The 121,896-nt window shown below is 41.5% G+C and overlaps 3 protein-coding genes across 4 annotated transcripts; 1 reads left to right on the top strand and 2 right to left on the bottom strand.

Moving 5' to 3' along the window:
* Positions 1–3,997: 3,997 nt before the first annotated feature.
* tbc1d2 (TBC1 domain family, member 2) lies at positions 3,998–45,417 on the bottom strand. Its single transcript, XM_078396894.1, has 13 exons — positions 45,016–45,417; positions 40,530–40,677; positions 28,816–28,951; positions 26,990–27,129; positions 24,424–24,617; positions 23,120–23,503; positions 21,085–21,195; positions 17,413–17,594; positions 14,936–15,439; positions 11,899–12,019; positions 10,597–10,782; positions 8,286–8,407; positions 3,998–4,661 (listed from the first exon to the last, which is right to left on the bottom strand). The coding sequence occupies exons 1-13, from the start codon at positions 45,415–45,417 to the stop codon at positions 4,466–4,468; spliced, it is 2,826 nt and encodes a 941-aa protein (XP_078253020.1). The 3' UTR covers positions 3,998–4,465.
* Positions 45,418–54,999: 9,582 nt separating this feature from the next.
* Positions 55,000–116,847, top strand: elp1 (elongator acetyltransferase complex subunit 1). 2 transcript variants are annotated; one of them, XM_078395203.1, is made up of 37 exons: positions 55,000–55,072; positions 57,102–57,268; positions 59,519–59,671; positions 61,963–62,044; positions 63,924–64,004; positions 64,928–65,013; positions 67,713–67,812; positions 71,553–71,643; positions 73,504–73,627; positions 74,262–74,367; positions 75,084–75,305; positions 75,565–75,735; positions 76,575–76,674; positions 77,885–78,061; positions 78,962–79,068; positions 80,305–80,414; positions 81,254–81,307; positions 81,405–81,510; positions 82,542–82,657; positions 82,844–82,917; positions 83,474–83,552; positions 85,218–85,297; positions 86,048–86,179; positions 86,814–86,899; positions 87,966–88,114; positions 88,521–88,644; positions 91,513–91,610; positions 92,731–92,932; positions 93,505–93,566; positions 95,875–95,937; positions 97,233–97,293; positions 99,310–99,417; positions 99,527–99,635; positions 103,955–104,082; positions 105,947–106,101; positions 112,575–112,653; positions 113,568–116,847. In XM_078395203.1, exons 2-37 carry the CDS (start codon positions 57,119–57,121, stop codon positions 113,630–113,632), a joined length of 3,990 nt encoding a protein of 1,329 aa, XP_078251329.1. In that variant the 5' UTR covers positions 55,000–55,072; positions 57,102–57,118; the 3' UTR covers positions 113,633–116,847. The 2 variants fall into 2 exon arrangements, with proteins under 2 accessions (XP_078251329.1, XP_078251339.1); XM_078395213.1 differs by lacking the exon at positions 55,000–55,072 and adding an exon at positions 55,532–55,947.
* Positions 116,848–119,760: 2,913 nt separating this feature from the next.
* On the bottom strand, positions 119,761–121,068 carry LOC144590771 (actin-like protein 7A). Its single transcript, XM_078395191.1, has one exon. The coding sequence runs from the start codon at positions 121,000–121,002 to the stop codon at positions 119,761–119,763; it is 1,242 nt and encodes a 413-aa protein (XP_078251317.1). The 5' UTR covers positions 121,003–121,068.
* Positions 121,069–121,896: the final 828 nt, after the last annotated feature.

Genomic DNA, 121,896 nt, shown 5'->3' with positions numbered 1-121,896 from the left:
CAGTGTAAATTGCAACACTTTAACAGAATAATTTATGTTCATAATTACATAAATCTGATTTTGTTTTAAACCTAGTGATAATAAAGGAGACATTGAAACTACTGTGTTCACTCAAAACTTATCCATCCTCTAGGTAAATATGACATCTTTGCACACTCTGGGCCAATGTGACCTGAGACATAGTAATGTCTTCAACTCTTAATTAAACTCTGAAATGCCCTCAAAACAACACACATTTGGAGGGCAATTCCAAAAACGGCAATAAATACCACCCTGTTGTTAATATTCAAAAACTGTTTAAATAAATAACACTATCAACTCAACTTTGCAGTCTACTTTTTATTTTCTATAAACTTTTATAAACAAGTTAAAGAAAATACACTTTAGAAAAAAGTCTCCAACATTCCACAGCATTTTAATACTTTTATCAAAAATATACACCGTTTTAAGTGAACACATAACATTTAGAAATAAAGCAAGATTTGATTTGATTTATTATTGCCTGTTTATAGCCAAGTATATAAGGCAAGTGGTCCTTTAAATAACAAAATAAGTGCTGTCAAAGGATGTCACACAATGAAAGTGTGAGACACAACTCTTTAGAAATTGGTGGGTTGAACAATCATGAATGCACCTTTTACTCAAAATATAAACATTTAATAAAAAGCAATTGACATATGGAATCATTTTCTATTTGGGTTAGGCTGAATATTTATTAACTTTAGATTTGTCAACCATAAAAAAAACTCAGAACTAAATCAGGAAGCTTTGGAAGCTAAGAGATTTGTGCGTTTATCGATCTCAGGCCGAGGAATGGGGTGAAATTAAAATACAAAGCAGAATTCTCCAGTTTTGATCACTGGATTCTAATGGGAAGGTATGTCTTTGGCAGGTGACAGTAAGAATCAGACAAGGTGGACCACATGTGTTTCCTCCGACATCTCAAAGATGTTTGAGTTGGTAGGTTAATTGGACACTGCAGATTGCCACCCAGAGCGTGGGTGAAATCTATGGGGGAGTTGGTAAGAATAAAAAAATAGATTTGTGTAGGATTAATGTAAATGAGTGAATGATAGTTGACATGGACACTGGGTATAAGGGCCTGTACCCATGCTGTAACTCTCTACAACTCTAAGGTTGTGCTTGTACCCTCAGTTAAACAGCCTACTAACACGTGCAACATGAAGAAGTAGCCACATGCAGGAATGGAACTTCACTGCACCTTGCAGGGTAATAGGACACGAGAGATAAATGGGAGGGAAGAATGCATGGACACTGAACATTATATGCTTGGACTTTGAGAACAAAGAGATGGTAAAATAGCATCTCAGTGCAGTTGAGGCTGGCTCTGACTAATAAAGTGCATGTTTACTAATGAGGCTTTTAAGCATATGAGCAGAATATCACCTCAGTTGGCAAATTCACAAAGAAGTAGAGATTTAATTTGCAGAAGATTAAATTAAGCTTCTCAAGTATTGCTTTGAGTAGATTATGTCTGACAGCCACATAATTAATCTAAAAAACGAGAGTACAGGCAGTTCAGTTTCCACTAAACACTTTATAGAGATTATTATGACAAAACCCAGCATAACTAAAGGTGCATATTTGGAAGACTTTTCTCGCTAGATTTGGCTTTCCAGACTTAAAGTATGAACCAGAGTGCAAAATGAAATACTGTTATTTCCTTCAACTCTGATGGCAATCACAAGTAGGTTATCTGACACAAGAGGACACCTGTGTTATTGTTCACCTTTGCCATGCATGCCTATTTTCAATATGTTTCCAATAAAAACCATCATTTGCATGTTAGCAGTTACAAATATAGTTACTACATGCTGTAAAATAATCTAATGTGATAATTTTAAAGATAATTGTGAAATAATCTATAATTTTTGTTAACAGAAAATTTGGGCATTTAACATTGCATCTGTGGTTTTAGATTCCGATGGCTTTTTTAGAAAGATATGGACTTAATTACAATGCTCACTGTCACCAAATGCTGGAGGATTTGAATGACTCCGTTAACCAGAGAAAAATGTGCAGACACAAGAATGAACCCCCAAAAAGTGATGCATGCTGGAAATATAGGAAAAATCAAATTGCTGGAACCATTTTACAGGTCAGACAGAATTTGTGGAGAGAAACAGAGTTAATACTTCAAATTGAAGATCCCTTGCCATAACCAAGAACCGTACAGTCAAAGGCAGTATCTGTGAGGTCTTTATGTTTGAGCCAAGTCCCTTAACAACACATGTTAATGTCTGTTTAAAAGACAACACAACATACCTGGGATCAGATGAGACATATTTTTGGAATATGTTTTTTTAATCAGTTTCTCAAATTCCTGGAAAGACTGGGGAGATGAAATTGGTTTTGCAGCCTAGCCCTGATCTCCGTGTTGGGAAAACAGGGTCCATGGTGCCGGTGTTCTCATCAGCCAGTGAATGGACATTGTGGCACGAGTAACTTTGTAAGAGCAGTGTTTGTCTCCTGAAAGGGACCATGGTGACAAGTGAGGAGAAGGTTAGTTAACTTTATGCCCAACTTCTGTGACTCCTAAAAGCAAAACGTAAAACTGCAGATGCTGGAAATTTGAAATGTAAACAGAAAATGCTGGAAATACCCCGCAAGGCAGATAGTACACGTGGAGAAAGAAACAGTTAACATTTAAAGTTGATTACCTTTCTGGCATTGCCAGCACTTTGTTCTTATAGTCTGATTTCTTGATCACCGAATTAGTTTCCTCCTAGAACAATTAATATTTTCTAGCTCATACTTAAAGGAAAACAAAAGAGATAAATTGTCCCAATAATTTATAATTAAGATCATCTAAATTATAATGGCAAACAATTAGTTTATTCATTATAATTTGATGATTTTGTTTACTAATTTGCTAGAAGATCAGAAGATGAAGCTTGCATGAAATTAAATAAAATCCTTTTGATGGAGTACAATGGATTCTTTTCCCCCCAAAAAATCAATTTCAAAATTGTTGGGGGCATTAAACGTCTCATTAAGGTGATAAAGGTGGAATTATTTTTCCAAACAACAAATTAATGGCAGGTCAATTGTCAATATTACATCAGAAATGGATAGTTTTTATTCTGAGCCCAGCACTTTCCTGGAAAGACTAGGTAGATGAAATTGGTTTTACAGCCTAGCCCTGATCTCAGTGTTGGGAAAACAGTCCATGGCGCCAGCATTCTCATCAGCCAGTGAATGACCACAACAATACAGTTTTGTTGAAGATGACACTTTACAGTGAAAGTTGATGACAAAAATGGTCTTTAGGCATATTTTGGAAATATATACTTTTGACTCGGTTCTTATTCCAAAGTTTTCACTGGCTGTCTTCTAGTTTAGTTTAGTTTAGAGATACAACGTGGAAACAGGCCCTTTAGCCCACTGAGTCCGCACCGACCGGCCATCCCTGCACACTAACACTATCCTACACCGGAGACAATTTTTACATTTATACAAAGCCAATTAACCTGCAAACCTGTATGTCTTTGGAGTGTCTTAACATCACAAGATCATCTCCTGCCTCTCAATCATTAGAAAGCCAGTTTCCAGGACGAGAGTACGTTTGGATACCTTTTATTTCCGAGCAGATGGCTTCAATAATCCCGTTCATTAGACAAGGTCAGAGTTAGGGTGAATTTAGGTTGGAGTTAGAGTGCACCCCAAAACCTAGCTTAACAAATATCCAACAAGATGAAACTCCAGACCCAACACGAATATTTTTCACATAAACCTCTGGGCAGCACATACAAAATCAACAGTCAAAGTTAACAGTACATAAAAAAAGATTGTTTCTTGCTCATTCAGGGGCACTGCCATCCTCTCAAGAATACTTTTAAGATTAAACATTTTCTGAACTGGAGATCAAAGAGAGAGGTCTACACACAAATCTATTTATGGAGCTAATATCTAAAACATGCCAACCCAGTCGGTCAATGTGTGCAAACCTTTCTGCTGAATTATCAGTCACCAAATTTATTCCTGTGCAATCAGTCATCAGGCCTAATGTCCTGTCATTGTTAGGATCTCCCATATTTGGAGCTCAGATGAATAAAAATCAGGAAGGATCCCAAACAAAATAAACAGCACAAAACTACCTGGAATACGTTGAGATAGATTAACCCGTCTCATTCATAGGAAGCTTTGGCGTGTGAGGAGCAAAACTATTCCCAGTCTTCCAAGGGACAATCTTTGGCAAGGCCACATTTGTTTTCCCAATCGGTTTGAGTCTGCGTCTACACCGCTTTTTTCTGGCCAGCAATACGTGGCCACGATAAGCATGAAATTGGTAAACATAATTAAAAATCTGGCAACTTTACTCAAGTGCATTCTCCTGCAAACGTATCTTGCAGGAATCTTGGGTACAGCAGCTTCTGGAAGACAGTCAGGTTTTCAAAACCTCCCCTGCAGAAATGTCCAAGTTTGAGGTTGCAGGACAAGTCCTCTATGTTTCTTCCTCATCCTCGCTGAGAACGGCAATTAGCTCCTTGTGTTCTTCTCTATCTTTCACGTATTCCACCCGTATCTTCTCCAGCTCCCTCAGCTCAGCTTTGAGTTTCTCCAGATGCACAGTTCGTCGGTTCCGAAGCAGCCTCATGGGGAATGGGTTCATTTCAAAAAACGCAATGTTCATCAATTTCCTGTGGGATGTCAAAAAGACAATGAATGTTTGTAACAGATGAGAGAGAACACATGTTTATAGAGTACCTCTCATAACCTCAAGATATTCCAAAGTGTTATGTAGTCAATAAAGTGCTTTTTAAGTTGTAGTCAACGAACTCTATAGCCAATTTGTAGGCAGAAAACTCCCACAAGTAGCACGTGGTGATGACTGTCAGTACGGCTTGAATAATAAATATTGATTCAAGACACAAAGGAGAAGTTCTTCTTTTAAACAATGCTGTGGAATCTTAAAAGGTTTCTGAAGGGAAAAGACAGGGTCTCAGTTTAATCACTCATTCAAAAGGCAGTGCAGCACACCTTCAGTACTGTACTAAAGCACCAGCCTAGATTTGTGTGTCCACTTTGCTGAACTTGAACCCATAATGTTGTTAATTGGAGGTGGGTGTTCAACTCACTGAGACGTGACCGTTGTACAAAATTGATTTTGTACATAGTATGCATGGAAGGATGAGGAATTTATAAATGCCCTCACCATCTTTATGGGCGTGACGATAATTTTCAGATATTGCACCATTTCACTCTTGGATTAGAATCAGAAAACTGAGCAGTGAGGTGTCAATCAGCACATACCCCAAGGGGAAATACAAAGTGCTGGAGTAACTCAGCAGGTCATGTTTTCTGTCCCAGGCCTCCTCCATTGCCATCTTATCTCAATAACAAATGTCTGTAGTCTCTTTTTTGCTCTGGTTTATTTTCACCCACATGTTTAGACCGTAATGTTGTATCCTTATTGTTTTGATGTGTTTATGTTTTATTCTTAATTGTTAACTGTATGTTTGTGTTGTCATTTGTGAGCGGTGCACCAAGGCACATTCCTTGTATATGCACATACTGGGCCAATAAACTTATTCATTCATTCATTCTTATCTAATCACATCTTTCCAGAATAGCTATCGTACTAATGGTATGTTCAATACTCTCTTGAACGGGTGTGCAAAAGGTAAGTTTTCAAAGCTCAAGGACAATGTCAATGGGGGAAACAACAGATCCCCCACTGATGCTGCTCCACCCACTGAAGTGCTCCATCAGTTTGCTTTATGAAAATTGGTTGTTTCATGGTCAGCACTAATGATACTCAGTTTTTATTCTGGATTAACTTCAATCTAAGAATTTAAATTCTAAAATGCCATAGAATGATTTGATCTTGTCTCTAGAGTCCTGGATGACTGGCCAGGAACCTTATTACCAGACTACCTTGCATGCGAGCCTAGAGAGCAGAAGGTAGTCATAAAGACACCGAAGCCCGTTCCATCTTTCAGTAAATTCATGGTTGGTCTGATCTCGGCCTCCAACTTCATTAATCTCAATTCATCTGATCTAAAATCTACTACATTTCAACCTCGAGTATACGTGATGTATCAGCTTTGCATGTATGTAATGACTCAGCCTTGAATACACATGTCGCATATTATCACCAATGCATCTGCGATTTCTAGGGCCACCTGCTCGAGTACTCTGGGATGCAGACCATCAGGCCCTCGGAATGTATCTGCCTTCAGTCCCAACAGTTTACCCAACACCATTTTCTGACTAATGTGGATTCCCTTCAGTTCCTCCCAATAGATCCTGTCCCCTAGTATTTCCGGGAGATTCAATGTGTCTTCCTTAGTGAAGACAGAACCAAAGTACTCGTTCAACCATTCTGCCATTTCCTTATTTCCCATTATAAATTCACCCGTCTCTGACTAAGGGATCTACATTCATCTTCACTAATCTTTTCCTTTTTACATACCTAAAGAAACTTTTACAGTCAGTTTTCATATTCCCCAGAAGCTTTCTTTCATGCTCTTTTTTCCCCCTCTTAATTAACCCCTTTGTCTTCCTCTGTTGAGTTCTAAATTTCTCCCAGTCCTCTGGTTTGCCATTTCTTCTGGCCAATTTATATGCTTCTTCCTTGGATTTAACGCTATCCTTGACTTCCCTTGTCAGCCACGGTTGAGCCGCCTTCCCAGTTTTACTTTTTCACCAGACAGGGATGAACAATTTCTGGAGTTCATCCATGCAGTCTTTAAATCTTTGCCATTGCATCTCCACTGTCAACCCTTTAAGTATAATTTGCCAGTCTATCCTAGCCAATTCCCATCTCCATCCTAATGCAGAATTCCACCATATTATGGTCAATGTTGCCCAAAGGGCCTTGCACAAAAAGATCGCTATCTAATCCTTCCTCATTACACAATACCCAGTCTAGGATGGCCTGCCATCTCGTCGTTTCCTCTACATATTGGTTTAAAAACCCATTCCGTATACATTCCAAGAAATCCTCCTCCCCAGCACTGTTACCAATTTGGTTGGCCCAATCTTTATGTACATTAAAGTTACCCATAATAACCGCTGTACCTTTGATACATGCATCCCTAATTTCCTGCTTGATGCTAGCCCCAACCTCCCTACTGCTGTTTGGTGGTCTGTATACCACTCCAACATGCGTTTTCTGCCCTTGGCTATTTTGCCGTTCTGCCCATACCGATTCTATAGCATCCAAGCTAATGTCTCTCCTTGCTATTGCATTAAACTCCTCTTTAACCAGCAATGCCACCCTACCTCCTCTTCCTTTCTGTCTATCCTTCCCAAATATCGAATACCCCTGCAATGTTTAGCTCCCAGCCTTGGTCACCCTGGAGCCATGTGTCCGTAATTCCAACTGTATCATATCCCTTAACTACTAACTGCGCATTCAATTCATCCACCTTATTTTGAATGCTCCTCACATTAAGGCACAAAGCTTTCAGGTTAGTTTTTCTTATCTCCCTTTAACCTTTTGCTTCTGACCTCCTTTTATAGCCCTCTGTCTCCTTGCATTGGGTCCCATTCCCCTGCCCTGTTAGTTTAAACGTGACCTTTCCTACAATCTGTTTTCTGTTAACTGCACAGATACGCTTCCACATTGTTGACTCCACCCCCCCTCCCCTCCCCTCCCCTCCCCCCCCCCCCCCCCCCCCCCCACTCTTTAGTTTAAACCCACCCGTGCAGCACTAGCAATCCTGACTGCCAGAATGTCCGTCCCCTTCCAATGACTCAGCCTCCATAGCCATCTGATACAGAGGATTCAGAAGATTTGAGAATTCCTCATTGTGGGACTCCCCTCATCCTGAGATTATGCTCTTTAATTGTAGAGTCCCCAACCAGGGGAAATAAACTCACTGCACTACCCTCTCAAGCTCTTTTGGTAGCTTGCAGGTCTCCGCAACATTGCCTCTCATGAGTCTGCTCAATATTTCTTCATACCAAAAATCAATTGAGAGAAACTTCCCTACACTACCTCAGAGGGAATTGAAACCCACAACCAGGAAGTGGGAGTGGTACAGTGAGGAAAACCCTTCCACTTTGGTTTGGTTGGTGATAGGGACTGGAGAAGGAGGTCGAAAGCAATGATGTCTAGCCTGTGGAACCAAGACCTTCATCATAACCAAACAACGTGATTAAACACATCAATAAGAATACTTTCCAATCGACACCAGCAACATCAGATTACATGTACTTCATCGGGCCAATAATGATGTTGTTATCATTGACAGGAACTCTTTTCTAAATTATCTACATTTTTTGTTAATATCTTTTTAATGAAACTTGGTTCTTACTTTCCCTCAGAAATGTTCTTGGTCAGGCATTGCAGATGATCATAAATTGCCAGGTTGTCGTGAAGTTTGAGAATTTCTTCCTCGTTGCACCTGAAGATTGCCAGTGCATACCGAAATATAACCTGCAACAAAAGAGATAGTGTGCAATGGCCTCAGTTAATGCACTTGCAAGATTGACAGGAATATCAGCATTATAACCTTCCCAAGGCAAAATCTCACCGAGCCACTACCAAAACAAACACAAAACATTTATTATGGAGGGAGATCAGTGAATGTGTTTTTACAAATGCAACTATTTTCAGAAGTCCTAGCTTTGCTGCATAAAGATATTCCATTTGAATTGATCCATGTAAAGAAAGGTCACCGTCAACCTTTCCCATCTCTGCACCACTGGTGCCTAAAATGTTAATCTTATAGCTGAGGCAACATACAGTCAATAAAATATCTTCAAAGAGGACAAAAATAAATGTGCTTTGCTGTTTAAAATCAGTTTACCAGACATCAACAAATTTGTGCATATTTCTGGTTATTTTAGCATTGGTCTATAATTTTGACTCTTAACATTTTTTTAATAGCAAACTCCCCTAAATGATGATAACAGTAGTGGCCCAAAATTTGTTTCCAATGTAATTTAGAATCTCACTGGCTTGAAAAATGACACCCTCCAATTATTTTTAGAACAAAGAAGCTTGGCAAATCCACGAAAATGTTTCTTCAAGGGATCATTCCACTAACTGCATTCGATCACCTCTTCCAACTTCAAATACACCCTCACATATACCTTGACTGTTTTCCAAATGGAGATTAAAATGCTGATCTCCCTTGGCTTCTTGCTCTGAGAGCTGCTGCTGCTCTCTGCTACATCCAAGTTTGTCATGCACTGCTGCATTAAAGAGGTCACGCAAGCTTCCTACTCAAGAAAATGAGTAGGTCTACTTTCCACTGATCTACATTCCCATCACGCCATAGGAGCAGAGAGTTAGCACAGGAATTTGTCACCACACGTTCGTTCGAAGTCCAGCCATTCACAGACAGAATTACTCTTCAAAGAAACCTTACATGGCAGAAGTGGCTGGATGTAGCTCTGTGGCCATGTCACATCCAAAGAACAAGCCTCCTGAAGGCTCTGTTCTTCATCAGGCTGTCCATGTCCCTCTGACCACCACCCTTCTGGTTATTCAAGCAAATTCCTCACATGCCTTAATGACATTCCCTCCCTGGTACCTACTGGGTCCTTCCCTTTACATCTAATTGATCTTGACCAAGTAATTTGATCTTTATCTTTACGTGTGTCTGTTCAGTATTTATTAGATTTATTTTTGGAAGATGGCAAGAGTGGATACCGTGGTAGAGACACAGAACCAGAAATCCACAAGTCGGGACTAATGAACTTAAGGTGAGAGTTGATTCTTATATAAAGCACTGGCATGGTAAACATGCTGCCTTGCTTCTTCTTATCGAGTTCACATCACAAGATTAGAAATTGTTCAGCCAGAGCGGAACACACTTCCCGGCATCTGCAGACAATGGCGTCTTGCGTTTCTTGTGCGTAGTGATGGAAAGATTGGTGGAAACAGGGCCGCGACGTGAACGCTATTTCCTTGACCCCTGCTGCCTTGCTAACTTCGCCATACTAACTGCAATCTCTCAGATGAGGGCCTGCCAGCACCTCGATTAGATAACGGCAATAAATGCTGTGTTTGCCAGTAATGCACACATCTGTGACAAAACTCCAGACCATACCTGGAGTACTGTGTGCAGTTTTGGTCTCCTAATTTGAGGAAGGACATTATTGCTATTGAGGGAGCGCAACGTAGGTTCACCAGGTTAATTCCCGGGATGGTGGGACTGACATATAATGAAAGAATGGATCGACTAGGCTTACTTTCACTGGAATTTAGAAGGATTAGAGGGGATCTTAGAGAAACATACAAAATTATTAAGGGGTTGCCGGAAAAATGTTCCAGATGTTGGGGGAGTCCAGAATCAGGGGTCACAGTTTAAGAATAAGGGGTAGGCCATTTAGGACTGAGGTGAGGAAAAACTTCTTCACCCAGCGAGTTGTGAATCTGTGGAATTCTCTGCCACAGAAGGCAGTGGAGGCCAATTCACTGGATGTATTCATGAGAGAGTTGGATATAGCTCTTAGGGCTAATGAAATCAAGGGATATGGGGAGAAAGCAGGAACGGGGTACTGATTTTGGACGATCTGCCATGATCATATTGAATGGCGGTGCTGGCTCGAAGGGCCGAATAACCTACTCCTGCACCTATTTCCTAAAATCAAAAAAGGCCTTGATCTTCTGAGTACCTTTGTTCCCTCGTAGAGGAATGCATCCCAGACCCGGAGGAGGATGTCACTCAGCAGGCTGTCCACAAAAACCACCAGGAACCAGTTGAATGTGATATAAGAAAGATCTATATTGTACTGGTCTAAGTGAGACACCAACCGAGGCATCTTCTCTGACAATAGATCCTTAAACACCCTCTGGTCAACCTGTAACAAAATAAAAAAAGAATTTAAATGGCACAAGTACCACTAACCTATGTTTTTATTCACAATCTTCTACAAGATGAATTAATAGTCAGGTATAATACCAATGCTTTATCTTCTTTGCATAACAAAAATAGTGACCTATGCTGACCCCAAACACAATCACAATGCTCAAGTCTTATCCAAGTCACCTCCCTTGCGGCCTACAAAAAAAAGTAACAAATAGCAGGTTGTGACTGTTTTCTCCAGAGAGGTGTAGCTGAGATGTGACTGAAAGGGTTTCCTTGAAATGACGAGGGAAGCTTGATTGGTAGATCCTGGGCCACCAATTATTAAATGTGGAGCAGAAGATGATATCACAAAGGTGACAATTAAACAACTGGATTGTTGCAAAAATCCATCTGGTTCCATGTCTTTCACAGAAGAATATCTACCATCTTTACAAAAATACCTCATAAGCAATTCCAAATCTACATTTATGCAGTTCATAAGTTCTAGGAGCAGGTTTAGGCCATTCGGCTCATCAAGTCTAATCTGCCATTCAATCATGGCGAATCAATCAACCCCCATTCATCTGCCTGATCCCCATAACCCTTACTAACGAAGAATCTGCAAATCTCCGCCTTAAAAATATCTATTGACTTGGCGTCCACAATGAATTCCACAGATTCACCCCCTCTGACTAAGGAAATTCCCCTTCATCTCCCTTCTAACAGTACATCTGTGTACCCCTATGGCCTCTGATCCTAGACTTTCCTACTGGTGGAAACATCCTCTCCACATTCACTCTCTCCAGGCCTTTCACTATTCGTTAAGTTTCAATGAGGTCCTCCCCTCATCCGTCTAACCCCAGCGAGTACAGGCCCAGTGCTGTCAAACAAGCATCATTTGTTGATTTTACAGCACCTCGTGAAAGAGTCGGGAAACCACTCCGATCGAGGGGCAATAAAGGATGGGCAATTAATACTGTCCACATAGTGCTACCCACATTCCTTGAAAAATTAAGAGAAAACAACTCTACTTCAATCCCAAAAGATGGCTTCTCAAAACTCTTGCAGCACCCTCCCCAAATAAGTTTTAAGCCTTGTGTTAATTGAGTGATGCAAGTCAGTTTCGCACCTGGGAACCCGTGAGAGTTTTGCTGTAGTAATCTTCCGGCATGATGCAGTCAGCAATGGCGACCAGGCACCAAAAGGCATCTTCTTCTTCCTGAAGCACCAACAACGCAATACCTGCCAGTCTGGAAAACAATTTATTTTGATATTCAATAATTAAAACAAATGTTTCCTTCCTTTCTATCAGTAACACCTTCCCGACTCCAGAATTTCATTCAAGGTACAGGCAGAGAGTAAATAAATTGAATTAAAAAAAAAAAAATTTGCATTTCTGTGGTGTGTTTCAACCCTTGTAACATCCCAAAGTGCAAGTCCTTTGTTAGGTGGTAATGTGCAGCAGCTATTTGTACACAGGGAGCTCCCTCAACCAGCAAACAAAGTGACATGATATTCCATTAATCACGATGTTAGTTGAAGACTAAATATTGCCCAGGAGTAACTTTGATATACTGTTCGATATCGCACAACAGGATCTTTTACGTTCATCAGAGTGAGCAGTGTCTCACATTCATGTCATCATTGACATTCTTCCATGTAGTACATCTCCTCAACTTTTCCGTCACCCCTTCTCTCCCAACTGAATAGCAATCAATTAGTCTGATTTGCATCGCTGGGACACCCCTGTTCATCTGGCCACGTTCCTTCCTCTATGATCTTGAGTTCAATCAAAATTGCTGTCCAAACTGCCACCATCTCATTCACCTGTTACCCTGTTCAATGAATTCCTTAAATTTCAGATTTCCAACCCTACACCTTACCCTTCCTCCAATCCCCTTGCACATTGGACCTCTCAGTGATATATGTCCCCCTAAATCTTGCCTCTTGCACATCAATGACTTCTTTACCACTGGTCATGATGTCAACAGACCAGGTTCCAGTCCCTGAAATTTCCTCCCAAAGACTCTCTTCCTTTAAAACACAAAGTGTCGAGTTCCTCCAGCATTGCAAGGTTTGCAAGATTTCAGCATCTGCGATTTCCTATGTCTCCCTCTTTCTTTAAGTTGCTTCTTAAAATCTACATCTTTGACCACACCAATGAACCTTTCTTGTCGGCTTTCTTGTTCCAGGCACGAGCACTTGTTATTGTTTTTGATCCCACCCATTAAGCTTCACTCCTGAGTAACATTGGCTGGATTGGACTGCAAACTTGCTTCCGTACAGATGACCCTTTCCTTACTGCTCAACGCAGTTATTCAACAGGGAATGAAATCCTACCATTTGTGGCCAATGCGTACATTAGCTGGAGTCAGTTCAACTGAAAGTTGAAAAGTTTAATATAGATCAACTGAGTAAGTTTGTAAGGGAATTTAACTCAGACAAATGCAAGGTGCTGCACTTTGGAACGTTACACCAGGCCAGGACATACACAGTGAATGGCAGGGCCCTGGGGCACGTTGCTGAACAGACAAACCAAGGGGTGCTAGTATATAGTTTGCTGAAAGTGGAAACATAGGTAGACAGGGTAGTGATGATGTACAGCATGGTTGCCTTCATTGGCTGAGACACTGAGGGTAAGAGTTGGAATATCATGCAACAGTTGTACAAGGCATTAAATAAGCTGCACTAAGAGTATTGTGTGGGGTTCCGTTGCCATGTCATAGGCAAGATGGGATTAAGTTAAAGAGGGCACAGAAATTATTCACAAGGAGGTTGCCTCGATTAGGGGGCTTGAGTTATCACGAGAGATTGGATAGGGTGGGTCTGTTTTCCCAGGAGTGAAGAAGCCCGAGAGGTGACATAATAGAGGTGTATAAAATTATATGAAGCGTAGAAAAGTAGATATCCCATCTTTTTCCCATTGTAGAGGGGACAAAGAGGGCATAGGTTTAAAGTGAAGAAGTTTAAAGAAGATCCGAGGGGTAAATTATTCACAAAAAGAGTAGTGGATTTCTCGAATGAGCTGTAAGAGGAGGTGACGGAGGCAGGAACAGTAACAGCGTTATGAGACATCCCGACAGGTAATTGAATTAGCAAGGTGATATGAAAGTAATGCAGGCACACGGGATTGATATAGACATGGTTGGCAGTGATGTGGTGGGCCATAGGACCTGTTCTATGATGTACATCTCAGTGACAATTTAGCTACTGTATATCTTACAGCAGTAATTATAGCTTTAAAATGTATGAAACAGATTTTGGGAAGACCTTTAAGTGATGTGAAAGGCGCTATAAAAAGATCAAGTCCATCATTCCATTTTACACAATATACATCCTCAGTCAACAAACTGTCCTCAACTCCAAAGCCTTCCTTACAAGTAGAGCGAAGACTCAGGATTGGTTTAAAGCAACTTGGGATTATCACAATGCTGAGCCCAGCTAGTGATGGAAATAATACATATGATTGAATATATATTTAATGCACGCAAGTGAGATTAGTATGGACAGGCATGATGGTAGGCAGGGATGCAGAGGGCCGAAGGGCCTGTTTCCATGCTGTACGACTTATAACACTAAAATCTGGAGCATAAATTGCTCCAGGCCCACGTCCTGTTCTAAGCCAGCGCAAGAGGTAGGCAGCCAAAGTATAGAAACGTGAAAATAGTGGGTGTCGAAAAAGAGAGATTCCCGTCAATTATTTTTAAATGGAGAGGAGCCAAGTGGCGCAGAAAGCAATTCACAGCCAATTACGATCGGGCCAGAATTGGACACAGGACAGACTAAGGTTGGCAGATTTCCTTTCCTCAGTGGAGACATGGGTGGTCTGTCTACAAGAGCAGCACAGTGGTGCAGCTGGTAGAGCTGCTACTTCACAGCACCAGAGACCCAGGTTCAATCCTGCCCTCAGGTGCTGTCTGTGTGGAGATAGGACATTCTCCCTGTGACCGCATGGGTTTCCTTCAGGTGCTCCAGTTTCATCCCACATCCCAAAGACATGTGGGGTTTGCAGGCTTATTGCCCTCTCAATTGCCCCTAGTGTATTGGGAATGGATGCGAAAGGGGATAATATAGAACTGTGTGATTGAAGGTCGGCATGGAGTCAGTGGGCAGAGTATGTTTTAATCAATCAATGAATCTGTGTGCATGTGGCACAAGGTGGATACCTGTTCATTCCCTGACAGTACCCAATATCTGGGTTTTGCCATGAGTATGCCAGTAGCAGCCGGCGCAACATCTGAACCATCTTGGAAGAGGGTGAGCTGAAGTGTGTGTTATTGGTCAGCGTCCGTGGGAGGTCCAGCTCGATCTGCTTGGAGGCTGCTTGCTGTTTGTTCTTGCAAAGCTTCAGCAGCTCCTGGTAACGGTTGCTGCCGTATCGTTCCCTGATGTGTCGAACCCGTCTATTGGTGCACCATCGCCAAACGTGCCTTCGATGCTCCTTGGGGATGCCATTTCTGATCAGGTTCTTTAACTCTGGTGACGGCATGAGTTCTTCAAAGGTCTTACCCGAGAGGTGGTTTTCCCATCTCAACTGGATGTTTTTCTCCTGACCTTCCTGGCCGAGAATCAGGCGGTTGGATTTTTGTTCAAGAGCTTGGATTTTGGCAAGGATGTTTTGGTCCTGCACCGGGGAAGATACCAACTTGAAGCCATATTCATCATGCTCACTTGATATTGAGGATGGGAGAAAATGGGTGACAGAAGAGTTTATTATTGTCACATGTATCCACACAGGTCAGATATACCAAACATAGATACAATCAGTTCAAATTCAAGTACAATAGATTGAGCAAAGGGAGGCAACAGAGTGCAGAATATAGTTCTCAGATTGCAGTGCACCAGTTCCTTAGGTACCTGCAAATGACCAACTAGGGAGTTCAATAACATCAAATTGTGTATTTAATTATTTTAACTTGACAAAAAGTCCTTCACAGGAACTTTATCAACTAAAATTAACTGCAAGTCACTTAAGGAGATGTTAGACAGAAGCTTGGTCAGAGTGGTAGAATTTACAACATAATCTCGATCAATTGGAAAAGTGAGCAAAGGAATGGCAGATGGAATTTAAATCAGACAAATGCAAAGTGAACTATTTAGGGATGTTACAAAAGGGCAGGACATAAACAATCAATGACAAGGCCCTGGGGAGTGTTGTTGAACGGAGAGACCAAGTACAAGTGCAAAGTTCCTTGAAAGTGGCAACAGTTAGACAGGGTGGGGAGGAATGCGTATATCAGGCTTCCCTTCATTGGTCAGAACACTGAACACAAGAGTCATGTTACAGCTGTAGCAGACCTTGATAAGATCACACTTGGAATATTGTGTGCAGTTCCGGTTACCATCTTATTGGAAGGATGTGATTAAGCTAGAGTGGGTGCAGAAAAGATTTACATGCTTGTGGCTGGGACGAGAGCACTTGGGTTATAAGGAGAGGCTGGATAGGCGGGGTTCTTTGCCTTGGAACAATGGAAGCTGTAGAGTGACCTTACAGAGGTTGAAGACCCTTCGTTAGATCTGGAAAGAAGACGAAAGAAGTTCATTAAGCTTCAAAGACCAGAGGGGCAGGGGATGAGAGGTGCAAGGTAAAAGGAGATGTCCGGGGAAGGATTTTTGTTTTACATAGAGGGTAGTGGATATCTGGAATGTGGTGCCAGGAGTGGTGGCGGAAGCAGATACGATGGTATGAGAGGCTTTTAGTTAGGCAAATTAATATGGATCATGTGCAGGCAGATGACGTTAGTTAATCTTGACATATATTCAGACATTGTGGGCGGAAAGGCCTGTTCCTGCGATGTACTTTTATATGATCTACTTACAATTATTGGCTGGAAGACTGGTGTAGTGGGCAGAGGTTTGGGATCTCTGTTGAACTATTGCCTATGGAAACTTTTACGTTCATGAGAGGTAGAGGCAGCTTTGGGAGGAAGACATACTATTCAGCACACAGAACGGGAAGGGGAGCATAACGTCTAAAGACAATGATGGCTTAATGACGAGTGCCCTCCCTGAGAGAGAAGATTAAGTCAATTCTCCATCTAGAAACCAGTTCACAAAAACTTATAGTGCAAGAAAGTGACTTCATGCCACTGTCTTTTGGATGAGGTGTTCCACCTGTTCTTCACTCATATGTAAGAGAGCATGGAAGAGTAGGTTAGATCTCCCCTAATGCCCCATCCAATTCTTAAGCCTTAATCGGCATTATTAAAGCAAATTCTCTCTGCATAATTGCATTGTTGCTTGTGAGATTTGCAGAACACAAACTTTCTGTGTGTTTTCTATACTACAAAAGTGATCTACAATTCAAAAGAACCTCTCTGGCTGGAAAGCCCTTTGAGACCTTCATGGATTACAAATAGTCTAATCTTCCCTCCAAACACCTGTGGTAAGATTTTCTGTTCCCCACTGCCAATTTTAAGAGCTTTATTTCCTTAAATGATGCAAATTATAGCAGGTGCTGAGCAAATCTGTTTGGAAAATCCAATCCTGAGGCAAGGAGAGTAGATATAATATATTTCACATAATTATGTTTCTACTGGATGGAGCTGCCGATGTTCTCGCTTCACAGGCACAACCTGAGTAGACATTTATGCCTCTTCTTTAACGCTTCAGACTATAAAATATATCAGCTTGTTTTACTCACCTGCAAATCCTGCCAACTGCAAGATTGGATTCGTCCTTAATCTCCCATTTCAGCTGGTCAGCAATAAACTGCTTTACTATTTCTTGGCAGGTTTCATCTTGGCCACTTATGTCTTGGAGCTTGTGAAGCATGACCAGGTATTTACTCTCAATCTGACAGTATCTGGCCTCTAGATATGCACACTGGAACAAGAGGAAGGGAGATTCCAAAGGTAAAAAGAAATCTGCTCATTTAACTGTGCAATGAAGTAATCCAGAAAGTAAATGGAAATTTCAGACAAGAGTCTTCCAAAAGAGCAGAAAGGGAGAAATGGGTGTAATTCATGGGAGAATTAGTCATCATTAGAAATTGCATTTTAAGGAAAATGAAAATGTTTTACGTAAACAATGGGTTTTTTTGGTCTGCAGCTTGTGCTTTGCCTGGACACGCAATGGAAGCAGATTCTAATGGAATTTGCCAAAGGGGATTTAACAAATATTTTTTAAGGAAACATTTTGGCAGGTCTAGGGGAATAGGGTTAATCAGACAGCGTGTTCGCCGATTCAGAATAGGTTTCAGAATATCCTTTGAATACCTTCAGTGACAAATATCATGAGGAAGGAGAGACAGTAGAAAGATTCACAAAATACAATAAGGCGGCTTCTGGACATTGTCTGGCTCTACTGGCTGGCTTTATTGAATGCAACATGGGGAATTTTGATGTACTCAACCAGGTTCTGATGTACTCAACCAGTGACACTCCTGCGACTTCATGGGCCAAATTGGGTTGGCTGTGGAAGGCAGTTCTAAAGCCAGACACTCTGAAGTCTGCTTCCACCAATTAATGAAATGTTGTGCACATTGGAATTTGCTATCACTCCTTGTGGGATCTAATCCCCGTTTGTTTGATAGGGGATTCCTGACAAGATTAAGAGGGAAAAAAAGCAAGTCGTTTCTTTTAACATCTAGACTTGGCAATATATTGTCATTCCTCATTGTCACTGGGTCCGAATCCTGCCAAACTTCCTGTCAAATAGCACTGAGGGGTTCTGTCACTGGCAGGACTGCAATCGGCTCAAGGTAAAGTCTATCTTGAGAGGCTTAAACTAATGCTGGCAGCCATAACTTAGGAACAAAGAAAAAAAAAATTGTAAACCCAATTACATCCATTGCTTTAGCTCTCAGTTACTGACTCAGTGTCTGCAATTTATGTCATTTGGTACGTCAGACAAAGCAACTGCCAAAGTGCACTTTGTATCTCGGATGACAAATTAGAACTTGCATCAATCTCAAATAGTTGTCAACAGTTTGGCATCAAATCAATTGGAAGCAAAGTGAAAATTTGAAGAGGCCACTTATGATTATGGAGGATTGCGAATGCAAGCTGGCAAGACAGACAATAACCAAAGCACACGGAATTAAGAAAGTTGGCTAAGGAACCAGAGAAGGACACAGAGACATTTTTATTAAAGAATGTTAATCTCAGGTACTCTGCCTGAAAGCGCATGGACAGAGTGAAGTTTCATAAACTGAATCAAATTAGTTGAAAATCTTGGAAGCTTGAACAAAGAGGAGAGGAGGGAGGCAAACTTCCCTCGGTTTGAAGAGCAAGAAGGGCTCCTACTGTTTTGTATGAATTTATGTTTAGGATTCAGTGTCAGAAGTGAATGAAGGCGGAAGGAACTTCACTTCAGAAGTGGGTGAAACTAAATGTCGGTTTATTCACAAAATGCTGGAGTAACTCAGCAGGTCAGGCAGCATCTCGGGAGAGAAGGAATGGGTGACGTTTCGGGTCGAGACCCTTCTTCAGACTGAATGTCGGTATGTGTTGGAACTTGATGTGCGGGTTCAGACAGCATAAGTTACAGCACAGATGCAGTAAATAAGGGCCAACGTAATTTTTTGAAGTGTTTGAATAAGGAGGCCTGGATAAACTTGTACTGGGCATTAGTGAGACCTCATTCAGAGTATTGGTGTGCAGTTTTTGTTTCAACACTCAATAAAACATATACTTGCTTTGGAATCAATGCAGTATGGATTCACTTTACTTGATCCCTGGGATGGGAGGATTAGTTAGGGGAATAAATTGAAATAGTGTGATCTATTACCACTGCAGATCGAAACTAAAAAAAGATGATCTCACTGAAACACAGAACTTCAGGACAGGGTGGGAGTTAAAAGATAGTTTCCTCAAGCTGGAGAATCACAACCATCTTCTTGCGAAAGGTACAAATACAACCACTGGAGCTTTTTCTCTTTGATGTCCCATCTGACTTTAGTTTTATCAGTGCTCCTCCATACCGGTCAGTTTGCTGCTTTAATATCGCAACACTCCGCTGGAATTCAGCTATGTTTGGATCAAGACTGTGATGAGGTCTGAAGTTTGCCTGATGCAAAGTGACCCAACCAACCTGGGATCAGTAAACAGCTTGTTGGAGAGTTAATGCCATTTGACAGCATAGTTGATTTGCTAATTATTGAGAATAGTGAATGGGCGATAAATAGGCTGAATAGACTAGACCTCCTTTTATGAAGTGAATATATCTCGGCACTTTTTCACATATTCGGGTAAACAATTGAGGTAAACAATAGTGTTGACTGCAGGAGTCAAGCCTTCAAATGGTCCCACAACCTGTGCTGTATCTACTGGTCCCAGCCATTTCTTGTCATCTTGTAGAATGAATTGAACTGGCTGAAGACTGGCTTCAGTGACGGTGGAAATCTCAGAAGGAAGCCCGGATGTATAATTCATACAGCACAGCTGGCTGGAAATATGCAAATGTTTGAAGCTTGAATTTAGCACTGCCATCACCGAGTCGTGGGATATGCTTGGAGTCTCCTCCCACTATTGTTCGCTGTTTAATTGTCGAGCACAATTCAAGACCAAGTGTGCATGATTGCAGAGTTTTAATTTGATCCTTTAGTTGTGGAACTACTTAGTTTTGGCCTTTTAGGTTGATTATGGTGTTTAACAGATCCGTTTCATTCGGTTAGCATTGCCTTTTCAAGTTTGCCTGGTTCCGTTCCCAACCTGCCTTTCTGAACTCAATGAATTTAATCTGGATTAATCCATTGGCTTTGACAGTGATAATAGACTAAATAATATGCAGAGTCACAATGCCAGTTTGTGGTGGTGTATGTTTCAGATAATAGTCCATAATGCCTCAGCATACTGCATTTCAAAATGTCAGATCTGACTCTATCCCATTTCAGTGGAATTATAGTGCCAAAGAACAGAATGGAGGGCACCTGCAATGTGTCATGGTGTGAAGGTAAGGGGCACGCCACTTAGGATTTAGAGGAGCAGAAGATCAGTGGGTTGCAGACATTTGGAATCCTCTCTCTCTGCAGGTTGTGGATGCTCAGTTATTAAGTTTATTCAAGGCTGCGTTAATGGACTGTGGGACACTAAGGGAAGGGATCAGGTGAGAAAGTGAAGCTGAGGAGGAGCCTTAACCATGGTCTTTTGAATGGTGGGACAGACGGGAGGCCTGCTTCTTTTCATAATTATTGTGCTATTGTAAAGAGAGAATGGCAACTCCAGTTAACTGGAAACAAACAAATATTAATTGATATAAAAACCCACCATTGTATTTACAGCCAACTTTCTTGCAAACTGATACAATCTGTAGCATGACCCACACTACATAAGTAACCAGAAACAAGCTCCCTCCTCCACACCACCCCGAGTACCTTCATGGACAGGGCCTTCTCGTGATCCCTGGCGTTCCGCCACAGCTTGGTGATCTGATAGATCTCAGAATTCAAGAACTTGTTTTGCGTATTGTAGGCATCTTGAACATCCTATTCGAAGAAAAACCAAGTGATTGAATTGATAACCTCCAAGTATCTCAGGTTTGTCCATAGTTTACAACTACACTGCCTTAAAGGATATAGGAACTTCCAAAAAAGGAACTGGAAAAATATTTGAAGTGGTGTGGGCAACTGAAAAGAGCAGGGGAATGACTAAAGAAAAATGGAACAAAATGCCTCATCTATTCTATGATTCAGCAGGAAGTTGTTTGGGTTGAATACACCGTGGTTTGCTGAGACATGTTACCATGATGATCTTGCATTTACGTGTAACAAAATATGGCCTTGATTTTGTTTTTAAAAGGGGAAATGTTCTTACACCCCACCGTCCTCTGCCTCAGTAACACAATTTCCTCCAGGTATAGAAACCTCTTTGATCTCTGCACCCATCCAGAACTGGCACTTGTTATTTACAAATTCCATTGCCCCTTCTTTAGCAGTTGTATCTTCAACTGTACTGCGCCTAACTCCTGAATTCTCACTTCCACATTTCAACCATTCTCTAATCCGTGAAACCATCAAATACAGAAATGGCTTTACTGCATCTATTCTAGAACTTTCCTTATGGATCACCTGACCATGTTTTGCTCTGCAGCACACCTGTGAATCACCCAGAAATATTTACGAATTAGAGGCAGGTGTGAAGGTAGACAGCAATTTTGGTGGGAGAATGTGAAGACTTCCAAACTCTCTTCTTCAATCATCAATTGATGCAAGATTAACTGTTAATTATAAACCTATGATTGTTAATCAAGAGCACTAAGATAGGGTGAGGGCAGGAGGGGAGCATGCAGTCAGGAAACAATTCAACCACAAATTAAATGAAAAGTGGAACAGTTCGAGGGACTGTTCTATTTTTTTACATTTAGATTTTTTACAAGATTTAGATTTTTTTTTTCTATTTTAATGTAACCATACAAATCAAAAGAAATCAAGGTAGAAACTGCAATTTGTTTATCTCTCCATGAAATGCAAAGGAAAAGGAGTTACAAATTGATATGCTGGGTTATTAAGGCAGTTGACGGGTTCATTAGAGAGAAGCTATTGCCTCTGATAAGTAGTAAAGTGGAGATGGGTAAACATGATGGATAGATAAATAGAGGGGGTATGGAAAATGGTAGAGAAGAGTTGAGGCCAGAGTAGTATTAAATGGCAGGGCAAGAACAAGAAATGCCTCCTCCTGCTCCTATTTTTCCTTTGTTTTTGTGTTTCAATGGGCATGCTTAGACCAAGAGACGATTATTCAGGAGTAATGTCAGGAAGTGCCACCTCACACAAATGCAAGTGAAAATTTGGAATTTTTTCCTCATGAACACCTCTGGAGACTGAAAACAAATGAACCCTATTACATCTGAAAAATTATGCCAGGACACAGATCAGCCATGATGCTAATGAATGATGGAAATGACTTGAAGCAGTCCTAAGGGGGCTGAATGCCCTCCGCCTGATTTTAACGCCTTTTCTAATTCAGGCATCCAAAATTTCCTTATGACCCAAGAGGAAGCTGCCTGACCAATCACCACAATGCAAGTCCACAGAACAACACCGTTCCCCCGCTAATTTCTCCTGCAAACTCTTCTCCCCCAATTCCCATTAATCCACCTACACACATTGGCAACATAAGTAGCCAATTAGCTTATTGACCTGCTCATCTTTATGCAGAAGGAAAATTGAGGATTTGGGGGAGACCACCGTTATCACTGGGAGATTCCATGCAGAGAGCACCAGGACTGAACCCAGCTCACCGGCTCGGTGAGTTGGCAGCTCCAGTACCTTTGTCGCAGTGCTCTCGGTATGCATACGATAGAACTTTATTTATCCTATTGTCCATTCCTTACTGATTTAAGATGATGATGGCAAGCCACCTTTTGGTACAATCAGCTACCGTCATAAGTTGTCAGCTTTATCCCTTTACCTGCAGGTGTGAAACCTTTGTCCTTAACTCGTCCAGGGTTGTGGCGATAACCTTGTCAAATTCCTCTGGGTTTTCAGTGTCCATGGCCGCCATCTGCTCTGAGAGTTTTATGATGACCTCCTGCTTGGCGTGGTTCTTCTCCATCAGCAGCTGGGCATGCTGCTTCAGCTCCTCGATGTGGCTTTGCTGGATCTTCAGGTTCCGTTCCATCTCGTGCCTCTCCTTCTCCAGCGAGCACACGCGATTCTCCAGCTCCCTGATCTGCCGCACCTTGTGCCGCACCAGCTCCAGGCGGGTGGAGTCATCAGCCGCGAGGTACGAACCGCAAGCCCTCTTCTCCTGCTGCGCTGCTTCAAGAGCCCTGTGCAGGAGCTTCACCAGTTCCTGTTGTGGTGAATCAACAAACGATCACTGCACTGCAGGAAGGGTGCAACTGCGCCAGCGAAGCCGCGGGGTAAACTCACGAGGGCTGAAGGGAAGTTTGATTATGATGAGGAATTGGTTAAATTAGGGTATTTTTCTTCGCAATATTGGTACAGGAGGGGACATTTTATTGATGTGTACAAAATTAGTGGCCTGATTATCATGAATAGGAATTACTCATTTCACTTTGCGACATGTTGGCCGGTGTGGGCAAGTTGAGCCAAAGTGTATCACTTTATGATTCTATGACTTAGCAGGGATGTCAATTACCTGAGATTTCAGAAGAGAATAATTTGAGGTGAGCCAAGGAAAAAATATTCCATTCAATAATTTTGATTGGGGGTCTGAAACTCAAATGTCTGAAAGGAAAGTGGAGGCAGAAAGGCTCAAAAAATTGTTTAATGTTTTCTAGGATCCTGAATTCCCCACCAATTTATTGTGCTTTATTGAAGGCAGCTATAATACCTCCTCGGTATAAAAACCCAACATTGAACAGGTGTTTGATAAAATGCAGAGGAAATTGCCAGGGTGATAACAGGGCTGAGGGACTTTGATCATGTGGAGCGATTAGTGTTGTTCTCCCTTGGATATGAGCCACAGCTCAGTGGGCTATATTCCCAACCTCGTCAGGAAGCCAAAGGTCAGGGCTGTTGGGGTTGTCCCCTTTCAAGTCACTTCACAAAGCATATCAGCGACTGTAGAATGACACAAAAGTGCAAGTTTGTTCTCTCTCACAAACACCTGTTCAATAGGCCTGGGAAGCTAACTAGCAGCTACAAAATTTAAAGGAAGAAACACCCTCTAGAAATGGAAATTATATTTTAGGTACAGTTTCAATAAACACACCTGCTACAGTAGTTATTGCAAGTAAGTTGCCTTACCCTCTGTGCATTCAGCTCCCCCGTGAGTCTCGAGACATCCTTGTTTAATTCGGCTGAGGAAATCCCAATCTTCACTGCAAACCTCTCCTGACACATTGGACCAGTGTTGAGAAAATTGGCCAAGTTTCTCAAATTGCCGCCTGTTGAAGACTTTTGGGATGGAGGCTTCTGTACTTCCGGGTGAGACTCCTTAACTGAAGGGAACAAATGTGGAGAAGGGGTGGTGGGTGGGATGCGGGACAGGGTGTAGGCCTATTGCACACTCATCCAAACACAATTTCCTTCTAATAAAGCCAATTGTAAAGAAAACCAGGCAACACAATAGCTCCAATATTTGATTCATGCAGGTCCAAATGAAGAATTCTATTCCCAAGCCGAAGGCAACAAGTCACATTTAGAAAATGGTACTTGGAACCGAGTTTCACTTCAGGGAAAGATATTTCCCTCCAACGTTATTGCACCGAATCCTTTTGTGTTCATACATTGCCTTCAGACAATCGGCCAGTTGGCCTTGTGCCAGCCAATGGAAAGAGCTATTCTTTATTCTCGCCCTGATTGCAAATTTCCTGTAATCCTGCAAATTTAGCTCCTTCAAATATCTAGTCAATTCCTTTTTAAAAAGTTACGACTAAATTTGCTACCTCCACCCTTTCAAGCAGTACATTCCATTGGTTTTAGAACCCAATGTGTAAAATGTATTATCTGTGGGTAGTTCTGGATACTGTGCTATTAATCAAGGTGCCTGTATGTCCTGCAGATCAGCTTCAAGGACTGCAGCAAATGTTCTAACATGTGAGGCAGAAGGTATGGTTCTCCTCTCACCCAGAGTTGTAATCTGACTTCTGGTGCTGTTAGAGATCCCCTGCCCTGGATGAGACTATAAACCAAGGCCCCATTCATCCAGTCTTAAACAATCCTGCAATATGATTTAAATGACAAAAGATCTACTCGGCATCCTGGGCAACTTATATTATCTGAGAGAATATCTGGTCCCTTGTTTTAAGGGTGTTTGTGAGGGCTTGCCATGCATTGCACACAGTACAATAGCACCTAACTTCACAAGTACTATATTCACTTAAAAGCATTTTGGAAAGTCGTGTGACCATGAAAGATGGTACTTGAAAATTAGTATTTTTCTTATTGCTATAACATAATTACAAAGAGGATACCTTATTCAGGTCTTACTGCTACATAAAGTATATTATTAATCACTTGTAAAATGAGCCTAAGACTAAAAAAAATAATTGATGCTAATGCCAGAAATTTTATTTTACAGGTCGACCAAGTGGATTTCAAATGATCACTGATAAGGGCAAGATATTACTCAAGCCTGAATGACAGTCATGTTACAAAACCAACTTGTTAACATCTTGAGGGAGCGGAGTACAAAGTTCACTTTTATATCTTGCAAATTATTGATCAACCGAGCTAGCCCCACTTTCTTGCACCTGGCCAATATCCATCCAAACTTTCTCTATCCACCCTTCTCTATCCAGCAGAATCAAGGGATATGGGAGAAGGCAGGCACGGGTTACTGATTGTGGATGATCAGCCATGATCACAATGAATGGCGGTGCTGGCTCAAAGGGCCAAATGGCCTCCTCCTGCACCTATTTTCTATGTTTTCTACATCTGGGAAATGCAAGAGTGTCAAAGGCCTTCTTCCCATACTGTCTGCCTGTGTCATCACCTTCATGGAGCTATGTGCCCCTACCCCCAAGTCTCTGTTCCACAACACTCCCTCGGGCCCTACCAGATACTGTGGAAATCCTGCCCTGGTTTGTCTTACCAAAATGCACCACTTTGCATTTATCCAAATTAATCTCCATCTCCCAATCTTTGACTCATTGGCCCAGTTAATCACGAGCAGTTTAACAATGGAATTTTCACAATGGCCCAGAATTTTTTTTAACTATACACAGATATACACCCCTCCCTCCCTCCATTCCACCCCTATCACAATTCCAACTTTTTTTTTTTTACACCCTGCTTAAAATGACAACTGAGCATTTAAAGTGCATTTCCAGTGCTCGACAGATTGTAGAACTGCTTCCAGAGGAGGTCGACACAAAATGCTGGAGTAACACAGCGGGACAGGCAGCATCTCTGGAGAGAAGGAATGGGTGAGAAGGGTCTCAACTCGAAACGTCACCCATTCCTTCTCTCCAGAGATGCTGCCTGTCCTGCTGAGTTATTCCAGCATTTTGTGTCAACCTTCAAGTTCTTTCATACACATTGTTTTCAGAGGAAGCAGCTATTATTGATAAAACAATTTAAAATAAATCACAAGCCAGCAACGATAATGTGCAGTTGGTTCAACGTTCTGATACTTTTTTTTTTAGTTAAAAGCTCTCCAAAATACACATTGTAAGAAAGATTAACCAGGTTAATCAGGTTTAAAACACCCCAATAAATTATGACTAAAGATATATATCCCCAGATTAAACCACATTGTAGCATAGCTAAATCCAATAACAAAAACAGGCTTGATTTATTTTATTGCCTGGAATCACTCTCATTTTTTCAATCGCCATTTCCACCCACTGGTCCATCCACCCAGCTCTACCTGATGTATCCTCTCCTTTGGGCAGGCATGGACTTCCGCTCATTTCACTTGCTGCCTGGTTCACTTCTTCATAGCTTGTTCGATTTTCCCTCAAAGGCTTGCTCCCATAGAACTGAAACACAGTTTTTGAACCAAAATTTCTGCACGAGGAGAGGGGTCAGTAGTGGAGATTGGGGGTGAAGGAGGAAGGAATGTAGAGCAGAAACACAAGAATAAATCATAACTGAGCAGCGATCGGCATGAACAAAACCTTCAATGAGTGACTGCATGCAGAGTTATTAGAAACAACAATAAACCAAGACACAAGAGACTCCAGATGCTGGAATCTTGAGCAAAAAAAAAACTGCTGGAAGAATTTAGTGGTTTAGGTAACAGATCTGGAGGAAAATGGACCAACAATATTTCAGGTTGGGACCTTTCTTTGAGAATTTCTATTTCCCTCCACAGATGCTGCCTGACCGACTGAGTTCCTCCAACAGTTTGCTTTTTATTAAAACCCAACACTGAAATTACTCAAACAAACACATTGTTGGGTCAAAGTCCAAGCACGCTAACACTTTTATGATCTGAAAACATTCTGCATATCCCCATCTGTAAATGTTGTAATTTTTTTAAAGTTCTAAAGTTTTAAACATGTTCCAAGTTTCATCGCACACAGCATTGCATTTCCACTGGTGTTAAAACTGGAACTTCAGATTGTTATCAAGAAACAGAATCAAAACTCAGAGCTAACTGAGCAAAGATATTGCAACCATTCCAGTTGGCCCAATGCAATGTTTACATTCTACACAAGCATCCACCCAGAGCACCTCTTCATTCTCCCTCAATTATTTCAGCTCCTGTTTTCCCCCAACCTCATGTTTATTCAGCTTCCCCTTTCAGATATTTGTACCAACCATTCTACGAAGTAGCGAGTTCCGCATTTTAACCACTCCTTGGGTAATAAAGTTTCTCTCAGGTTCTGTAATTAATTTATCAGCAAACCTATTGCATTTATGGCTCATAATCCAAACAGAATTATTAAAATATATTTTTCCAATGCACAGTCCCTGACTAATGGATGCTGAGCTCTGTACAATTCCAGTAGAAACAGACATTCGAGTAAAATCCACTTTGGATCTATGTCCTTTTAAACCTTTTGGTTTGGCAATTGACCATTGATTTCATTTAGTTATTAAATGAGCCGGCATGTTTTGTTTTCCAAGTAGGGGCAGAAGAATGGCTGCGTTCTTTCTTGCTGCACAGGATTTTCTTTTCAACCCTCCCTGTTTCAGGACATTACAGATCCATTACCTTTCCCCCAGCACATCACTCAAGAGCCCATCACCCCTTGCTGACTTATCAGTGGAGGAGAGGGGGGATGGTTAATACGATATAGCTCAGACCAAAAATGTCCAAAAATTCAAAACATTTTTAATCTCTGCAGTAAATTAGCACATAATTAATTGAAAATAATGGCCAAAGTGCCTCGTGAAGGTTTGGGAACGGTGGGGGTGGGGAAGAATGAAAACATGAAAGGTAATTAAGTGCACTTAAAAGGTTTAGCGGTCATAATGTAGACCAAGGCCTTTCCCAGATTTTACATAATGATGCAGCATAGAAGGTAGCCATTCAGACCACCACTTTAGTGCTAGCTCTTCGGTAGGGCTCTCCAATTAATCTAATTAATTTGGTACACAACTGCAACCTTTTTGTAAATATTTACCCAGTTCACTCTGTATTGAACCCACTCCAGCTGCTGCTTTCAGACAGCACCTTTCAATTGCAGCAAATTCACCTTTAAATATTCTTCCCCTGAAAAATGACAAATGATGACAAATACTCACTGGATTTCAGTTCCTAGATGCTTGAGGGAGATGTTGGACAAAGTGGTTGGTTGCAGGGGGGCGGGCAACGAGGCTGCTTCTTCCCCAACCAGGCCTTTCGGTGTCTTCACCGGTTCCAGGAACTCGCTGGTTTCCTCTGAGGAGAAAGATAGTGCTATTTCCCTCCTGGTAACAGGGTACTGATTTTAGATGATCAGCTATGATCATATTGAATGGCGGTGCTGGCACGAAGGGCCGAATGGCACCTATCTTTCTATGTTTCTAACAAAGCTGCTTGTTGAATACCAATCCCCATCTGGTGTTCGACAAACACCTGCAGTGCTAAAGTTCTGCTTCCCTCTGATGGTCAACAGTACGGTATTTATTCTTAGTCTGAATACACCATGTTTGAAATGGATTGCTTAAATTATGGCTTAATAAGAAAAAGAGCACATCTTTAAACAAAAATAAACCCAGCCAACAACACAGATGTAAAATAAATCAATATATTGAATTGTTTGTAAGCCGATGATTTAGTCACTATCATAGTATCACTTGTGGGAACATGCTGTGCTGAAATGACCTGCCCACTCCCTTCCTGATAACAGTGACTTCTCTTCTAAAAACTCTTCACTGGCTCTGAAGCACTCTAAAATGCTGTAAAAGGCTCTCTATTTATTCTTTCCTAGCAATTATTTTATCCCAGAGTATAGCAACGAATATAAACTCACAAAGCGAGAACTCAGCTGTGTAAATTTTTGCCTATTTTTCCAATATATGATCATCATGAACAGTGTTATTCAACATCCGGGAAACTTCGCATCCTACTTTGAGTCAGAATGTAGCTCAGCAAAACTGGTTTAGACTATGAAGTTTCAAGGTGGTTTACAACAATTATTTAGTGCAGAGGAAGTCCATTGAACCAGATCTTTGAAAGAATACCTCATTTTGCTGCCTTTTCCTAAGGAACCTTGTAATTATCCAATTGACTTTTCCAAGTAATTACCCAAATGACTTTTGAGAGACATCATTAAACTACTCATCTTCGGAGATGATAGGAAGTTGTTCAACCTCTGGCAACTCCAATCTAGAACTTACGATGTCCAAACTTTAGTAGTTGAGCAATAGTATGCAGCCAACACTTGGAATTCTGCATGTTTAGATACCTGGCTCAAAGCCTTCAGTGCTACCTTTACTCGAGCAGGTAAAGATAGGCCTTATATTCAGCAGCTGTACTACCCTGACCGCCCCGACGTGGCAACTTCAACAGCCTGACCGCGGGAGAAGACGGCAGGGGAAGAGAAAAAGACATTCTGGCCTTCCATCACAGTGAGGAGGAGAATCACTGTGATGGATGTTTCTTTTGTTTGGTGTTAGTTTATGATTGTATGTGTTATTGCATTTTTATTGATTATTCTTATTGGTCTTATTGTTGAACTGCGGGTAATGTTTCATTTCACTACACATTTATGTGTATGTGACAAACAAATGACTATTGACTATTGAAAGGCCTTCCACAAACTTGTTGCACCACACTGTTGACCACAATCATTCATGGCAAATCCCATAAATATATGCATTTGGTTCCCCATATCTCATAAGCCATCTTTCAGCCAAGTCCAACATCGATTATGAAATTGAACATTGTCTTCAATGCGTCAACACAGCTTTAAGTCAATGGAGGAAATAGGTATTCAAGATCAAGTCCTTAGACCATGACACATTATTTATGCTCTACCAATGATCTTGCTCAAAACCCGCTTGAAGAAATGCAAAATCCCCACTGACTCCTGGGCATCTGTGGCTCATGCCTACTGAAAATGTAGAAGGAACGTTCATGATGGTCGAGAGCCTCATGGCCACGCATCAGATAGACATACCCTATGTATGAGATTAAAACAGTGCACCACCTCAAACTACTCACTCACTTGCCCCATAAGCTGCCATCTACTCAATACCCACTTCAAAATCAATACTACCAAAATGAAAACAACCCATCCTCAATCCTGAGAGGTTCCCCAAAATCCTGTTATCAGATTACTGACAGGTCCTTCCAAAAGCTAGGGTAGAGTCCCAATCTTCCAACCTACCTCATTAAGGATATTGGACTTTTTTCTCTGGAACTGTTGGGCTATAATGCGGAAAAGCTATATTCTTCACTCTGGTATTTTTCTTTTCGCTCTACCTGTTGTACATGTGTATGGCCTGATTTTATTCATTTATAGTATTATCTGATTTGATTTGATAGTTTGCAAATAAAATCTTTTCACTGTAAAAACCAAAACCAAATAAGCTTCCAAGTAGTGCACACCAGATCAGAACCAGTCACTTCCCAAAAAAAATCTCTGGCTCTTCTGTCAATCTTCAATCTTTGTCCTCTAATGACTTTTTTTCTCAGTGGAAGCGGTTTTGTTCTTTCCAATCTACCAAAACCCCTTTGTGCAGAACATTATTAAATAACCCCATCTTCTGCTCATAATGTGAGCAACATTGTCACTTAATTGTAAAATAACCATAAATTCCTCACTCAACTTGAATCCTAGCATCATCCTAGAAAACATGCAGAATTCCAAGTGTTGGCTGCATACTATTGCTATACACCTTTTAAATGGTCTTCACATCATTCCTAAAAAATAATGTTCAAAATTAACATCTAACTAGTTTAAGGTTTAGCAAAATACCCTTCTTCTGCACTCAATAAAGACCAGGATCCCATTCTATTTTTGCAATTCATAAAACACGCAATCATCAAATTGTAAACAGCCACAAGAACTGTCATTCTTTTTGTTTGTTGGATGACACTGGCTGCTAACCCTTTCTGTGAAATATCTTGCTGCTCATCTCCTGGTCTCTAACAGCCCTTGAAGGAATACTATGCTTAGGCCAGAAAAATAACATCTGCTTACAAAAAAAAAACTGTCATCCAGATACATATTTATAGAAACAAGGACAGCTTCCTGGCCTGGCAGTCTCACTTCCATCTGTTGCACGAGTCCAAATTTGCAAATAATGCGCGTTGAGATAAGTCTGGCAGAGCAACAACAATTGGCTAATTCCACTGTCATTCATGACTGGTGGCTGCTTTACTACGAGGGAAGGATACTTATCAGTGCATTCTTTGCTTTTTGTGGTTATTCTTCACTCTTTACCATTTGCACTAGAAATAATGTTGCCTTTTATGGAAGGACTGTTTTTGATCATGAGTTTCATTTGTTGTAGTAGATTTGGGCTCTTACATAGACTGATATATAAACAGATGAAGAAACAGATTTTATTGTAAAAGAAGGTAGACACAAAATGCTGGAGTAACTCAGCGGGTCAGGCAGCATCTCGGGAGAGAAGGAATGGGTGACGTTTTGGGTCGAGACCCTTCTTCAGACTGATGTCAGGGGAGGGGGTGGGACAAAGACAGGATGTAGTAGGAGACAGGAAGATTAGTGGGAAAATTGGGAAGGGGAGGGAAAAGAGAGGGACAGAGGAACTATCTGAAGTTAGAGAAGTCAATGTTCATACCGCTGGGGTGTAAACTGCCCAAGCGAAATATGAGATGCTGTTCCTCCAATTTGGCATGGGCCTTACTATGACAATGGAGGAGGCCTAGGACAGAAATGTCAGATTGGGAATGAGAGGGGAAGTTGAAGTGCTGAGCCACTGGGAGATCAGGTTAAGGCACACTGAGCGAAGGTGTTGAGCGAAACGATCGCCGAGCCTGCGCTTGGTCTCGCCGATGTAGAGAAGTTGACATCTGGAACAGCATAATTGAAATTATTGTAAAAGACATCATTTATTGCAAGTCCTGTCTCCAGCTCATTGTCAAAGATGTAAATATTTATTCAATAGTAAATGGTTGATCAGCAAAATGCTGTTCCCATCCAATAGCTTGGAAAAACACCAAATGCTGGAGTTACACAATGGGTTACAGCATCCCTGGAGAATATGGATAAGTGACATTTCACCTGACTCAAAATGTCACCTATCCATGTTCTCCATGGATGCTGCATGACCCACTGAGTTACTCCACTACTTTGTGTCTTTCTTTGGTAAACCAGCATCTGCAGTTCTTTGTTTCTACATTTCCTCATTAAATAGCTTGCCCAGCGCAAAAAAAAAATGGTCTTCACACAGATGGCTTTTCCATCTCTCTGTGCTAAATTAAATATGTGAACTAGGCAATATCTGAGCACCGTTTACTTAAACTGCTTATTTTGATAGACATTCTGGGAATAATATGGAAGATGCAGGATCTTTTCATCCCAAAGAGGAAGAAAGATTCTAGGGGGAGAATGAGGCAACATTGGTTGAGAAGGGAAGTCAAAGACCGCGTAAAACTAAAATTGAAGGCATATAATATTACAAAGATTAGTGGGAAGCTAGAGGATTGGGAAGCTTTTACAAACCTACAGAAGGCAACTATCAAGGCAATCCGGGCAGAAAAGATGAAATATGAAGTTCAGCTAGGTAATTATATAAAAGAGGTTAGCGAAGGTTTCTTCAGATATATAAAGAGTAAGAGAGAGGCTAGAGTGGACATTGGCCACTGGGAAATGATGCTGAAGTAGTAATAGTGGGGAATAAAGAAATGACAGATGAATTGAATGAGTTGTTTGCATCAGTCTTCACAGCAGAAGACACCATTAACGTGCCTGAAATTCAAGAGAATTGGGGCCGAAGCTGGTGGAGTTGCTATTACTAAGGGGAAAGTACTTGGGAAGCTCAGATGTCTGAAGGTGGATAAGTTACCTGGACCAGATGGACTATACCCAGGGTTCTAAAAATGGTAGCTTTAGAGATTGCAGAGGCATTGGTGGTGTTCTTTCAAGAATCACTAGAGTCAGGAGTGGTCCCAGAGGGGAGTAATAGTGTTACTCCACTATTCAAGAAAAGAGCAAAGCAAAAGAGAGAAACTATAGGCCGGTTGGCCTGACTTCTGTGGTTGGTGAGATTTTAGAGTCCATTATTGAGGATGTTTCTGAGTACCTAGAAGCACATGATAAAATAGGCCGAAGTCAGCCTGGTATTGTGAAGGAGAGATTTTGTCTGACAAATATGTTGGAATTCTTTGAGGAATTAAACAGCAGGATAAACAAAGGAGAGTCAGTGAATATTTTTTACCTGGATTGTCAGTAGGCCTTTGATAAGGTGCCATGTCTGAGGCTGCTAAAGAAGATGAGAGCTCATGGTATTAGTGGGAAGATACTAACATGGTTAAAGGTTGGCTAAATGCAGAAGGTAGTCCTGAAGACAATGTGGAGTGGAGTGCTTCAAGGCTCGGTTTTGGGACCGTAACTGTTCACCATATATATTAATGATTTGGATGAAGGAATTAGAGGTAACACTAGCAAGTTTGCTAATGGCATGTTGGCCTTCATAATGAGAGGATTTCAGTATAGGAGTAAAGAGGTTCTTCTGCAGTTGTATAGGGCCCTGGTAAGACCACATCTGGAGTATTGTGTACAGCTTTGGTCTCCTAATTTGAGGAAGGACATTCTTGTAATTGGGGCAGTGCAGCGTAGGTTCACGAGATTGATCCCTGGCATATAAAATTATAAAAGGACTGGACAAGCTAGATGCAGGAAAAATGTTCCCAATGTTGGGTGAGTCCAGAACCAGTGGCCACAGTCTTAGAATAAAGGGGAGGCCATTTAAAACTGAGGTGAGAAGGAACTTTTTCACCCAAAGAGTTGTGAATTTGTGGAATTCTCTGCCACAGAGGGCAGTGGAGGCCAAATCACTGGATGAATTTAAGAGAGAGTTAGATGGATCTCTAGGGGATAGCGGAATCAAGGGATATGTGGAGAAGTTGGGCACTGGTTACTGATTGTGGATGATCAGCCATGATCACAATGAATGGCGGTGCTGGCTCGAAGGGCTGAATAGCCTCCTCCTGCACCTATTTTCTATGTTTCTATGTTTAATGTACATATACCTAGCATCACTCACTGTCAATATCATTGACCATCACTATATCATCCCCAATTTCACTCAGTCAACTTTTTCCTTGGCACATTTCAAGGGAATTACACTGATCCTTTCTCACATATTTTTTAAATCTTTTTTTATCTTTTGATTTCTATTCTCTGCACATTCATAGCAACTTCCAGTTAAAAAATTAGGAATCTCAAGATCAGTTTTTTTCCACTATTGAAAGTGTGGAACCTTTGTGCTGGCATTTCAGAGCACAGTTATATGACCCCTTATAGGAAAGTTTAGATGGAAACGCATAAAAGGCTTGGAGGATTTTAAGATAAAATTCTCAGAAGAAATGAGGGGCGGCGCAATGGCACAGCTGCTGCCTCACAGCACCAGAGACCCTTGTTGAATCCTGACCTTGGGTGCTTTCTGTGTGGAGTTTGCACTTTCTCCCTGAGACTGCAAGGGTTTTCTTCAGGTGCTTCCGTTTCCTCCCACATCCCAATGACAGGTGGGTTTGTAGGTTAATTCGTCTCTGTAGATTTCTCCAAGTGTGTAGGGAATGGATGCAAAAATGAGATAACAGAACTAGTGTAATTGGTTATTGATGGTCGGCGTTGACTCGGTGGGTCGAAGGACCTGGTTCCATGCTGTAACTCTTAACTAAATTTAAATGTTAACATAGTGTTTAATTCAAAATATTTTAAATGTGATGATTGTAGATATTTTGAAACTAAGTGCAATCCATTGATCCCATCAAAAAAACGTGTGTGAGAACCCACTCCAAACATGTCAGCACCAAAGTGTTGCACAAATGGGATACCCCCTGCAAGATATCGATGTTAAATCAGTGCAACCCCATTTACTCTCACAGCTGCTATAAAAATCCACAGGACACTGTTTTGAAGCACAATATTATTGCAAATTTCCAGCGCAACATTCATTTTGACAGCCCAACAACCATCTCATGCAATTACTTGATTTGGAAGATCAAATGAGGACTTTGACAAAATTACATGTCATTGTTGTCTGTTAAGTATACCTATCTAGCTTGCCAATGCCTACAATGGCACAGACCAAATCGCTACTCGCTTTGCAAGAGTCCATCCAACAATTCATTCAGTGAATTCTTCATTCTACAATGATCAACTGCTCCACGAGTTGAGATTTTGCAAGTTATCAGGATGAGGGTTTGGCTTAAAACAGTCTGACTCACCATCCTTTTCAAAGTTGATGAACAAGAGTGGCAAGATTTACCATTCGGTCTGGAATAAATATTTACATCCCTGACGATGAGCTGGAGGTAGGACTTCCAATAAATGGCATGTTTTACGGTAAAGTCTATTCCTTAGGTTACACAAAAAATTGTTTATATATCAGTCTACGTAAGAGCCCAAATGTCACAACAGCAAATGAAGCTCATGATCAAAAACAGTCCTTCCATAAAAGGCAAAACTATTTCTACTGCAAAATGCAATGAGTGTCAAATAACCACAAAAAGCAGATGAAGTACTAAGATCAGTACCCTCTCTTTGCAGTAATGCAGCCTCCAGTCGTGAAGAATAACAGAATTGGCCAATTTTTGCTGTTCTGACTGGGACTAACCGTATCTCTACACGCAGTTACATGCAAACTTGGAGTCATGCAACAGATGGAATGGAGGCTACTAGTCCAGGAAGCTATCCTTTGTGTTTCTATAAAAATACATTTGGTTGGCAGAGTTGTTTTAATTTTTTGGTTTTGTTAGAGTGTGATTTTTTCTGGCCGAAACTCAGTTAGGGCAAGATTTATATTAATTTCAAACATGATCAATAACTGAGATGCTTACATGTTTCAATTGGCTGGTTTGTTTCTAGTGTCTCAGATGGCATATTGGGAATGCTCTCCCAAGTCATGTTCACTCCAGAGACTGGAGCACAAACTCTAGGCTGACAGTGCAATGTGGTACAAAGGGGGTGTTGCACCATTGGAGTCATGTCTGCTCTCGTCATTAGAATGTAAAATATTATTTTGCACCATGACGAGATTTATCTCTCAACGAGAAAAGGGAGCAGCTGCAAGAACACAGCAGGTCAAGCAACATCTATGGAGGGAAATGGACAGGAAACTTTCTCAGGTGTAGGCCCTTCATCTGGATTGCAATACTTATAAAAGGCTCTTTAAATCCTGATACAGCATTTATTTTCCAAATGTTCACACAATTAACATTATTGCTGCATTTTCTTCTTCCGGGCAATTACCATTCTTGTCAATCATCCCATTTTGATTCCGTGGCCACAACCTAACCTCTCTGGTAGTGTACCATGGATTCAAACATAATGTGGAACCTGTAACTGTGCCTGCAAAGCTGCAGCAAGTAAAACTTTCATTGTGCAGGTTCATATCCGGTACATATGACAAATAAACTCTCTTGAAACTCGAAACTCGTGAAGAATGTTTGGTTGCCCAAAGCACTCATCTGGTTACACAGATAGAATGGATAATAATAGCATGCTCTTCGAATAGCAGGGAATTTCATGATGGTATTTCACCTACAGCTCCATCAGTCCATTTGTTCGAACTTGTACACAAAATAGATGCCACATTTGTTCACATTTTCAACTAACATGATAATAATTTGCACTGTTCAGACTCAGTAGATAGCTCCTTCACCTCAGAGTCATGAAACCTGACCTTTAAGGCCAAGACTACATTTTTAAGAACTTTGAAAATTGACGGATACAAATTAGCGCCGGAAACATGGCGACACTTGTGCAAGGCCTGGGTATGATCTACTATTCTTACACTCTTGGACTTGGGTATGATTATGCTTATATATAGTAAACTGTGCGTTGAAGTCCCATGCCCGAGATCTAAACAGTGCAGGAGGTGCAGAGGTACAGTATTTCAGAATAGAAATAAAATTAAGATCTCAGTACATGTAAAAGATCCCACAAGTGGTATTATGAAGTACAGAGGAAGTCTCCCAAATATTCTGGCCAATACTTAACCTTCAGCAAAATCAGTTTGAGCCAAATTACCCTTCAAATCTGTCCAGCCAACGACACTAACCAGTTATGGACATAGAGAGACAGCAAATGGATCAGGCTGCAAGTGGTTACTTGGCTGTAGTGACAGATTCTTATGGCTGGAAGCTCTCTTGAAATTGCCAGCTCATTATTTCATCAATGAGGATGGATGATCGGAGCTAAACCTTAGGTTGTGGAAGAACTGTTCCCTTGTCTGCTAATAGTGAGGAAGAGGTATCGATGTGCTTTCTTTCAGTTATAGCTTCAAAGTGTTTGGTCCAGGACAAATTGTTGGTGATACACACCTAGGAAGTTCAAGCTCCATCAAGCACCATTGAGGGCAATTGGGACGTACTCCACCTCGCTTTCTGAAGTTAATGATTAGCTCCTTCATCTTGCTGTCATTAAGGGAAGGGCTGTTGTCTTGAACCATGTTGCTAAGCTCTCTATATCCTTTCTATACTCCGACTTGTCAATGTTCGAGATCTGGCCCACTATGGTGGTGTCATCTACAGTTAGGGAATTTCGCGAAAATGTCGTGAGTGTATTGGGAGTACAGTAACTGGGTTGAGAACACATCCTTGCAGGGCATCAGTGTTAAGAATTAGCATGAAGGATGTTTTGTTGCCTATCCTTACTGGTCTCTGGGCATCCAGTGGCAGAGGAGCATGTTGATTCCTACGTCCAGGGGTTTGGAGACGAGTTTGGTTGAGAATATGCTGTTGAAAGCAGAACTACAGTAAAAAAAAAATAGGAGTCTGATGTTGATGTCCTTATTGTCTAGGTGTCCCAGAGACGAGTATAGGGCCGGGATGGAGTCGCCGGCCCCATTCACACAGGCAAATTGCAGTGGATCTAGGCTGTCTGGGAGGCTGGAGTTAATGTGCACCTTGTCCAACCTCTCAAAGCACTTCATGATGATGGATGTTAACCAGAGCTAATTAAGTCAATAAGGCATGCAACCTTGCTCTTCTTTGGCACTGGATGATAGTGGTCTTATTAATGCAAGTGGGAACCTCAGAATGGAGTAGAGAGAGATTAAAGATGTCTGTGACTACTACAGCCAGCTGGTCTGCGCGGTTCCTGATGACATGGTTGGCAACTCCATTCAGGTCGGTTGCTTTTCGTGGGTTCACTCTCAGATTCCCAATAAGCATGTTACCCAACCTACTTCTCCCCCTCATAAATGTGTATACCTCAGGCAAGTAACCTCCCCACCCTCTGCTCCAAGGAAAATTAACTGAGCTGAACTGATCTCTCTTCACAATTCTCTCTTCATAGTTCATCCCAAGCAAAATTTTGATTAATATTCATTGGACCATTTCCAGTGCAATCATATACTTCCCACACAGTGGTGGCCAGAACTGCATGCAGTCCTCAAGCTGTGACCTAGCCAATGTATTATAAAGGTGTATGTACATGTATTCACCTGCATGCATGCATGCATGAGAGAGAGAGCTGGATGCATACAGACTGCTACCACATTTCACATTATGATCGTGCCTACATATCCAGAAACTAACTACTTGGGATATCATTATTCATAAAAAGTGCACCTCATTGCAAGTTGGTTGTTTTAATTCTGGAACATTCTATGGTCATACTGTGGCAATACAAATGAAATTCTTCTCTTTTGTTCAGTCCAACTATATTTACTGCCATCAAATAGCAACATTTGTTGATTGCTTATCGTTCTATTGCAAAATGTTGTGATCTAAAGCTTAAATATCAAATTCTTTGTTCATCGGTTCATAACCCAGAAGGTTCACAGAGACTTCAGTTCATGGGACTTTCTGCCAGTCAATGAAAAAATATTACTACCACCATTTATAGTGTATATTTACAGAGTGATACACCACAGGGAACTTCTACATGAGCTGTTATCAAACAAATTTTGGCTGAGCCACCAAGAGAACATTATAGCACTGTGATCGATAGCTTGATAATTAGTAGATTTTAAGCAGTATCTTAAGGAAGTAGACGGAATTTGAGCAGTTTAGGGAGGGAATTCTACAATATAGAACTGATGCAGCTTTAATTTGAAAAGGGCTGGCAGAAAGTGTGGACAAATATGGAGAAAGGGCAGCACCGGTGGAGTGGCTGGTAGAACTGATGCCCCATGGCACCAGGGACCCAGGTTTGATCCTGACCTTATGTGCTGCCTGTGTGGAGTTTGCCTGTGACTGCATGGGTTTCCTCAGGGTGCACACATTTCCTCCCACATTCAAAAGATATATTGGTTTGTAAGTTAATTGACCTCTGTAAATTGCCCCTAGTGTGTAAGGAGTGGATGTGAAAATGAAATAACAGAACTAGTGTGAAAGGGTGATCATTTTTTAGTAAGGACTCACTGGGCTGAAGGACCTGATACCATGTAGTATCTTTCAATCAATATACGGCGCGGGCGCATCAATGTCGGGAGCCCTTATATTCAGCAGCTGTACTACCCTGACCGCCCCGACGTGGCAACTCCAACAGCCTGACCGCGGGAGAAGACGGCAGGGAAGAGAAAAAGACATTCTGGCCTTCCATCACAGTGAGGAGGGACTAGAGGAAACTCACTGTGATGGATGTTTCTTTTTGTTTGGTGTTAGTGTATGATTGTATGTGTTATTGCATTTTTATTGATTGTTCTTATTGGTCTTATTGTTCAACTGCGGGTAATGTTTCATTTCACTACACATTTATGTGTATGTGACAAATAAACGACTATTGACTATTGGCACTCCTTACCAGGACATTAGATGTTGAGGGTGAAAAGATAAATGTGTTTCAGTTAAGCTTTAAAACATGCCAGTGTGATATCATTGGATATACCTTCTGCTTTGAATACCGGTGGGGTGTCAGGTTGTTGATCAGATGTGGGGAGATCACCTTCAAAGAGATGGTTCTGCTGATCATCATGTTCCCAACGTTTCTGCTGCAACTGCTGTAACCAGTATATCATGACTTCTTTGTTTTTTGCCTGGAAACAAAATATGTTTTTAAAGAAGTACTTTTCCCCCACATCATCGCAGATTCCTTTCATGTCCATAATCAGGTTGTACAGCTATTCACTCAGATTATTAAAAGAAAAGGCACGAAATATTAACATTTGCATCCATAAAGCATGTTTAAAGTGGCAGAACATCCCACATGCAAAACAACGAGCATTATCGAACACAATTTGAGACCAAGCTCCACAAGGAGATATTAAGTTACCAAAAGTTGTTTCCTTTCAGGAAGAAGTGCAGAGGGGGGGGGGGGGTTTACAGTGGGAATTCCCAAGCTTATGACGAAGGCAGCCCGTGGCATGGCAATAATACTGAAAATCAGAGATGGTCTCGAGACCAGTAAATTAACAATATGGGAAAATGTAGAGTCTTAAAGAGCTGTTGGAGAATTCAAAGATGGGAGGTAGAAAGTATGAAAGGATTTAAATACAAGGTAATTATAACATTGACGGATATCTAAACAGGTTTCAATGCAAATCAGCACACACAAAGGTAAAAGTGATTTGGTATTAATAGCAACACAGTGGCATAAGTTTTTAAATCAACCTACCACCCTCTATCCCCAAAATATTTCTTAATCATTCCAAGTTCTTAAACAAAGACTCTGACACTACACATCAAAATATAATGCAACAGAGAATCAGAGCCGTTTCCATATCATTCACAAAACAACTTTCATTTTTTAAAAGATGCATTGAAATCTGGCAATGGAGCAGCAGAAAGAGAAGATGATGATAAAACGGGTTGGACACGGGGGGGGGGGGGGGGGGGACGGACGGACATACACATGGGAATGGTTGCATGTCATTACTGTCCGTTGCAGAGGGAGGGTATGCAGGATGTGGGAACAATTAGATTGTTTTTTTCAAAGAACTGTCAGGCATAACAGGCTGAGTGGCCTTCTTCTGTGGTTTACTATTCTGTGAATACCAGTGGATATCTACTATCATGCTGCCAACTTGCACTAGGTTAAAAATAGAACATGGAAATGGTTCTGTGTGTAGTTGCATTCACTTCTTGATAGTTTCATGCCATCGTTATTGCGCCATACCCAAGAGTTAAAGTATATACAGATCTTTTGTTTTACAATATTAGTAGGTGGCATGTATTATCTCAAAGGGCAATGGAGACAAATTCAATGGTAGCTTCCAAGATGGAGCTGGCTGAATAATACTTAGAAGTAGAGGACAAATTGTAAGAATAGGCTGAAAAAAACAACGGAGTGGGATCCTTTTGGGTTGAAAGGCAGGCACAGATTCAAAGGTCTAAATGATCTCTTTCTATTCTGAGAAACTTTCTCTTGTACATACCCTGAAGGGAGGGATGTTTCTCCCCCTTACAAAAAAAAATTATCATTTCATTTTAATTAAGCTGGGAAATTGTGCCAGAAAAGCCATTGCATTCCTATGTCAGCAGCTGTGTGAACTGGAATGACAGTAGGGTGCTAAATAATGCTCTTGTTCACCACTGCTGAGGACATTTCTATAAGGTTAAGTGAAAGTTAGAAGAAAAACAACAGAGGGTTGCAAAGTTGTAGAACGCACAGCCAGTATTGAGTCATCAATGTTGATGGGAAAATTCACCAACTCCTTTACTTCCTCAGAAATTTGAGGAGATTCGACATGTTGCTGAATACTCTATTGAACTTCTCCAGGTTCATGGCTGTGAGCATACTGACTGATTGCATCATGGCCTGTTTTTGTAACTTGAACGCCCAAGAACAAAGGAGGCTGCAGAAAGTCCACCACGAGGTACTGAGAATGCTATCTTCAATCAACAGAAGGCGCTGCCTCAAGAAGACCCACACTACTCTGGCCACATTCTCATCTTGCAGCTGCCATTGGGAAGCAGGTAAAGGAGCCCGAGAACCATTACCTCCACGTTCAGGAGCAGCTTCTTCCCATCAACCATCAGGCTGTGGAACTACCCTGCACAATCCTAACCACAACTCTACCTCAGCTTTGAACTACTGTGGACCTTGTATAAGGTTACACAATGTACTTCACCAGGCACTATTATGTTTTGGCTACCTCATATAACTGATAATTTATTGTGTAACTGTTTATTGTGTATTTATTTATTGTGTTGTTACATTAATGTGCCTCGAAAGCTGCAGAGAAGTAAAAATTTCATTGTTTCAATCTCAGTGCATATGATAACTAAATACTCTTGACCCTGAAGCAGAAATCGCATCAACCTGCCAATGTTTAAAAGGCCCTCTTTTGAAAGGAGAACTTTAAAAAGGTGAGAATATAAGAAACGTATATTCTAATTGCAGCAGCAAGAAAGATAAATATCCAGCATAACAGATTAGGGTGAATGACTTTCCATGTTTCCACTTAACTGTCATTGGACAAAAAAACTTTGTGCTATTTGTGATAAAGAATAAATTGCCATTATAGGGAAAAATTAATTTTGCACCACTTTTCACTGTTTTTTTCAGTTTACATTAACTTTGTTTCCATCAGGGATGGCAATCAGTGACTGGACATTGTCAGAGATGTTCTCCCTAATGAAAAGGGTTATGAAAGCAGTCGAACCCACTCTGCTATGCTTGTTACTGTGGTGTTGTTGAGCAGTTAGAAAAGTGACAAGATGCCCAGTTCTCAGCAGTGCCTTCTTCTTGAAGACATCCATCTCGCTCAAAATATTGGTTGATACTTTCAGTAGATTTGCATATCATATCCAAACTGCTAAAAGACAGGCTCACACTTTGCAGAAAATTAACAAGCACCAGAGAATTATATTGCTATTGCTCCTGCTGTGCACTCTCTCAGGAAATGGTGACTAAAGCTTGTAATTAGGTCCATCAGACTTCACTTTGTACATCATTAAAGAATCTAAATTTTAAATCTATTCCATAAAAATTATGTATCTATCATCATTCTGCTTTATAAATAATTATGCACACCAGGCAAAAAGAATTAATTACTTGATTAAATAGGAAAGTAAACCATTGCTTCCAATAGCAAATCCAGTCCCATGCTGTAAATCAAGTATACTTATCCCATTCTGCATTGTGCAGGGAAGACGTATCTTTGCTGCCTACTTTCAATGATTCTGAACTACATAGACTTGGGGGCATTGGTTTTGTCTTTTTGGACTATTATTGTTGGTTTGTTTTTGTGTGTATATGTCTAAATATATATTGTAAGAAAATAACTGCAGATTCTGGTACAAATCGAAGGTATTTATTCACAAAATGCTGGAGTAACTCAGCAGGTCAGGCAGCATCTCAGGAGAGAAGGAATGGGCGACGTTTCGGGTCGAGACCCTTCTTCAGACTGATGTTAGGGGGGTGGGACAAAGGAAGGATATAGGTGGAGACAGGAAGACAGTGGGAGATCTGGGAAGGGGAAGAGAGGGACAGAGGAACTATATAAAATTGGAGAAGTCAATGTTCATACCACTGGGCTGCATTTTTATACACACACACACATATAAACATGTGTATATATACATATTTATGTGTATACATACACACATATAAATATAGAACTTTTTTTGTTTATTATATTGTTTACAGAGTACTATGTGTACACATTCTATAGTGCTTCTGCAAGAACTTCATTGTCATATATGTCCTAATCAGAACAATAAAACACTTTTGACTTCTCCCTACGCATGATAATACAAGTGAAAGCACCTCAGCTCACTATGCCCTACCTTACTTTTCAAAGTCGCCAGTTATCATTTCCATCATTTGTTCACACAAATCAGTTTAGCAGATGGGCAAGTGTGGGAAGACATCTTACCTTCATTATGTTTGCCTTAAAGTTAGTAAATTAATGACCCAAAATTACCATATAAATATTTGGCACCGGAAGGAAAGGTCTACAGCCGGATATTTTTTCAAAGTGTTGCAATGCAGTCATTTCAAACAGCTGAATCTGCCGCAGAGTAAGTTCAAAAAATATTTTTGAATTATTTTAATTTAAACCATGAATGATGGAAAGTGGAAGGAGGAAAAATATATTCAACAACATCCAATATTAGAGTTTTAAATGAGGACAAAGAGATGACGGGATAGAGCCAACTGCAGATGAAGGAACAGAGTGAACTCGCTTTTAGTTCACCCATAGGGTGCCAAAAGCTAAAACATTTGTTTTGCAATCAAATTGTTTAATCTCTATCAAGAGAGCCTTTTCTGATTTAAAAAAGCTGCTGGTTCTTTTATTTAAAAACTAACTTTCAGCGTATTTAAAAGCAGAACTAATGATACTTTAATGAAAACGTCATTGTTCATTGGTATATTGTACAGAATTGTTATCACAGTCTAGCAGGAAACAAACCTTTAACTTAGTTCTTACCTTCAGAGTGTAATCCTTCTCTGGAGTTTTAATTTCAAAAGTACCTTCCTCGGCTTCCAGACAATAATTAAATGCAGCATTTGATAAATCCATGCTCCCCAGTGGACTGTTATCATGGGCATTTCGGAAATAATACAGATGGCATTTCCTTGGGTCATAGACAAACCAACGGGTCTTGCAGCCTTTGAGTGGTCCTTTGCCTCCCAGCTTGTTGAGATACCCACACAACCTATTAGACTGTGATGGTACCTCACTCAAAGATTCTAAATAGTTTGTCAAGTCTTCTTTCTCAATTGGTTCTTCATACACATCATCACATTTTTTCTGAGCAGCTGTGTTTACTGGTAATGTGAACATCTCCATCTTGCTGGATTTGCTCACTTCTAATTCATTTGTCATCATTCTTCAAATCCTGCAATCATACATGCAATCTAAATATCATCCAATATGCAAATACTATAAGTACATCAAAAGCAATGGAGGAGTCATTTAAAAAGCACTCTTCAAATATAGCATTTCCTTCATTACCACAGCACAGCAGGCAGCAAAGCGGTGCAGCTGCTGCCTCACAGCACCAAAGATCCAGGTTCAATCCTGTCCATGTGGAGTTTGCACTTTGTCCCCGTGACCATGTGGGTTGCCTCCATATGCTCTGGTTTCCTCCCACATCCCAAAAAGGTGCGGGTTTGTAGGTTAATTGGTCTCTGTGAATTGCTCCGATTGAGTAAGGAGTGGATGAGAGAGTGGGATTATATATTAAAAAGTGTGAACAGGGATCAATGGTTGGGGTAGTCAGCGGACTGAAGGACTTGTTTTCATGTTTTACATCTGAATCAAAAACTAACAGCGAGTATAGGCTAATAGTCTGTAGAAGGGTCTCGACCCGAAACGCCACCTGTTCCTTTTCTCCAGAGATGCTGTCTGACCCACTGAGTTACTCCAGCTTTCTGTGTCTATTAACAGCGAGTATTACTTTGTTGTGAAGCACTTTGTAATGTTCTCATTGAAACTTGCTATAAAAATACAAGTCACCCTTTTTAAAAAGGTTGAGGGTTTAAATTTCGATCTAGAATATTATAGTGTTAACATTTCAGGGTAGTAATAAAAGAGTAATAGACTACCAACAGAGCTGAAGATGGGTCTCGACCCGAAACGTCACCCATTCCTTCTCACCTGAGATGCTGCCTGACCTGCTGAGTTACTCCAGCATTTTGTGAATACCTTCGATTTGTACCAGCATCTGCCGTTATTGTCTTATACCATCAGAGCTGTGTCATAGAGCGATTTGAAACCAATGTCCCATCTGCTCTCTCAGATGGATTTACAGAACCAATAATCTAGTACCGAAGAAAATGGAGTTCTCAATCAGCACGACTAAAACATTATACAGATGTTATGTTATTAACCCGAGCATCTTGCCGTGCAAACAATCTCGGCATTGCAAGGTAGACACGCAATGCTGGAGTAATTTAGCGGGACAGGCAGCATTTCTGGAGAGAAGGAAAGACGTTTCTGGTCGAGACCCTTCTTCAGGCTCTGCACTGGTAAAGCGCGCTGGAAGGAGCCGAGCATGGAAGGCGCTGCATTAGTATCTTACTCTTTCTTTTTTTTTTAAAGTAAAAGTTGATTCAACAGAATACCGAGGCAATAACTAAACAATCTAAGGAACTTCAACGTTCCAGTCACAACAGATCGTCCAAACACAGTGAGTTTGCGGCCATAAAAAATCACCTTGGGTTGGGACACTTGCTTTGCCCTTTCTTCAACAGCTTCCCTTTTAATTTCATGTTTTGATTTGCTAATACACACCATTAGCATTTATTTCCAAGCAATCGACCTTACTTACATGCGTTCGAACTGTGTGCATTGACAATAATTAGTCAGCGCTGAAGAAGCATTTGGTATGTTCATCGTCTCCACGCCCAGAAAAATCAGTACCAGCAGAGCTCCCGAGATGAGCGTTGGTCCTGAGGACACCTCCGAAGGGCTGGTCCGAGTTTCCTTGATGCAGTGGGCTGTGATAAAGAGGTGATTTCCCAGCGACCATCGCCTTTGAGCAGCTGCTGCCTTCATTCGTTCAAGTGTTGGAGATTGACTTGGACACCTCGACACTCATTCCAAATTTGTCTCGGACCTCTGCGAGAGATGCAATTGGTGGATAATGCGGAAATTATAACCCGGGAGGCTGAACTAAACTAGCGGCTGTCACCGCGCAACTTCGGCTCGATACAACACTGGTTGCGTAATAGAATTGCGAAATTCTGCACAGTATTCCTGAAATCAGTTTTAAACATGTTCAAGGTCTATAGCCTCCTTTTGCTCTGGTATTTTATTTCATTCTTCACATGTAAAGTTCTTCACATGTTTAAGTTATAATGTTTTAGTCTTAATTGTTTACCGTAATATCGTGTTGTTACTTATAAGCAAAGTACCGGCAAATTCCTTGTATGTATAAGTACTTGGCTAATAAAATATATTCACTTCAATTCGATTCAATTCCAGCCTCAACAACCTTATTCCGAATTCGTATAATTATAGTCGATTCGGGTTTTATTGCTCAAGTACAGTTACCTGTAGCATCATCGCAGGCACATGGAGACAAAATTGTGCAAAATAAATAAGACATTAGTTCAGTACAGTACAGAAAAATGTTCGCGGTGGTGCAAGAGGTGGTCCTTGTCAAGGTCTGTTGTCAAGGTAGGAATAGTGCAGATTGGTTCAAGAAGCTGATAGTAGGAAAGTGACTTCACTTCAGGCTTGTGTACCTCCTGCCAGACGGGAACAGGGCAGGACTTGAATGGTGGGGATCCTTGATGACAGATGCCGCCTTCTTGATTTATATCTTTATCACTCCTCTTTTAGTTTAGTGATACAGTGCGGAGACAGGCCCTTCGGCCCATCCGTGCCGACCAGCGATCCCTGCCCACTATCCAAGCCAAATAACCTACAAACCGGTAGTATAAGAAAATAACTGCAGATGCTGGTACAATTCGAAGGTATTTATTCACAAAATGCTGGAGTAACTCAGCAGGTCAGGCAGCAACTCAGGAGAGAAGGAATGGGTGACGTTTCGGGTCGAGACCCTTCTTCAGACTGATGTCAGGGGGGCGGGACAAAGGAAGGATATAGGTGGAGACAGGAAGATAGAGGGAAATCTGGGAAGGAGGAGGGGAAGAGAGGGACAGAGGAACTATCTAAAGTTGGAGAAGTCGATGTTCATACCACTGGGCTGCAAACTACCCAGGCGAAATATGAGGTGCTGTTCCTCCAATTTCCGGTGGGCCTCACTATGGCACTGGAGGAGGCCCATGACAGAAAGGTCAGACTGGGAATGGGAGGGGGAGTTGAAGTGTTGGGCCACCGGGAGATCAGTTTGGTCAATGTGGACTGAGCGCAGGTGTTCAGCGAAGCGATCGCCGAGCCTGCGCTTGGTTTCGCCGATGTAAATAAGTTGGCATCTAGAGCAGCGGATGCAATAGATGAGGTTGGAGGAGGTGCAGATGAACCTTTGTCTCACCTGGAAAGACTGTTTGGGTTCTTGGATGGAGTTGAGGGGGGAGGTAAAGGGACAGGTGTTGCATCTCATGCGGTTGCAGGGGAAAGTGCCCGGGGTTGGGGTGGTTTGGGTAGGAAGGGACGAGTGGACCAGGGAGTTGCGGAGGGAACGGTCTCTGCGGAACGCAGGGAGGGGATGGGAAGATATGGCCAGTGGTGGGGTCCCGTTGTAGGTGACGGAAATGTTGGCGGATAATTTGTTGGATCCGCTGGCAAACCTGTACGTCTTACGTCTTTATTTCATATTATATTATATTTCAGATACAGCGCGGAAACAGGCCTTTTCGGCCCACCAAGTCTGCACCGCCCAGCGATCCCCGCACATTAACACTATCCTACACACACTAGGGACCATTTTTTTAACATTCACCCAGTCAATTAACCTACATACCTGTACGTCTTTGGAGTGTGGGAGGAAACCGAAGATCTCGGAGAAAACCCACGCAGGTCACGGGGAGAACGTACAAACTCCTTACAGTACAGCACCCGTAGTCAGGATCGAACCCGAGTCTCCGGCGCTGCATTCGCTGTAAGGCTGCAACTCTACCGCTGCGTGACCGCCCTCTTCATTTCCAGCTCTGAAACCCTTTTATTATACACGTGCATATGACAATAAAGTCCTATAATGTACAAAACAGGGCGGCACGGTAGCGCAGCGGTAGAGTTGCTGCTTTACAGCGAATGCAGCGCCGGAGACTCAGGTTCGATCCTGACTACGGGTGCTGCACTGTAAGGAGTTTGTACGTTCTCCCCGTGACCTGCGTGGGTTTTCTCCGAGATCTTCGGTTTCCTCCCACACTCCAAAGACGTACAGGTATGTAGGTTAATTGGCTGGGTAAATGTAAAAATTGTCCCTAGTGGGTGTAGGATAGTGGGATCACTGGGCGGCACGGACTTGGAGGGCCGAAAAGGCCTGTTTCCGGCTGTAGATATATGATATGATATGATATGAAAATTCCTGCCTATTTTGAAAAAAAAAAGTTAATAAGAACTTTACCATAAAGCCCCCCCCCCAAATTATAATTTTGCCATTTGCCATTATAGAGTCCGGCCTGAAGCCCCACCCAGTCTCCCTGGTAAACATACATGATTCCTTGATACTATTTCAAAGAAGATTATTGAAGTTATTTCTGATTGCCTGTTGAACTTTACTAAAATGCAGATTATTGGAGTTACTTTTATGTTCCAATTCATAGGATGTAGTTATACACAAAATTAGCTGCTACATTTCCTCCAATCGTAACTTCAAATATGGTTAATTAACCTAAGATATTTTGAGACATCCAGAAGGGAAGTAAGAAACCACGTTTTTTGTATATTGCAGTTGTAAAGTCTGTTCGAGAAGTAAGACAAAAACTGAGTCTGTTCAAAGTACAGTTGGCCAAATAAAAATGATACATTTTAAGTGCACCGTTTAATTTAAGGCACAAAACAAGGTTAAACACCTATCTAAAAAACATAATTCTACCATCATAAAAATGCTTTCTCTTTAAGCCAATTTTACTATAATCCTCAAGGAGCGGGCACACAGACCAACGCTGGCCAATGGACGAGGACAGATCACGTGGAGTGATGCTGCTGCTGCTGCCGAGGGAAGGAACAAAGGAGGACCCTCCATGAGGGAGGGGGGGTGGGGGAACAGAGGACCCTCCATGAGGGAGGGGGGGTGGGGGAACAATGGGGGACCCGGCGCGGATACTGTCTATACTTTTAAACTTTGTCAGCGACCTTATGTTGCGAATATTTGCATACCTTGGGTATGCAAGCAAAGGACCTGGAGTACTGTGTGCAGTTTTGGTCTCCAAATTTGAGGAAGGATATTCTTGCTATGGAGGGCGTGCAGCGTAGGTTCACTAGGTTAATTCCCGGAATGGCGGGACTGTCGTATGTTGAAAGGCTGGAGCGATTGGGCTTGTATACACTGGAATTTAGAAGGATGAGGGGGGATCTTATTGAAACATATAAGATAATTAGGGGATTGGACACATTAGAGGCAGATAACATGTTCCCAATGTTAGGGGAGTCCAGAACAAGGGGCCACAGTTTGAGAATAAGGGGTAGGCCATTTAGAACGGAGATGAGGAAGAACTTTTTCAGTCAGAGGGTGGTGAAGGTGTGGAATTCTCTGCCTCAGAAGGCAGTGGAGGCCAGTTCGTTGGATGCTTTCAAGAGAGAGCTGGATAGAGCTCTTGAGGATAGCGGAGTGAGGGGGTATGGGGAGAAGGCAGGAACGGGGTACTGATTGAGTGATCAGCCATGATCGCATTGAATGGCGGTGCTGGCTCGAAGGGCTGAATGGCCTACTCCTGCACCTATTGTCTATTGTCTATTGACTTATCACACGTGACAATAAAATATTAATTCATTCATTCATTCAGAACCACATTGTCATCTTTATATTGCATTAATGCAGCTTGGACTCTCAACTCCTGCTCATTCATTGTTGTCTTCAGGCTATGCGCAAAACCACTGTTAGCATCCTTAAAAATAAATACAATATAATAAACTCTGATTGTCAAGAATGTCTTCCTAGTCTTTTTAATATACCATGTAGTCAGCAGAACAAGAACTAAAGTTGGAGTTTGCAAAAGCACTTACGCTTCCATTTCATCAACAACGAACGTGCCTCAGGCATCCCAGTTGTCTTTATTGATTAAAAAAAGAGAAGCTGCTACTGTGGAGTTAAAAAGAACATACACAAGAACCTAAGAAAATAGGAGCAGGAGTAGGCCACCATGATCCTGAACCCTGCCCCACCATTCAATATAATCATGGCTGATCAATTCCTCTTCTATATCAGAAGACCGTAACCATCTGAAGAAGGGTCCCAATCTGAAACGCCACCTATCCAGTTCTCCAGAGATGATGCCTGACTTGCTCAGTTACTCCAGTACTTTGAGTCTCATTTTATAAACTAGCAATTTAAGTTCCTTGCGTCTACTCAATTTCACAATCTTTCAAATACTTATCTATCTCTGCTTTAAATACGTCCATTGATCTGGCCTCAAAACACCCTCTGGAGCACAGAATTCCACAATTTCACTACTCTCTGAGAAACGTTTTTAAAAAATAGACATTTGTAATGCATAGAAAACTGGAGCCAAGTAAAACAATGCAGGAAGTTCCCTGGTTATGACATAATTTAATTCCTGAGAACTGTGTACAACCCAATCTGTTCCCAAGTCGGAAATGAAGTGTAAGAGGATCTTAGAAACAGCTGTGATGGGAGAATGAGGCGATGCAAGAAGAGCGGCCGCCAGCTGGCCTCAGACTCAGTGAATGTGCAAGTGAGTCTGCTCAGCAGACTCATCCATCCCCATCCATCCCACCGGTCTCCCAAACACTCATTTGTATGTACTGAGTGTCCATACGTTGGGTGTTTGTAACCATGGGAGGATAGTTAAGGACTGCATATTTAAGAGGGACATCATTGGATTGAAGGCAGTGCAGAGAAGGTGCACTAGGTTGATTCCTGTGATGAATGGTTTGTTGTTACAGATAGATAAGCAGACCAAGTGCTTAATCAATGGAGTTTAGAAAAATGGAATTGATATTATTGAAACGAACAAGATTCTGCAGGGGATTGACAAAGGGCATGGTGAAAGTAAGAGCGGAAGAGAGGCACAACTGGTAGAGGCTGCCTCATAGTTCAAATGACCCAGGGTCGATCCAGACTTTGGATGCTGCCAGTGTGGAGTTTGCATGCTCTCCACTTTACTCCCACATCTCTAAGGCCACTTGGTTCATTACCTGCTGTAAATTATCCCTCGTGTTTAAGTGAGTACTGTAAAATCTGCAGGGGAGTTGATGAGAATGTAGATAATAAAAAGGGATTAAGTAGGATTAGTTTAAATGGCTGCTCGATTTTTGATACAGATCATTTGGGCTGAAAGTTCTGTTTCTATGCTATATCATTCTCTGACTCTACAATGTTTCTCCTGGTGCTCAGTTTCAGAATAAGGGGTTACACATTTAAGATGGAGGTGTGAAGGAATTTAATCTGTGTGTTGTGACTCTGTGAAATTCTTTAACTAAAAGCTGTGAAGGTGGAATCACTGGATATATTTAAGGTGGAGATTGACAGATAGTATAATTACACAGCAATTAAGAGGCGTAGGGAGAGCACAGGAAATTGCATTTTACATCCAACTGAGAGGTCAGATTTAACAACAACAGCAGAAAGACTACATCTCCTGTAGGGCAGCATTCCCTCAGGATTGTACTGGAGTATAAACCTAAATTTTAATGACAAATATTCTGTGAATAATGGTCCCTTGTCATAGGCATGCTTTCAGGAAGTCATTGGTAATAGTTATTTAACAGGCTAGTGAAAGTACAGTAAGATAGCTGCACGCTTCCAATTCTGGCCTCTTTTCATCGATAAATTGAGTCATTTCTCTTTTTAATAGGCATAACATAAACATCTCCATCTTACTCCCTCTCATTTCATCTTTAAAAAGTTCCTTAAAATCTATTCCTTTGCTCACATTTCCTGTCATGGCTTGGTAATAGACTTTGTTTGTTTGTCTTTGCTGATGCACCTTGGGCAATTTGCCAACCTTAAAGGTGCATCTATCTGAGTTTGTGCCTGTGATGCCATTGCAAATGAGATTTTCATTGTACCTGTGCCTCACCATTGTTGTACGAATGACAATAAACTTGACTTATAAATAAATGCATGTATCTTTGCTGATAAATATCTGGCATTGCATAGATTGTCCTTATCCAACATACTTTACTGACAGCCATCATTGTTTACAGATATGTAGAAACAAGGAACTGCAGATGCTCGTTTATAAAAAAAGACACAAAATGCTGGAGTAAATTAGCAGGCCAGCTAGGATTTCCAGTTATCCCAGCACTTTGTATCTTTTTTGTTTACAGATAAGCTCTGTTTACAGCATTGATTTCCCTACTGAATGCTTCAGAAAAATAGATAACCATTGCACTACCTAACAGCATTGTAAAAGTACCACCAAAGCTGCCTGTTCAAAGCCCTCCAATCCATTGGCAAAATAGGCAACCAACATCGGCATCTTCTCCCAGGCCAACATCCCCAACCCTGGGACAATGATCACCTTCCACCAGCTCCTTTGGGCAGGCCATCTCATCAGCACCAGATCCACTCCTTGGACCTCTCAGGATAGTGGTCTACAGGATGACAAAGATAGGGCTACAGAGACATTCACAATGTCCCTGTGATAAACTGTATCATCCTCAATGACTCTTGGGAATCCCTGACTCCTTAAAGTGGGGGAGCAGAAGATACCGAGCACCTCGACTCTCTCCAGGAGAAACACAATCAACAGAAGGACCTCAACATATCCCCATCACCCCCCCCCCCCCCCCCTTTGGCAGAGGCTGCAGACCCCATATTGGTCTCATCAGCCATGTTGAAGACTATAAAGCGGACCATCCATACCACAGCAAATGTTCTCCTTTTCAAGCATTTACCCAACTTCCTAATAAAAGTGAGTCATGAATCTGATTGATCTCACTTCAGAAGTACCTTTCAGAATACCATGTTAACTTTTGATCTGCTCTCTGCTCAAGGTTGAGCCGTGCTCAGTTCAGGACCTTATCAAAGCCGACTCATGAAGCCTTGTACAGAATTTTTTTTTGCAGATGCTGGTTAAAATCGAAGGTAGACACAAAATGCTGGAGTAACTCAGCGGGTCAGGCAGCATCTCGGGAGAGAAGGAATGGGTGACGTTTCGTGTCGAGACCCTTCTGACTGATGTTCGGGGAGGGGCTGGGACAAAGATAGAATGTAGTTGTGCATTTATTCACAAAATGCTGGAGTAACTCAGCAGGTCAGGCAGTATCTCAGGAGAGAAGGAATGGGTGACGTTTCTGGTCGAGGCCCTTCTTCAGAAGACATGTAGTTGTGCATGTCAATAGATATACATGACATGATAGATGAACATGTGAAAGAGCAACACCTTATCCTTGTGGCAGGAGTGTTCTCAAGTGTGTCAACAACGAGGCACTTCAATCACACAGATATCCAGAGACGCTGACCGTCCTCGACTTCCCCATGCCCCGGGCTCAGACCCCCAACTAGCACCCTGCCCCGGGCTCAGACCCCCAACTAGCACCATGCCCCGGGCTCAGACCCCCCCAACCAGCACCATACCGGGCTCAGACCCCCAACTAGCACCATGCCGGGCTCAGACCCAGCAAACAGCACCATGCCCCGAGCTCAGACCCCCCAACCAGCATCACGCCCCGGGCTCAGACCCCCCCAACCAGCATCATGCCCCGGGCTCAGACCCAGCAAACAGTATCATGCCCCGGGCTCAGGCCCCCCCCCTAACCAGCATCATGCCCCGGGCTCAGACCCCCCAACCAGCACCATGCCTCGGGCTCCGGTTCCCCGGGCGGAGCGATGCGCCGAGTCCTCCTCCCCGCTAGGGGGCGCCGGTGTGGCGGCTGCGCCGGGGTCAGAGGTGAACCGACGCGGGCCTCACGTGTGGCCGAGAGGCGGCGGCGGCGGCGGCGGGTAGGCGAGGGGACGCGGGCGGGCGGGCTGAGCGCTGGCGAGAGGCGCGGTGGGAGGAGTTGTCTGCATCTCGGTGGTTCTGGGGCTGGAATTGTGCGCGGCGGAGACCCCAGAACCCCTCCCCCCACAGCCCCCCTCCCCCCGCAGCCCCCCCCCACGCAACCCTCCCCCCCCACGCATCCCTCCTCCCCCCCCACGCATCCCTCCTCCCCCCCCCCGCAGCCCTCCTCCCCCCCCCCGCAGCCCGCAGCCCCCCCCCCACGCAGCCCTCCTCCCCACGCAGCCCTCCTCCCCCCCCCCGCAGCCCTCCTCCCCCCCCCCGCAGCCCCCCCCCCCCCTACGCAGCCCGCAGCCCCCCCCCCCCCACGCAGCCCTCCTCCCCACGCAGCCCTCCTCCCCCCGTCCGCGCTCCCCGGGTCGTCATCCCCCCCCCCCCCTTTCACCCGCTCTGTCCTTCTTTCTCCGACTCATGTAGCTCTGGTGATACCCGCCGTATCTCTTCCCTTCGCCCCAACTGTCGTCCTCCCATTCCATTCCTTCCCCCGTAATTACCGAGCGAGGCCCCCGATCCCATCAGCATCAATAACTAAGTCCAGCATCAGGACCATTCCACGTGTAGATTCTTGACCAGGAAGGCTGTCACAGGGTTATAGAAACATAGAAAAATAGGTGCAGGAGTCCCTTCAAGCCAACACCGCCATTCAATATGATCATGGCTAATCATCTAAAATCAGTACCCCATTCCTGCTCTTTCCCCACATCCCTTTATTCCTTTAGCCCAAAGAGCTAAATCTAACTCTCTCTTGAAAACATCCAATGAATTGGCCTCCACTGCCTTCTGTGGCAGAGAATTCCACAGATTCACAACTCTCTGGGTGAAGTAGTTTTTCCTCATCTTAGTCTTCAATGGTCTACCCCTTATTCTTAAACTGTGACCCCTGGTTCTGGACTCCCCCAACATCGGGAGAAGGCAGGAGACCGGGGTTGAAAAGGAAAGATAGATCAGTTACAATTGAATGGCAGAGTGGACTCGATGGGCTGAATGTCCTAATTCAGCTCCTATGATTTATTTATCATCCCAACGGGTCCACTTGGTCTAGTAGCTATTTATTTGTCTGTTTTTTAAAATACACTGAATTTTGTTTTGTTTATTATGGGTTTCACAGAGTAATATGTTTACATATCTTCATGTTGCTGCAAGTAAGAATTTCATTGTTCTATTTCGGGACATATAACAATAAAACACTCTTGACTCTTCATGACGGTGTGCTTGCTTATAGACACACTCGTTACCACTCCTGCAACAATGAAGAGAAGGAGTTCCTCCACATGTTTAACAGGCAAGAGGTAGACACAAAAAGCTGGAGTAACTCAGCGGGTCAGGCAGCATCTCAGGAGAGAAGGAATGGGTGACGTTTCGGGTCGAGACCCTTCTTCAGAAGGGTCTCGACCCGAAACGTCACCCATTCCTTCTCTCCTGAGATGCTGCCTGGCCCACTGAGTTACTCCAGCTTTTTGTGTCTACCTTCGATTTAAACCAGTATCTGCAGTTTTTCTTCCTACACATCCTTTAATTGTCAAGGGATGGGTATCTTATTGACATGCACAAGGGAAAACTCATGTGGCCTTGTCAAGATAATGAACTGTGCACGGCCAAACCTTGAGCAGAGAGCAGGCCAAAAGTTAACATAGTATTCTAAATCCTTGACATGAGAGTTCAATCAGATTCCTTGTTAACTTTCATTTGGAAATTGGAGAAATGCTTCAGAGAAGAAAATTTGCTGTGCCATCGAGAATGATCAGGGAAGTGGGGTACAGTTTGGCTAGTCTGTCAGAGACAGCAAGCTAACAATGGGCCCAATAGCCTCTTTGTATTTTAAGAATATTTTTAATACACCAAAAGGTAAGCATTTGGTCCATAGTGCCTGCCCTGGTTCTTTAAACTTATTTTGGCACATATATAATGAATTGTGATTCTGTTTAGTTTGGTTACTGTTTTGTGCATTAACATTTTCCTCGACGTGTGAAGCCTTTACAGCGTTCGCCATGCGTAATCTGAAATTGCTGCAAAGCTTGCACTGCAACCAATGGCAGGGCCTGGGAACGCCTCAGTGTTGGACTGTCCGTACAGATACAGGCACATTGTTGGTGGGATCGGACTTGGGAATCACAGAACTTGATCCACATACAGAACAGGTATTGATTTGTTTTCATGCTTACAAATTCTTGTGCAACAATTTATTCCCTCTGAGTATCCATAGTTAACAGAAAAATGTGTGTGCGATATAGTGTAATGCAAATGGTGATCATTGTTTCTTGGCTCCAGACCTGGCATCTATGGATACGTTAATGAATTCTTGTCAATCTAGTTCCATACTTATAAATCCAAAAAGTCAATGATAAAGCAATTTTGATAATACTTGCAATGCTTAGATGTTCATATGGTCTGGCAGTGCGACTCATAGCCTGAGGATTATTTTTAACCATTAAGTATGGCTGATGCGTAGTCACTGTTGTAACGTGGGAAATACAATAATCAATTTTTTTGCAAGAATCTCCTGCAAATGGTGACGCTTAAGGGATCAATATATGCCACAATACGCTGTTCCACAAGAATGTTAAAGAATCTTTAACACAAGCCTGAGAGAGTATGCAGGGCCTGGATTTAATGTCTCATCCCAAAGTATGTTAGACACAAAATGCTGGAGTAACTCAGGAATGGGTGACGTGCCGACCCAAAGTATGTTAGTTTGAACAGTGCAACATTCCATTGGTGCAGTACTCTGATGTAACTTCTGAGTCTCAGTCTCATCTGAATTAACGTAGAAATGGTTTTCTTATTAATTGGCTTATTACTGGGGCATTTATAGGGTGAATGCACACGATGTTTTTCCCTGGGAGGAGGAATCAAGTACTAGAGGGCGTAGGTTTGAGGTGAGAGGGAAAGGATTAACAAGGAACCTGAGGGGATTTTTTGTCACACAGAGTGGTATGTATGCAGGTACAATAATAATATTTAAAAAGCATTTGGATGGATACTTGAACAGGAAAGGTTGCGAGAGATATGGATTACTTACGAGCAAATGGAACTAATGTAGATGGGCATTTTGGGACGGCATGCATGAGTTGGGACGAATGGCCTGATTCCGTGCTGTATGACTCCACTCTAAAAGAAAGCTGTGACTCAATGATATATACTTTCATATGTGAATCAAGTAGTTTCAGGGTCTAGTGTCATTCTAGCTTCTTTGCATCAAATCTCTCCATGAGACATAGGAGCAGAATCAGGCCATTTAGCCGACTGAGTCTGCCATTCCATCATGCCTGATCCTTTTCCCCTCAACCCCATTCTCCTGATGGGTGAATAAAGGTGGGCAGATGGGTGAATAAAGGTTAAAGATGAAAAGAAGATAATAGGGTGACAAAAGTTGATAAAAGGAGCTGTTTTACAGCTTTCTCTCCCCGACCACAATGGGTCTGAAGAAGGGTCGCAACCTAAAACGTTATCTGTCCGTGTCCTCCAGAGATGCTGCCTGAACAGCTGAGTTACTCCAGCAACTTGTGTTTTACACAAGATTCCAGTTTATGCAGTTCCTTATGTCTTTTTCTTTATTAAACGCAAAGCTTCTGATAGTAAATAAACAAATTGCATTAAGATCTCTTTGTGCTGTTTTGAAGAGGAAATTTCTGTCAGATGCCCTGGTAGTATTTATCCCTCAGTCAATGCAGTTTACAAAAATCTAGCTCCTATCGCATGTCGTACAGTGGGATCTTGTTGTGTGCAAATTCCTATATTATATTTCACAAGTTTTACTTTTAATTGGAACATAAATAATTCTGTGGAAAAAAAAAAAAAATTTTAAACTTCAAAACAATGGATGTTTATTGAGATATCGAACATGGACATTGGCCAATAAAATTATGTGCCCCAGTCTTTAATGCACTAAGCTCTTGAGGCTTTGTAAGTCTGTGGGGTCTCATTTTATTGTTATTTCTGGCAGTCCTCTCTCGTGGCTGGGTTTACTCCATGAAAAATTGTGGTGGGGTCAGGTTTTATCGGTTAGTGTGGCGTGACAATGGATTAAATTAAAGGACCAATAATGAATGGAATGGTGATATGTTTATCCATCACATACAGTGGCAGAGATATAAACTATCTCCAGTCATTAAATTCCAGCATTTTACACTCCTGGAGCTAGAGGTGTTTCTGCTGTGGGTGTGAAACACTGCACTCTCATGATTTGTTTTATATTAAATCATACATTGCACAACAATTTCAAAAATAAGCATACCTGCAAAAGAGCAGCTGCGGCCCTCCAAGTGTCTAATTTATAGACTTCAATGTGCCGGTGTTTGGCGCTTTGTAACAAAACTGTCTTAATCCAGTTGACTTTGATAATATTTTTCACATGGACTTGTATGTTCTTTTGAATCATCCCCTTGCAGGTTGTCAATAAGGTATCGTTGGTTGAAGAAGCATTTCTCCCCGATGATGGCACTGGTTGTATTGTTGGTATTGAGGATCTGCCAGACCAAGAATCAGTCTGCATTGCCACTGCATCTGGAGATGTTGTACTTTATAATCTAAGCACAAATCAGGTAAAACATGGTGTGATATTCTTGTTTTAAAGGGGGAAATTAGTACCTTGGGATGTACTTAGCAGACAAGCTTTTTGCAGTAATCTGATAGATGTTTGCTGATGATGCCATCTGAGGTATTTTATTATAGAAAAGAAGTAAAAGGTATTTGTTCAGAAAAACTAGAGCAATGACTAGCATTTCTTAATGCCTTTAACGTAGAAATTGCTTCAGCCAAGCAGTACCAGATAGAATGTGACTCTTCGCCAAAATATAATTAACAAAGGAGCAATGGAATGATCAAAGAGGTAGATTTTAAATTGTTAATTGTTCTTAATTGTTCTTGTGTATCGCCCACCAAATTTTAAATTGTTAACAATTCTTAATTGTTCTTGTGTATCGCCCACCAAAAATGCACAAGGACTTCATCACCCAATTTGCTGATCTTATCTCTAATATTTTGCCCAAATTTGACCAGGTCCTGATTCTTGGTGATTTTAACATTCATGTTTGCTGTCCTACTAAGCCTCTTGTGAGTGAATTTATGCACCTGGTTGAGTCCTTCAATCTGACTCTACTTACCACTGGACCCACTCACAAGCTAGACCATACACTCGACCTAATGTTATCGTCCAGTTTCCCAATCTACAATATAGAAATTATTGAGGCTTGTTTGTTGGATCATAGCACTATTATATTTGATGCATCTCTGCCTTTCTCTCCCACCAAATCTCATCTCCCTGTTCGTTACTCCCGCTACATAAACTCATTGACTGCCAGTAAGTTCTCCGAGGCTCTCATAGCTACCCCCAACATCTGCACCATTGAGGCTTCTCCCCCCCCATCTCAGCACTGAGGGTCTCATCTCTTTATTTAATACCACTTGCTCTTCCATCCTGGATTCTGTTGCTCCTCTTAAAATGAAAAAGCCTAAGCCTAAAGGTCGGCCTTGGCTCAATGACACCACCTAAGAAGGGAGTGCAGAAAATCAGGACGGAGGTGGAAATGTGATAAGCTTCAAATTTCCGTTGAAATTCTGAGAAACAATCTTCTCAAATACCAGGAAGCAGTAAAGTCTGCGAGAGCACAATACTTTTCCGACATTATTTCCAAAAACTCTCATAATTCCAAGGTCCTATTTGACACTATTATCTCTGTCATATGTCCCACCCCCAGTACCAGCTTAGTTGGGTTCCCTGTTAAGTGCGAATTCTCTACATTTTTCACTAACAAAGTTGAGAACATTAGAATGAATATTTCCCCTCCCACCCGTGACCTAGCCGTCTCACTGGTCTGTTCATCTAAGTTGGACTGTTTCCAACCCGTCACTCTATTCTCCCTTGCAAAGCTTGTCTCCACTATGAAACCTGCAACCTGCCCCCTTGACGCTGTCCCCACTGCCCTTCTGAAGGATGTAATTGCAATAGCCGGTCCCAGCATCCTCTCCATCATCACAGTTCTCTGGCCACTGGCACTGTTCCAATCTGTTTCAAGCGCGCGGTGGTCCAGCCCTCCTGAAAAAACCTAACCTAGACCCCACCTTGCCTAGCAACTACAGACCTATTTCCAAACTGCCATTCCTATCAAAAGTCCTTGAAAAGGTCATTCTAAATCAACTACTGCCTTACCTACACCAAAGTACCATCCTGAAAAGTTTCCAGTCAGGTTTCAGGGGCCACCACAGCACAGAGTCTGCCTTGTTGAAGGTACACAACGCCCTGCTTCTCGCCATCGACACCGGCCACTGTGCAATCTAGCTCCTTCTCAAACTCAGTGCAGCGTTCGATACAGTGGACCACACCATCCTAATTGACCATCTCCGGTGAGGGGTTGCCGTTGATGGCGCTGCCCTGAGCTGGTTTGTTTCCTACCTCAAAAATGGGAATTTCTCCATCAACACAGGCAATTGATGGAGATTCCTCTTCCCCAGCTAGCCTCTCCTGGGGGTTCCACAAGGCTCCATCCTAGGCCCCATTCTCGTGTCTCCGTACATGCTCCCCCTCGGCCAAATCATTCAAAGACACGGCATTTCTTTCCACTGCTATGCGGATGACACACAGCTTTGTCTCCCCCTGAAATCCAACAACCGGTCAAATTTAATTAAACATTGGGTTAATGATTGGAAATGAATAGCAGGCTTTTTAATGAATTCTTAAGCTTAGAGGTCCAGGAACAAAACAATGGCTTGCAAAGTTCATGATTTTGGATTAGTGGAGATCTTGGAGAGGAAGAGAAACAGAAAGGATATGGCTGTTACATGCACATATCAGCAAAACAGTTTTTCCTTAATTTTGTACTTTTGTTATTTCTAGCTGGAATGTGTTGGCAGTGTCGACAGTGGACTAACTGGGATGAGCTGGAGTCCAGACCAGGAACTGGTTGTACTGATCACAGGTATGTGTAAATCAAAATAATAGATTTACTTGAATAGCTCTTTTAGCAACGGTACATGTGTATTGGCTGATTCAATCCGCTGCTTTGTCAGACTCTATGAAAATCTGTATTCATTGTTTCTTGTTATTATATTGCCAGTTTAAGTTTGTCCATCGAGACTTGTCTCCATCCCAGAGTATGGCTGGTGCCTTGCTGCAAATTGTTATTTACCATCAATATTGTTTATACAATACAATACAATATATCTTTATTGTCATTGTACAGGGGTACAACGAGATTGGGAATGCACCTCCCATACGATGCAATAAATTAATTAGCTAGTCAGTATTAATTTAAACAACCCAATGAAACAATTAGAACAGTTTTTAAACAGAATAAAGTGCAAGTAGATCTGTGCCGGTTCACTGTGCGATGTGACCATCCGGCTCAGCAGGACCGGTTAATAACAGCTATGGCCCTGGGGATGAAGCTGTTCCTGAGTCTGGAGGTGCGGGCGTAGAAGGCCTTGTAACGTCTGCCCGATGGTAGAAGTTCGAACAGACTGTTGCAGGGGTGTGAAGAGGCTTTGTGGATGCTGGTGGCTTTTCTGAGGCATCGTGTGTTGTAGATGCCCTCCAAGGCTGGTAGCTGTGTTCCGATGGTCCTCTGAGCTCTATTCTTATTTTCTTATTTTAATGTTGTTAAAGTTTGAGGTACAGAGAATATTTTTTTGCAAAAAGTACACAATCTCTATTTTTGATTGGTTTTATAAAGAGCAAGCAAGTTATTAGGGCAGAATATGTCTTGACTAAACCCAATAACACAATAAAATATTCCAAACTATTTAAGCAGAAGAGAGAGAGAGACAAAAAGTGAGAAGCAATAAACCAGTTATCTTAATGTCTGTTGTTGATAAGGTGCTAGAGTCTACAATGGAGGAAGAAATAACTAGTTGTTTAGATAATCTTAAGACAATCAAACCAAAGCAAAATGGTATCAAAATGAAAACATAGTCCCCCTAGTCCTCACCTTTCACCATCAGCTATTGTGTACAGCACATAATCCTCCACATTTTTTGCCACTTCCAACGGGATTCCACAAGTAGCCACATCTTCCCATCTCCACCCTTTTCCACTTTCCACAGAGATTGTTCCTTCCACAACTCCCTGGTTAACTCATCCCTTCCCACCCAAATTGGAGAAACGCAAATTGGAAGAACAGCACCTCATATTTTGTTTGGGCAGCTTACAACCCAGCAGTATAAATATTGATTTTTCTAACTTCAAGTACCTCTTGCTTTCCCTCTCTCCGTCCCTCCTCCACCCGAGTTCTCCGACTAGTTTAACTGTTCTCCTGATTAATTTTACTGTTTGTATGCCTTGTCACCTCCCTTCAGACTTTCTTTGTATTCTTATATGAGAAATGACAGTACGGAGAGTTATTCCTGATTCCCAGATTCTATGGTATTCGGCTTTTGTGCTAACTTGGCATAATAAAGCATCAAATAACACTCTTTAACTATCAATCATTTTACATAGCAATGCTTTTCAGTTGAAGCATTAGCATATGTTGTGTGATAATGATCATAAAATGTTTTATTATGCATTCAGAGATAGCAAAAGTCCAGACATTAGGCACAATTTTGTGGAAACTAAAATTCAGCCTCAGATGTGGAATAGGTTGTATAATTTTGTTAGAGGGCAACAATACAAATTGCATCCAAAAAGTAACATATTGTTTAAAATTTCAAGGAAAGGTCATTAATCTAAAATTTCGAGTTTCTCTTTGCACAGATGCTCTGACCTTTTAAACTGCTGTCAGCGATTTTGCATCAACCATGCTCTAACCATACAATTTTTAGCAAAAGCATATGGAATATTTTTAAAATATTATTTTCCAGGACAGGAAACAATTATAATGATGACCAAGGACTTTGAGCCAGTCACTGAAGCAAAAAATCACCAGGATGAGTTTGGTGAAGGTAAGTGCAAAGGTTCATTTTAAAAAACAATTGAAAAATTGTTTCTTTCCTCCATCTCTACAATTCTAATACAAGCTGGCAGTCTTTTGTAGATGTAGTGAAGAGTGAATTATAACATAGTTTCAAAGTAATGCAGAAGTACTTTAAATGGTTTTGTTGGAAGAGGGTTTGCAGTAACTGGTTTAGAATGCATACTACATTTTTTCTGAAACCTATTGTAATTTCAAGAATATTCTCACATTTTGGAGTTGCATTTATGCATGATGGTGTAATGTTTTATAATTTTCTGATTAATAAGTACCTCATCTTACAGCTGTGTACTCAAGATAACCAAACATTATCAGGCCAATGTGTGCCTCACAACGAAATGAACTCATCCCTTGTACCTACTCTTTAGTTCTTCCTCTCTTACCTCGCAGATCTCTTAATTTTATATGGACAATCCTAAATCTTCCTGACCCAATAACGTAACAACAATTTATGTACTTGTATTTTCAAATGCCCATAATAAATTTAAAGAACTGAAGTATGTCCTCTAAGTCTATGGTATGCCAACAACTCAACTGGAGGACACGTCTAACTTAGCTTTTCCCAGCACAGGTATGATGTTCTGAACAGCCATTTTCTTGTGGTTTTTGTGATTCCATGATAGTTCTGTGCACTTGCACCTGGAATCCCCCCCTTCTTTGTTTCTCCTCCACAGTAAAAAATCCTCACATGTTTGTGTGTAGTACTTGCTAATGTCACGCTATGCCTTCCCTGACAAAATATGTGCCCTGGCACAAATATTCCAAAACAAAATTAGAAAGAAAATCTTAGTTTTACTTTACAGGCGAATCTTATGAAGGGAATAGGAACAAAGTGATTTATCTGCACAGATTGTTTTATGTATTGCATACATATCATTTCCTTTTTCGCTTCAGGAAAATTCATTACTGTTGGTTGGGGGAAAAAGGAGACCCAGTTCCATGGAACGGAAGGTAAAGCAGCAGCTGTCCACAAGCTAGTGGTGAGTGTTGTGACAAAGAATTCAACATTCATCACATTGTTTCTGTTGCTTGTTAAATGAAGGTATGAACTAGTTCTTTAGGTGGTCAATATCTAAATTTGTTTTACTGTCTGGACAAGTTCAGTAGGGAGTCTGGCAAGTTCTACCATTCATTGAGTGGATGACTGATCTGTGACCTAATTCCAAATTTTAGCCATTATCCTATGTCCCTGAATAATTGAACCAAATAAAGATCTCTTAATTTTGTTTCCAAAATTAGCATTAGATCTACTCTCAAGTACTGTTTGTGGAAGTGAGTTCTGAACTTTTATAACCTTTTGTCCATGGAAGTGCTTTTTAATGCCACTCTCATTTTTAAACTGTACTTATTATTGCATTGAGGACATGCTGCAATTTTCATGTGAAATGAAATAAAGATGCGGATGGCGATCAGTGATTTGAAAAAGATTTGGTGATTCTGGTCGTAAAGTAATTGAGGCTGATGCTTTTGCTTTGATTTTTGCTGGGTAAATGTCTTGAGTGAGCAGGGTTTGGAGGTTGGGTTGGTAGGTATATCTCCCTACTCTAGGCAGTATTGGTAACAAGTTCAGTATGTTACTTGAGTGTGATGAATTGCATAGATTTAATTACTTTGTGGTGGAAATCTACAATGATGGTTCAAAGAGCAGAATTAAAATGACAATAGAATTCCAGTGATTTTGATAGGGAAGATGTGGAGGGACATGCACTTGTGGCAAGTCCACAACCAGCCCTTAAATGTAAATAAACACCGAACTCAAGAATAATTTCTTTGTTCAGATAGTGGGGAGAATATGGAACTTCCTAGTATAATATGGAACTTCCTAGTATAGAGGCTATTCTGACTTAGATTCTTGCATTTCTGTTATGGCTTTCATGATGTCTCAATTAAATGCCAGAACACAGGCAGTGATCTGCACATTGGCTTGCATGACATGAAGTATAAGAGAGGTATCTTAACACTGCCAAAGACCATTGGGCAAAATAGTCGTCTTATTTTTGTTCTGCATAGTACATGAGAATCCTTCCAGTTCTGATGTTTAAATCCAGTGACACTTAGTTTTACTTTGTACAGTGCGTGTGAATGGATTTGAGAGTTTTCAGCTTGGCTGAGCCTGTAGTTTGGCAGTTACTCAAAATGGCTCAAAGCTCTGTAGGAGGAAATTCAATTAAATTTAACTTAGGCGTTGTTGGTAGTGGAGTGGAATAATAAGGCTAACCAGGCGGTTCCCCTTTCTACAGACATGCCAAATTTATCAGATCAATCTGAGTTCTGTGGGGCACTGGTTCCTAAACACATTGAGAAACTGTACCAGAATCTTGGATTCAATTCCATACCCTCAAATCTTCCATTCTATTTCCAATATTCTTGCTGATGAAAATGTTTCTGAAAGTTACACCCACTGAATCTGTTCTACCCATCAATGTCAAGTATTCTACCAACTTTTGTTACAAACGATCATCTCCTTTGAACAAACCCTTTCATTTAATGTTGTTCAATTAATCAGTTCTTTTTCATTAAATGTAAGGATCAAATATTTTTCCTGTCACAGATGTTCATTTGCCTTGACACTATTATTAAATCTTGTTACTTTTTTTTGGAAAAGATCAGGTGTTCAATTAGCTTCCATAGAAAGCTTAAATGAAATGTCATCTATTCTGCTACTATGGTTACACGGCAAATGTACAAATATCCTCATTTGTGGCAGTTGGGATTTGCAGAATATTGAAAGATTTCAAGGGTATGTAGATAGAGGCCATCTTGGAAAAAAATTGGAAATCTCGAGGTTAGACGTAGCAAAAGCAACACCAAGTATTTCAGCAACATTTGAACTGCGAATGGGATGTTATAGAGGTAAAACTAGGCAATCTTAGTGATGGCACTGGTAAGTTATCCAAAGCTCATCTCAAGGTCAAGGGTAATAAAAAGGAACTGCAAATGTCAGTTTATATCAAAGATAGACACAAAATGCAGGAGTAACTGAACGGGTCAGGCAGCATCTCTGGAGAAAATGGATAGGCGGAGTTTTGAGTCGAGACCCTTCTTCAGACTTTGTATGTCTTTGGAGTGTGGGAGGATACCGAAGATCTCGGAGAAAACCCATGCAGTCACAGGGAGAACATACAAACTCCGTACAGACAGCACCCATAGTCAGGATCGAACCCGAGTCTCCGGCGCTGCAAGCGCTGTAAGGCAGCAACTCTACCGCTGCGCCACTGTACCGCCCCGTTGTGCCACCGTGCCGCCCTGTGATGTGATCCAAAGAGCGATGCATCATTGTGAACTGTGGAACTGGAATCATCTCAAGGTCATATATGATAGTTGCCAGAAACAGTTGTAGAGTTTGAGTGGGAAATAAATTAATATCTGGATTTGATCAATCTAACTTGTGTTCTCTGCCTGCTATTACAGTCTTCTGAGAGTGCTTCTGCCTTCTTTACTTTACATACTCTTTTGTCCCTGTTCCAGGGCACTGATGCTGCTGCTTTACCGTACCCGCTCCTCCACCCCCCACTCAATCTCAGCACTGCCCATGAATCAATCCTGAGATCTTTATGTTGCTTAGCTATCTAAAACAACTTGTATATTTCAATTAGCTCACCTACCCATTAAAATATAACCTATCACCTCCCTAAACACAGTGCAATCTGCTAATGTGATTCCTTATTTGGTATGTTAGGAAATGGTGCCGGCCGTTCCTTGGGATGATCATAAAATCCGTGTGACCTGGCGAGGTGATGGGCAATTGTTTGCAGTTAGTGCCATTTGTCCTTTGACAGGTATGTATCCAACATCTTCAACTCACAAATATTCACTTTAAGGTTAGTGTGTAACCTGTCTTATAACAAAACTACAACACAATTTTGCGTGCTGTTGCAATGCTACAAGCATGTTCACTTGCATTAATTTTTTTTCCATGTTATTTGTTCATGAAGGATCAGTTAGTGCTGCCGCCCAACACTTGCATGGGCCTGGGTTCAATCTTGATCTCGGGTGTAGTTTGTGGATGGATTGTGCTTTGACCACAAGGGTTTCTGCTGACTCTGATTTTGTCCAACATCCCAAGCACTTGCTGGTGTTGTAATGGCCATTCAAATTACCTCTTGGTGGATGTAACTGATAAAAGAACCAAAGAATGGGTCAGGAGGTTGTTAATGTGGATGTGAGAGGGATGAAGTTGCAGGGCTGAGGAGAAGTAAAGCTTCTCCGTAGAATGGGACTGATATGATTGCTCTGTTGGGAGCTGGTATGAGCCCAATGGGCCAAATGGCCTTCTATGTCATAATATGTATGATTGCTTACTGCAATGGATGACCCTTATTTCAGGCCTTTTGTGGGATTCAGAATCAAACTCGGAGATAGATTATTTTAATCAATTCTAAGTATGTAGACAATGTTGGCATGCTGGTACGTATTATCCATCCCTAATTGGGCTTGAGAAGGTAACGGTAGGTCACCACCTTGAATTGCTACAGTTTGTATAGTGGAGTAACTCCCACAATGCTATTCCAGGATTTAACTGAAAGAGATGAAGAAATGGCAGTATGTTTCCAAGTCAATAAGGTCACGTGATAGGAGTAGAATTAGGCCATTTGGCTTATCAAGTCTACCCGGCCATTCAATCATGGCTGTTCTATCCCTCCCTCTTAACCCCATTCTCTTGCCTTCATCCTATAACGTTTGACACCAAGAATCTCTATCAAAATCCATTGCATGGGGAAATGAAATAATGCATAAATTGGCCTGGTCCATGGCAATGGATTTGGTTATCCAGAACATCCGGGTACCTGTTGTAAAGCAGGGTTCCATTGGAGGCCTTCCAACCAGGCTGAAAGGATTTGCCTGTAAATAATAAAACTGACATGGATAACATTGGTTAGTTATCTGAAGGTCTGGCAGATCCCTACATTTATTGCTACTGTGCATCTCTTGAAATTAAGCTATCATGCTTTGGGATCGAATGCCATGTTTGAGAGTATACACACATTTGACAGATACATTCACTGATGGTAAAGTTCTGATAACTGCTGTTCATGTTGTGTGACCTTGAACCATTTATGGTAATTTGATATCAGCACTGCATCCGACGTGACAGGTGGTAGGCACTGCCCATATTGAATTGGGTCCAAGAGTATTCACTCGTTGGAATTTCTGGACCAAATCAGTAGTGTAGCGGACGTGTTGCTCCAAATGCTGAGGGAGAGAGGGGGCAATATTTTTGACCACTAATGATAGTTTACTAGCACGTCTGACGTCAATGGAAATCAGAATGTTCAGTCTATCTTAGAGAGCTGGAATTTTGACCTATGTCGATACAGATTACGCTTCAATCCAACATGATAATTGATGCATTGGTCCTAACTTACCTTATGTAGTTAAACACCTCTATACACTTGAGCATGGCCGAGGGTGGCACAGTGGTAGAAGCAGTCAAAGGTGCTACCATACAGTTCCAGGGACTGGGTATGTTACTACCTCTGGGTGCTGTTGGTGTGACTTTTGTACATTCTTCCTGAGAGCTTTTGGTGAACCAGTTTGTTACCATATCAAGAAGACATTCTGGTAGGTTAATTGGCTGCGGTAAATTTCAGTTTTGTTTGGTTTATTATTGTCACTTGTACCGAGGTACAATGAAAAGCTTTTGATTGCGTGCTATCCAGACAAAGAAAATACTGCACATGAATACAACCAAGCCACGATACACAGATAAAAGATACAACATTTAGTGCAAGATATAACATTGACGTTCGATAAAGTCCAATTAAAGATAGTTCAAAGATCTCCAATGAGGTAGATGGGAGGTCAGGATCACACGAGCTAATGAGAGGACCATCAGATGCCTGATAGCAGTGGGGAAGAAACTGTCCCTGAAACTGGAGGTATGCTTTTTAAAACTTCTTACCTGATAGGGAAGGGGAGAAGAGGGAGTGACCATGGTGAGACCGGTCCTTGATTATGTTGCCAGCCTTACCGAGGGAGCGTGACGTCTAGATGGAGTCAATGGAAGAAAGGCTGATATGTGGGAGTTGCTCCTAATGTGTATGTATGCATGTTCGGAAAAGCGGGTGTTGACGGATGTGAGAACAAATTGCAGTGAAAAAAGTGAAGGAATGGGATCAATGGGTTGAATGTTGTAATGGAAACAAGAAGCCCATTGGCCCGACTTGCCCATGTCGAACAACATGCCCTATCTACACTAGTCCCACCTGCCTAAGTTTGGCCCATATCCCCGTAAATCTATCCTATCCGCATAGCCGTTCAAATGGTTTTTAAACATTGTGATAGTATCTGCCTCAACTACATCCTCCAACGGCTTGTTCCATATACCCTCCACCCCTTGTGTAAAAAAAAAAAGTTGCCCCTCGGGTTCATTTCTTTTTTTTTCTCCTCTAAGCTTAAACATAGGTCCTCTAGTTCTCGATTCTCCTGCTCTGGTCAAAAGACACTGTGTGTTTACCAGGTGTATTCCACATGATTTTGTACATCTCTATAAGATCACCCTTCATCTTCCTGCACTCCGAGGAACAAAATCCTAGCCTGCTCAACCCAATAGCTCAGGCCCTCGGGTCCTGGCAACGTCCTCCTAAATATTCTCTGCACTCTTTCCAGCTTAACAACATCTTTCCTAAAATATGGTGACCAAAACTAAACACAATACACTAAATGTGGCCTCATCAAAATCTTGTACAACTGTAACATGACCTCCCAACTTCAATATTCATACTCTGACTGATGAAGGCCAATGTGCCGAAAGCCTTCTTGACCATGCTATCTACCTGTGACTCCACTTTCAAGGAATAGTGCACCGACACTCCTCCACCCTTGTGCTCTAAAACACTCTGCAGTGCCCTGCCATTCACTGTATCGGTCCTGCCCTGGTTTAACTTTCCAAAATGCAACACCTTGCACTTTTCGTATTAAGCTCCATCACCCATTCCTTAGCCCACCTGCCCAACCGATCAAGATCCTGCTGCAATTCTTGACAACCATATTCACTATCTACAATACTTTAGTGTCATCTGTAAACTAACTCATCCAAATCATTGATGTAGATGACAAACAGCAATGGAACAAGCACCAAACCCTGAGACACACCCCTAGTCACACACAATTATTTAATATTTATGCTTTCAGTAGGAAAGAAGGGAGAATTAATTTAACATGGACCTATTAAGCTTTTATTGAACAAAGTTTGCTCATTAAGAGCTATGTAGTTCATTGTTCATCTGGATACTGACAGCAAACCTATTTTGCTTCCAAGAGAGAATTAGATTCAGCTCTTAGGGCCAAAGGAATCAAGGGATATGGGGAAAAAGCAGGAACAGGGTACTGATTTTAGATGATCAGCCATGATCATATTGGCTGGCTCGAAGGGCCAAATGGCTTACTCCTGCACCTATTTTTCTTTGTTTCTATGACATTTTTTTTTTTTAGTTATTTGGTTATCCATTGGGGAAGTCTGATATTTTCACAATTTAAATACATCTTTATCCAATTTAAACTAAAATTCTTTGCACAGGGTCCAGAAAGCTGAGGGTATGGAATAGAGAATGTGTGCTCCAGTCAACCAGTGAACTCGTTAATGGGCTTGAGCAGGCCCTGTGCTGGAAGTGAGTAATTGAATTCAAATTGCATCCCTGTGTGCCTTTTAGAAGTTTGTGTGATAATTGTGTGGGTAACTTGCCATCACTTGATTGACAAGTTTGTCAATCCAATTAACATAGTAGGAGGTATCACAAAATGCTGGAGTAACTCAGCAGGTCAGGCAGCATCTAGGAGAGAGGGAATGGCTGACCTTTCGGGTCGAGACCCTTCTTCAGTCTATGTTCATGTGACACGATTTTCCATGCACAAAGCCTTACTGATTATTCCTAATCAGTCCTTGCCTTTCCAAATGCAGATAGACCCTGTCTTTCTGAATCCCTCCAGAAACGTTCCCACTTAGCTTGTAGTTCCCTGGCTTGTCCTTGCAGTCCTTAAGTAAAGGCACAAACATTAAACGCCCTCTAGGCTTCGGTACTTCATCCTTGGCAAAGGAAGATACAAAAATCTCTGCCAGCTCTACAACATCTTCTACCCTTGTAATCCACATTATCCCAGGATACACTTAGGAAAGCCCCAGTGATTTACCCACCTCCATGCGCCTCAAGGCCCCCAATACCTTCTCTTCCATAACTTCAATATTTTTCAGGACATCAATGTTCTCCTCTTCACAACTTCCTTAATGGTAAATACAGACAAAAAGCATTAATTTAGGATTTCCTGTGGCACCACAAATGGACAACCACACTGATCCCTGAGGAATATACTCTTTCCCTAGATATCATTTTGCTCTTCATGTACTTATGGACTCTCGGGGTTCCCCTCTACCTTATCTACCAAGGATTTTCTTTCCAGCTATTTTCCTCATTAAGTGTACTCTTTCCTCCTTGATACTCCTCATGAGATTTGCTTGATCAAAACTGCCTATTCCTTACAAACGCTTCATTTTTCCTGACCAGATCCTCATCATCAAACAGAATTTGCTGATCCTGCCAGCCTTGCCATTCACTAAAAACAGTACATGTTAGTCTTGAACTTTTAAAAGCCTTCCACTTATTAGACATCACCCTACCTGCAAACATCTTCTCCTAATCAACTTCTGCAACTTCCTATCCAATGTCGTCAAAAAAGCTGTGCGCTAGAAGGGTGTCTGACGTAGGGTCTCGACCCGAAACGTCGCCCATTTCTTCTCTCCAGAGATGCTGCCTGTCCCGCTGAGTTACTCCAGCTTTTGGTGTCTATCTTACCTGTGCTCTAATTTAGAACCTTAACTCATGCACTAATCCTTTAGTTTATTGTCATACAAACCAGGGTGCAATGAAATTCCTGGTTTTGCTTTGAGTATACAGTATGCATACAGTAATGATAAATACAATAATTGCAAGTGCAAAACAATCAAATTGTGCAAGATTGTAGTGTAACATCCAAGTAGTGCAAAAAGAATATTAAAGCACAATAATGGAATAACTGAATGAGGTTGAGTTAAGCGTAAATGACAGCCCTCCGGGAAGGGGGTGTGAGGGGTGATTGGTTCAGTAGCCAGATAGTAGCAGAGAAGAAAATGTTCTGAGGTCTAGGTGTCCATGCTTTCCAGCTCCCGTATCTTCTCCCAGAAGGTGGTGGAGAGTAAAGGGAATGGCCAAGGTGACGGGCATCTTTGACGATGTTTCTGGCCTTTCTAATGAAGATAGGCCGCATGGAGAGAAATCATGAGCCTGTGACAGACTGTGCTGCGTTCACCACTCTCTGCAGGTTCAGGTGATGAAAAGCAAAACAGTTGCTATGCTGAGCTGAGAAGCATTGCATAAGAATAATTTAATGGATCTCCAGAGTTTTGAGAGAATCAACGTGTACCGATTATGATATTAAAATTGCTTGTGTGAGACACTCATTGTAACTTTTTTTTTGCCATTATGTTCTTTCCTTAGGCCATCAGGGAGCTTGATTGCATCTACACAGAGAAAGCTTAACAAACACAATGTTGTGTTCTTCGAACAGAACGGTTTGCTACATGGGGAATTTACACTTCCTTTTAACAAAGACCAAGTCAAAGCAAGTACTGAAAAGAATTTCACCCCTTCCCCTACTTGAACTTCCTTTTCCAATGAATACTTTGATCTGATTCTCGTTCATGTTTGGCCATGAACGTCATGGAAGTCCCTCTCTGCATAGTAAGAGTGATTCAACTTCAGAATTATTAGTGAATACTATTCAGTGTTTCTTTCCGTAACCCGAAAGACACTAAGCCCCATTGTTTTTCTGCGCAGTTTAGCAAACTAACCACCAGATGTCTGTTGACATTTCTGCATCAGTTAATGTGTAGGAGGCAGAACAGAACTTGCAGCAAACAGGATCTTGTTAATGCAGTGGAAAACAGCTGGTTGTTTGTGGAAACTAATTATGTTTTGGGGGCTTAGGGAGACCTGGTAGAAAGTATTTTAAATTATGAGAGGCATAGATAAGGTAGAAGCAAGCAAAGAAGAGGATGTTGAATAGTTTTTACATAGGTTGCTTTTGTTAGTGGTTGATATATTTATATACCTTATTCTGTTTCCAACTGAATCAAATCGTGCACCTCGCTGTGGGTTGAATGTGTAGTTTTTTTGTAAGTTGATAACTTCATGCAATATTCTGTGTCTGTAGTATTCAATGTGGTGTAACTGGTTGGGTGTTTATTGCTTATCAGGTACAGGAGCTGCTCTGGAATAATGAATCTACTGTGCTGGCAATTTGGCTAGAAGATTTGAAATCAGCGGACGAGGGGAAGAAAGATGGCCAGCAAAATACATATGGTAATAAATTATCAACCTGATCATTGATTTATTTTTCTTCCTGAGTTATGAAAATCTTATAGCTGTATCTTTCCAACTTTCAACCCTATTTCTGGGTCCTCAGATTCTGCCTGATCTGTTGAATGTTTTCAGTATTTTCCGTTTTCGTTTTCCAGCATTTGTAGTTTTGATTTCCAATCATTGATACTGTAGGGCGAGGGCAAACAATCCTATTCTTATTGCACCTGACTCTATTTTCAAACAAATTGGACAATTTGCCATACATTTTTTACGATTGCCTGTCTTTAAAATACTGGTGCTGATTAGGAAGTGGCACAGCTGATAGAGGTGCTGCCTCACAACACCAGAGATCCAGGTTCAATCCTGACCTCGGGTGCTGCCTATGTGGAGTTTACACGTTCTCCCTGTGACCGCATGGGTTTCCTCTGGGTGTTCTGGTTTCCTCCCACACCCTAAAGACATGTGAGTTTGCAGATTAATTGGCTTCTGTAAATTGCATCTAGTATGTAGGGAGTGGGTACGCAAGTGGGATAACATAGTATTTGTGTGAATGGGTGATCGATGATCATCATGGGCTCAGTGGGCCTGTTTCTATGCTGTGTCTTTCAATCGATCAAAGTATTTGAAACAGAAGTTACACTTTCTGCTAAGAAATGACTATTTGTAGCCTCGGTCTAAGCAATTAAATAATATTTTCTGTGTTTGTTTTTGTGCAGTTCAGTTGTGGACTGTGGGAAACTACCATTGGTACCTGAAACAGAGTTTACATTTTGGTTGTGAACGCATTGTGGCCCTAATGTGGGATCCTGAGAACCCCCATCGACTCCACGTTCTCTGCAGTGGATGGTGTTACCTCTCCTATAACTGGCATTGGTCTACAGACAGAAGTAAAGGGGATGACAGGAATGACTTTGCTAATGTAGCTGTGATTAATGGAGGTAAAACTTTTAATTTGTGGTTGAGACTTGCATATTATTTATTTCATTTTTCCTGGTTCTGATGAGAGATTATTGATCTGAAATATTAATTCTGTTTTTCTCCACTAATTCAGCTTGGTCTGAGTATTTCCAGCATTTTTGATTTTTCATATTTATTCTGCAAAATTGAAATTATTTTTTCTTTTCACTAGTGTTTTAAAATCAAGAACTTTTAAAATTATATTTTTGACTTGGCTATTTGTTTTCTTGTTAATGGCAGATAAAGTACATATGACACCTTTCCGCCAGACCGTAGTTCCTCCGCCAATGTGTGCCTATCAATTGCAATTGCCCTGTCCAGTTAATCAGATTATATTCTCCTCGGATCCACAAAGGAGCAATGATTTAGCAGTCCTAACAGCAGATGACCGGATCTCAATCTACCAGGCTGGTGAGTGTCTGATTGGATGTATAGTTTAAAGGATTTTTACCACATCATGGTCTTATGCTAAAATAGTGTCATGCACAAAGGACTAATCATTCTATTGCATCTATTGTTTCAGTAGAGTATGTGCACACCTCTCCATTTTAGACTGTAACATCCCTGCAGTAGAAGTGTTATGGCCTAAGAATGGAATACCTGTAACTCTTACATTTTGCCTCAAATACTCCATGTGATGTCAAATTCCACATTCTCTAGTTTAGATAATGATATTTCTCCTGTATCCTACATTGATTTTTGAGTGACTTATAAATATGGACCCTAGTTTTAATCTCCACTAAAAAGGGAAACATCAACTACGCAACTTATTTATCAAACTGATCTATAATTTGTTCATAATTTTAACTATGTTCTATAAGTCACAACCTGTTCAAGTGATAGAACCTTTGCCTATTTACTCTAAATGATCTGAGCTATCACCCTGTTGTAGAAAGGTGAACAAGTCTGTCCTGACAATTCATGGTTGTAGTACCTTTTAAATTAGGTCTAGGGTTAAGAGTGCCTTCATTAGGGGAAATAGAAACATTAAATGGCAGTTTTCAACATAGAGCAGGGAAGTTCATTTTTTATCCTGCTGTCAGTCGAATAAATAATCTGGTCATATTCGCATTGCTATTTTGGACTTCCTATATTTCAATATGAAGTACAATTCAGAAATGTCCCATTGGCTGTGATATGGTTTGGTACATTATGAAGTTGTGATGCTTTTATTTTGAGAGATGAACAGGAAATTAAACCTTTTTTTGAAGCATTAATAATTAACATTTGCATTTTTGCATCCCGGGCAGGTGATGATATGAAGCAAAATTCCACCATGAAAGCTGAAGCTGTCGTAGGAAGTGGATTGACAAAGCACATGACAGCTCCCAAATTGGTCAAAACATTCAGGTTTGCCTATTTTGATATTTTTGAGCCGACTTACATATGATGTTTAATGCTTGCTGTCTCTGCCTTGCTGAGTCTGAGACAGTATCATCCCAGACCAAAGTTAAAAGGGTTAAAATTTGAGGACAGGTAATATCGACCAGGTTTGTAGTCAAGTAAACATTGATGATTGAAAGGTAATCAAATTAACATATATGATGCACGTACAATCAGCAAATTTAACCTCGCAGTGCCAACCCATCCTCTGGTTTGTCCCACGCTAGCCCACAGTCCAAGGCATAAGACAAGATTTAATCATTTTTTGTCACACTTGCATATGTACACTGAAAATTACATGCACAACAGAAAGGCGAATATTTTTTTTTAATGGTATGAAACTAAAACGCATTGGTGTTCAAAGGAATCTGCACGAAGGGTCTTCCACATGCAGCACTGAAAGTTAGTGTGTGGATTCAGTAGGTGAATGGGAAGTTGACCTTTATTGCCAGTATGAAAGTAAAGATGACCTGGTGAAGCCCTGGTAAGATTCCATCTGAAATATCATGTTCAGGTCTTTCATCCCAAGCCCCGGAAGGTTATACTTGGAATAGAGAGGTGCTTCTGATGGCGACTTTATCGTATGAGGAGAGATTATGCAGAATAAACGTGCCTTCTTGAATTTAAAAGAATTATTGCATTGAAAATTATAAAATCCGTACTGAGTGGATTTTAAGTTGGAGTGAGTAGTGCCAGGGATCACAGGCTCAAAATAAGGGGTTGACCATTTGACACAAATGAGAAGAAAATATTTCATTTGGAGGGGAGTAAATCTTTGAAATTCTGTATTCGAGAGGGGCGTGGGGCTCAGTCACTCAATATATTCAAGATAGATATTAACGCCACAGAGATAAGGGGTTAGTGCAGGAACGTGGGACTGCGCTAAAAGATTAGCTGTGATTATATTTAATGGCCTATTCTTTGTGAAGGGCCAAATCCCTATGCCTTCTGTTTTGTAACTGTTAGTATACATTAAAACCAAAGAACAGTAGAAGGACAAAGCAAATGCTGAAATATCGATATCAGTTTTTATGTCAACAAGGCTATTATGTCACAAGGTTGTTTCAGAAGAGCCTTACATGCTCAATATATTAAGTTTACATTAATTGTTTTATTAAATAATTATTGCATTAGACCATACTTATCTGATGTTTTTGTTTGCTTGTGGAAATGTCAGAATTAATTTTGAAGAAGAAAAAAGCGACTCTCTGAAGCCTTTGAAGCTACGTTTTATAACCTGGGTAAAGGAAAATAGATTTCTGGGTGTATTTCAAGGTCTGACCACATCCCAGTCTGTTGTCTGTCAGCTGATAACTTCATCGGATGAGAATCAGGAGGGAGCACTATCAATCAGGTAAGAACTCATAACTATCCTGACAAAAATCAAAAGTCCAATTATCAATAATAATCATAGCAGAATTCTCCTTGGTTAGAGTTCATACATCTTAGCAGCACGTCATAAGAGCAGCCCATTTTTAATGAGATATGGACATCAGGCATCACCTCTGGAGAACATGGATAGGTGACGCTTCAGGTCAGGACCCTCCTGTGAAAGATGACAGTCAGGTTTGGCTTGCACCACTACGTTTCATGGTAATAACATGAATGCTCACAAAAGTTTCAGTTTCAGGGTAGTGGCAGCGGTATGATATTAGTTTGTAAGCATTGAAAAATGCAGTGATTATTATATAATAAAATATAGTATGTAAAAATGTAATTGTAGTTGTTTGGTTTCTATTGTTCTCTTAATTTTCTATACAGATTTAGTTTTCCTAATAAGTCAAGTTATTTTACCATGTTGTGCACTAATCTTTATCTGTGCCCCTTTAAATAGATCAAGAGAACTAAAATTTGTCAATGAAGGTGTACAAATGTCCCTTCCCTAGATGTATTTAGCTATATTTTTATATTCCATCTACTCTCTCAGTCCAGATGAAGGGTCTCGACCCAAAAAGAAGTTAATTTTAATCCATATGCTGCCTGACGCACTGATTCCCCCAGCAGTCTTTATGCACATGATTCCAGCATCTGGAGTTCCTTGTGTCTATATTTGTATATTGTTGCATTAACCAGTTTGTGTTTTAGCTGCTATTGTGTAATCATGTTTTGCACATTTCTAGTTTTTAATCTTAAGCTTGAAGATGCCTTGGCATTATGTTATAATTATTTTCACCATTTTGGGGTCTTGAGCTTGAAGATGCCTTGGCATTATGTTATAATTATTTTCACCATTTTGGGTTCTTATTTGATCCAGGACTCCCGTAACTGTTGATGGGCAGATTATCAACTTGTGCCACAACCATAAGACACAGACAGTTGCATTGGAGCTCTCTAATGGCCAGATTCTAAGATACCTGTGGGGTTTGTATATTCCTACTCAAACATTTAAATTGATCTTGGCTGATGCTTTTATTATTCTGCAGCAATATCTTTAGAAGGTGTGATTCTGGTGGGGGAGGCCCTGAGGAGTATGTGTAAAGACGTTGTGACTTTGTTCCGTGTCACAAAGGCCTAGACTATTTTCTAAATGGGGAGATGATTTAGAAATCGGAGGTGCAAAGGGACTTGGGTGGGTTGGATTCCCAAAAAGGTTAACTTGCAAGTTGAATCGTAGTAAGTAAGACAAATGCAATATTAGCATTCCCTTCAAGAGGACTAGAATATAAAAGCAGGGATGTAATGCTGAGGCTTTATAAGGCACTGGTCAGATTGCATTTGGAGCAGTTCTATGAGCAGTTTTGGGCCCCATATCTTAGGAGGGATGTGTTGGCATTGGAGGGGGTCCTACAGAAGTTTATGAGAATGATTCCTGGGGTGCTTGGGTTAACATATGATGAGCGTTTGATGGCTCTGCGTCTATACTTGCTGGAGTTTAGAAGGATGAGGGGAGACCTCATTGAAACTTACGGAATGGTGAAAGGCCTGGATAGAGTAGATGTGCAGAGGATGATTCCGCTAGTGGGAGAGACTAGGACCAGAGGGCGCATCTCAGAATAAAAGGATATACCTTTAGATAGGCAATGAGGATGAATTTCTTTTGTCAGAAGGTGGTGAATTTATAGAATTCATTGCGCAGTCGGCGGTGGAGGCCAAATCATTGGCTATTTTTAAAGCGGAGATTGACAAGTAACTCAGTGGGTCAGACAGCATCTCTGGAGAAAAGGAATAGGTGATGTTTCGGGTTGAGACCCTTCTTTAAATGAGATGTGCAAGGCACGTTTTTTTTTTACAGAGGGTAAAAAAGCACAGGGTGCTTGGATCACACTGCCAGGGGTGGTGGTGGAGGCAGACACAATAGTGGTGTTCAAAAGGCTTTCAGTTAGGCACATAGATATGCAGGGAATGGAGGTATATGGATTATGTGCAGGCAGATGAGTCTAGTTTATCTTGGTATTGTGATCGGCACAGACATTGTGGACTGTTCCCCTGCTGTACTTTTCTATATTCTCTGTTGTTCTGTGTAAACCTTGAGTTTCTGACGAAGATTTTCGTTCACTATCCTATCATCTCATTGCGTGATTTGTAATGCTTTACGAATTAAAGGCACTGTGAAAATTCCTGTAGATGTTTAATCAAATTTCAATGTCTTTGTTTCAGATACTGAGTCCACTGAGCCATGCATCCAACCATGGAGGTCAGCTGCTGGATGCTTAGTACAATTTTCTCAGCCTTGTGTACAGATAACTTTGTGTGCTATTGAAGGAGAGGTAAGCAAATTCATCCATTTTGCCCTGTTTTGCTGTCCTCTCTCCTCCTGCGAAAGTACAGACCATTGACACTACATGCAATTTATAGTCCTGTGCTGAAGGGCATTCATGATGCCTGAGTATCGAGTGTCAGATCTGATCTCCTATTACCACCTAGGCATCTATTCAGGCAGGTTCAACAACCTCGATAGAGCAGAACCTTTGTCAATTTACCTTTTCGAAGACTTTAGTGCTTACTTTACTTTAGAGATACAGTGCATAAACAGGCCCTTCGCCCACCGAGTCCGCACCGACCAACGATCACCCCGTACACTGACGCTATCCTTCACACACTCGGCACATTTTACAATTTTACTGAAGCCAATTAACCTACAGACCTGTACGTCTTTGGAGTGTGGGAGGAAACCGGAGCACCCAGTGAAAGCACACGCTGTCACAGTGAGAGCGTACAAACTTCATACAAGCACCCATAGTCAGGATCGAACCCGGATCTCTGGCGCTGTAAGGTAGCACTGTGCCACTGTGCCGACTAGAATAATGCCGTGCAGCACCCAAATGGACACTTCAATCCTCACAATCTGCACCAACCTGTAAATTGAGATTCACACCAGTCCTGTACGAATCCTAGTTTACTCTCCCTACTTTCCTATCAACTCCCCCAGACTTCAGTTTTCCATTCTGTTGCCCAGCTGCAGTGTTCCAATTGCTATCCAAAATCAGGTAATGCTAGGGCGAAACACTGTTTTTATGTCTGGGTTACTCATTTCATAAACCAGTGGAGCCATTTGCTGGGTAACTGTGGTGATTTCTAAGTTGAGTTTACCTTCTGCTTCCTCCAGGAAATGGTATTGGGCCTGACAGAAAGATTTCGATTTTTTGTTAATGTGTCAGAGGTAAGAATTTCAGTGTCTTTTCAAAATAAGTATTTTCTTTGTACATTGAAGTAAGCAAATGCTGTTAATTTTATTGTGCGGTATTTCTCCTGAACAGATAGCCTCCAACGTTACTTCATTTATAGTGTATGATGAGTTCCTGCTATTCACAACCCATTCACACACTTGTCGCTGTCTCAATCTTAGGACTACATCATTAAAAGGTGAGCTTATAAATTATCCACAGATCCCTGTGTATCCGGGACTTCTTGAAGTAATGTTGTTTGTTGCAAAGGAGAAAAATAAACCTGTGGGCTTCCTTTGATTAGGATAATCTATGCAAACAGTGGGTTAGGTTTATGTGATGTCTTTGGCATGAAAAAAAAAGAATGTAATAGAGGGAAAAAAGATTGACATTGGGCGTTGGACTGATACAAAAACTGGGTCCATAGGGCAGGTTTCAAGGAGATTCTTAAAAGAGAGGGCTACGATAGAGCAGTTTTGACAATGTGACCAAATGAGTGAACCAATGGCCTCCGATAGGTAGAGAATATGCAAGAAGCTAGGTCATTTACATATCTGAAAGAATTTAGAGTGATGTAGAATCATAAATAGATTTCAACACTGTCTTAAAAACAAGTCATTCATTTTTTTTAAAGTTATCTCCTAAGAGATGAAATGGATAGCTGGAAACTAGCAGAGCGATTCTGCCATGCCACCAATTTTAAAATTGAATCGGCGATGACTGGAGCTGAGGTTTACCAGTTTTGAGTTTAGGTGCTCATACCGCAGAAGGTTGAAATAATATAAATTAAAGGTGACAGAGGAAAATATGAAGGTTTAATCAGTCGGCAAGCTGAGGAGAAGATAGAAATATGCGATCATCTGCAATTAGAAGCAGATTGTTATTGTGTTGGGAGAGTTACAGTCAAATACGATCTTACGATTGTGAACATAAGATTCATTCAGAGATGGTGGTGGTGTTATATGGCAAGGTTAATTAAGAATGGGTTCAGTCGTCTCAAGATGGCCACTCGGTAAAATAGTGTCTATGGGATGGTCATGCATAACTTCATAAATATATTTTAAAATACCCGAGAAAATGTCACCTAGCTACTTGACTGTGTTTACATTAAGCACCCATTATTCTTGAATTTGTGGATGTTTGTTTTATTTCCATCCCTCTGTTGGTTATTTAAATTGTATTTTAAATGTTATATGATCCACTGTTGGAATTTACTTTTTTTACAAACAGCTTTGCTGAATCTTTCAAGTACCGACTCCCAGCCAAATGATGAAACAGTACGAAGGGTGGAGAGAGGATCTCGTATAGTGGCTGTGGTACCACAGGATGCCAAACTCGTTCTACAGGTTAGCAGTGGGATTGCTAGAATGAGTAGGAGGGAATCTCTACAGTGACTATGGCCAAGTCTGCAGAAGGAACAATGCCAATGATGGCTAAATAATAGTTGACATGGAACCAGAATTCAAAGTGCAGAGATCTTGGTGGGTTTGGATTATTATTTGGAACAAATTATGCATTTCCATTCACTGCAGATGCCACGAGGAAATCTGGAAGTTATTCACCACAGAGCGTTAATACTTGCCCAGCTCAGAAAATACCTGGACAGGTTTGTACCACCAACAAAAGTCATTACTGAGTTGAAGAAGAATTTAATAGAGGTGGTGAACATTTTGAATCATGATCGACCAAACAGGCTTGTGTGTTGAATTGTTTTACGGTTAGAATGTTTTTAAATGGTCATCACCTTTATTAAATGCTCTAGTAAGTTATGATGTTTCCACTGGCACAAAGGTCGTTATCCAGATGACATGTGTTAAAACAATTGACTGAAGAAGTCAGCAGAGATAAATTTATTATGATCTGAAATGAACCTCATGAAGGGGAGGAGGCAGCAATTAATGACTTTGCAAAAAATTAAACGCTATTTGAACTGGGAAATGTGCAGAGCTATGGAGAAAGAGTAGCGGATAAATCTTTTGTAGGTGGCACAGGTATTATTTGCATTTTTAATTCATTTGTTCTTTATAGGTTTCTTGTTTTTAGCACTATCCAGATTTGCAGGTTTCACTATTTTAATACAGGAAGACTAATTTTAAAAATCCTTGGAATTGGAACCTATTATTCTTTGAACCACTTTCAATCTTTTCATTCCTTTTATTTAGGTTAAAGTTCAAGGAGGCCTTTGAATGTATGAGAAAGCTGAGAATAAATCTTAATCTCATCTATGATCACAATCCAAAGGTGAGAACTTTTGATAGATCTTTATACTTTAGAAATGGCGTCACCCGTTTATGTAAATATGCAAAAAGAATTTCACTGTGCAGTTGCTCATGTGACAAATAAATAAAGCAGCATTAAATTTCTGATTTTCCATCGGGTTTACCTTAATCGTATGCCTTCTACTGATTTGGTTCCCTGGCTATCAAAATATTCGTTTTCACAAAGTAATTAAAAGGTGTAATGGCAGTTCATTTCATTGTTCAATCTCTTGTCCTGAGAACACAATTTGTCGTACCAAAATAGTTCTGAATAAAAACTACTTTAGCATGGTGACTCTTTATTGGATATGCAAATATGGAGAATGAGGATGGCAGAGGAAAGGCGGTACTAAGCAACATTTGTAAACAACGTGGTTGGTAATGGAAGTTCAGACAAGTCTTAAACACAATAGATTTGATAGACTGCAGCTTTGTAATCCAATTGATATCTTGGGTTAATTGAGATTGGCCTCTGAGGAGAGATAACTGATTGAGAATGATCAGCCATGATCACATTGAATGATGGTGCTGGCTCGAAGGGCCGAATGGCTTACTCCTGCATCTATTGTCTATTGTACCAACTGTGCCTGTACTTAGAAGAATGGCTTGTGATTTTACAGAAAAGGTTTTGTGGGGCATGACATAGTGGATGCAGAGATGATGTTTCTTCTGGCTGGGTTGTTTAGAATCACCATCTTGAAATAAGGAGTCTGCCATTCAGAACTAAAATGTGAAGAAATTTCTACTCTGAGGAGAGTGATCTTTCAAATTCTTTACTCCAGAGGCTGTGGAGTCTCCGGTGCTGAGTATGTTCAAAGTAGAGATTGATAATTGTTTAGATATTTGGGGAATTGAGGGGTATGGGGTGTGTAGGAAATCAGTGCTGAGGTTGAAAATCATGAGTAGTCTCACTGATCTGTGGAGCCATAGCCTGTTCCTACTTCTATCCCTTTGAATTAAAAAAAATAACTTGAAAATCAAGTGGAAAACAATTTCATTACATGCCTGATTTGTGACTTTAAGATGGTAGAAAACATTTGAGAAAGAGAGTGGACTGTCACCTACAGCAACATATCGCCTACTTGTTCTGTAATCGTAACCCCATTGTATGCCAAGGAAATATGGTTGGCCATTCTTGTGCCTGGCAACACCAATCTTGCCTGTTGCTTGTCAACCCAAGCCTGAAAGATGTCCATATTTTGTTACATGCTGGCACAGACTCTTTCTGATTAGTTGTTATCTAAACTAAACAATATGCATTGATTAACAAATGTTCAATTTTTACAACAAATTATGGAATGGGAAGTCCCTACGATACAACAGATTGAAGGTCAGCAGTTAAAAGCAATGACACTTTTTTCTCTCTGAAGGAAACTTAGCTGTCACATGTGAATCATTGATTGGTTTAAGACTTGCTATGTGGCTTCTACTACAATAAACCATTTTCATAATGTGAAAATAGGAACCAGTTCAGTGTGTTCTTTTATGGTGGAGAGCCGTATTTAAGTGCACCACGTTGTTCCACAACTGATTAACATAAAGGATAAAGATAAAATCATGCATGTGATGTACATTGTTTGCGAGTTTGGTTCAGATTGCTTTATTTGTCGCTTCAGTCTATATTTACAAATAAATCTGTTAACTTCAGGTCTTTTTAGAAAATGTGGAGAACTTCCTGAAACAGATTACTTCCATAAATTCTATCAACTTGTTTCTGACTGAACTGAAGTAAGTGGTTTTATTAGTATAAACAAATAAAGAATCTACATGTTTATTAACATTTTGACAACTTCCATATGTCACAGTATATTTTAAACATAGTCATGTACGTGATAGACCAAATACATTTTTTTGTGATATTACAGAATAGATATTGGTGTGGAACCCTAGAGAAAACTTCAAAAAATAGCAATAGATTCTCTTAGTTAACAGTCTTATTTAAAAGACTGTACCTCTAACAGTTCTAGGGATGTCAGCACAGATTTTATGCCCAGATATGATATATGATGCATCAGCAGTCAAATGATATTGCCAGAAATATTGACCGTTAATTGCAGACTTGAAATATAACCTTATCAGAAGTGGCAGAACTTAAGGGTACTTGTAGTGCCATACTGAAAATGCTGCTGTTGTTGGCCATTGATTACACTGCACCACAGCCGCACCACCACTTCCAAATATTTCCCATCTTCTTCGTTAGCTGCATGATCCAATCGTCATATAACTGCTCCCCTTATTGCTCTCCTCAGCCAATCCACCTTTTCCTGGGACAAGAGGTGTCCCACGATACTTAGCATACCTTGATTTCACAAGAGAACACACTTCAAGTAGTTCATTTCCACAAGTATTTTGTTTGTTCCATGTGGATGTTATTTAAGTGCAAATCAATTTTTATTTTTCAAAATTTATATCAGCTTCAGATTATCTTTAAACCTGATGATGATTTGTTGGTGTGTGTGCACCCGTTCTCTTTTCCAGAGAGGAAGATGTCACAAAAACGATGTATCCATATGGTCCAAACTCATCAACCTCTGTCCCTGAAACTGGCAATAAAGTGGACACAATCTGTGATGCATTGCGAACTTCCATGGAGAGAATAAACCCTCACAAGTAAGGGAGAATCCAATGGTGCTTCTGAGTATATTCACCATTGTGATGCAGCAAATGCTGCAGTAAATTAACACACAGCAAACTCCCAACTGACCATTCTTTTAACTGATTGAGGGATAAACGTTAGTTCAGGCACATGGTACAACTTCCTTGCTATTCTGCAAAAAATTTGGTGTGGAATTTTTCAATATGCATTTCAGAAAGCAGCACCTTCAACAATGCACTGAAGCATGAGTCTAGATTGTGTTCTTGTTCATCTTACTTCTGAGGGGAAACCATCTATTGTGCTGGACAGCATCTGTGGACAGAGACACTTCTTGTATAAAAAGAACCGAGGAAATGGTTAACATTTCGGATCTGGGATCCTTCATCAAAACGACCAGTTCTGTTACTGCCTGACCTGCTAAGTGTAAATGGCATTTTCTGTTTTTCTTTCATTTCCAGCATCTGCATTTTGTTTTTGATACTTGTCTGTAGATTAAACCCACAAAATGATACATTTTAACTTCCACAGGTTATCCACATTTCCACATCATTTTTCATTGTTTAAAATTACCACTTCTTCAAAAAGAATTTTGTTCTCAAAGAAAGAAGATATATTTACTCATCAATCACTTTGTATTATTTGACACAGGTACGGTTTATCTATACTGACTTGCCATGTACGAAAAACTACTCCAGAATTGGAAACTGCTCTTCAGAAAGTCCATCACCTCAGAGGTAATATATATGTCACAGAATTATTGCAATCTAATTTGATAATGTCACCCAACTGGATGATGTCAATCCATTTAAATCAGTAATAGAAAGAGCAGTGTCATTCACATGGGAATAGCCTCAGGGGTACTGACTTGTTCCCTATGGCCTGAAAAGCCTTTTCTCTTTCTTTGTGGTACAGCTCTGTTTATAAAAACGAGCCTTTGAAGTGCTGGGAAAGCAGAACATGACCAGAGTTGCAACAAAAATTCTTCCACAAAAAACTGGATCATTTATCCAGAAAATGGGTAAAATGTGTTGATAAAATATGCATTTAACTCTCCCAAATAACTTACCTGCACTGGAAGATATACTTGTGGAAAGTATCTCTGAGTTGGCAATAAAGTAACATTAACACTTGTTATTGCACAGCATAAACACATGTAATGTACAGAAGCTGAACATTCCATCCCAATGTGTCTTGATATTCGCAGTCCACTCGAGCAGTTTCACTCACCCAGTCAACATTCCTCCATCCTTCGTGTTCATCCAATTTTCCCATAAATACATCCAAGTTAATCAGCTGAGAAACTTTTATCGTTTCATGTAATTACTATTCTTTGCAAAAACATTTTTTTCACTACATTTCCCATTGGTTTTGTTAATTCCAGTTTATATTGATAATCAAGGAAGAGATGACTTTTTTTTACCTTCCATCACAGTGAGGAGGTGCCTGGAGGAGAGATACTGTGATGTATGTTTATGTTAAATTTATGTAATTGGGTGTTTTTCTTTTGCTTTTTATTGTTATGACTGTATGGGAACGACATTTTGTTCAAATTTTTTTTGAATGACAAATAAATTCAATCCAATTCATGTTGATCCTACAATAGGATTGCTAGAATTCTATTTTCTCTTCAGAGAGAGATTCTCTCAGCCTCTTGTACATACGCAGTTAGTACCAGGACAAAAGGCCATAATATGCTTTACTAAATGCATATGACCTCTTAACAGATGATGGGGTGTGCCATAGGATTCAAATTAACACACTGATCCTTCTTGCAACCATTTTAATTCTTTTACATTGCAGTGAATCCACCAAGTGATCCTGAGGCAGTCAGCGCTGAGGAGGCCCTGAAGTATCTCCTCTTCCTAGTAGACATTAACCAACTATATGACCATGCAGTGGGTACATATGACTTTGATCTAGTGATGATGGTAGCAGAAAAATCACAAAAGGTTTGCAATTTTCTTAATTTATATTTTTTAAGTAAACTTTATCATCCTTTGCTAGTTGTTGTAGAGCAAAGTGTAAGCAATGATCAAGAAAAGAAGGAAAAACTGAATGAAATAATATTTACAAATAAAGCTAAAATTACATAAATTGTAGATATGTTTATGGAAATTGCCCGTATCAAGTAGAACGGTTTTTAGTAAGAACATAGTTCCTTTGCCAAAAATGGCAGGCATGATTATCTTCCCACTTCCTCTAAGAGGAGATCTTTTGACATTGACTGATTTCTCGACTTGAAATAAAGATAAAGAGCACGGAGGGAATGCAGTCGGAGGATGGCTGATTAAAAGAAAACTTACATTAGCATCAAGTGGGATTGGTCTTAATGCAATTATTACTTTATTGTTTTAGGATCCAAAGGAGTATTTACCATTTTTGAACAAATTAAAGAAAATGGAGACCAATTACCAGAGATACACCATAGACAAATATTTAAAGCGTTACAAAAAGGCTGTTGAGCACCTTAGTAAATGTGGTAAGTACAGTTTCAGAGTGCCTTGGGATTTTATGGATGGATAAGCTGCTCATTTCAGAAGTTATTATATCTTAAGTACAAAAGGAGCATGGTGTGCTGACTTATTTCCCTGGAATGTATCTGAGTGTAATGTCTGTGCCTGTGTATATGCTTGTGCATGTGGTGTAGCTGGAAGGGAGGATTGATTTGCAAAGCCTTGTGGAGATAACCAGGTTTGGTTTTGCGTGGAAATTATTTGAAACCCTATTTTAGAGATTCATCGTTCCTTCTTTTGAAATGTGATCTCTGTGCTCCTCCAGTTCTGGCATCAACTTTAAGAATTTACCTTACACAAGGTTGTTCTTAACAAATCTTAGCCTGTTTCCTCCACCCCATAGAAGTATGTAACCAGTTTGATGAGTTTCACAAGTTCAAGTCTGTGGCATGTTTGCAAATATGAATAATTTTCAAGACAGTTAATATATGATGTGTGCAATTGTGATGGCAACTGGTTCTGATTTGCATTCTGTGTTGTCTCAGTGACGACAATTTGTAATTAAATGTCACCTTTTAACGGGTGAAATATCCCGGGGCATTTCACATTTGCATGCCAAGTCATGTGAGGAGATAGTTGGGCAAAGTCATAGTAACTTTTAATGATCGTCATGAAAGTCATTGAAAGGCTGTTATTAGAGAGTGGGGTCCAGAGCTCGAGGTCTTCGCTGTTTATGATGTTTACAAGTGATTTAACTTTTGAGTTGAGCAGAAGGTCAGGATGGAGAAGCAGAGACGTTAGCAAGTTTTTGAGCCAGGTGGTCACAGACATGGGGAGAACATAGTTATTGTTGAATTTCTGAACAAGGATGAGAATTTAAAGATTGTTAGCCTTGCAGCAGTGTTCCTGCGTAGGTCAGCGAGCACAAGGATGTTGGGTTGAATGGATTTGATAGTGCGTTAGGATTCAGACAGCAGAGTTCTTGATAAACTTTGGCTTATTAGTGGTGTGGCAGGCTGGCCAAGTAAGCTGATTAATTGTCTTGCGTGTAGTAGTAACACTGGTATAACTGGGAGTTTTAACACGAGATGGCTTGAAGTTGAGGGCATAGGGGGAACAACATGGCCAGAGTGGAAATTTGTGTTCTTTTGGCTGGGAAAACACGGGATTAGTGGCACTGCTCAGAGTCACCCAGAATACCATGTTTGGGAGTGGTCTGGATGAACAACAGACAGTGTTCAATGTGAGGGATGGAGTCAACGGCAAGAATTGAATTGAATAAATAATCCTTGTATGTGTGCATTTTGAATGTCAGAGATGGTAGTGAAGTAGATAAGGATTTGTTGAGGAATGTGCAAAACCTGGTGTTTTTGTGTGATGTCTTCGCGGAAGAGTATAAAGATGCTAAATGTGCGGCACAGTGGAGCAGCAATGGAGATGCTGTCTTATAGCACCAGAGACCTGAGTTCGATCCTGACTAAGGGTGCTGTCTGCACGGAGTTTGTCTGTTTTCCCTGTGACAATGTGAGTTTTCTCCAGGTGCTCTGGTTTCCTCCCACATTCCAAAGACATCCGGGTTTATAGGTTAATTGGCTTCTGTAAATTGTCCCTAATGTGTAGTGTACGGGTGATTGTTGGCCGGAGTGAACTCGGTGGGCCAAAGGGCCCGTTCCCATGCTCAATCTTAAAACTTAACTGAAACTAAGTAGGGGGATCCTGGATAAATGCCTGACTGGCACTGGCCACTTGATAAGAATGGAAACATGAGAAAGTGGACTCACCCAGCTAGGTAATGAGGGTGATGGTGCCTGCAGCCATAAAAAGATTGCAGACAAGTTGAGAGGGTGAAGATGGTATTTTAGCTTTCTGGATATTCAAGGAGATACAAGGAACTGCAGATGCTGATCTACAAAAGAAAACACAAAGTACTGGAGTAACACATTGGGTCTTGGAGCATCTCTGGAGAACATGGATAGGTGATGTTTCGGATTGGGACCCTTTAGACTCTTCTTCTTGATTTCGGAGAGGAAAGACACAAAATTCAAACGTCACCCATTCCTTCTCTCCAGAGATGCTGCCTGGCCTGCTGAGTTACTCCAGCATTTTGTGTCTACCTTCGATTTAAACCAGCATCTGCAGTTCTTTTCTACACTCGGAGAGGAAAGATGTCTGGTTTGAGGTCATTTTTGTAAGGATGAAAGAAAGGTTTATTTTTATGATGTGTGATGCTCATTTTGAAAGAGATGAGATGATGAGATTTTTTTTCATTTAAATAAAACACCAACAGTTTATTTCCATCTGGAATACTGAATTCGGGTATGAACGCTACAGGTTTATCATATGCAATATCCTATTCGGATCAGTTATTTTATCTTTCAGAGAGGGGATGTTGTTGGTCAATAACACTAAACAGATTGTCAGCCTTCGAAGCTGCATATCTCCCACATATTGATCCTTCTGACCTTCGCAGGATTGAAATGTGTGCAATGAGTACAACCTGATATCATGGCACACATTTAGTGTGAACAACTAAAGATAGATTTCTCTCTCGTTGTAATGCTCATCAGGATGCATTCTCTTGGACGCCTCTGCAGTACAGGCAGAGTAATTATAGTAGCTGCATTTTGTATTTACTGTGAAATGCTAGATCTAATGTATTGTGAAGTACATGAATGATGATTGAAGTTGTTTGAACTTGCATGCTGTCGGATTTGGCAATATAGATGCATTCCATTTATCATCAATCCCCATTGGAACACTACTGCCTTTTATACATCTGGTGTGGAAGAAATCACATCAGTTACATAACCCACACTTTATTTCTCATTGGTGTGTTTCATGTGATGTGGTAGAGCACACTATTGCTCCATTAATATGTTGTTGATTTCTTCTAGGCCATCAACATTTCACTGAGCTACTAAACTTTGTAAAGGACCAAAAAATGTACAGTGATGCCTTGAAATTATTCCCAGCAAAGAGCCAAGAATACAAGGTATACTGAATATGTTTGTCCCTGACTGCATAAATCTACCGATAATCCCAACCTGCAGCAGGTCTTCCTCGGTGCTTTATGTGGATTCCCAATTAATAGCATCGCAATTTTAACATTTTGACCCCCCTTTTCAAATCCTCTCACAAACTTATCCTCCCTATCTCTAACCATCTGGTCCTGCAGTGCACCAGATGTCTGGTCACTTTCCTGATTTTAACCACTCCAGTATTGCAGGCATGTGAATTTTCCGAGTTTCCGCGGATTTCCGCATTTTTAAAATCCATTTTCCATGCTTTTTGCATGATTTCCGTGTTTTTCACTTTTGCCAAAATCGTGTTTACCAACGGAGAAATCGGATCGGAAAGAAAAGAAAGGATGTATAGACTTGTAATGAACACAAGGGTTCCGCTAGAGGTCGCTAGTGGTTCCGCGAGAAATCCCGAAAATGTGGCACCTAGGCTGGGCGAGGCAGCCAATCTTGACCTCATAGGGACTTCCATGGCCAATGTCAATTCGGCCGCTAGGGGTTCCGCGAGAAATCCCCCCCCTCGCCCTGGAAGTGTGCCCGAAAATGTGGCACCAAGGCTTGGCTAGGCAGCCAATCTCAACCTCATCGGGACTTCCACGGCCTTTTGGTGGGTTGAATTTGCAACCTGTGGCCGGGGCTCTGGAACTCCAGCCCAGCTGGAGCCAGCACATCTATCCCCATAGCCGACTTCCTTGACCGGCTGGATAAACCAGCAAAACTCTGGAACCAAGAGTGCCAGAGAATCAGTGGTGGAACCGTAATGAGTAAATATTACATTTCAGTGCGATTATATAACTAAATTAATTAAGACAGGGTTAAAATACTGCGCCTTTGCATATAGGACTGTTCACTAGTCTGATAACAGTGGAAAAGAAGCTGTTCCCGAATCTGGTGGTTTGTGCTTTCAACTTTTGTATTTTCGACCTGACGCGAGAGGGGAAAAGAGGGAATAACTAGGTTGAGAATGATCCATGATTATGTCAGCTGCTTTCCTGAGGCATCGCGAGGTGCTGATGGAGTCCATGGGTGAGTGGCTGGTTTGTGTGATCGACTGGGCTACATCCACAACTCTGCAATTTCTTGCAATTTCAGGATATCAGTGTTGCATTTGGCGAGCACCTCACTGAGAAGCAATGCCATGAACAGGCAGGGCTAATCTTTGCACGATGTGGGGATTGTGAAAAGGCACTCGATGCTTTCCTGCTGTGCTGTAGTTGGCAGCAAGTTTTTTGCATGGCTGCTCAGCTCCACTATACTGAGGACAAAGTGATTAGCATGGCACGGATTATATCAGGTAAGAGCTTGTACATCTTTTGTGAAATGATTTCTAGAGAGTATCGCATAGATACAAGGAAACACTTTAGTTGAGTAGTTTCACCAGTTTGATCATGACTGTTCTGCACCAACCTACCTCGATTTCAATTCCTTCAACATGCTCTGCCCAATAAAGATCTATACAATTCAATTTCCTAACTGCAAGCAGATCTGCAGCTTCAGTCGTCTTAGGAAGAAAGCTCCATATTTCCAGATGTGGGTGTGTTTTCGGTCATGAGTACTGAGTGGCTTGGCTCCTAATGTTCAGCCACTTCCAATAAGCAGTTCATCTCACCTTGCTAAAATCTGATGGATGTGCTGCAACGTGTGTTTTCAAGTATGGCTGTGTCACGTCAGTGCAGTTCTGAGTCTGAACTGAACCACTTTATTTGTCATTGAGGAAATTGTACTCTGCCACATAAGATTGCTGCCAACAATGTTAAAAATATGGGAAATAATTCCATCAAACTTCACTGTCAGTCTTCACCCTGAAAAGCTCAAAGTTAATTAGAGCAAAAAAGACATGTAAGATATTTGTTTGGTGTTTTCTAGGGCGGTTGAAGGAACAGCGGAGATATTCAGAGGCAGCCTTAATCCTGGAGCAATATGCCAAGGTAAGTGTGATTCTGAGACCCCTTACCAAGTACATAGCAGTACCCTTATTTAAATATGCCCTGGCAAATATTTGGACTGCTGAATTGAAGAGCTTTAAATGTTAAATGTTAAACTTGCCATCAGACATTGTTTAAACAATTCGAAGGTGTAATGCCATTCAGAAATTGCCATTGCCATTCTGTCCACTTATTATTTGACAAAGAAATGTAATAAGGAAATGACCAGGCTTTCGAGAGTTTTGCAGTATGTGAGATTAAACCAGTGTTTTTGTTTTTTTTAAATATGGGGTTGCAGGCATCAGAGAAATGCTTGTAGTTACGCATACGTGCAAATGATTGATATATTGGATCTGTTTTTTAGCCAGCCAAGTAGTGTGGCATGTGACTTTGCCCTTTAGTTGTATAATTTGTTATTATTTGCTTCACATGCCATCTCTGAATTGCATTGTCTCTGTGAACATTGTAACATGCGCATGTTTATTAGAAAAAATGTTTTATTTTTAACTTTTAATACCATTCAAAATAATTGACTTGTTTCTATCATATGTTTTATGAACCAAAGTAATTGGGCAGGACTTTTTAAAGCAATGTTCTTGCGAGGATTCTTTAATGAATGAATGAATGAATAAGTTTATTGGCCAAGTATGTGCATATACAAGGAATGTGCCTTGGTGCTCCGCTCACAAATGACAACACAAACATACAGTTAACAATTAAGAATAAAGCATAAACACATCAAAACAATAAGGATACAACATTACGGTCTAAACATGTGGGTGAAAATAAACTAGAGCAAAAAAGAAACTACAGACTTTGGTTATTGAGTAGAACTACCACTCGTGGAAAAAAGCTATTTTTATGTCTGGCTGTGGCTGCTTTGATAGTCTGGAGTCGCCTTCCAGAGGGAAGTGCTTCAAAGAGTTTGTGGCCAGGGTGAGGGGTCAGAGATGGTCTTGCCCGCTCGCTTCCTGGCCCTTGCAGTGTACAGTGTTTAATTTGCATAAGAGCGATAAACTGATGCAATTTGATTAATACAGTTAATAATAGGTTTATCAGAAAATAATCCCTATGATTAACCTGCTTTTATATGGCAGTATATAGCATTAAAAAATCAAACAGACCCCTTTGTTAATTATATTGTGTAACTATTAATGTTCTAAATAAATTAAGGGTTTAAAAAAAATTGCCTAATGGTACTCTTATCCCCCCCCCCCCCCCCCCCCTCCCCCCAAAACATCCAACTGAATTTTAATCTATACTGACACATGCAGTTATTTGCCAATCTCCAGCAACACTATTTTCTAAATTGAAGTTAGATTTCTGACTGCACAGGGATTACTGCTTGAAGAGCTGTGATCATTTGCCCCCCCCCTCCCCCCAACCCGGACAATGTCTGACAAATTGTGTTCGAAAAGACAGCCAAGCAGAAATGCATTAATAAGAAGCAGTGCTTCATTAACCTAGACTGTGTTTCAACATACATTAAGTAAAAAAACTTTACTGTATGGTTTTCAATTACATAGTTGATGATCATCCACTCTACCACAAATTTAATATTGTGATTTTATAAAATGGTGGTAAGATCCCAGCTTTGAAGCATTGTTGTCATTTATATGTATCACACTTTAGAGAGCTTGTCAAACCTTAGAAAGGACACCGAGGCAATTTACTTGAATGGTATCTGGGTGCAAGATATTGTTTATGCAGTAAGATTTATTTTACTTGGAGTAGGAAAGGTTGTGGACTGGAGAGGCATGAAAGGTTGATGGATGCAGATTTTCAGAAGAACTGAACAAATACTGGAAGTATTTGCTGGATGTGGAGAAAGAGCAGGGGGTGGGACTCGTACTACTCTGCGAAAGGCCAACAAAGGCATAATAAGCCAACTAGTCCCATTTTGTACTTCAAGACCATTCATTGCCAACTGATTTTTGTCCCCTTGACCCTTGAGCTAATTCAGTGATTTCATGCTTTTTCACGATTGGATTGAGCCAAATCTGGATCCTCAGGAATTCCCTCAGTTGATTCCACACATAATCCAGACCTGGCCCACGTGAATAGAGAATGACTTCTTTGAGGATGAGAAGACTGTATAATTTATTTTGATTGTTTTAGACAGGTTTATTGCAACTCTATTTAAAATATCAGCAACACACTTTTAGAAAGTATCCTATTCAAGATTTCAGCTAACTGTTCACCATTCTTGCCCAAAGCTCAATGTATCCACTGCATTGTGTGATTATTGCAACCTTTAGAATTTTGGCCTTATTCCGATGCCCATGAGAACATGTGATCTTTCTCACTACAGGACTATGAAGAAGCCATTGCATCACTTTTAAAAGGAGGTGCCTGGGACGAGTCATTAAGACTGGTAATATTTTTAAATAACTTATTACATAAAGTTGTGGGTTCATTTAAGTGGAGCGCACAAATTTGTATTTTCAGTTACTACTAGACCAAGAGGACCCAAACCACTGGTGCAGCACCCTCTCCTCCCCCTCCCCATCCCCCCTCCCCTCTCCCCTCTTGGGCCCAAACCACTGGTGCAGCACCCTCTCCTCCCCCTCCCCTCTCCCCCCCTCACCTCCCCCCCTCACCTCTCCCCCCTCACCTCTCCCCCTCACCTCTCCCCCTCACCTCTCCCCCCTCACCTCTCCCCCCTCACCTCTCCCCCCTCACCTCTCCCCCGTCACCTCTCCCCCTCACCTCTCCCCATCACCTCTCCCCCTCACCTCTCCCCCTCCCCTCTCCCCCCCCACCCTCCTCCCCCTCCCCTCCCCCCACTCCATCCCTCTCAACTCCCCTTATCCTCCCTCCGCCCCCCTCCCTCCCTCCCTAGGAAATAGATTTAAACTTTAAAATGTGAATAACTTAAAAAATATAACACCAATTTCAATGAAACTTTTTCCATTAACACCAAAGTGACGACAGTAAGTAAGGTGGGCCTAAAATTGTCGCGCTATCATGTACCGTTTTGGCTGTATTTCAGGAACAAACAAACAACCAAGCGTTTTAGTATATAGATAACCTGGAGTCATTTTACTGCTATTACTGTGCCAGCATGAAAACTGCTTTGCAAATTTACAACTTGATGCATCGACTTATAGACATAAGAATACATTACTTCTAAATCCTTGTTCCCTCTTTGTGTTCCCCAAATTGCCACGTTATATGGATAACAGCCTCCCTCGAGTTACCTTTTGTTTGATATTCTGCTGACTCAGTTAGTCAGTCTGGATGTACTTTACAACTAAAATTTATATTAAACTTTTATCGTTCTCCTGGAATATATTTGGCATTCTATTGCTCCTCAATAAATGTGTTGTTTTGCAACTTTTACCAATGTGATATGGTATCTAATGGTTAACATCTGTGTGCAAATATTTTTCTCCAGTTTTATGTTTTAGCCTCCAGTATTGTATGTAAGATAACTAGAATTGGTCTAATGCCTCTTACATCCTTAGGAAATCCCACAGCCCATAACAACCCATGCAATATTTTTAAATTGCAGACACTTTTGAACCATAGAAAAATGTGACCGTCAATTTATGCACAGTAAACTTCCACACGGAGCAAAGTTACAATGATTTTAGTGATGTTGACTCTGGACAAATATTACTCCAACCACTAGAACTTATAATGAAACAAATTTCTCCATTTTCCTAGATTTACAAGTACAACAGGACTGATATTTTGGAAACCAACCTGAAACCTTCCATATTGGAAGGTAAGTGACATATTTGATCCTTTGGGGGTTGCTCCACCGGTGAATTTGCACTGCCTTGCGGAATATAATGCAGCAACTGATGCTCCCTGCTTCAAGCAAATGTAAGTGTTCCTGAAGGTATCACAAAATGCTGGAGTAACTCAGCAGGTCAGGCAGCATCTCTGGAGAGAAGGAATGGGTGACGTTTCGGGTCGAGACCCTTCTTCAGGCTGAATGTTCCAGAATGTCATTTGACATTGTTACCACTTCTCTCAGTAGATGACCCAAATGTTCTTGAATTTGTGTATTTTTGTGATAAATCAAGGTTTTATTTAGGGTATAATTCTGTGCTTTTTATTTTGATTTAATTTGGGGATGTCTTTTCAGTTTTTATTAGCATCCAGTAAAAATGTATGAGTTTTAGCTCTTGAAATAAAGCTTAAGTCAATAAACTGCATCAGATTTTGTATTCTTAGGTGCTTGGCTTACACTTGCATGGGAGTTGAATCAAACCTAAGTTGCAATCTGCTGGGAAGTGGTTTTCAGCACATAATGTGACCCTGTCAGTCACAGAAAGAACACTGAAGTTGGTTTGTTTATCATTCCAGTGAATTTGGAGGATTTCCAGAGAAAGTATTAATGGTATTTTACCAGAGCCATGAGGTGTTTGTGGTGGACAGTCCAAGCATATAGGAGGACAAAGATTCCTGCTGCTAAGTAGACCATGAGTTTTGTACCATGGCTGTAGTCTTGATCTTCAACTATTATTTGAAGTTAGATTCAGATTAGTTTAGTATCAGGGGTGCAATGAAATTCCTTGTTCAGATGAATCTCAGATTTATCAGTATACATACAGTAATAATAAATACAATAAGTGTAAAACCGGTATGGTGCAAGAATGTAATGCAACCCAAAATAGTGCAAAGAAATATTGAAGTTACAATAATGAAATAATCAAATGAAGTAGAGTTAGAGTATGTGGCAGCACCTCCGGGAATGGGTTGTGAAAGAGGTGATTGGTTCAGGATTCTGATAACAGTGGGGGGAAAAAACTCTCATTAAATCTGGATGTCCAAGCTTTTAAGCTCCTGTATCTTCTCCCGGAAGAAAGAAAGGCTAAGGGAAAGGGAATGGCTAAGGTGTCAGGCGTCCTTGACAATACCTTCAGCCTTCCTGATACAATGTATCATGATAATGGACTAGATGGAAGGAACTGATGAGCCTGTGTTGGACTGGGCTGTGTTCACCACTCTCTTCAGGCATCAAGAATAGGGCAGATGTCATTCAAGGCTGAGATCCATCCTGTCAGAATATTTGCTCTAGCGCAACTGCAGGAGTTCAAGAGAATCCTCATGGACATGCAAAATCTACTAAGACACCAACAAAAGTAATTGAATTGAGCACCCAGCTTGTTTTGGAATCGTCTTAGAATACCTGGCAGGTGGGACCAGTCTAGATGGGGCACGTTGGTCGGTGGAGGCAAGTTGTGCCGAAGGGCCTAGATCATCTTTCTTGAAAGCATTGGATCTGGACTCAACACATTCTTTAATAAAAGCAGAGACAAATGAGGTATATTCATTCAGGCTTGAACGTGTTCCAGTCCACTGACTCAAGGCAGTTCTGAAGTAGACCCTCACCCTCCTCCGACCACTGCTGCATTACTCTTTTAATTGGTGCCTTGTGCTTCAATCTGTCTTTAAGCCAGTAGGAGCAGCACCAACATGAACACACTGGTGGAAATGAGGATGAGCGATGGAGCAATAAGCACACTTGATGATAGGGTAGCAGTGGTAAAATATTGCCTTTCTCTGCCACTATTTTAACTACCAAGTTACTATTTATTGCCTACATAGATTATTTTGAGTGGTGGGAATAAAATATTTCCAGTTTGCTATAGAGTGCGCTTTTCGCTTTTTATCAATTAAAACAAACAAAAAAAAACAACTTTTAGTTATGTTGCAGAATTGCTTCTAATCAAAGAAAGGATCTTTATGGTACAAATAATGAGCATTATTTTGCTTTTTACTCCCCTTCTAGCTCAAGGCAACCAGGTGGCATTCCTAGATTCTCAGAAGACTTTATTTATCCATCATAAATCCCGCCTCAAGATTGTATGGGAAATGAAAGCGCAGGAAGGATTTTTAGGTACGTTTGCACAATCTACCGAAGGTGTGTTATTTTTAGAAATGGTTCAGTTTTTTGTGTGTACACAATGAGCTCTGACTTGTGGTTTAATTCTCTTAATCTTTGGTAGATGAGGTTGCTGATGGCCCGGACTCTGATCTGTATTCAGAGAAAAGCAGCTTGCGGTCAGCAGGTGAAATGAGCTCCAAATATTCACACAGTAACTCCAGGATATCAGCGTAAGTTTCTTGTTAATATTCTCAACCAGATTCAATTTCTCTATCGGTTTGCCCTGACTTGGATGCACAGATGTAGAGCAGCACATGGGGTGTCAGAAATTAAAATGAATTAATGTTAATAAAATTAGTTAATTAATGATGAACTTCACAGTGTCATTAGAATAATTCATTAAGTGGGAGGAAAAGATAGATTTCAGCAAAATGGTGATTTGTGATTATAACTTACGTTTCTTTGGAATGTTCCAAGCACTTTGCAGCGGACAGGACAGTTAGAAATATTCAGCATTAGTTCTGGGAAATGCATTGGGCATTTTACAGACAGGAAGATCCCACAAGCAGTAACGTGATGATCACCAGTAATCCATTCTTATGGTGTTGATTGAGGGATAAACATGAACCACAACACTGGAGGAAACTCCCACTCCCTTTGTTGATTTAATGACTGCTGTCTGAAGGTACCTGCAACTGCTGAAGTATTGTACTGGACTGAATCATCTTGGAGGTGGGATGTCAACTGGTGATTTTCTGATCAGAAGCATTAGTACTTCCAGTTAATCTGTGGTGAGAAGTCAAATAAGGGCAGGACCGACACAGTGAATGGCAGTGCCCTGGGGAGTGTTATAGAGCAGAGGGATCTTGGAGTGCAGGTACATAGTTCTTTGAAGTGGCGTCACAGGTAGAAAGGCTGGTCAAGAAGGCTTTCATCAATCTTACATTGGCCTTCATCAGTCACGGCATCGAGTATAAAAGTTGAGATGTTATGTGACAATTGTACAAGACGTTGCTGAGGTTGCATTTGGAGTATTGTGTTCAGTTTTGGGCACCCTGCCATAGGAAGGATATTGTTAAGTTGGAAAGAGCACAAGGAAGATTTGAGATAGACACAAAAAGCTGGAGTAACTCAGTGGGCAGGCATGTGAGTGAGGTTTTAAAAAAAGGAAAAGAGCCGACCGAGCATTTGAGCGAGGCATACAACTGAGGGCAAAAAATTTGAATATTTTTTTAATTTACAAGCAAAATTACCCGTTTCAAGCCTCTTTTAGTGCATTTCAAAGTAAAAACAGACATTACAAAATAATGTGAATATGTCACTGTACACTAATAATATTTTGAAGTAAATTCACGCATTAATTGATAATCAGCCCAAAAAGGTGGTAATTGGCTTTTCTGCTGTGTTTTATATTTTAACCCTGTTTTAATTAATTTAGTTATATAATCGCACTGAAATGTAATATTTACCCATTACAGTTCCACCACTGATTCTCTGGCACTCTTGGTTCCAGAGCTTTGCTGGTTTATCCAGCCGGCCAAGGAACTCGGCTATGGGAATAGATGTGCTGGCTCCACCTGGGCTGGAGTTCCAGAGCCCCGGCCGCAGGTTGCAAATTCAATCGGCCGTGGAAGTCCCGATGAGATCGAGATTGGCTGCCTTGCCCAGCCTAGGTGCCACATTTTCAGGGGGGACTTCCGGGGCATTGGGGGATTTCTCGTGGAACCCCTAGTGACCTCTAGCGACTGAATTGACAAATTGGCCATGGAAGTCCCAATGAGGTCGAGATTGGCTGCCTTGCCCATCCTAGTTGCCACATTTTCGGGCAGACTTCCGGGGCGTTGGGGGATTTCTCGTGGAACCCCTAGTGACCTCTAGCGACCGAATTGACAAATTGGCCATGGAAGTCCCAATGAGGTCGAGATTGGCTGCCTTGCCCAGCCTAGGTGCCACATTTTCAGGAAGACTTCCAGGGCGCGGGGGATTTCTCGCGGAAAATGGATTTTAAACACACCGAGAAACGCGGAAAATTCAGATGCCTGGTGGTACAGGCAGCATCTCTAGAGAGAAGGAATGGGTGACGTTTTGGGTCGAGACCGGGAAGATTTGAGGATGTTGCCAGGACTCAAGGGCCTGAGCTATAGGGAGTGGTTGGGCAGACTGGGACTTTATTCTGTGGAGCACAGGAGGATGAGGGGTGGCATAGAGGTGTTAAGATCACGAGGAGAATAGATAGGGTAAATACAGAATATTTTACCCTGAGTAGGGGTATGAAGACCCATAGGTTTAAGGTGACAGGGGAAAGATTTAATAGGAACCTGAGGGACAACTTCCCTGGGGTGAGTGTGGGGTAGAAGGGCTTGGGGCTGTCACAAGGGATGTGAGCCAAACATGGACAAGTGCGACTAGTGTAGATGGGCATGTTAGGAAAATTGGGCCGAAGGGCCTGCTTCTCTGCTGTAGTTCTCTATGACACAATGGTGTGGAGGTAGGAACTTGGGGGAATGTTGGGGGGTGGAGTGGGTGAGTGAGAAGTTACCCCAGGAATTGAACAGCAATGAATGGTTTTGACAGGCACTTCTTGAGAAAATTGTATGGTCTATGAGGTTGCAGGGTGACTTGGACAGGTTGTGTGAGTGGGCGGATGCATGGCAGATGCAGTTTAATGTGGATAAGTGTGAGGTTATCCACTTTGGTGGTAAGAATAGGAAGGCAGATTATTATTTGAATGGTGTCAAGTTAGGAAAAGGGGACGTACAACGTGATCTGGGTGTCTTAGTGCATCAGTCAATGAAAGGAAGCATGCAGGTACAGCAGGCAGTGAAGAAAGCCAATGGAATGTTGGCATTCATAACAAGAGGAGTTGAGTATAGGAGCAAAGAGGTCCTTCTGCAGTTGTACAGGGCCCTAGTGAGACCGCACCTGGAGTACTGTGTGCAGTTTTGGTCTCCAAATTTGAGGAAGGATATTCTTGCTATTGAGGGCGTGCAGTGTAGGTTTACTAGGTTAATTCCCGGAATGGCGGGGCTGTCCTATGTTGAAAGACTGGAGCGACTAGGTTTGTATACACTGGAATTTAGAAGGATGAGAGGGGATCTTATCGAAACGTATAAGATTATTAAGGGGTTGGACATGTTAGAGGCAGGAAACATGTTCCCAAAGTTGGGGGAGTCCAGAACCAGGGGCCACAGTTTAAGAATAAGGGGTAGGCCATTTAGAACAGAGATGAGGAAAAACTTTTTTAGTCAGAGAGTTGTGAATCTGTGGAATTCTCTGCCTCAGAGGGCAGTGGAGGCCAATTCTCTGAATACATTCAAGAGAGAGCTAGATAGAGCTCTTAAGGATAGCGGAGTCAGGGGGTATGGGGAGAAAGCAGGAACGGGGTACTGATTGAGAATGATCAGCCATGATCACATTGAATGGCGGTGCTGGCTCGAAGGGCCGAATGGCCTACTCCTGCACCTATTGTCTATTGTCTAAAAGATATGTTTCCTAAATTGTAAATTACTCATTTGTGAAAAGTCGTTTCCTGTGGAAGATGCTATATCAAGTCTCTGCTTGCATTTTGAGTCTTTGTGGTGACAGAAGATAGTACACATTCGAAGTTCATGACTGCAAAGTAACGGTACTGCAAGAATAGAGCTTGCACACACTTGAAATACAAATGAGATCAGATTCTTAACCACAGCAAAATGCAGACTGTTCATGAAAGTGAATGTGGATTTGATAGAGCATTAAGAACAACATTTATAGATTGCTACATTTCGTTGGTGCTTTTAAAGGCCTGTAAAAATGAAAAGTATTTTATTATTTAGTGCTCACAGACTTGAGGTGTATAATTTAAGTCAATTCGAGCATCATCAGTAGTAACATTTAAACGAGTCTAGATTAATTAATAAACATGATTCATTGCAAAAACTCTGTTCCTGTAAACTGTTACTTTGAGGCCTGAACTTCAACTGTGCAGTATGTTTTGTTACCACAAAGACTCGAAACGCAAGCAGACCTTTGGGAAAAAAAGATGCAGTTGACTGACATTTTTCAGAAACTCTAGATATCCCAAGGGATTTTGTAGCCAGTGAAGAAGTTTTGAGGTAATGTTATGTTATGTAGGAAAAATAACAGCCATTTGAACTCTGCAACCTTCCACAAACAGCAGTGTGATAACAAGAGAACTTGATTTATTTAATAATGTTAGTTAAATGATAAATGTGGACACTGAGGGTCAGACCTTGCTTGGAATAGTGCCGTGATATCTTCCACATCCACCTTAGATTGCAGACTAGACCTGGTTTTACGTCGTTTGAAGGACAACACTTCCAGCAATATAGCACCCTCTCAGCAAAGTACTGGAGACCGTTGTGCTCAAGCCACATGTTCTGACTTGAGAGATGAGAGTGAAACCTACAAAGGCATATCTGGTGACCTCTATTATTGTCTTAAAGGTTTTATATAAGCTGATGAATTATCTGTAGATAATAACCCATTATTAACACTGCAGTATAGTCTATGCTACTACACAATCACTTTGGACCTGTGAATTTTGCAGACGTAGTTCAAAAAACCGTCGCAAGGCAGAAAGGAAAAGGTACAGCCTGAAGGAGGGGAGCCCTATGGAAGATGTAGCGTTGTTGCAAGCATTGAGAGAAATAATCTGCACTGTGGACAAACTGACAGGTATTCTTCCACCCTCTTTGTATCCTTTGTAAAGAAAGTAAAGCTGTAGATTTGAGACACAAAAGATTACGTATGCTGGAATCTGGAGCAAAAACAAATTGTGAAAGGAACCTAGTGACTCAGGCAGGATCTTTGGAGGGAAGTGGACAGCCGATGTTTTTTGGGGGTTGAGATCCTCTGGATTTCTAGATTCCTCGAGTCCAGACAAAGTGTGTGATAAAAGGCTTTCATTCTCAAAAGTGGGATAACAGAACTTGTGTGAATGGATGATTGGTGGTCAGCATGGACTCAGTGAGCTGGGAGGTCTGTTTCCATGCTGTATCTCTTAAATAACATGTATGTGCATCTCTGCTTTAAGCATGTTCAAAGTCTCTCCTTCAAGAACATTTGAGGAAGAGTTCCAAAGACTTATGTCCCTCCAGGAGATAATGCCTTATTTCTGTGACTAGATGTTTTAAACAGAGCTACTCGATCTAGACTCTCCCAGAAGAGGAAACATCCTCTCCATATCCACCCTGTCAAGACCCTTTAAGATCTTGTATGTTTGTCGTTCACTCTGGCTCTTCTAAACACCAGAAGATACAAACTAAGCAGTTAACTGCAAATACGTTCAGTGCCATCATCCCAGAAGGTTACGTGAGTTGTAAGAAGTTCAAACCCCAGCATGATCCGCGTGCAAAGTCGTACTCGCTGCTCCCTGTTCAGTCAATCTTCTTTTCATGCCAATGTTACCTTTACACTGTGAGTTTTTAGATTTGCACTTACCTTTGATGGGGCACTTTATCAAATGCCTTCTGGAAATCTACCTACAGTACATCCACTGCACATGTTCAAAGACTCTAAATTTATCAGACATAAACCATGCTGACCTTGATGAATGAATTACTAGGAAGTGCCTTCCTATACTTTTTGTAATAATGATTAATATTTTCACTCTGAAAAATGGGATGCTGCCTTGAAGAAACTCTAAAATGTAAAATTATTAACAGCTGGAAATCACTGTGAATAGTAATTATTTGTTTATACATCATGGTATGTATTGCCTCATTGTTCCTAAGTCAGATTAGTGCAGAATAATGCATTGTTATTTATACTGGAGGCAGCTCCAGTTAAGAGAGTGAATTTGTTTTGTCTTGAATTATATTCTTTATTATATATTGATCATGCCTTCAAAGAGAATTATTTCGCTACGGTTTACTCATTTTATTGGCTTGAGAGTAATGCAGGCGTTATTACTGAATTGTTAGAAATCTCTTTAAGGGGTGGTGCAAATTTGTAGCTTGGGTTATTAACTTTGCTTTTAATTCGTTTCAATAAAGGATTAAATAGTTTTCTATCACCAGTCACAAATTCTAATTGTGGGAAACAAGAGCAAGTTATAGTTTCTTTGGTGCCTGTCATGCCTTTGGTGCAGTCAATGAAATGCTCTGGAAATATGCACAACTGAAATGTAGGAAACATGGCAGGCAATTGGTTCACACCAAGCATGCAGAATGGTATTGAACTCATTGACTAAATGTTTGTTATCTGGTGATATTGAAAGATGAATGTTGGGCAGGACAGAGGGAGTTCCATGGGACCGTTTACATTCACCTGAGAAGTCAGGTGGGCTTGAATCTAACATCTTATTCAAAAACTACTACCTGGGATAGTACAGCTGTCCCTCGGTACTGCATTGGACTGTCAGCCTTAATTTTGTATTCACGTCTCTAAAATGAAACATGAACCCTAACGTCTAGTTCAAAGGCAAAATAATGTTATCACTGAGTTCAATGTGATGTTCATTATCTGTTTTTCTTGTTCTTGTTATTTAGCGGATTTTTTTTAAACATTAGTTTTACAAACCTTTGGTTCTTTTGTCCAGGTGAAGTTCACGACTTATTGAAAGTTTTGGTCCTTTTTGGCTTTAATGATCGAGCTTCAGAACTGCAACAAGTATTAGAAGGTATCCTACAGCTATTGGAAAAGTCAATCACTGATATCTGGCAGTCCGATGCAAAGAGATCAACTCTCTGTCCAGTAAGTGAAGCGATAATGTTATCAGCAAATTACGCAAGTGGATTTTCTATTTTCACATTGTTAAATGTTCTCTTTTTTGTGAATGGGTCCTTATGAGGGGAAAGGGTGCAGAGAATATTTACGATCGTGTTTCCAGGACTCGAAGGCCTAAGCTACAGGGAGAGGTTGAGCAGGCTAGAACTCTATTCCTTGGAGCGCAGGAGGATGAGGGGTGATTTGATAGATGTGTACAAAATTATGAGAGGAATAGATTGGGTAAAAGCACAGTCTCTTGCTCAGAGTAGAGGAATCGAGAACCAGATTGCACAGGTTTAAGGTGAGGGGGGGATAGATTTAATAGTAACTTGAGGGGAAACGTTTTTACACAAAGGGTGGTGAGTGTATGGAATGAGCCAGAGGAGATAGCTGAGGCAGGTACTATTACAACATTTAAGAAACATTTCGACTGGTACATGGATGGGATGTGTTTAGAGGGATATGCGCCAAACTCAATCAGGTGGGACTGGCATAGATAGGACACATTGGTCAATGTGGGCAAGTTGGGCCGAAGGGCCTGTTTCCACACTGTATGATTTTATGACTGAGTATTTCAGTGGAACACATGCACTCCTTAAACCATGGGAAAGGCACACAGGTTTTTAAGAGCTTGGTTCAACTTTGAGGAATTTGAGGGTAGGGTATTGACATTGGTAGATAACTGGTTGGCAGACAGAAGCAAAGAGTAGGAATTAACGGGTCCTTTTCAGAATGGCAAGCACTGACTAGTGGGGTGCCGCAAGGCTCGGTGCTAGGACCCCAGTTATTTACAAACTATATTAATGATTTAGACGAAGGAATTAAATGTAACATCTCCAAGTTTGCAGATGACACAAAGCTGGATGGCAGTGTGAGCTGCGAGGAGGATGCTACACAGCTGAGGGGTGACTTGGATAGGTTGGGCGAGTAGGCAGATGCATGATAGATGCAGTATAATGTGGATAAATATGCGGTTATCCACTTTGGTTGCAAGAACAAGAAGACAGATTATTATCTGAATGGTGTCAGATTAGGAAAAGGGGAGCTGGAACTAGACCTAGTTATGTTCTTGTACATCAGTCATTGAAAGTAAGCATGCAGATACAGCAGGCAGTGAAGAAAGCAAATGGCATGTTGGCCGTAGCGAGAGGATTTGAGTGTAGGGGAAAGGAGGTCCTACTTCAGTTGTACAGGGCCCTGGTGAGACCACACCTGGAGTATTGTGTGCAGTTTTGGTCTCCTAATTTGAGGAAGGGACATTCTTGGTATTGAGGGAGTGCAGCGTATATTCACCAGTTTAATTTCCGGGATGGCAGGACTGACATATGATGAAAGAATGGATTGATTGTATTTCTGGAATTTAAAAGGATGATATGGGATCTTATAGAAACACATAAAATTCTTAAAGGGATTGGACAGGCTAGATGCAGGAAAAATGTTCCCGATGTTGGGGGAGTTCAGAACCAGGGGTCACCGTTTAAGAATAAGGGGTAGGCCATTTAGGACTAGATGAAGGCAGAAGGCAGTGGAGGCTAATTCAAGAGAGTTAGATATAGCTTGGGGCTAATGGAATCAAGGGATATGGGGAGAAAACAGGAAAGGGTACTGATTTTGGATGGTCAGCTATGATCATATTGAATGGCTCGAAGGGCCGAATGGCATACTCCTGCACCTATTTTCTATGTTTTTCTGTGTTTCTAAATGTATTGGGAAATTTCTCAGCAGATACAGTGCCCTCCATAATAGACAATGGACAATAGGTGCAGGAGTAGGCCATTCGGCCCTTCGAGCCAGCACCGCCATTCAATGTGTCATGGCTGATCATTTTCAATCAGTACCCCGTTCCTGCTTTCTCCCCATACCCCCTGACTCCGCTATCCTTAAGAGCTCTATCTAGCCCTCTCTTGAATGTATTCAGAGAATTGGCCTCCACTGCCCTCTGAGGCAGAGAATTCCACAGATTCACAACTCTCTGACTAAAAAAGGGTTTCCTCATATTTTCCAATAATGTTGGGGACAAAGACCCATCATTTATTTGTTTGCCTCTGTGCTCCACAATTTGAGATTTGTAGAAGAAAAAAATCACATGTGGTTAAAGTGCACATTGTTAGATTTTAATAAAGGCCATTTTTATACATTTTAGTTTCACCATGTAGAAATTACAGCAGTGTTTATACATAGTCCCCCCCATTTCAGTGCACCCAAATTTTTGGGACCCAGCAATGTCATGTAAATGAAAGTAGTTACGTTTAGTATTTTGATGCATATCCTTTGCATGCAATGACTGCTTGAAGTCTGCGATTCATGGACCTCACCAGTTGCTGGGTGTTTTCTCTGGTGCTGCGCTGCCAGTCTATATTGCAGCCATCTTTAGCTTATGCTTGTTTGGGGGGCTAGTCCCCTTCAGTTTTCTCTTCAACATATAAAAGGCATGCTCAATTGGGTTCAGATCGGGTGATTGACCTGACCACTCAAGAATTGACCATTTTTTAGCTTTGAAAAACTCCTTTGTTACTTTAGTAGTAAATGTGGGTCCCTTGAAGACAGAAGCAGGGGAATTTATTATGGGGAACAAAGAAATGGCAGACGAGTTAAACCGTTACTTTGGATCTGTCTTCACTGAGGAAGATACACACAATCTCCCAAATGTTCTAGGGGCCGGAGAACCTAGGGTGATGGAGGAACTGAAGGAAATCCACATTAGGCAGGAAATGGTTTTGGGTAGACTGATGGGACTGAAGGCTGATAAATCCCCAGGGCCTGATGGTCTGCATCCCAGAGTACTTAAGGAGGTGGCTCTAGAAATAGTGGAAGCATTGGAGATCATTTTTCAATGTTCTATAGATTCAGGATCAGTTCCTGTGGATTGGAGGATAGCAAATGTTATCCCACTTTTTAAGAAAGGAGGGAGAGAGAAAACGGGTAATTATAGACCAGTTAGTCTGACATCAGTGGTGGGGAAGATGCTGGAGTCAATTATAAAAGACGAAATTGCTGAGCATTTGGATAGCAGTAACGGGATCATTCCGAGTCAGCATGGATTTAGGAAGGGGAAATCATGCTTGACAAATCTACTGGAATTTTTTGAGGATGTAACTAGGAAAATTGACAAGGGAGAGTCAGTGGATGTGGTGTACCTCGACTTTCAGAAAGCCTTCGACAAGGTCCCACATAGGAGATTAGTGGGCAAAATTAGGGCACATGGTATTGGGGGTAGGGTACTGACATGGATAGAAAATTGGTTGACAGACAGAAAGCAAAGAGTGGGGATAAATGGGTCCCTTTCGGAATGGCAGGCAGTGACCAGTGGGGTACCGCAAGGTTCGGTGCTGGGACCCCAGCTATTTACAATATACATTAATGACTTAGACGAAGGGATTAAAAGTACCATTAGCAAATTTGCAGATGATACTAAGTTGGGGGGTAGTGTGAATTGTGAGGAAGATGCAATAAGGCTGCAGGGTGACTTGGACAGGTTGTGTGAGTGGGCGGATACATGGCAGATGCAGTTTAATGTAGGTAAGTGTGAGGTTATTCACATTGGAAGTAAGAATAGAAAGGCAGATTATTATCTGAATGGTGTCAAGTTAGGAGGAGGGGGAGTTCAACGAGATCTGGGTGTCCTAGTGCATCAGTCAATGAAAGGAAGCATGCAGGTTCAGCAGGCAGTGAAGAAAGCCAATGGAATGTTGGCCTTCGTAACAAGAGGAGTTGAGTATAGGAGCAAAGAGGTCCTTCTACAGTTGTACCGGGCCCTGGTGAGACCGCACCTGGAGTACTGTGTGCAGTTTTGGTCTCCAAATTTGAGGAAGGATATTCTTGCTATGGAGGGCGTGCAGCGTAGGTTCACTAGGTTAATTCCCGGAATGGCGGGACTGTCGTATGTTGAAAGGCTGGAGCGATTGGGCTTGTATACACTGGAATTTAGAAGGATGAGGGGGGATCTTATTGAAACATATAAGATAATTAGGGGATTGGACACATTAGAGGCAGATAACATGTTCCCAATGTTGGGGGAGTCCAGAACAAGGGGCCACAGTTTGAGAATAAGGGGTAGGCCATTTAGAACGGAGATGAGGAAGAACTTTTTCAGTCAGAGGGTGGTGAAGGTGTGGAATTCTCTGCCTCAGAAGGCAGTGGAGGCCAGTTCGTTGGATGCTTTCAAGAGAGAGCTGGATAGAGCTCTTAAGGATAGCGGAGTGAGGGGGTATGGGGAGAAGGCAGGAACGGGGTACTGATTGAGAGTGATCAGCCATGATCGCATTGAATGGCGGTGCTGGCTCGAAGGGCTGAATGGCCTACTCCTGCACCTATTGTCTATTGTCTATTGTCTATTGTCTATGTTTGGGATCATTGTCTTGCTGTAGAATGAACCGCCGGCCAATGAGTTTTGAGGCATTTGTTTGAACTTGAGCAGATAGGATATGTCTATACACTTCAGAATTCATTATGCTACTACCATCAGCAGTTGTATCATCAATGAAGATAAGTGAGCCAGTACCTTCAGCAACCATACATGCCCAGGCCATAACACCCCCACTACCGTGTTTCACAGATGAGGTGGTATGCTTTGGCTCTTGGACAGTTCCTTCTCTCCTCCAAAGTTTGCTCTTGCCATCACTCTGATATAAGTTAATCTTCGTCTCATCTGTCCACAAGACCTTTTTGCAGAACTTTTAAGTACTTCTTGGCAAACTGTAACCTGGCCATCCTATTTTTGCGGCTAACCAGTGGTTTGCATCTTGCAGTGTAGGCTCTGTATTTCTGTTTATGAAGTCTTCTGTGGACAGTGGTCATTGACAAATCCACACCTGACTCCTGAAGAGTGTTTCTGATCTGTTGGACAGTTGTTTGGGATTTTTCTTTATTATAGAGAGAGTTCTTCTGTCATCAGCTGTGGAGGTCTTCCTTGGCCTGCCAGTCCCTTTGCGATTAGTAAGCTCATCTGTGCTCTCTTTCTTAATGATGTTCCAAACAGTTTATTTTGGTAAGCCTAAGGTTTGGCTGATGTCTCTAACAGTGATTTATATATCGTCTTCTAACATCCCCTAACTCTTCATCCTTGAAAATCTCTCAATCTTGGGTTTGAAATTTTCAAATGACTTAAGCCTGATAGGCCTATTGGAGAAGCGTTCAATAGTTCCCATAACCCTCAATGTAAAGAAGTACTTTGGCATTCTTTCTGAAGAACACAAATCTAACTTCACTGCCTCCTTATTCTGAGACATTTAGAAATATTAATACCTGTTCCCTGTTCTCATATTTCATTCAATAGTGGATAAGCAACAAATCCCACTAAGCCATTGAACCTGATTGCTTGCACCTGGCTAGGCGGAAATGAAAATGTTTTTAAGTTGAGGATTCTTTTCATACTTGGGTGAAATTCTAGGAAGGTGAAATAAATTGCCCATATCTTTCCGGATTTGGGTGTCACTTGGAAGGCTGTAGATGCTGGAAATCTAAAAGTAGAAAATGCTAGAAACGTTCAGCAGAACAGGCACTATCTGTGGCAAGAGAAAGAAATTTAACATTGCAGGTCTGTGGCTCTTCCACATCCTGCCCAGTGTCATAGAAACATAGAAAATAGGTGCCTGCACCGCCATTCAATATGATCATGGCTGATCATCCAGCTCAGTAACCTGTACCTGCCTTCTCTCCATACCCCCTGATCCCTTTAGCCACAAGGGCCACATCTAACTCCCTCTTAAATATAGCCAATGAACTGCCCTCAACTACCTTCTGTGGCAGAGAATTCCACAGAATCACCACTCTCTGTGTGAAGAAATGTTTTCTCATCTCGGTCCTAAAAGACTTCCCCCTTATCCTTAAGCTGTGACCCCTGGTTCTGGACTTCCCCAACATCGGGAACAATCTTCCCGCATCTAGCCTCTCCAATCCCTTAAGAATTTTATATGTTTATAAAACTGTGTGTATCGAGCCCTTCCTGCTTCTCTTTTACAGTACATTGGTTAAGGGGTACCCCAGTTATAATGAAGGGATATCAATAGATTTCCAAGTCAGGAGGATGTATGACTTGGAGAAAAACTTGCCATTATGTCTGTTCAAGAAACATCCCTTGTAATGTTCTTTGATCCAGACAGTGAACTCAAGGGATTTTTCCCAATTAGTACTTGTGAATTCCTCCTAACAGAAAGAAAAGAATTGCAAGATCACCAAATTTCACAGATTGATCCAAGGGTGCCAGTCACAAGCCAGCAGAATGGGGTTAAGCAGATGAATAGGCTGCTGAAGTATTCCTATGAAAGTGAGCTTGTCTAAAACGAAGGGAGAAAAATTGTTTTAATCAAACTTCACTATGTCCATTTTTGGGATATGCTGTTTTGTCATAAGATATAGAGCAGAATTAGACCATATTAGACCAGGAATTTGGTATATTGAGAGGCTAAATTTGTACATATTTCAACGTTTGCCACGTATTAATTGTTTTGCTGGTTTAGGTTCTTGGACCAGATTCTACTGCGAATAGTATTGCCGCCTCCCTCCAGCGGCCAAGAAGTGGAATGACAGCTCACCAAGGTCAGTTGTGAAAGTTGTGGTTAGAGCAAAGCCTGGCGTTAAACATTCAGAGATGAGAGCATAACCTTTAAAGGAGCAGTGATATTTAGAGTCAACCTGCCACCCACACTTTGCAATTGTTTTTGTGCAAGAAACGACAAACATAAGACATTTCAAACCAAGTCAATAGCTAATAGTTTTTTTAAATGCGGACACTGTAATATGGAAAGAGTGGCAGCTAATTTTGAGTGAACCCAGCTCAACAATGAGCTAACAATTAGATAATCAGCTTTAGTTGTTTGATGGGTAAATAGTGACCAGGATAAGAGAAAGAACTCCTCTGGTCTCCCTACCATATCTCTTAACATCCACCTAAGAGAGATGACAAGGCCTGGCATTAATATCTTATTCAAAAGTTGTCACCTCCAAATGTACAACACTCCTTCGCTCCTGCTGTGAGAAAGTTGGGGTAGGTTTTTGCGTTGAGTGGAAAATGGTCATATTTGGAAGTTAGGAGATGAAGACACCTGTAGATAACATAATCAGAAAATAAGAAACCAAACTCCTACATGGATCTAAATTTCAAAGCATTTAGGAAGTGGTTTTATCTAAACATCAATAATGATATTTAGTCCAGCGACTACATACAGCAGTTGGCTGGTAGAGCTTCAGAACAGTGAAAGGCGGCTGCTTTGCTGTTAATTCACCAATGCAACAGCAGCTCAACTGACTCGTTTCTCTAGCCTTTCAACCTATACCATTCATCATAGTCAGAGGTATATAGGCCCTTCAGCCCAAATTGCCCAACCAAGGTAGTCCACTTGCCTACATTTGACCCATATCTCTCTAAACCTTTCAACGTCGATTAAATGTTGCCATTGTAACTGCAGTAGATAAATTGGTATTGTCTGATTGCTTGTATTTCTTTTTTTCAGATGATGACATTTTTGTTCCACCAAAACTCAATAAGAATGTGATATGGAAGCTGAATATTCTATGAAGCAATTCCAGTCAGCTGCATTGCCATCTTTGGACTGTCTGTTGCTGCCTGTATATAATACAGTCAGCATGCGACAATGTGCATACAAGGCAGGCACGTAAAAATAATTAGATTGATGGATGCACAAAGGCGGTATGGATGCTTTGTCCAGCTAGAAAATGTGACTGATCTTTCAACTACAGAATTATGACAATCATGAAACTCTTAAGACAAGTTTTCCTGCTGATATTGTTCAAAGTTAAGGCAGTTCAAAACTAATGTAATACCAATAATATAAATCATCAATTGAAAATCCCTTAACTAGTTCAGCTTAGTTTATTGTCACGTGTACCGAGAGGTACAGTGAAAAGCTTTAGTTGAGTGCTGACCAGTCAGCAGAAAGACAATACATGATTACAATCAATCCATTTACAGTGTATAGATACATGATAAGGGAGTAACGTTTAGTGCAAGGTAAAGCCAGCAAAGTCCAATCAAGGATAGTCCGAGGGTCACCAAAGAGGTAGATAGTAGTTCAGCGCTGTTCTCTGGTTGTGGTAAGGTGATTCAGTTGCCTGATAACAGCTGGGAAAAATCTGTCCCTGAATCTGGTGCTGTGCGTTTTCACACTTTTATATGTTTTGCCTGATGGGAGAGAGGCAAAGAGGGAGTGGCCAAGATGCGACTCGTCCTTGATTATTCTGGCTTACTTCCTTGTAAAATTCTTGATTTTATATTATTTCACAAATGTTTCCATTGTACCATAATGATTTTGAAGTCAAAGCAAAGGGATGAAGAAAGCAATTTGTCTTGGAAACTGGTGTGAAATAAACACTGCCGGGCAGCAGGAACAGAACTGCTCCACAAAGTTGCAATGGAAACTGCAAACTTCAGATGCAGGCTGGAACAGGGAAGCCATCACTGATAAAGCTGAATGGCATGGAGGTGTTGTACCGTTATGTGTTCTAAATTTAGTCCAAGACCTCCTGCAAATGGAGAACTGTTGTAGGCGGGTTTTATTTATAAGTGTTTGGAAATTTTTGCTTTTTGACTGCAACACAAATTCAGATGTCTGTTATTCTGTATGATAGTTGTCAATTTATATTCTAATGTTTTTGGAGAATTGTATGGTGATTGTTTGGTTCCAAATGCTTAAGTAAGCAAAATACATACCGTGCAAATGTAATTTTGTAAATTGTGAAATAACTGGTGGTGAGATTTGTGTATTGCTGGTGCTTTAACAAATGTGGGTAAGAAGCTGATCATTCGCATCAAATTAATCAGTTCACAAATCCCCAAATCCTTTCCACCATCCAAGCCACTTTAGTACTTGTCATTTGGATGAGTGCAAACCCACCAGAACTCGAGGTTCAGCAACATCTTGGACAAAATGAACACCCCATTCACTATTTCCTCCCTTCATCACCAGCACCATATTTCCTCCCTTTATCAGCAGCACACTGAAATGTGCTGTGCACTGGTGATAAAGGGAATAGGTGTTGTTACCTCTGATTCTGTCCTCGGATGCTGCTCCATTTTCACCTGTTTTGTGTTCCACACTGCATCTGAGTCGCCTTTCACTTTGTCCTTGCCATGTTCACTTCACCTCCCAATTTGCAACACACATTCTTGTGCTTTGGTATATTATCTTACTTTTTGTTTTCTGAAAACTGAATTACTGGTTATCAGTTTTAGAAAATAACTTTTAGCATGTTTATTCCACTATCTTTGCAATCCACCACCACCTATACCAAATACAAAACAGTCAACCTATGTGTATCAAATAACTAAAAGCAATGGTAGGCCAACCTCCTTAACACAGCTCCAACATTCAACAAAATTTTGAATGAACACATAATTTTGTGCCATCTTGTATCCTCATCTCTCACTTTTTGTCTTTTCATCTCTGGCCTTTGTCCTCTGCCAATCAAAATCCGCCTCACCAGTATCCATCTATCACTTTCCAGACTTTGGCAGAACCCGCTGTGTTACTCCAGCACTCTGTGTCTTCTTTTTGTAAACCAGCAACTGCAGTGCATGTGTCTACAACAATAATTCTACTTTTTTTGTCAAATCCCATATCCATCCACTATCCCATGCCCAAAATTCTATTCATTTCAGCCCTAAGTATATTAATTGACTGAGTAACCACAGTCCTTGGTTGAGAATTCAAAAGATTCATAAACGATTTGCATGAGGAAATTCACAGCCATCGCAGTCTTAAATAATTTGATTACTTATCCTGACTTTTGGCTCCAGGCAGGGAGGAAACAATTTCTCAACATCTGTCAAGTCCTCTTAAGAACAATTTATGTACAATGAAATCACCTGTAGTTCATTCTCATTATATTCTACACAGGCCAACAAACTCTGCCCAGTGAAACTTTGTTTGGTATATTTCTACAGTAGGTGTATCCCTGTGAGGAAAATTATACACAATACAGTTGGTGTGGTCTTCTAAAGCCGTGGCTTCCTTATTGTTTTGTCAAAATCCTTTGCTGTGATTACAACTGAGACCAAATCAAAAACACTCCCATTGATGCTCTAGAAAGTATAATGCAGATAATCCTTTAATATTGATACACAAGGAACTGCAGATGCTGGTTTACAACAACAAAAAAAGACGATAAAGTGCTGGAGTAATTCAATCAGGCAGCATATCTGGAGAACATGAGTAGGTGACCAGACAGTCTGAAACGACCTAAAATGTCACCTCTCCAAGTTCTCCAGAGATGCTGCCTGACCCACTGAGTTATTCCAGTACTTTGGTCACAACCAAGATTAAAGGAATAAAATAAGACACAATGTTATAATATTAAGATCAGAACAATGGCCTTATAATATTTTGTGATTGTAAAAAGCATGTTAATAGCTTTACAATAAATTTATTGTCAATAGAAACAGGAAAGAATAGAAAGATTTATGAAGCTACAAGAAATAGATTGCACTTGGGGCGGTATATTTTTATATAGTAAATTAGATTGACAAGCTTGGGATGCCGATCCTTACAACGCTAAAGGTCCCCAGTTGGTTCAACAAGTCTGAATTTTTATAGAAGAATCAGTCCTGTTCAATTCTATCCTTGAACCTGTAATTTAATGTTATTAAAGTAAGTACCCAATTCATTTTTGGGAGCTATTTTGGTGTCTGTAGCCTACTACGCTTTCTTTACATTACACCGATGCATACCAGAAGGGTGCCGACCTGAATCACTTTCAATCTATGTCCTCCACAAATCCTGCCTGACTGATGAATTACTCCAGCATCTGCTTTTCCTGGTGTCTATCTTTTCCAACCCTGATGTTGGAGTTGCCCACTTTGCTGCTCTGTATCCCAGGAGGCAATGTTCTCCAGGTTGGAGTAGAGGTCCTGGCTTCTTGCGTAGGGCGGGCACAGGCTAACGTTGTAGGTCAAGAGTAGACATCCAGGCCAGGGCAGCATTAGTTGCTGGGTGGATGGTCTTGATGCCACCAGGGAAAAGCCTCAGTGAGCAGTCATTCACGATGTGTCAGATGGTCTGGTCTGGATTTCCCGTTGCAAGCAGGGCTGTCTGTCATCTCCCACTTGTGCAGGTGATGGGCTGTTCTTGCATGGAGGGAGCGGATCCTGTTCAGGGTTAGCCATTGCTTGCGAGGGAGGTCAAATCCCGGTGGTTTCACTGTGGAGTCTGTGATGACCTCTCTGTTGTTGGTGTTGGCATCTTTCCAAGCTATGCACCACTCAGTCTTGGGGTCAAAGTCTTCCAGGGATTTGGCTGAAGACCAGAAGGGTTTGCGGGACTTCAGGCGCATGTTGGGCAGATTATTCAAGTCATCATGGATGGGAAGGTCTGGGTTAGTCTAGATGGTGCACCAATCTTTCAACATCCTCTCCCTTCTTTGTATGCTAGGAGGGGCGATGTGAGAGAGGCCAGGGAGCCACTGCAAAGGCGCTGACTTAAGTGTTCCTACGATGACCCGCATTGCAGAGTTAAGGACAGTGTCAACTCGTTTGGTGTGGCAACTATTAGCCGTGGCTACATCGGTTGTGCATCAGCTACCATGGGAACTGGGCCTCCCTTAGAACATATGCACACACACACATGTGTGGGATCAGGATGTCCTTGCTCACTGCTTTTTCCATTTGCCTTTTGACCCCTCTCACCCTCAATACTACTCAGCCCTGACCTTTACCTTAATCCCTTCTCCCCAAACTTTACATGGCCATCTACACCCAGCCTCCCAATCTACTGTAAACCAAGAACAGAGATGACTTTGTCAAGAGCAGAGAGGCAATCAGTACATGCTGGGAGGAACAGTTGGATGACTACAATTCTAAATGTGTACTTGCCTTGAGTGCTCTTGAGTCTATGCCACAGCAATCTATTTTGTTGATTTTGTTTTCATCACCATGATTGATAAAAAAGGCCATTAGGCCAACTGAAATGTTCACAGTAGAGAATTCATAATAACATTCTTTGTGCCAACTCAACATTTGTTGTGGAAATCAAGATATTAAACCCAGATCTACTCTTGAAACCTCATGATCTACTGGGCAGCAGTCATCCCACTCCTAGGTTAACCCTCCAGCCTGTTTAGTTTAGAGATACAGCGCGGAATCAGGCCCTTCGGCCCACCGAGTCCGCACCGACTAGCGATCCCCGTACATTAACACAACGCACCCTTTACATTTATTCCAAGTCAATTAACTTACATACCTGTAGGTCTTTGGAGTGTGGGAGGCCACACTTCTCCGAAGATCTCGGAGAAACCCCACGCGGTCACGGGGCGAAGGTACAAATTCCGTACGGACAGCCCCCGTAGTCAGGATCGAACCCACGACTCTGGCGCTGAAAGCGCCGTGGGGCAGCAACTCTATCGCTGCGCCATTGCTAGTTACACAGATGGTTCCACCGGACAGGTTAATGTCATCTATTGCCCTACTCCAGACTCCAGAAGCAGATATTTTCGTTTAAATTCAGACACCATGGTAGAGTTGGTGTCTTACTTGGCGCAGTGGTAGAGTTGCTGCCTTACAGCGAATGCAGCGCCGGAGACCCGAGTTCTTCGGTTTCCTCCCACTCCAAAGATGTAGGTTAAATTGGTAAATGTAAAAATTGTCCCTAGTGTGGGAATCGCTGGTCGGCACGGACCCGGTGGGCCGAAAGGGTCTGTTTCCGCGCTGTATCTCTATACTAAACTAAAAACCAAGAAAAACATTCAAGGATGTTCTCCAACTTCAATCCAGAATTAGTTTACATTTTATTAATGATAAAAGCAGGTACAAATGGGCGGGTACAACTCGAGCAAACTAATATGAACGGTTGCATATTTTAAAATATGATTTAGGTTGAAAGAAATGGCAAAGAGACAGTGAATGCTGTTTATGTGTCTGAAGAAGGGTCTCGACCTGAAACGTCACCCATTCCTTCTCTCCAGAGATGTTGCCTGACCCGCAGAGTTACTCCAGTATTTTATGATACCTTCGATTTGTACCAGCATCTGCAGTTATTTTCCCACACTACGTGAATGCTCTGTTTATCATTTTCCCAAATCATATAGATTTTGTGGCCATTGTTGTGGATTGGAGAATAGCAAATCTGACCCCAGTATTTTGAGAAAAGAAAACAAGATCCTACAAATTCTGTTAACATAACACCAGTAGCAGGGAAATTTATCTTGGAGATAATAAGACTGAGCAGAGTCAACCTGGATTTACGAAACAGAACGTTTGAGAATTCTACCAAGAGTTGAAAATGTGACTGATCGAATATATGAGGGGGGGCCTGTGAAGGTGATATATTTGGACTTTTAACTGGCAGTTGATCCACAAGTTAGAACCTGTGTCGTTTGGGGTAATGTACTTATTTATCAGGCAGAAACCAATGAGGGGCAATACATGTATCTAATGCAGGGTGCAATTAGTAGGTTACCACGGGAATTGGTGCTTGGGTCCCAGGTATTCATGATTTGGCTGAGATGGTCAAATTGATCTGGGCCACTGGTAAATACTAATGAATCGGGCAAAGCAAATAATTGAGAAATGCTTTATTATGTTAAGAACATGCTGCGTTTTGATCCGGTATAAATCATGATAAATTAAATGAGGCGATGTGTTTGAATACCGGTCAAGTATTAAAATATGTTCACGAAAGTCCAGCAAAAAAAGTTTCAGAAACATTTGCGGTAAACAGCAAATGGACCTCTCTCGTCATAATCTCTCTTGCGCACCCAGAGCTGCTGGAAGGATTTGAGGGAAGCCATGATTGACCCTCCAAGCCAGACCGAGTACTTCCTCTCGGGGATGCAGTGCACAGTGGGGTTCATGCCCTTCTCCATCTTGTTCATCTCCTTCTGCAGGCGGTCGGAGAAGCCGTCGAACATGGTGGAGCCCCCGCACAGCAGGATGTTGCTGTACATGTCGTACTTGAGGTTGCTGTCACACATGTCCAAGCTGTGCAGGGCCAGGGAGTGGATGCCGGGCTCCTTGGAGCCCATCAGGGAGGGGTTGAAGAGGGCCTCGGGGCAGCGGAACCTCTCCTTGCCGATGGTAATGACATGCCCGTCCGGCAGCTCGTACTCCACCATGTACTCGTTGACGTCCAGGTTGAGGTCCTGCTCGAAGTTGAGGGCGGTGTAGCAGCACTTCTTCTTGATGTCCTCCACGATGTGCAGGCTCTTCTCGGTGAACCTGCTGCCCGCCTCGTTGAGCAGCTTCAGCAGGTAGTCGCTGAGGTCGGCGCCGCCATAGTCGGCCCTGCCCGTCACATGGGGCATGTTGTAGCCTTCGTGGACGGGCACCACATGGGTGACGCCGTAGCCGCACTCCACCACCAGGCCGGTGGTGCGGCCGTACGAGTAGAGCGACAGGATGGACTGGTAAGCGATGTGCAGCGCCGGCGTGCTGAAGGTCTCGAAGAGGATCTCGGCCATCTTCTCCCTGTTGGTGGCGGGGCTGAGGGGAGGGTCGGCCAACATCACGGCGTGTTCCTCGGGCAGGATCTTCATGGCCTTGTAGAAGATGTGAGCCCAGATGGCCTCCACCCCGTCCCAGTCCACCACGATGCCGTGCCTCAGGGGGTTGATCAGCTTCAGCTTGGGATCCGGCCTGGCCAGCTCGTCTCCCACGAAGTTCTCCTGGCGGTTGTCTCCGGTCTTGGCGCTCATCTGCACGGGCCTGCCCACCATGGAGGACAGCACCACCGAGGGCCGCGGCTGCCCGGCGTAGCCCGCCTTGCAGTAACCCGTGCCCAGGTCAATCATCACCGACCTGATCTCCTTCACCGCCCTCCCTGGCTTCACCTCCATGGACTTGACGCTCTGGGACAGCCTGGAGGCGGATTTCTGGGCTCTGGGCGGCGGCGGCGGCGTGCTTTCCTTCCTGGGCATCTGTGCTGCTGGTTTGGTCACCATCCTTCGTGCTCTTCACCTCACCGAAGCACCGCTCCTATAGTTCGGTCGTATTGTAATCTGCAAACGGTGAGACACGGATGTGCTTTCCTTATTGCCCACTCAGCCCTTTTTGTATGGCTTAACTGGTATCTCCAGGGAGACCAGGCCACAGGCATTACCGGGTCATCTCACCCTCACACCCAGCTCCTTCAGTGACGATTTAATGTCCCATGACGCCTGTGATCCTCTGTCAGTGCAAACTTACCCTCCTTGTACACCTCTGTTCATTTCCAGATATGTGCAGGATTGAAAAGTGGGGTGTAGAAAAATGCATGATAGGTGAATTTTCATCTGGTCCCAATCTTTAGATTCCCCCCCCACCAGGGCCTTTCCTCGACTTTGTCTGTAAAATACTCCTTCATCCTGATTACTACCCACTAGAAAAAAACAATTAATTATCTAATAACTTTAGTATATCGTCGATATCAGAGGAAAGCGTCATTGTTGCAATTATAATTGATATGAACAAATGCACCTGTTGTACATGGCACCAGTTGTCACGAAGTGTTGGGCTATGCAGCTGTTTTCACCAGGAAAAGTAGTGTTCTGTGTAAGAACAAGCCATTTGCAGTCAGTACTGTATTCTTTGCACATTGGCTGATGGATTGTTAGCAGTTTAAAAAAAAAAAGATTCTATAGTACTCAACAAGCAAGGCTTTATCCGAGGAAAGAAGGTAATGTTTCAAGTCAAGACCTTTTTTATCGGATTTGGGACATTAAAAATAAAGCTAGCTCTATACTACGGTCAGGCAAACGCCTCCGCTGTCATGCTGTGAAAACGGAGAGGATGAGACGGAGTTTCTTGCCACAGGCCATCAGGACTGTTAACTATTATAACTCCAGGGAATTAAAAAA

This window comes from Rhinoraja longicauda, chromosome 3 (genome assembly GCF_053455715.1).
Source record: "Rhinoraja longicauda isolate Sanriku21f chromosome 3, sRhiLon1.1, whole genome shotgun sequence".
Lineage (NCBI taxonomy): Eukaryota > Metazoa > Chordata > Chondrichthyes > Rajiformes > Arhynchobatidae > Rhinoraja > Rhinoraja longicauda.
This window is presented reverse-complemented; position numbering and strand designations above follow the sequence as displayed.

Coding starts and splice junctions, on each gene's coding strand:
- LOC144590771 (XM_078395191.1), bottom strand. CDS start 121,002: ATGGTGACCAAACCAGCAGCACAGATGCCCAGGAAGGAAAGCACGCCG.
- elp1 (XM_078395203.1), top strand. CDS start 57,119: ATGCGTAATCTGAAATTGCTGCAAAGCTTGCACTGCAACCAATGGCAG. Junction 75,306..75,564: donor TGTAGCTGTGATTAATGGAG/GTAAAACTTTTA, acceptor TGTTAATGGCAG/ATAAAGTACATATGACACCT. Junction 75,736..76,574: donor GATCTCAATCTACCAGGCTG/GTGAGTGTCTGA, acceptor CATCCCGGGCAG/GTGATGATATGAAGCAAAAT.
- tbc1d2 (XM_078396894.1), bottom strand. CDS start 45,417: ATGATGACAAATGAATTAGAAGTGAGCAAATCCAGCAAGATGGAGATG. Junction 40,678..45,015: donor AGAAGGATTACACTCTGAAG/GTAAGAACTAAG, acceptor TTTTGTTTCCAG/GCAAAAAACAAAGAAGTCAT. Junction 28,952..40,529: donor ACCGGTATTCAAAGCAGAAG/GTATATCCAATG, acceptor CTTTCTCCTCAG/AGGAAACCAGCGAGTTCCTG.